Source organism: Sciurus vulgaris (assembly GCF_902686455.1).
Source record: "Sciurus vulgaris genome assembly, chromosome: 10".
Classification (NCBI taxonomy): Eukaryota; Metazoa; Chordata; class Mammalia; order Rodentia; family Sciuridae; genus Sciurus; species Sciurus vulgaris.
The window spans coordinates 124,149,399-124,293,577 of record NC_136470.1 but is presented as its reverse complement, the minus strand read 5'-3'; the positions used below and the strand labels follow the sequence as shown (position 1 = coordinate 124,293,577).

The following is a 144,179-nucleotide window of genomic DNA, read 5'->3' as shown; positions in this document are numbered from 1 at the left end:
CATGAAGTGTCTAGGAAGGCATCCAAACATAAGTAAATATGTAAGTAAAATATATTGCACAGCATGTGGTGAAAAGTGTTAAAGAAAAAATAAAATATGAAACAGAGTTAGTTGCAAGGGTCAGGGGAGCAATAGAATGGACATTTAAGGACTTGAGGCTGGAAAGCAGTGACCACATGGTTATCTGGGGGAAGGACATTCTATGGAAATGGAACCAGAAACATAAACCCTGGCACAAGTAAGCTCGTTTGCTCTAGGAAAAGCAAAGAGGTCCCAGTGTCCAGGACAGAATAAAGGCGAGAGTAGTAGAAGATTGGGACACAAAATGTAAGAAGAGGTAGGTGATATGGGAATCCTGGAGGGTTTTGAGGAGTGAGGAGACACCCCATGCTCTTGGAGGACAGACTGGAGGATGCAGGCAAGTGAGGCTGAGGCATGCAGAATAGTTCAGAGGCTGTTCTACCACAACAGTACAGGTGAGAGCTCCAGGCAGGTTAGACTGCAGTGGTCAAGGTGAAGTGGGGAGAAGAAGTGGCGTTCTGAAAGTCTGGAATCAGATTCTGCAGAGTCAACAGATGTGGAGCAGAGGCATCAGCAACTGGTGGAGATACCTTGGACCATCTTGCTGACGATGATGCAGATGGAAGCAGGGAGAGCTGGACCTGCAGGTGAGGCAGAGAAACTGGTAAAATAGGAAGATGGGACCAGAGCTCTAGGCAGGGACCCTCAAGGCCATGGGGAGACACAGCATCACCAGACACGATAAGAAAGGGGAAAGGAGGCATGGAGAAAATCTCTCTGGCTGCCACTGCCTCAGAGAAGCTGTGTCCCCCATGCACCTTTTTGAGAAGGCAAATATCCTGATAGTCAAGGCCAGCTTTCATGGACATAAGTCTGTAGAACCACACAGGGACCCCCCCCCCCCCACTTAAAAGAGGACCTGCACTTAGCGAATGCTCTGCTCTTGCTGTCCTGACATTCTTAATAATTTTAACAAGTGGGCCCCATGCTTTCTTTCTGCACCAGGCACCACAAATCATGCAGCTGGTCCTGCCAACAGCATTCTCCACTTACCTGTTGCCAGGTTTATAATGAAAGTGTCCAGGTGGGGTATTTTGTAGACAACAATAAGACAAGGATGTCGAAAGAGCCCTTGGAATCTCCTGGGGAAGGAGAGATACCTTGTGTGTCTGTGCTCTGAAAAGCACAGTGGTGACTCTGGGAACATTAGCACACAGCCCTGGACCAAAGGCCTTATTGGCCTTTGGAGAGGAAAACAGGACAAGAACAATACAAACAGTGTCTCTGGTGGAAAAATACAGCATTCCATTTCTGCACAGTTTATCTCTGCCTTCCAAAAACAAATGCATCAAGGCATGATCCCAACAACTAAGGTTGTCATTTTGATTGGTGCCAAAAATTGGGACCCAGCCATGGTCTTACGATTGATTCTGAGGCACAGAAAGAAAAACATTAATACTGATTTATCTGTTCATTTTCTTTATTCACTGTTCATCCATTTACCCAGACTAGTCATAGCAACTAGACACTAGAAAATTAAATTTAAAACAACTCCTCTGTTCTAGGTAGACTCATTCCCCTTCCTCCTGCCTCTAGAGCTATGGCTTCAACAAGCTAAAGCATCCATTAATTTCATCTTTTAAATATCATGCAATTCACTGAGGGGGAAAAGGAGAACTCACAAAAATAATGTTGAAATAATGTAAACCCAAAAACTGCAAGATTGACAGAATTTGTTACTTTATGGTTGGCTGTTCTGGCACCACTGTGGACAGAAAATGGGGCAGGAACAGCTTATTGAGTAAGCAGACAGTTACTTACAGCATCAGAATAATAAACATCTTTCGGTGCAGTACGATCATTCCATATGCAAAAACAAGGGGCAGAACCCTTCCACCATGACCCATACTAAGATTCAGAAACCTTGAAGGTTTGCCTTAAATTGGGGCATTTTTAATATGGAGTCAATCAACTAATAACCAAAGTTGTATCAATCATCTACTAGGTCCAGGCACTATAATCATATTATTGAAAAAGATTAGGCCTTTCTCTCAAAGGGCACATCCCTGAGATGAATTTTTCAGCACCGCTCTTGTTCACATCTCCCATAATGGATAAGATATAGAAAGGTCTTCAGCAATTACTGTCTCACTTATATCAGTGCCCCTGCCACCTGCCACCAAAGCTCCAAATAGGAGATCCTTCATCACATCATGCCTCCAAGTCCCATCGTGAAATGATGCTGTGGCCTCCCCCATACACACACACACACACACACACACACACACACACACACACACACTCATGTACACAATTGAAAAGTCAAAAGTGGGGAAAAAATTAAAACCAGACATTGAGGAGAGCTTTGATTAACTATTGACTATCAATAAAACTGAATACTAAACAGCCCTTCCAAATGGAAAGGAGGCAGGGTCATATACCCTGAGCAGAGCATGAACCAACATGTACTCAGATTACACTAACATAAGCTGAAAACTTAACTCTGCCAAGAGAAGGCTCTGGGACCTCTTTCAATGAACTGTACAAATATCTCCTTGTTCCCCTCACTCCACAGGAGATGTACAGTTACCTCTGAATAAGTCCATCGAGATGGAAATGCTCATTTGTCAGAAGGACATCATTACCATTCTGAGAAGCATGCTCTGGTCTGAGGCCGTGTATTGCCTAACCTATTCTCCATTAATGTATTTGCCCCACTAGATTAGCCTCATTTGCTAGAAAGCCATATTGGAGTCCAGGGACAAAGCCCAGCTAATAGCAAAGTGTTGTTTTCCTTGCTCTGCTCCACTGGTACATAGCTCACTAAAGGCCAGATTCCTCCGTGTCTCCTAAAACATGGTCCAAGAAACACAAGCATGTCACTTTCCATTGTGAAAGAGAAAAAAAAGAACTTGAGCATTAACTGACTTGCTTATAAAACTTATTTCTCTATAACCCAAGGGTCAAATGACAAACTGAGACTAAATCTGGCTTTCCTTGGCAACTAATTAGACTTGACTGTATATGAAAGGATGTCCTTCCTCCAGCAGGTGTTTTTGGCCTACCGAATTACAACAGGAGATAAAGTTCATGTTTTTATGACCCAATTTTCAGTGTACCTTGTTCTGAAATAAAATTATTGATATACCAAAAAAGACTTTATTTCAGTGAGATCCATCCCTGTTATTAAAATAACAGGTTATATTAAAGGAAATTTATTTCCCCTTGCCCCTCCTTTATAATACATTAAGTACTTTGAAAGTCATTACTTGTTTCTCTTCAAAAGAGAACTGAATTTAAGAGGGACGCTTATCTAAGTTCTTTTAGGTTTGGAAAGCAATTCCCAAGGTGGGTCTATATTCATTTCAAGTGAAATTTTTACTTAAACAGAGGCAGCCACATGATTAAAAATGAAAGTACTTTGAAATGTTTTAAATTTTACTTTGCAAATAAAAAAAATTAATGAAGGAAAATCTGACTTCTCCTGAGATTGTTTCCAAAAACAACCCTCTGGCCCAATGATGCCTCTGCCCTTGTATAATCGCAGTTCTGGAATCAATTCTGTTTACAAGATGACAGAGTAATCTCCCAAGACTGCAAAGGACATTGGAGAGGATTTCATTTTTTTTTTCTATCTTAAAGGTTATAGATCTATAATTGTCCAGATGATACACAGTGATACTTTGTACAATAATGCATATTTTAATTAGAGAACACATCTCTCATCACTTAGAGGTTCATTGTAAGTTACTGATATTTGGTAGCATCTTTCTCCTTTTCTTGCTTTGGTAACAAATGTGTCCTGAGGACCACAGCTCTACCCAGCAAAGAGCATATTCCTTTGGTGCCTGGTTTCAGGCCTGTTTTCAGTTAGCTTACTCAACTCAGGGGCCAACCAGCTTTGGTAGGTAAGGACAGTCCTTTCAGAATATCCCCAGAAACTGGAAACAAGAAATGGAATCAGTGGCCAAAATGTCTGGTCTACCAAAGCCACCAGGGGTTATTTTGTTTTATAGAAGACTTTCACCAAAACTGCAATGAAAGGATCCTTCTTCCTATCTCACAGAAAATGATTCAAGGAGGAAGGAAAAAAAGGTCACCAACCTTTAGTTTTACTAAATTCATACCAAACAAACAATTTTATCGCAAAACCAGTAACAATAACAAATTGGTCGCAAAACTGAAAGGCATGGTGTAATAAAAGGTAATTATAAGCCAATTTTGTTAACCTAGATGGAAGAGTCTTAAAATATTAATGTCAAATCCAATAGTATTTTTTAAATTACTTCACAATTGGTTGGAAATTTAGCCCAAGATGCAAAGTTCAACATCAGAAAATCTATTAATATGGAACTCACATTAATGTCAGTTGGTACTGACAAATCATTTGTTAAAAATTAAGCATCCACTTGTGGTTTTTTAAAATGGTCTTGGTAAACTCTGAATAGAAGAGAATTTTCTTAATAGGATTTTTAAGTATCTGCCAAAAACCTAGAGCAAATATCATTCATCATGATGAAATTTTAGAAACATTGTTATTAAGATAAAATAAAATAAAATAAAATAAAATAAAAAGATGCCTGCCTCTACTACTACTGTTCGACATCATTGTGGAAGTCCTTGGCACTGCAATAAGACAAACAGAAGAAAAGGGAAACGTTTGGAAGGAAAGATACTAAATGTGTTACTAGTTACAATTAATATCTTACCCATTTATAAAATGGGCATATATATATATTTATATATATATCAACTACAAGAAGCAACCAAAGATATTCACTGGCTACAAAATCAATACACTGAGATCAATAACAACCCCATACAGCAATAACAATTTCAATTTAAAACATGCAATGGGATATGGGTGCCCATATAATTCACGATCGCAACCAAAAAATGCAAGCAAACTAGGAATAAGTCTAACAAACTACCTTAGAGAAACTTATTAAAAATTATGAAATAATATAAAAACAGTCTTGAATAAATAAGCTATGCCTTGTTCATGGACAGGAAACTGAATAAAGATGCAATCTTTTCCCAATAAGATCAGTATGATTCTAATTCTAGCAAAACAGCAAATTTATTAGAATTCAAATGAAAATATAAAGTTCTTAGAAGACTCATCAATGCATTTTGAAAAAAACTAGCATAGTGCCCTGGGCATTTATCAAGATGCCACAAACTTGGTAGGTATTAAAAAGCCTGCTGATATGGTATATGATAGAAATGGGTTTACACAGCAAAAGGGAAAGGACAAAATACTCAGTTAATAATGCTAGAAATGTTAACTTTCTAACTAGAAAACAAAACAAAAAATAATCTTATGCTACACATTAAAAAATGAATTCTGGATGAATTAAAGGTATAAGAGTAAAAAATCAAAACTTCAAACTACAAAGGTAAAGTGAAATTGGCTTCCAATTAACAATGAAAACTCAAATGCATGTTAGTTTTCATTTCCTTCTTAAATTCCAGTGCATGAATTTTTCAAGGCATAAAACCACAAAAAGAATGAGAAAATTAACCACAACAGCAAACTTTGCAATTTGAAAAGCAGCAGTAAATTGCTTAGCAGATCTGAGAAAGCCAAATTCTAAACTAACAGTGAAGAAATCAAGAAGCACCTTTGATTTACTGGTCAGAATCTCCCAGAAATTTATTCTCTGACTTTACCAGTGTCACAGGGCAGGTCACAGGAGTAAAGATGAGCTAAAAACAAGAAAATAGATCAAAGTCTGTTTAAAGAAGCATTTAGACCCCCAAGTTCCCATCCTCACTTTGTCTAGAAGGGAAACTACCCTTCCTTGACCCTGTAGTTTATTCTGAGGAGGGTAAATTAGAAAGTCTATGGACTGGGGGACACCCACCGAGTTGAAGCCAGGGGTGCCTTAGTGAAAACCAGAGGAATTAAATTAAAAGTCTTAATTCTGAAATTGAGACCACCTGCATTTTTTCTCCACTTGGTCCCCAGCATTTTAAATTGTGTTCTAACCAAGAGCATTGAAAGTCTTTTTAGTCATTAAAACAGTAGGGTAGGGCTGGGATACAGCTCAGTTGGTAGAGTGCTTGCCTTGCAAGCACAAGTCCCTGGTTCAATCCCCAGTACCAAAAAAAAAAAAAAAAAAAAAAAAGTAGGATATTTGTGCAAATGTTCAGAATTAAGGTGAATGATGGTGCAAGTTTCTAAACAAAGGACCCAGTCAGACCCCCCTGCAGTGAAGCACGGAGTTAGCAAGGCCCCATCAGGTTTCCAACCCAACTCAAATACAGGATCCCCAGGATTCCCAGGGATCTGAAGAAGTTCTCTAATGGAAGATAGGAGCAAGAAGGCAATTTGAAGGAAATAGATTCTATGGTGAAGAATAACACTTATTGTTAATATCATTTCAAAATAAAATAAGATACTGTATATCATGACATACAATAATAAAAGACACTATTTTAAAAAAAGAAAAAGGAAGAAAACCTGGAATCCTCCTGCCTCTGCCTCCCAAGTTGCTGGGATTCAACATGTGCCACTACACCCAGAGCAAAGAGTGTTTTAAAGACCCATGGAAATTTAAAGAATGACAGCCAAAGGGGAAAACCTCATTTTGAAAGTTAACAGGTTTAGGAGAAAAGTGGAGAGACTGCCTTAAAGTGGAACAGAAAGAGAAAGAGATGGAAAAGAAAAGAAAAACCATAAAAATTTTTGGAGGAACACTTTAGAAGATCTAACATTTAAATAACAAGAGGTTAAGAAAAAGAGCTTGGAGAAAACGGAGGGGAAGAAATTAATAAAGAAATAAGTCAAGAAATTTCCCAGTACTGAATGGGCCCAATGTGTCCAGCAATTGTCCAGCAAACAGATGGAAACCAACCCAGCTCAGGATATGCTGTCATGAAATTTCAAAACACTAGGAGACCTTTCAGCTTCCAAAGAGGAAAAACAACTGCAAGAGATAACAAGCAAATAACAGAATCCTCAGAACAGCTTTGCAGCCCTAACTAGCAACCCTCTGAAGCTAGAGGCTGAGGGAGCGCTGTCTTTAAAATTCTTACAGTTACTTTCAACTTGACCTTATGCATCTGTCAAAGGTATTAAATATAAGGGCAAAATAAAGACATTTTTAGACATTCAAGTTCTCAAAGTTTTTCTCTCTCTCTTCCACCCTTTCTCAGGAAGCTGCTACAATATAAAAGGAAGAAAGCAAGAAAGAGGAAAATAGGGAATCTAGGAAAGAGGAAATCCAATACATGAAAGGGAAGAGGAACATCTCCAGGGTAACAGCTATGCCACCAGTGTAGAAGGCATGAGTTCTGACTGGGGAAGTCTAGAGGGCCCAGGGGATTCTTGAGGCAGCAGGCATTGTCAATTCTTGATGTGTCTTTGCATATCAAGTGGAGATTTTTATACACTTGTACTATTAAATACTATACAGAACTCAAAATTAACATACACATGTCAACACAGGAAGAATCAGAAGATCAAAATGGCGAGTGAAAAAGCAAAGAGAATACCATGAACACAATGATACCATTTACATTTGAATAATAATAATAATGGCCCAAGCCATACTGGTTGGCTTTTCATGGAGAAGACAAATAAACCAAAATTATCAAGTTCCCTTTCGGAGGGAAAGAGAAACACGAATGGTACAGGAGAAGGGAAGGTAAAGGAGACTTCAATTTTAGTAACGTTCTATTTTGTTTAAATGGTTTTAAAAGACTAAAGCAAAAATGACCTAGTGTGAAGATTAGTTAATTCTGGGTAGGGAGTACAGAAGTATTGATCTTACATTGATCTATTTTTCTGTATTTTTCTTTTCTGGAAAAGAGAGAAGGAAAGAGAAAAAAGAAAGAAAAATGCTGTAATCACAGCCCTTTCAAGGACCAGGGCGGAAGGACCAGGAAAGCAGGGCTGGGACAAGAGGGATCCATTCCAGTTGGTCCCCCGCCTCACCTGAGCATTCTCTTCACCTTGTTTGATCCACTAATCACAGCAGAATATATCTATTCCACAAGGTATATGTTATCTTTCTCAAACAAATTCCTTCTTAAATCTCTTTGTTTGGAGTTATTTATGGGGTTTTGTTTTGCTTAGTTGGTTTGGGTTTGTTTGTCTGTTTGTTTTTTGGTTTGGGGTTTTTGTTGTTGTTGTTGTTTTGGTTTGGTTTTTTTTTGGTTTTTCTTTGCTTTTTCAACACGATCCATTGGGGCAGTACTTCATCAACAGTCTACAAGAAGGAAGGGCATGTCACTTCCCTTTTACAGCAGAAAACAGACGCAGAAATGAAGGTTTGGAAAAGGCTTACAATTATAACATAGTTAGCTACTCATAATATTACTTAGCATAGATGTTACTTTAATAGGAAAAAAAAAATACAAGTAACAATTGATTCTCTCACTTGCCTTCCTCAAACAGAAAAGGTATGTACAAAGAAGCTCTTGGTAAAGTGCAGCCATCCCTGAAGCCTCTGTCCTCACCTGGTGGCCGCTGCCTCTAAGACAGGGAAGTACCCAGGAGGAAAGCAACAGGACCTGGGGTTGCCCCATCAATCCATCTCAACAGTGATAGTGAACATCACAGTGATGGAGGGGCTTGGGAGTGGGTGGTGCTGAGCAGGCATCTGCTTATCATAGAGATTTGCCCTTGGCTGCGAAAGGGCCTGCTCAGTGCCCAGCTTCAAGTTCACATTCACAGCTTCTGCAGAAACCCAAAAAGCTGAGCCTACAGATACCAGTGCCTCTGGTCTCAGATAGACTCGAAATAGTTCCTCATTGGACTCTTTCATTTGATTTGGAACTGGAAGAAGAATTGCAGAGAAGACAAAAAGAAAGATACTGGACAGTTATCCTTTCTCTATTAAAAAAAATATATAACTCTGAAGTTTGGTGAGAATGTCGTGTGCGTGAGTTCAGGTCAGGGCTTGTATTCACTGAGGCTTGATGGATTTCTGGCTTCAAATGTTTTATCAAGACAATCCACCTTGTAGCAATCTCCAAAAGAGACTGTGTGGCTCTATTAAGTCCACAATTTGCTTTTTAAAAGTGACTAAATACGCTTTTTCACAACAACGACAAGTCATCTCCCTTCTGGAGCCCACGGAGTTTGTCACCCAGCTTCCCCTGCTTTTCAAAGCCAGCCATCAAAAAGCAAAGGAAATGTCATGACTTTGGAGCGGTCAGAAAGCTCTTAAGTCGCAGTGCAGGCTATTTCTCCTTTTTGTGGCACAGAAAAGAGTGGACAAACACAATGAATAAATAATCCCATTGTACTTACAAATGTGTAACAATCCTTCAAAATGAGGTGAGGAACGAAGATAGGAGATAGCAAGGCGGCCCTGGGTCTTAACGGAACAGCTTGCAATTCGAGGGCCGAAACTGCATTTGCAAACACAAACTCACACAGAGCCACCATGAGAAAATGAGAATTAAAAATGGCATCCAATTTCGAATGCCAAGAGGCTCAGCCTAAATGGCCTTCTGCATAATTCACTTTGGACACTTTCAGCCTTGTGGCGAAGGGTGTCAGGTCAGGGCCAAGGTTAACACCTTAAACCGTTCAAAAAATAACTGACTTTGAAATAATCATCAAGGTCGCCAGTGGTTGCTAAAATCACCTCTTCATCATTTTTATTTCACCACGGGCTTTCTGTTCCCTCTTAAAGAAGTCTCGTTGTTTTATGTTCTGGCCTTTGCCCAAGGTCTCCGTTTTTCATCCCTGGTGCCTACAGCTATCCCTTCCCCATCTCAAGTCCTAGAGCAAACAGCAGGGTGTGTAACTACCAGTAGACCCCACAGCAAAGGTCTGACAGATGCTAACGACAAGTCTTCCTCATGCATTCACGCAAAGGGGCACAGAGCAAAACAAATCAGCTATGGTATTCCTAAAACATCTTCATTCGAAATCCAGCTCTTCTGAGTTGCTTTTCAAACTGAGGCGTAAATGATTATGGTTTTCATGCACAAGACCCTGGGTTCAAACCCAGCACCACCAAAAAAAAAAAAAAAATGATTATGGTTCTCTACCCAATGTCATCCTATGAGTCATAAAAATATTGGTGATGTTGACGTTGCATTGTAAGAGCGCTACACCACTGTCTCTGGGATTTTCTTTCAAGCTTCAGACACCATTCTGCAAGTTTTAAAGCAGGAACTTTTTTTTGTTTTATTCAAAAGGATGAATTTAATGGCATTTGAATTATATCACAATTTTTTATCTTTTGAAGAATTCTGTGGAAGGACATAAAGGCTATCTTATCTGGGATAGAAAAACTCAAATTCTAGAAGATATCAGCCTTCCCTAAATTGATCCATAAATTTTATGTAGTCAAAATCAATTTTTTCTACTGTTTAAGCTGGGCTTTTATATTTTTTTTTGTTCTAATTAGTTATACATGACAGTAGAATGCAGTTTGACACATCATACATAGATGGAGTATAACCTCTCATTCGTCTGGTTGTACATGATACAGAGTTACACAGGTCATGTAATCATATATGCACATAGGGTAATAATGTCCAATTTATTCTACTATTGTTCCCCCCATACCCCCATACCTCCTCCCCTCTCTTCACTTTTCCTCTGTTTAGTCCAAATTACCTCATTCTCCCCAACACCTTATTATGAATTAGCATCCCATGTCAGAGAAAACATTTGGCCTTTGGTTCTTTGGGTTTGGCTTATTTCACTTAGCATAATGTTCTCCAGTTCCATCCATTTACCAGCAAATGCCATGATTTCGTTCTTCTTTAAGGGCAGAGTAATATTCCATTGTGTCTATATACCACACTTTCTTTATCCATTCATCTGTTGAAGGCACCTAGGTTGGTCCCACAGTTTAGCTATTGTGAATTGAGCCTAAAGCAGAAACTTTCTTAAAAGACCCAATTGAGGGAACTGTAAGATACTGTTGGCTATAAGACACATCCTGATCCCATACACCATAAAAGCTCATAATTTTTATTGATAGACATAATAATTTTGTCTTCAATGTCATCTAAGTAAAAAGAAAGGGATACAGGGCAAGGAGTAGGAATACTTATCCATTTTGATGAAAACCACTTGTTGCCCCTGGAGGTTTACCCATCTCAGGTCAAAGACCTAAAAAGGGAAATGAGAAAAGAGAATCATTAGGCTTCCAGCAAAGAAGATATGTAGAATCTGAGAGTCTAACCTGTGTGTTGTCAAGCCTCACAGAAAGTCTTTGGATACCACCAGTCTGAAGGCCACAAACAGAATGATTTGACATCTAAAGCACAGTAAGTGAAACACTGTAGGTTCTGGCCCAGAACAGGTGGCCCAGCCCAGATGTCACAGCTCTGACATCTGAGGACAACCCCAGGGGAGCCACAGTGTCTTAGGAGAGGCTCTATCCCCAGAGCCACCAGGAGCCACCAACCCAGAACATACCAGTCTCTTCCTCCATCCCATGGGCCAACCAACCAAAAATGAGACAAGGGAGGACGTCTTCCTGGTATTTTAGCAAGGCAAATATTGATTTAGCTCTCAAAAGGAGTCAAAATAAGTGTGCTCCCTCACTTCCAACCAATTTCTGTTCCAAAGGCCCGTCATGTAAACACCCAGCCAGGGAGCGCCTAGGTGCTTATGAAAATGCATGATGTTTTTAAAATGTTCTTCTGTGCTTTAATCCCCCTTTAAAATTAATGTTCCTAAATCCTGGAGCTGCCGAGATAGGATCTCAGCCATCTGCCCCTGCCGGTTCCTATGGCATCCTCTGATTAAACAAAGGAGCCAGACCACAGGCACCGGGGTTTTATTTCACAGTGAACTCTACAGATCTCACTTAGCAATACAAACGGTTTTTCAAATTAATATATTTTTATCTAAAGGAACAAATTGTCTTCTTCTTCTCTTCTGAGATGAGATGAAGAACTGGAAAAGAGATCTGTCCCCAAGACTCAAGGAACTTTTCCATACTCATGATTCCAGACATGACTTCTTCCCCAGCAGCTCCCTCCCTGTATCAAAATAGCATTTCTCTGTTTGTACAATACTATGTCCAATTCTTTGTCATCTTTCTGATGCATTCTATGTAGCAATGTCCCTGACCTTGCCATGTCTGGCAGAATGGAAACAATGGCATTGAAAAAAAAACATGAATAAATGCATATTTAGGAAGTGCATACTCTGTTCCATGGACACATCTGATCTTCATGCTTGAGCAGATTCAAGTTTTCACAAGTCACAAAATCAGGTTTGCAAAACAAATGTGACTTAATTTTCTATAACTCCATTCCGTTTCTACCTTGAGTCCCCTTTTCCACTTGACAGCAGAAAACAATCTAGTCACTGCCTGGGTAATTGCCATAAAATTAGTGATCGTTCAGACATTTTCACTCATTTTGCTCTGCCCCTTGCCCCAGCTCCCCCCTCTATACTATCCTTTCTACCCAAAGGAGCGGCTAAGTCCAAGGATAGTAGCGAAGCCCAGGATGTGGGAATGGACATGGAGGGGGCCTCTGGGCCACAGCCACGCTCAGCCCCTCTGCAGGCATCTGCTGGCATGAGCTATTTACCCTTCATCAGTCATAAGTGCATCTCCCAGGGCCTTTCTGATGCTCTTCATCAATATTCTGAGGCCTGTGAGAATCTATTTCTCCCATGCCATGTGGCCCAGGGAACATCAGCAAGGCCACCACTTCTAAGGTCCAGAGGATTAGTAGCACATTCATACCACTCTCGGAAGCCCAGATCTAAAGGGGCCCAAAGCACTACTACCAGGACCCAGCCTCAGGCAGGGTGCAGGGAAAGACTCTCATTCCATGTTCATTCCTCTTACTTCTTTCCCAACTCAATCCCCTTCTCTCTGGATCTACTGCAATCTCCTACTTACAGCAGAAGATTTTTGAGGATATTTTCTCTAAGAGATTTTAATTTTCATTTTTTTTTTAAATCTATGGAAGAGTTGCAAGGAAAAAAAATCAATACTTAAATAATTAAGAAAATTTAACCTTCTTGTTTTAGTCAGCTGCTATAACTAAAAGACACAACCAGAACAACTTTAGGGGAAGAAAAGTATATTTGGGGGCTCATGGTTTCAGAGGTCTCAGGCTATGGATAGTAGGCTTCATTACTCCGGGCTCATGGTAAAGCAGGAGGACATCATGGTAGAAGAGTGTAGTAGAGGGAAGAAGATCACATTATGATCAGAAAGCAAGGAGCAGAGATCTCCACTCGCCAGATACAAATACATACCCCAAAGCCATGCCCCCAATTCCCACCTCCTCCAGTCACACCCCACCACTTCAGTTACCACTCAGTTAATCCCTACCAGGGGATTAATTCACTGACTGGGTTAAGACTCTCACAACCCAATCATTTCTCCAATGAATCTTCTTACATTGTCTCACACTGAGCTTTTGGGGAACACCTCACATTCAAACCATAACACTTGTCAAACAGCCTCAAATATTCCCAAAATGTTCTTTATAGGTGATTTTTCATCCCATCCTGGATAAAATTAAAGATTATACATTGAATTTTTTTTCTGAAGTTTCTTCAATGTCTCTAAATCTAAAATAATTCTGGGCAAAAACTAAGTTAAATGAAAATAAAATAAAATGGTGAACAAGAACCAAAAGCAAGAGACTTCTCAAAATGAACAGGATGGCCCCAACAATGAAGAATTTCTCCAAGTCCCATGTGATGTGTCCCCAGACAGTTGCAGAAGTTTAAAAATCTCTTATAATTTTCTGCAACTAGAGCCTACTGCCATTTCACATATATAATTACAAGGTAATTTTTTTCACAATTTGAATATGCTCTTAATTTCCTAGGACAGCAACAATATTGTAAATAAAGGAAATATTGAACCTATATTGTTAGAAATTATTTTAAGAGTTGTTCATCATTTCAAAAAAAGCATGTTACTACTGAAAATGCTATTCATAATATTTAAATCACCATGAAACCTTGTATCAGTTTATGTTCCAGGTTGTCATATTCACGGTGGCTCTATATTCCAATTCAAGCACTACATTATTAGACATCCTATAGAGTAGTAGTATACAAGTACATAAATGTTAAAATACCCGTTTTAATTTCATTCTATTTTTTCTCTATATTTCAGTTAGGGCTTTATATTGATTTTTAAAAATTATATATGTAGTCAGATTTATCAGTTTTATTTCAGGATAATAAAAGAACTTGGCAAAGCACCAAGTTTTTCAAACAAATTGTTAAAAATTTGTAAGTAGGGTGTTGGGAATGTAGATTGGTGGTAGAGCACTTGCCTAGCATGCATGAGGCCCTGGGTTCAATTCTCAGCACCACAAAAAAAAAGAAGTTAGGGAATTGTGAACATAGTAATAAAGGAATTATCATTATCTTTAGATGTAATAATCATGTTCGAGTTGTGTTTTCTCAAAAAGTCCTTTGTTTTAAGAGATTACATCCAGAAGTATTTGTAGATAAAATGCTATGATTTGCTTTGAAATCTTCGGGGTGGTTGAGTGGGTCAGAGAGAGATGAAACAAGATACACCATGTATCAATAATTACTCATGCTGGATGACGCTCTATCAGGCTCATTTTACAAGTCTCTCTACTGGTGGGAATTTTTGAAATTTTCTATAATAGAAAAAATTGAATTAAAGAAAAAGGGAGCCTGCTGGGTGCACTGGGGTTGAGAACCACTGGTTTGTGGTGAATTGTATTTCCAGCTTCCTTTAGGGCTTATTCTTTTGATGTTAAAAAAAAAGAAAAAAGTTTCAAATCAAAAGCATTGGGTTTCAAGAATGTTGTCTCTGTTATGAGTTTTTAAATCTATTTAGAAACTCAACAGCCAAGAATTGACTCCTTCAACGTTCCTTTTTGTTCCCATCAGTGAATGTGGCAGACTGTATAGGATGGAGGAGAAAAGTCAGTCAGAGGAGGGTGGAGACGGTGGGGACAGAAGGGCTGAGGAACAACACGGCAGGAGACAGGGAGCCTGGGTGGGCATCCAGGAGTACCAACCTGCTTACTTGCTCCCTGCTCCTTCACTGGAGTGAAAGAACTTCAGCATGATGGACAAATCACCAGGGCTCAGCCCCTGCCCTCCCCTGCCAGACAGGCATCCCTGTAGCCCCCAGATTTGTCTTCCTCTCTCCACTTGTTTCTAATTCAGCTTCCCAAAGATGGAAACTGCTCTGAGTGAAGCATTTGCTAATATGCATGTCCTGGGTGCCAGGGGTATACAGAACAACATAAATGGCATTTGGCCTCCAGAAAGTTCAGTCTAGTAACAGCGGGGTATAGGAAGGCCTGACCATGACAGCAAAAGCAGAGACACTGTTTCCTCAGGTCCTAAGTGTCATGGAGCCTGGGTGATGCAGGTGCAAGGGCAGGGTGAAAAATTTCCCAAGACAAAGAAAAGCATTTAAGAGAGTTGATTGGAGAAAGATATGCTGCGAGGATGCAGTGGGACATGACAAAAAATGTCTTCCCTCAGTCTCAGAGTGAATTGGAGCTTACATGCACTTCTGAGTTCTTTGTTCACCTTTTTTTTTTTTTTTTTTTCAAGTAAAAAGAGATTCAGTTCCCCCCCATACTAGGGCACTGTTTAAACAAACTGTAGTATGTTTATTGAATGGGACACTGTGAAATCATGACTTTGTTCACCTTTTGCAGATTTTTTGCTAGGAGTGGTTTATGCTAAGCAAGGGGTGATCCCCAGTTTCCTGTGCCTTGCCCAGAATGTTTATGCACATGTACCATGTTCATTCCCATGTTTTAAATCAGATGCATGAGATGCAAGTAATATGTAGGGGGTCCTCAACAGAGGCTTTTCTTTCTTAGGTTATTCTGAGTCAAACTTGGGGGTCTCTGGGCATGCTCCTCAGGATGGTTGAACAATCTTTTGAAAAACAGGATCTTACTGTTTACACTTCAGGAAAATTAGCTCCTCCGATAATGCAAAGGAATGGGATGAAAGGAGGTCCTTAGTCTCGTGTCATCTCTGCCACTCAAAGTGGAGTGGGGCCTGGCACAAGAGTCCCTAATCTCACTAAGGCATCTTCACAAGAGCAGTTGCCATGAGCTTCCCCTCACTGAGCACCTGTCCTACTGCCTCCAGGATCACACCACTGAATTCAATGGAGTTCAACAACTATTAACCGAATCCCTATCCTGTACTAGACACTGCCTTTTCTGAAATATTCTTCTCAAGAACCAACAATTTTAGTTTTTTGCCCTGATCTCATCTCTGATCCATCTCAGTTTTGTTACCATGTCTGAGCATTTCCCACCCCAGAAAGATCAGCACTTAAAGCTGCTTCTAGCCTATCACAGCTGCCTTCTAGATGATTTCTGGTTCTTTAGATGTAACATTTAGAAAGTACTTTCATTAAAGTCAGAAAAAATAATAGTAACAACCAGCCCAATGTATATGGCAAGGAGACGCATCCCCATCATGCCCTCTCTCTGCTCCCCTTCCTTATCGAGATTAATCCTCCCCATCACTTTACCATGGCTCCAGACTCTCCAAGCCTGGAGGAAAAGGTTCTAGTAGACTCAGGTGTAATGATATAAGAGGCGCCTCTGGTTTCCCGGGGACATTGGCATTTCAAGGGATTCCAAGACACCCTCATCCCCCAGTGTCCCCATCCTACTAGCCACCTCGGCCCCTCTTTCTGGCTCACCCAGGGTAGCACATGGCTGCTGGTCAGAACCACATTCATCAGTCTCCTTGCTCCTGTGCTTCTTGCCCTTCTGTGTTTCCTGCCCACCAAAACTCAGCCCCCAGCCAGTCCCACTGACTGCCGGAGACTTCCCACTTCCAAATCAACCCCCACGTCTGCTCTGTGCTCCTTTGACTGGCCTTGGGGAAGTCTCCTTCATTCATGCCATGGACAGCTTCCCCCACCACTCCTCCCAGCAGACAGCCTCAACTCCCTGGGGAGAAAGTGGAGCCATTGTCCAGCTCTTGTGCCTGCGGGTCCTCTGGGACATGAGGCCCTCGCATCATGGAACTGCTCTTACAGAGCACAGCCAGGGGTATCTTCCAGGCCTCACCAATGCCAGGTGGAGCTCTGCTGCACTGCCTGTTGTCTTTCTGCAGTCTTTCTCCCCTCCCTTACCTGGCAGGCTCTCCCTCACCACTAACCCTCGACTAACATTGCCTCCAAGAGGCTTCCTGGAAACCCCAAGTTGGTCCACATGGCCTACCTCTGGCATGAACACAACCAGCACTTACTTGTTTTATGTTGAAAATATTTCCTAGAAGGCAGGGACCAGGTCTCATTCACCTATGTTCCTGCAGAGCTCCAGCAGGGCCTGGCCCAGAGGAGGATAGGTGTTTGCTGGACTGATCGGGCATATGTGAGGGGTCCCCCAAGGCATGGTCTGTTAGCCCAAGAGATTTTGGGGGAAATAATTCCTATCCACACCACCGTACCATTTCAAACAGCTTGAGTCCCCACCTTTACATGCATACCCACCAAAATGGGAGGTTGAGGTGTGCTCACTCTGACCCTATACAAAGCATAAGGGACCTGTAAGCTCCCTCTCTGTGTGCCTGAACATTCCTGTTGAGAGTGAAAACCAAGCTTTGTATTTTCCTCCACCATAAACACCTCCTCCACCATCATGGTTGGGAAGAGTGGATATAACCCAAAAAGAGCAGTTGCTTTTCTTCTTCCTCTCTGAATGGTCTCAGCACCTTGCTTAGTTGCTTGCTCAGAGTAGGTGCCCAATAAATAAAATGAAATTTTAAACTGAAATCATGAAAACTTATTTCTCACTGTATTCTTTCCCCTAACAAGTCTGAGTTTTCAGGGAATAAAATCTTTTGATTAGTGATCAAATGAGAGACAATTCACAATTCTTCCTGTATTAATATTGTGCTTCAAAATGCAAAATTAGTCAACTCCCTCACTTGGGGAGCAGAGGGGCTTTCTGGAATCCGACCAAGTCTGCCTCTCTCAGTACATTTCCCTGCTAGCGATGCTCTTAGGAATCAAATGTGGTTTATTTCATTTTAAGTCGCCTTTTTTTCAATTCAGGAAAATGAATGTTGGAGCCAGATAAGAAACTATAGTCTGCTTTCAAGGAGGTTACAAGAAAACTGCATCTTGCATTACTAATCCTTTATCTTCATGTTAACAAAAAGATTACTGACACATTTTTGAATGAAAGAAAATAAAATAGCAAATGCATCTTAGGAAATGTGTAACTTTCATGCAACACACAAATCAGTTGTTAAATATTTTTTAAATGAAGGAAAATGCATAATAAATTTTTCCTTTGGAAGTAAAGAAAACAACTTTTGAGGACAGGAGGGAGAAAAAACATCCCTTCACAGACTATAAGTTGAATGAACTAAATGATTATACCTATAACTTCTTAATAGATAACACATTTTCTAAAATGATCTCATTGGCCCACCTAAGTGTTGTTTTGTGAGGGGAAAATATTTCAGAGGCTGTCTGCGCTTCTCTCCTGCAAGGGCAGACGGCAGGTCCAAGAATTCCCCGAGGAAGATCCTAGAAGACTAAAGCCAGCCAGAGAGTGCAGAATCCATCTGTGCAATTATCCAAGAACCTCAAGATAGACACCAGAGACCAAGGAAGCAACCAACAATCAGCAAGGTTGAGCAGACCTGCCCCAGCAGAGAATCTGTCCAGGACCACCATACTGGGCAGCAGATACACCTGCAGTGGGTCTCAGGTATAACACTCACACCTACCTCACAGAATTAAATGAGTTAATATTTGTGTTTACCACAGTGCTCAGCACTCAGGAAGCACCATATAAGTATTTGACAGAATACATATGTAAATATTGAGAAAACAACTGCACATAATAAAAGAGAATAATTTTGAGCAAGGAAAAGAGAGACCAAAAGCTGGAGAACAAAGAAATTGGGATTAATCCTCAACAATCCCTCCAAAAAAAAAAAAAAAAAAAGCTACTTACAGAATTTGAAAATCTGAAAAGGAATGTGTTGATGATTTTATGGGATTTTTTTTTTTGGTTTTGTATTTGAGGTGGTGAAAGACACTTAGTGCTACCTTAAAAATGTTCTTTTTTCCAGCAATAGCATGAAAATACCTGGAATAGGAAGAAAGATTCCTGTGTATCAGTGTTGTTCTAAGTGACTTATGTGTCATCTCATTTGATCCTCCTTATAGGTCTGAGGATATTAATATTGTTTCCATTGACAGATGAGGAAACCAGCTACAAAATAGTTAAGTCACTTTCTCAAAGCTGGTAAGCAAGTGAGTGGAAAAAGAATAGTCCTATGCAATTATAAGATCTCATTACCAAATACCTGCATGACCATTTAGCAGTTATACAAGCATTCAAATGCATCATTTTGTCTAACAGACCTGAGGTAAATTTTATAAGTGAAACACAAACATAATTATGAATAGTTGGTAGCACACTTCTCAGAACATACAGTGTTTCTACAACTCATTTACTTATAATGCAAATTGGTTCATGTAAGACTGGAAAATGAAGAAACAATGTTAATTTAACACACAAGTCATCTTAGTTCAGATACAGCTTTTGATGACATTTTAATGTTTTGTGCCCAATGCAGCAAGCTAGGAAAGAATCAGGTGTTGCACATGATGCCTGTCCTCCATGTACCCTGCCTGCCCTCCCTGTTTGGTGAGACCACATGCTGTGTCTCTGTTTTAGTCAGCTTTTTCACTGCTGTGACTTAAAGATCTGACCAGAACAATTTTAGGGGAGGAAAAGTTTATTTAGTGTCTCACAGTTTCCGAGGTCTCAATCCATACAGCAGACTCCATTCCTTGGAGCTTGAGATGAGGTTGAACATCATGGCAAAAGAATGTGGTAGAGGGAAGCAACTCACATGATGATCAGAAAGCAGAGAGAGAGACTCTACTTGCCAGATACAAAATATATACCCCAAAGCCATGCTCCCAATGCCCTACCTCCTCCAGCCACACTCCACCTGCCTTTAGTTACCACTCAATTAATTCCATCAGGTAATTAATTCACTGATTGGGTTAAGACTATTAACAACCCAATCATTTCTTCTCTGAATCTTTTTACACTGCCTCACACATGAGCTTTTGAGCTTTTGGAAGAGACCTTACATACAAACCATTACATTCCACCCCTAGCCCCCAAAAGCTCACACTCGTCTAACAATGCAAAATAAATTTAGTCCATTTCCAAGAGCCCCCATAGTCTCAACAGTTCTGAGATTGATCAAAGTTCGAGTCCAAAGTCTTCTCTAAGGCTCAAGGCAATCTCGCATTGTGATCTCCTGTAAAACTGAAGGCAATTTACAAGTATCCAATCATAATGGTATGGAGTAAACATTTCCATTCAGAAAAACATGGGTATAGGAAGACAGGATTGGACCAAAGCAAGACCAAAATCCAGTTGGGCAAACAAGTCCTGTAGCTCAATGTCTAGCATCCAGGACACATGGCATCATGATGTTCTCTCCAAGGGGCTTGTGTAACTCCACCCCTGTGGCCGTGTTGGTTTCATCCCAAGTGGCCTTCCTGTTGGTTTTCTCTGCTCAATTCCTGCCACTTTCCTTAGACAATGTCCCATCTTACTGGCATTTCTTAATCTCAGGGATCTCCACTGCAGCTTGGCTTCCTCTTTACATCTCCACTCTTTGCCCTCTCATGGGCTGCCCCCAGGGACTCTGATCCTGCTGCACTTTGCATGGCCTCCAGGTCTTCTTTTGGAATCTAAATGGAAGCCTCCATGACCCCCTAACTCTAGCATCTTGCATTTCTGCAAAACCAACACCGCATGGTTGACGACAAGGTCTGCTGCCATCTTATGCAATAGCCAAGCCTCCAGGGACTCTAACTGCAGCAAACTCCGAGTACCTGGATGGCTGAGCACATTGGAAAAAATTCCTAGGCCCCTTGTGCAAGAAGAGTGCCCTCCTGGTCTCTTCTTAAGAAAATTTTTACCTCTACTTTCTTGAGTCTGAGATGGATATAATCTTGCCAGTTCCTGAGATGCCCCCAAACAAAATCTTTCTTATTGTCTCTGGTCAAAGTCTTTAACATTTCTTTAGTGGCAGTAATGTCTTTAACAAATGCAATTTCCTTAACCCCAGTTTTACTCCCACCTTTTAAGTTCAAATTTTTCAAACCTTTCTGCTCTGCTTTCTGCTCCTGATTATCAAAATAAATTTGAATAAAAGTCACCAGCAATATTCATGCCACTGCCTGAATACTATGCTGCCTAGACATTTCTTCCACCAGATTAGGAAGTCCATCACTTTTAAAATCAGCTTCACAGAAAGTCTTAGGACACAGGAAAAATGAAGACAACTTCTCAGCCAGAACAGTAGAAGAATGGACTCTACTCCAAATTCCAATAGTATCCTCCTTTTCCTCTTGAACCCTGTCTTCACTGTTCACAATCCTATTGGCATTTTGGTCTTCTAAGCTCCCACCAGAATCAGCTGTTAAGCTCCACTTACAACAATCTGAAGCATTTCCAGCTGGAATTGCTAAACATCTCAAAATCCCTCCAACCAATTCCAAAATGCTCCAAAAACTTCTGAACCACATAGTCAGGTTAGTCTTGGCAACAACCCCACTCCTAGTACCAATTTCAGTTTTAGTCAGCTTTTTCACTGCTGTGACTTAAAGATCTGACCAGAACAATTGTAGGGGAAGAAAAGTTTATTTAGGGTCTCACAGTTTCAAAGGTCTTAATCCATAGACAGCAGACTCCATTTCTCAGGGCTCGAGATGATGCTGAACATCATGGCAGAAGAGTGTGGTAGAGGGAAGCAGCTCATATGATGATCAGAAAGCAGAGAGAGAGAGACTGTACTCACCAGATACAAAATACATACCCCAAAGCCATGCCCCCAATGCCCTTCCTCCTCCAGCCACACCTGATTAAGCCCATCAGGTGATTAATTCATTGATTGGGTTAAGGCTTTTGTAACCCAATCACTTCTTCTCTGAACCTTCTTGCATTGTCTCACACATGAATGTTTGGGGGACACTTTACATCCAAACCATAACAGTTTCCATGTGTTTATCATCTTTATTTGGCCATTGTCTCTGTAACTCATCAGTCTAAACACTTCCTAATTCACACTTTCATTAACCTTTTTTTTAGATGAAGTCCAGATTTACTGCAGTATTTTTCACCTGTTAGAGAATTAATATCTTTTTTACTCTGCTAATATTTTTATCAAGACTGCTATTGGTTTTCCGCACTCTGAAGACAAAGTTGCCTAAGTTTTGAGTGATCTTTCTCTTACCATATTTTCCCACAATCTTTTTATTTCCCGGGTCTGGTTTTGTAGACTATAGGACTTTTCAAGAGTTTTGTGTCACATCATGGCAGAATGGCATGCATAAGACAAAATGTCTGAATTGGGTTGTGTTTATCTTATAAATATATGCCCTATTTAATCAACAACAGCACTGGGCGGATTTGGGGGAGTAAGTTTTTACGGGACTGAAATGGCCAAAAGACCAAAGTTTTTAGACTTTTTAATCAGGTCAGAAAGTGGAACAAAATAAAATGCTGGGATGATTTCATATCCTTTTCCCTTACGAGGTCTAATTCTCATTCATTGAATGGAAGGGTAGAGCCACTGAGCTTTGAAAAGCTTCACTCACTTTAACAGGGAGTTCTCCTCTACTTGATTCAGAAGAACCAGAAAACTTGTCAGTGTCAGAAAGAAACCTGATAGTTTCCTCTATCTCCTCCTTCCTCACATATGCAGCCAGGGGAGGAAGTTAAGTCCCAGTCAGTGGATCTGACCACATCAGTCCTCAACACCTCTTCAGTTCTACTCTTCTATGTGGTCAACCAGAGGGTAGTAAAAATTCCAAAATTTTGGAAGAGAAGGGAAAAGCTACTTAGAACTCAGGGCCATGTGACATATTTCAATCCAATTTTTTCCAAAGACCCCCACATGGGTACATCTGCCACTTGTCCTGGGGAATAGGAGGTAATGGGCAGGGAAGATTTGGGCAAGCCTCGGTTTCTGGTCATACCACCAACATCTACCACCAACATCTGATCATGACAACCAACGTAAGGCATGAGTCTCCCCAGGGTTACATTACATAATGGAATATATATATATTCCTTCTGCTAGGTTACCAAAACAACGAGACCATGTTTTTAAAGCTATAGGCTCTGCAACGACTTGCAAAAGCCTCAAAATTTGTCTCCTTCACTACCTGCGTGAAGGCTGAACTTTACCCAACATGCTTTTTCCAACCCTGGAGAAAACACTTTTAAAAAGGAGCAACTCATCTTCCTAACAGTTCAAGTAATGTTATCGTCTTCGTTCTATCCTTACAGAGACATTCCCAAGGAATCCACCAGGTGTTCACATTCAAACTTACATAATGGGGAAAGGTTAAGAGGCCCTTTAATTCTAATTAAATAGTCAACGAACTACAAATAGAAAACAACAGTGGAAAAAAATGCAGTCTGTGGAAGGAATACACTTAATGAAAGGGGTCCTCTGGAGGAAAATAATAATAAAAGAGGGTGTGGACCAAAAAAACTGAAAAATTCTGTACAACACACCACCCTATTTTGTTTGTCAGGTCAGTCTCTTCCAATAGAGCCACCCTTTCCTTAGTCAATGTGGACCTGTGGTGCTGTCAATCATGGGGCACTCTCTCTGCCGTCCATCCCACCCCCAGGCTGGAAGCCAGGCAGATCAATCAGAATTCCCACCCACCCTCCAACCCACAACAGATTTTTTCAGGATGACCATGTTTTAGTCAGCTTTTTCTCCACTGTGACCAAAAGACCCAATAAGAACAGCATAGAGGAGGACAGTTGTTCTGGGGGCTCATAGTTTCAGAAGTCTCAGTTCATTGATGGCTGGCTCCATTACTTTGGGTCCAAGATAAGGCAAAACACCATGGCTGAGAAAAGCTGCTCAGGACACGGGCACCAAGAAGCAGAGCAAGACTGCTCCACTCACCAGAGACAAAATATATATACCTTCCCTCCTCCAGCCACACCCTACCTGATTATTGTTACCACCCAGTTAATCCACTCAACTAGATTAATGCGCTGATTAGGTTAGGCTCTCAAAACCCAATCATTTCTCCTACAAATTTTTTGCATTGTCTTAACACATGAGCTTTGGGGAATGCCTCATATCTACACCATAACAGAACACGTGACTCACATCAGACCAATCAGCTTCTTCACCAAAACTTTTCTGGTAAAATGAGTAAAAATGAATGCTTCTTTCCTGGGGGTCATAGTGCTAAGAGGAAATAAGGCTGGAAAAGTCCATGGCCGATCTTCCTGGCCTGAGGAGGGAAAGCTTGTCTATTATGAGAAAGAAGAGAATGAGATCAAGAGGGAGAAAAAAAAAAAACAGTAAAGAAAATTAATTGGAGAAGATTGATAGCTATTCACTGTATCCAAGTGAACCCAGTTTAAGATACCCATGGACTTCTCAGTGAAATGGACAAATAAATTCCCCTGTCTATTTAAGCCGATCTGATTGTGCCTGCCCTCCCCCCATAACTAAGGACTACTGCCTAATAGAAGAGCCTTTCTGCTATTGCAAAGATGAACTTATCAGGACAAGAAAGATTCCACATCCAAGAGCTTTTGGATGAAGCATCCTATAGAAATAGCAATAAACCACATTTTGCAGATGTCCAATATAATTCACCTAAATATCTTACTATCATCCATTATTCTTCACTCCTGGGTTCAAGGGTGAGATTTAAGGCTGCCTAAAATTCAAGAAAAAAATGAGAAAGAATTCTACAGGATCCCTAAGTGTCCTTCTGAAGGGTAATTACAAGGGCCAGGGTGTTCCAGAAAGTCTTCTCTGCCCTCAGCTTCCAATCCTGCTTTCCCAAATGGACTGTTGAAAGACATAAAGAAGCTAGCTGGCAGTTGCCATGCCAGACACCACTGGGTGTTTGGCAAAAATGATCATCTAATTTTTCCTGACAACTCTTTAAGAGAAGAATAATCCCCATTTTACAAATGAGGCAAGCAAAACTCATACAGGATAAGTGACTTGCCCAAGGCTGCACAGCTACTGCTTGACTAATCCAAAAATCGAAACCTGCATCTCTATGAGTACAAATTCCATGGAGTTTCTGGTTCAGGAAGCTAAAATATGCATCACCGCCACCATTTCTTTGAGGACACCAAAAGCCTAGAGATGGGCATGGAGGTAAAGTTTCAATTCAGTTCAACGATCATTTGTCCAGTTTGCTGTGAGGAAAGACATGTGGCATCAGGATTATTACCCTCAAGGAGCTTGAAATACCGTAGAGAAAACAGACTTTACACAAACTACCGTACTTCCAGTATGAGTGAGGTTATAGTAGAAATTCATGGGGAACCCACAAAAGGAGGTTCCAGCTGGGTAAGGCATAGGAATGCTTTATGGAGGAGTGATTAACCTGAGCTTTAAGAGTGAGAAGGATTTCAGTAGGCCGAAAGGGTGAGATATGAAGGTGGTTAAGGATTTTCCCTGACAGGATGGTACCGGGAATAGAAGGAGAGGACACAATGTACTCATTAGAATGAGCCAATTTATGCTATACTAAAAAAAATCTCTGTAGCTTACAACAGTAACACATCGTGATCAACTCATGTCCATCGCATTAGCTAAGGACTCTGTCTCTTTCACTGAGGATGCAGGCTGATGAGGAAGCTTCCATCAGGCACATTGCTGGCCCCACAACAGCGGGCAAGATCTCTGGAGGTCTCACACCATCAATGAAATACTCCAATGTGAAAGGGACTCCTACCACTTGCACTCACAACTCATTGTCCAATGCTATTCCAAGGCTCCATACAGTCACAGAGGGCCTGAGCAACACAACCCTATCAAGTTTTCAGAATGTGGAGAGCCAGGGATATCTGGCAAGCAGCAGTAAAGTCTCTACACTTGGTATAGACATTGGTCCATGACAAGATTCATGTGAGACAAGGAGAGGAGGAGGGGATAGTCAGAGAGAGAGAGCAAAACAAGGTGTCTAAGACCAGACCAGCTCCTACCATGCATTGAGGATTGTGCTGAGCACTGGAGATGCAAAGATGAATAATACAGTGCCTGACTTCAAGGAATATAGAGCCTGATGATGACAGTAAATGGTGCATGTTGGGGACTGAATTGTGTCCCCCAAAATACATATATTGAATCTCTGACCCTAATATGATTGCATTTGGAGGCAGAGCCTTTGAGAAGGTAATACATACCTAAATGAAAAATACTGTTTTTCCCATTGTCTGTCTTCATCTCTGAAGGCTCTGTGTCACATAAAACTTACATTAAATAAATTTGCCGTTTTTCTTTTGCTAACCTGTCATTTGTTTTAGGGGTATCAACCCTGAAGTTTGCAGTGGATGAGGAAAGATATAACTTTTTCTCCCTATACAAGTAAACATCAAATCTGGACCTCCCCCACTCTACCCTATCCCCCGCCAAAAAAAGTTTTCCTCCGCATGCTCAGCATAAATCCACATGGAAGCCCAGTGGTTTGGCAAATAGAGACTCCACAGTGCCAGGCGTTCCTAGGACTCCAGGGGTCTGCGTTTCACATGGGGCATAGTTACCTCTTCCTACATTAATAGATGATTTTCCCACCACTCATCTATTTATCTTGTGGGACTTAATGACTCCATTGGTCATGCCGGAACCAGACAAAACTAGCAGGAGAGACTACTTCCTCCCTCCCTCCCACCAAGGCCCCTCTTCCTGGCCTCATTCCAGAGCATCTGACCCCAGGAGGAACCTTGTGCCATATCCTGGTGCTGACATTCCCAGGACATGTTGTAGCTGAAGCTGCATCCCCCGCCCCCAAGATATCCAAAGCACAGACAAAAATAACTTACAAAGAAAGTAGAAAGCACCAAGAGGAAAAGTAAAAGTAAAATCCTTACACAGCTCCAATGTAACATAAAGCAACTCTTCCATTTTTCATCTTTATATTAATATCTCATTTTATTTTGATAATCGAAGGTTTTCTCAACTTTATTGATAATTAGAAACAATATGTCTCAATTTACTAGTCTTTCAAAAGAAGTGTAGATAATCATAAAAATGGAAATGTTTTGCTCCAAGAAATGGAGATGTGGGCCGCACACCAGTTTTGACATCATTTAGAAATGGTGAGACCAGAACAAAAACATTAGGAGCCTATAAAAGATCCTGTGGTGGAAGAAGGAGAGCCAATCTGTCCTGCCCGGCTATGGGGAAGGAAGGAGCACCGGCCACCACTCCAGAGGCTGCAGCCAGCTCCTTTCCCCATGAAGCCCAGTCCTGGGTGGAGGTGGTTGTACGGCTGTTCTTCCCAGTCAGGTGGATTAACACAGTAACTAACTCGTCTGACTAATTATATCTCATTGGAAAGTTAAGGGTCATAGGGTCAGGGTCAAACTGAGATTCACCCATCAATGGATCTCTCTCTCTCTCTCTGTCTCTCCTCCTCCCTCCTTTCATTCCTCCTTGATTTGGAAGTAAACAGCCATAGCGGGGGAAAAAAATACAAAAGGAATAAGTTTTGAAGGCCGAGTTGAAGAGCAGAAAGAAAATAGGTAAGGCAGCTATTGTAAGCAAGCTCATTAAGGTAACATGTTATAGGAATATAAAAGCTGCTGAGAATTCTCACACCAACCCTCGGAAACAGAGGCCAGATGTGGGCTTGAGCCTCTGAAAGCCCTCAAGAGAGCTGGGTGACCATCTGGGCCTCAGGGGTTCATCACTTCCCAAAAAAAAAAAAAAGCCGAGGAACCATCCCGTAAACCCTGAAAGGGTTTCTCAGCTTTTTCCATTCACCATCCCCTAATGGCACCCTCATTAGATTTTTTAGGCCACACATGTACTGCACATCCATTTAGGTCATGTCTAGGTATGGATGCTCTCTGTACAAAAGAGCAAGACTTTGCCTTCCGAGAATCATGTTCACCCCTTTTTGAGAACAGGTAGCCTGGCCCCCCACAGTGTCTTCTCCTTTATTTGCCTGAGCTGGCATTTTCTTCTAACTACAATCAACAGGTAAAATTAAATTATATTTTTATAGGTAAGCAGAACAAACTAGCCAGGAATAGATGCATTATTCTCCTGATCCGAATTCTGTCCTTAATGGCACTCACGTACATCTAGTGGCATGTAACAGAACTGCAGGGATTCAAGTGAAAGGAAAGACTCTCTTCTGGAAAGACTGAGTTAACAAGTTCTTTAGATCATGTAGAAGGAAATGAGAAGGAGGGGGGTATGAAAAATGGTGGAATGAGACAGATATCATTACTCTATGTACATGTATGATTACACGAATGGTGTGAATCTACATCGTGTACAACCATAGAAAGGAAATGGGTACTCCATTTGTGTACAATGAATCAAAATGCAGTCCGTAAAAAATTTTAAAATAAATAATTAATTTTTAAAAAAACGTTCTTGATGCAGACATCTCAGAGCCTGAAAACAACTGGTTCAAATGGACTAACCAGACATTTGGTTTCAAAGCTCCCATTGGCTTGATCCACTGGACTCTTTTCAAGTTGGCTTACATTATAATAGCAGTTGTAAGAATAGTTTGCATCATTCCAGTAATCTATAAAGTAATACTGTTGTTCCCATTTTATAGATGCAGGTCAGCCCCATCCAAGTTCCCAGGGCTAATGAGAGTGGCAGAGGTGCAATTCAAATCTAGCTCCATCTAAGGATAAAGCCCCCGTTTCAACCCAGTACCATCCCTCCTTTTGCGTAAACAAAGCTTTGGTTGAAGACAGGAGTGTTAAATGTCAAGTAGAAATATTTCTGCTAAGATACAAGAAGTGTCACTCAACTTTCTGGGCTTTTGAAAAATTTGAGCAACGGCTCCATCCTTCTAAAATCAAGCAGGTTGGAAAAGCCACTAGGAAGATTTGTTTTCAAATTTGAGACCCACTCCACGAGGGTGTGCTTGGAGTTGAGCGGACAATGAAAAATCATCCCTAGCTCTACCCACTCACAATCGGTGAGCAGAACTCCAGCTCTCTATCAACCTCCCGGCTCCGGCCGGCTAAAAGGGCTCTCTGCTTTGCATGCGACTGCACAGAGGCAATTTATTTTCTCATTGGAAATGGTGATGCCGAGAGAGCGGAGCCGTGTCACACATGGGGAAGCCACCACTATAGGGAACAGAGGCTCCTTCCAGCTTGGCTCAGCTGCCATCTTTTAGGCAGCTGTGATAGCAGGGAGAATAGTGCATACCCAATCCCTGTCTCAAGCAGGATTGAGAGTGTCTCAAATCCCTGCCTTCTTAGAGAATAATGGCAAGAGTTCGTGGGGGAGAAGGGGAGGGGAACCTCTCCCTTGAAACCTTGACTATTGGGCTCCATAGAGATGGATTAGCATTTCAGAGATTTATTCAGGTTCTTGGGTAGAGACGCTGACTCACAGATACTGTAAGTTTGGGTGTGATAGCTTAGAACTAAATCTGTGTCCTTAAGCAGAATCTCAAACCAATAGTTTTGAGAAGGCATAACAGAGTGCTGTGATAACCCCAAAACTCCATAAATAATGGAGTTGCACCTCTCTTATCCACTAGTCAAGCATCCCCCTTGGCTATCCAGAGCATCTGAAAACACACAAGTATCCCTAGCAGTCACCCGCTCCTGCAGAAATTATAAAGGCAGGTAGAGCTTAGGAAGGAAGGTTATAGAAGGACTGACATGATTGGTGGGTTTGCAATGAAAGGAACCTCTTCATAGGTAGGCAATGGCTCTAGAAATCAATTGCCATTAGGAGTAAAAAGAAGGAATGGGACAGAAAATGAGAATACATAAAACCCACATCCTAGAAAAACACGCTAATAGCCGTACTGTTCAATATGTGAGCCATGAATGCAAGTCATATATATAATTTTAAGATTTCTAATAGCCACACTAAAAATAAAAAGAACAGCTAACATTAATTTTAATGATATATTTTACCTAATATAGCCATATCATCATTTCAATATGCAGTCCATGTGTTAAAATTATTGTGGTTTTATATTCTTTTTTACGCTAAGTCTTCAAATTCCAACATGTATTTTGCACTTAAAGCATAGTGCAATTTGGACTAAACACACTTAATGTGATGTGTCTAGTGGCTACTGTATTGGGAGAAAATTCTCAGCTATATGCTCCAGGGAATCACAAAAGACATTCATTCCAGCATTGCTCATAAATAGTGAAAAATTGTAAACAATCTAAATGTCCACCAAAAGGTGAAGAAATTAAATTAATTCTATTATATTAAAAATGAACTGTAAAACAGTAAATTAAAATGAATAAATTGAATCTATCTTACTGCAATATCACACAAAATCATAACACTGAATGACAAAAGCAATCTCCAGAAACATACTTATACACAGTGACCATTTAAGTGAAGTTTTGTAAATAATCCCTGCAAAAAGCCATATGTTACTTTTTGAAACAAGCATCCCTAATGTGGTAAGAATATATCAGACAAAAGGAACATGTTACATATATGACTGCATGACCAATGTGATCCTACAACATGTAGGATCAGAAATGAGAAATTATACTCCATTTATATATGATTTATCAAAATGCATAAATGATTCTACTGTCATGTATAACTAGAACAAATTTTTAAAAATTTAATTAAAAAAAGGAACTTGTATGAACTTTAGAATGTGGTTAGTAGTGGGGAAGGAGAAAGGAAGGAAGGAGGGAGGGAAAGAAAAGGATTTTGAGAAATCCACCAGTCTTCAACTGAATATCAAATGTCATATGTACTTTTAAAATAGCCTAACAGGAACACAACAAAATGTTGATATTGTTACAAAAAATGTTATGCTAATATTGATACAGAAATAATGGTTAAACTATTCTCAGTTCTTTTCTGTATATTAAATTTTGTGAAAGAGAGGGGGAGGGAAGACACAAGACACATCAGGGAAAAAAAGAGTAAGATGCAATAGTTTGAACAACTCAGCGCTGGATCCTGGACACGCTCTCCTGGCTCCCAGGGGACCCACGTGTCATCCACTGGTGACACGGGTATCTGCTGCGCCCCTTCCAAATGCAAACGCCGCGGGGCTCTCGGAGATGAGCAGCGCGCTCACAACCGTGAACCTAGTGAAAGAGAAAATACTCCCTTTGTTTTTGAACATTCTATCAAAGCCCAAGAACATTCTGTTTTATCTAAAAGAATCTGTTTTAAACAGTTTATACGGAACTTTGAGCACGTAGGGGAGTTAACCATCTGTGCTCTGGAACCCAGGCCGCGCAGATCCCCTACTGGCAGTCGTGGATAACTGATGAGCTACATTTCCCACTGCAGGCAGGCAGCCCGCGCTACCAGCCCTCCACACTGCGCAGCCTCTTCCGTAACTTTGAACTTGGCTTGCCCACTCAGCTCTAGTTTCCCAGCCACGCCCACCCACCCTCCCCTGACACACACACACACACACACACACACACACACACACACTCTCACGCACTGGATGCTGGGTTCAGCCTCCTCTCCTCCTTTTTGAGTTCCTTGGACTGGAGGATTCTGTGCAATTGGTGTCTTCCACAAATTTGCAGAGTTCATCATTCTTGTCTCTTTCTGGTCATTTATTACCCATGCATCAAAACACTGATCCCTGGAGGACCCCAGTCCTCTGACCAGGCGATACCCATTTATTCCTAACCTTGCTTATGGTCTGTGTCCTGCCCTTCCCTAGGATTAAAACGTTTCCTCAGTTCCATGGAAATGGCTTCCCATGTTAAACACTATCAGAGATTCTTGTTCAGTGGGGCTGTTGCTTTTTAAGTTTAGGCAATTACCTGTATCACACCCACACAACTTTTTTTAAATGCTCTCATTAAAAAAAAAAGAAGAAGGAAAAATATATCTTTTATACTATATCATATGTATGTATGTAATACATGTATATATGTGTATATGTAAATATCATACACATATATACATGATTAATGAAGCAGGAACTCACAGTCTAGACCCGGTTTTCCAATCTGACAAGTTATTTCACCCTCACTGGTGAATCTATTTTGAGTTTTCTGGGTACCAAGAAGACTGACCAGCCTTAGGTTTTGGATCCCTTTTGGAATTGCTTATGGGTGTTATTATGGGTGGTTATTTATAGTCTCAATTCCTCTGCTTTTATTGGGAGATTTTGCACCACATAGAAAGAGCTCCATTTCCTTAAAGAAGTAATTCTTATTTTATGCTCCTGGGTTTTAAAAAATCCAAGATAAAACCCTATGTTGTTTAATAAAAAGTTCAAATAGTCCATCATGGACCATAAGACTTCTTGCAATCATTTATTTTAAGGAAAGTTAGCATTTTAGATGTTTGTAAACATAAACTATTAGGAAAGTACAAGTATAAAGATTTAATTTTCTATCATCCAAACAAGTATTTTGAAACAATTTTTTTTTTCAGTGCTGGGGATTGAACCCAGGGCCTCATGCCTGCAAGGCAAGCATTTTGAAACAATTTTTAAAATCTTAAAATCATGAGACTCTATAAAAGCTCTTTCACCTTGTGGGTATTATTAACATTGCAGAAATAAAAGCAGAGTCACTGCAGACTAGTCCCCCTGGTTTGGGAAAAGAGGAAAAGAAACAGGTATTGCCATTTATGTGGCTCCTGGACATTTAAAGTACATTGAAATTGAATTTCATCTTTCTGCTGGAATTGTCTCAGGACAAGACTGAGGAAAATAGAAAGAAACATTCTGAGACCTTCCTGACATGCACTCTGAGGAGTAAAAACTCAGGGATTATCTTCACTTAGAACTGGATAAAGACATTGTCTCCAAAGAGAAGGGGTCTGTTCACCCACAAACGCTTCCAGGGTCTGGAGGCAAATCACAAACTACTTCAGAGTGCATTTTTTTAAGTCCTCTAAAATCTTTTAGAAAAGCAGACTCTAGTTACATAGTGGGTAGATCTTGTTTTGTTCTGTAATTTTAATGCTTTGCTCCCAAGACTATAAAGGAATTTGCAACCCTACGTCAGTGAATTCATCCCTTCCTCTTCTTTCTTCAGATCTCCTGCTCTTTCCCTTTTATGCCCTGTTTTCAGAGTGTTCAGGTCAGCAATAGCAACATACTTTTGTCTCTGGCGGCCTCTTGTGGTCACTCCATCCTACTAACATCAGGCCACACTGCAGCAGAGACTTAATCCCCAGTAAGGAACTTAGCCTTTCTGAGACTGAAAAGCCAAGAACAAATTCACTTTAATCTGTTCCCACAGAATGCCAGTAAACCATTCATCCATTTAGTCAACTATGCTCAAACAGTTCTTAAAACCTTACTAGCAAAACCAACTCATGACTTTATGCTGCTGTAAAGGAAAAGCATCTTCAAAGAGTTCCTCATCAAAGTTCCTGTCCGGGTAGCTACAAGTTGATTCTTGAAGTTTCTTCCTGCTCAGGATGACCAAGCTATTCTCTGAGTGTGTGATGGTTATTTGCCGACTAAGGAAATCTGTCAGAGGATCACATAGTCCAGTGGTCCTTCCTTTCCATGTAAGGCTGAGAGGTGCAGGAGCTCGAGCGTTAAATGTGATCTTAGGAGAAATTTGACACTAGACTCAAATTTTTAAAAAACAAAAGCCCGACTATGTGACATTTTGGTCACATTAAAAGGCTAAGTTTACAGAACTAGAGAAGAATTTGATATCTTCCCAGAGGATCAGTAGTCACCTCTAGATATTGTCCCCTGGTGATTGGCATGTCCTTCATTGTCCTCCTCCTCATCCTGTCTGTGTTGTCATGTCATTCCTTCTCAATATGGCACACAAACACTAGCAAATTATCTCAGGCATGGATGACTCTCTTTTTGATTTTATAAACTTAAAAACTAAAACTTAACAAAATTATGTATTAAAATGAAATGGTCTGTTAAGAGTCCTAGCAGAAAATGCAAATGCTCACAGACCAGGCACGCACTGGCAGGAAGACACATGAAGATCAAATGCCCGGGTAGGACGGCCACTGTCCTGCTTTAGACTGTGGCCACCTTGGCATGCAACTCCCAAAATACCCCGACCTTTCAAGAGAAGCTTCGTTTTTGTGTGAAATTTCATAATCTTTATACTTGACAACCAGTTCAAACTTGTTTTAAAAATGTGTAAGCTTTTCAAAATAAGACTGTGATCCTGACTCATTTCAAGGGCTACTACTTCTGACTTAGTAAGGATAATAGATCTCCTCTTTCCATTTGTTAAATCGTAAACTATATCCTACCGAATGAGAATAGTCAATGGTCAGCAATCAGAAGTGATGGGCCCCAATTGAGGTCTTGTTCAAAGGCAGAGATCACACCAGGAGGCCAACCAGTAGGAATATTAAAGGGTATCATGAAGGCCTATTTCAAATGTAAAAGACCAAGAGGTTCCCCCGTGGGAACACTCCAGCCAACTGCTCTGTCCCAGAGAGGTGGGGAAATGGAAAGTGGGAATGAACCCAGATGGGAATTACAGAAGGATTAAAACTCAGCCTGAAGGACACAACCAATAGCCTTAATACTTTTCAACACCTATTAACGTAGATTTTGATCCAAGCTCACACCCCAAACCATAGAAGCCCCTAAGCTAGCACACCAAAATGGGTTTTTCCTGCTACCTGACCCCTCCCTGCATGGCGAGAGTTCCATCTCTTCTCACTTAAATTTACTCTTCCTTTTAATTATTGTCTGTGGGTTTTATTCTTCAAATTAGCAAGACGAGAACCCAGAAGGAAATTGTCCAAGTGGGGAATCTAGTCTTATCTCAAAACTCTGGTTTCAATACAGGACAATGGGAACCAATACTTCTAAGGAAAATGAGCACAGCGCCACACTAATCAGCCTCTAGTTGGGACGGTGACTTACTCTCTTCTCCCACCTCTGATTGCCTTGGGTGAGGATGCTGTTTTAACTGGCGCCTCCAGCTGGGTATTTGCCTGTTGGCTTTCAGTCCTGTGCAGGCCAGCTCTGTTCTGTTCTATTTCACAGGGAATAAACTCCTGCAATCTGCAATTCCCACACTGGCTTCCCAGCTGAATTCCAGTTAGGTTCAGCCAAGGAGAGCCACTGAAGAGGGCAGACGCCATTGTTCATTCTCTCTCTCTCTCTCACCTGCTCCTTCCTCCCTCTTCCAGTGTTAGCAGTGCCCCCACCAATGACTAAGCCTGGGAGTCTCTAAGCATGGGATGTGCTCCAGAGCAGGACCTCAGAGGCCTCCCGGTTCTGATTGCCTTGTTTCTACTTCCAATCCTCCAGCGGAACTGCTAGTGGATTCCTGCAGTTAGGACTCATCTCACCTTCCTCTGGTTGTTTTCCCAATCCTTCCATCTCCCTTATTACCAATTCCTGGATAAATTTTCTCTCTTAAAATGCCTACATACAGTGTTTCCTTTTCCTGTTTCTAACCTGGCTAGTGGAATACTCACGTTTCTACTTCTTATTCAGTCATCTAAATAACATTTGATCACAAAAACTGGTTGCATATTCAAGGAACAACTTGCATCCCCTGCCCTTCTCCCTAAAACTCCAGGGACCTTCTTTTTCAAGTTCACGCTAGCTGCCCCTCCATCAAAAGTTCTTGTAGGATAGTGTTTCCCAAATTTGCTTTAAAAATAAAAGTTGCTTGGATCATTTTAAAACAATTTTCCAACACTTCTCTAAACCAGATGCATCAAGTTTCCTGGAAAGTGACTTGGAAATATGTGCTTTTGACCAACACCCTAGGTGATACTGACCCTTAAGCAAGCTTGAGAAATACTATGAGAGTCACCCAACTGATGCACCTGAGTAGCTGAGATGCCCTGCCCCAGCTGATCAGCGTGGCTTGAGTGGGCGATACAGTTATCTGCCTTCTGAATAGGTTGACAGATAAAAGAAAAATGGTTAAACTATAATTATATAGAATAGTAAGTTCTGGTGCCCTATTGCCCACTACAGCGGGTATAGATAATGATACCTTAATATTATTATTGGGGGTGGTGTTGGGGATTGAACCCAGGAGTGCTTAAGCACTGAGCTACATCCTCAGTCTTTTTTTTTATTAATTTTTTTATTTATTTTGAGGGAGGGAATCACTAAGTTGATGAGGCTGGCCTTGAAATTGCCATCCTCCTGCCTCAGCCTCCCAGGTCACTGGGATTACAGGTATGCACCACCATGCTCAGCTTTGTACTACGTATTTCAAAAGACTAGAAGAAAAGATTTTGAATATTTTATCATAAAGAAATAATAAGTGTCTGAGAAGACAGACAGGTTCAAACTGGTTTTAACATTATGTATATGTGTACATGTTATCAAAACACATGTATATAATTTTATGTTTTTACTTATCAGTTAAAAATAAAATTAGCTGGGCATGGTGGTGCACACCTGTAATTACAGCAATTAGGAAGCTGAGGCAGGAGGATCACAAGTTTGAAGCCAGCCTTTGCAATTTAGCAAGACTCTAAACAACTTAACATGACCCTATCTCAAAATATAAAATAAAAAGGACTAGAGGTGTAGCTCAGTGGTTAAGCACCAGTGGGTTCAATCATTTATTTTGTTCCAAAAATAAAAAATAAAAATAAAAAAAATCTTAATTTTAAAATAAGTCACTGATCTCTTCCCTTTTTAAAGACAAAATTAATCTCTCAAAATGGTATAAATAGCAATGAAATTAGCCAATAATTTTATAACTGACTGTAATTGAAATGAAAAGATTTAGGAGATGGGTAGACTGGACTTTACATATCAGTGATTTTGCTAGTAGGTTGCTCCCTGCAATATGGGATGTAACATAATCCTTTCAATGATTTTTAATTTTAAAGAATACTTGTCTAACATCTTTTATATTGCCAAATATTTTTTAAGTCAGGCAATCTCAAGTGTTGGAGAATATAGAGGAACAAGAAGACCCATGCTGGTAAAATTAATGTAATTCTCTTTGGTTCTTAAAACTAATAAGCTTGATCTCTTAGATATATAAATTATTTAAAGTATGCAAAACCACAGACTGGGGATGTAACTCACTTGACAAGCCCTGGGTTCAATTCTCAGCACTGTCAAAAATAAAATATGCAAAACCATACTAAACATGACAATGCTAGACATTTGATACAAATAAGAAAATAAAAGCACAAAACATGGCAATAAAGGCCCTGTGAACCTGAGAACACAGAGCCAAGCTCTGACTTTCCTTAAAGCTTTTATCTTCTATCTTCTCTACTTCCAGCTCTCAGCTCATCCTTGAGTCATCAGAATGAGGGTCACACTCTCCTTCCTCAAAGAGGATTTCCTAGACCATCTTCAGCCCTCTCCATTTGCTTCCTATAGATCATATCCTTTCCCCCACAACCTGCTTAGGTACAGTTACTTGTTTATTATAGACAGGCAAGATAGCACTCTCTCCCTCTCATTGTTCAAATCCCCAGCAAACTATCTTCACGTTCCATAGTGACCTTCTTGATGAATACCAAGTCCAAAATGGTGACATCAAGGAAAGAAGGGAAAGGGGGATTGGCACAAGGGTTCAATAAGGAGTTCAATGCAAACAATATTATTTTGACCTGAGAAAAATAAAATTTGAAGTGAAATAGAATGCACCTGCATGTTAACATTTGTTCTATTTTTTTTTTTTTTTGCTACACTAAGGATTAAACCCAGGGCACCCTACAACCAAGCCACAACCCCAGTCATTTTTATTTTTTTATTTTGAGATAGGGTCTCACTAAGTTGCTGAGGCTGGCCTCAAACTTGTGATCCTCTTACCTCAACTGCCACACTTGACCACATGTCTACATTTGTGCGTTCAGGGTGGTGGGTATCTGGTTGTTATTACTGTATTTTCTGAGGTTTCTGTCTTTTTCCATATTAAACTAAAGATTCTGGCTTTGAAGAGGGTCGAGAGTAGAAACAGAGAAGGCTGTTAACTGTGGGGGTCCCACAGAGGGCATTCAATAGTGCCTTGAACCAGATGGAAGCAATGAAACTAGAAACCGATGCACTCCACATGTATTTCAGAGGGTGAACTAATGTTGTGGATAGAATTGAAGGAAAAATAAGAATCAAGGTAATGCCTGGGCCTGAAAGTCAGCTGAGAAGACAAAATTTACAGAGATTCAGAAGACTGAACAGGAAAGGTTATAGAGAGAAGCTGGTGAGGATGGATGTCAAAAATCCAGAGTTCACCCAAACTGTGCTTACTGCTATTAAGTCTGGGAGTCACTTAAATGTCTAAACAGAGATGTCAAAAAGGCAACTGGACACCTGGGCTGGGTTCAGGGAAGGAGTCAGCACTGGAGAGATAAAGTAGGAAATGATCAGACATGGAGGCATCCAAGCAAAGACTGGATAAGATCATGATGAGAAGAAGTAGGTAAAGGAAAGAAGGCAAGACTGAGTCCAGGGAACTCCTGCACTCACCTACCAGACGTGAGGGAGCCCCAGTGGAAAAGCAGAATGGGTAGAAGTAAAACGAGGTTGTCACCAAACTCAACAGTGAAACAAGTAAAAGGAAGATGTAATTAAATTAGATTTGACAACATGATCATTAGTGATTAAGACTAGAGCAGTATCCATAGTAGAGCACAGGTAAAAGCCAAGACTTGGAAAAGCGAATGAACTTTTCAATTTATTTGAAATGTTGCATGATATAACTTAATTTTAATTTAATATTAGCTCTTAGAAGGCAGATAAGAAAATGAAGACAGCCAGAGTAAACAGCTCAAGAAGTTTTGCTCAGGCAAAGAGCACAGATGGAGTTGTGACAGAAGCAGGAATTTGTATCAAGGAAGGTGGGTTCTTGTTTTGCTTTGTTACATTTTTGAGATGAGAAATATGTCAGCATGATTACAGAATGATCCAACAGAAAGGGAGAACCAAAGATGGAACAAGAATAAAACGATTGCATGAACAAAGTTATCGGGAAGGCAAAGGGAAGGTATTCTAGCCCACGCTAAGGATGCGTCTTTCACTGCAGCAGAAGACAAAGAACGTGAATGTGAGAGTGGAGAGGTTTGAAGGTCTGAGCTCAAGAAAGGAGAATGTTCCTGAAGGAGGCACTGAGGTCACTTACCAACAGAAGAGGAACGGGGATGTTACAGGAAGTTTGAGAAAATAAAAGTCACCTTAGAGAATAAAAAGGAAGCCTGGTAGGGAGATTTCAATGTACTGTGCCTATTTAAAATCAGGGATCACAAACTTCAAGTGTAACGAGTCAGCCTGAATGCGTTTTTTTCTAGCAAAAGTCTGTTCTAATATAAGCATGAAGAAGGCAGGCAACTGAGTTTAGCCAGGCTTGGGACAACCATGGGGAAATGAAAGAGAGAAGGACAAGCGTGTTGAAGATGTTTGCAAGAGCATGATCATGAAATTGGAAGATGGAAAATACAGGATAGTGAAATCAACACATAGGAAAGACTTCTGGTTACAGTGGTAGATTGAACATTTGCATAAACATTTTCAGACTCTCCACTCAAATTATAATATAGAATTTTAAACATACGCAAACATTCAAAGACAAGAAAAGGAGAGAGAAACCAATGCAGAGAGCAGTAAATAATAATCAGTAAGGTGAAAACCAGATAGTTGTATGCACTAACCAGCAAAACACAAAAGAATACTGACTGTTGCATGCCAGCTGTGATGGTTAGATGTGTTTATTTGTTTGTTTGTTTTGGTATTGGGATTAAACCCAGGGACACTTAACCACTAAGCTACATCCCCCAGTCCTTTCTTTTATTTCTTATTTAGAGACAGGCTCTCACTAAATTACTTAGGGCCTCACTAAGTTCCTGAGACTGGCTTTGAACTTGTGATCCTCCTGCCCCAGCCTCCCAAGCCACTGGGATTACAGGTATGTGCCACTGCACCCAGCTTATTTTGGGTGTCAACTTGGCCAGGTTGAAGGATGCCTAGAGTATCAGTAAAACACACTTTTGAGTATGTCTGAGGATTTTCCAGAGAAGAGTGGCATGTGGGTCTACAAACTGAGTGGGGAACGCACTCTGAATGTGGGAAGCACCACCCAATAGGCTGGGGATCCAGATGAATCATAAAAACGGAACCTTGCTCTCTGACACTCTCTCTCTCTCTCTCTCTCTCTCTCTCTCTCTCTCTCTCTCTCTCTCTCTCTCTCTCATTTTTCTGCTGCTGTTGCACTTGGGACATCAGATTCAGGTTCTTAACCTTTGAACATGGAATTCCAGCAGCTCTCCAGAGGAGGTTTGGACCTTCAGCCTCAGACTGAGGTGGCATCATTGGACTTTCTCTGGTTCTGAGACTTCCAGTTTCTTGGACTGAACATCTGCTATGGTTTAGCTATAAGGTGTCTCTCAGAAGCTCATGTGTGAAACAGTGCAAGAAAGTTAAGAGGTAAAATAATTGGGTTATGACAGCCTTAACCTAATCAGTGCATTATCCACTTGAATGGATTGACTGGGTTGTAAGTGTAGGCAGGTAGGGTGTGGTTGGAGGAGGTGGGTCTCTGGAGACATGGGTTTGGGGTATATATTTTGTCCTTAGAGAACACAGTGTCTCTCTTTCTCTCTGTGTCTCTCTGTCTCTCTGACTCTCTCTCTCATTCCTAGTGCCATGTCCTGAGCTGTAGTCCTCCACCATGCCCTTCTGCCATGATATTCTACCTCACCTTGGGCCCACAGCAATGGTGCCTGCTGTCTGTGGACTGAAACCTCTGAATCTGTAAGCCCCAAATAAACTTTTCCTCCTCTAAAAGTGTTCTTTTCAGGTCTTTTGGTCACAGCAGCGAAAAAGCCAACTAAAACCGCAGCTACCAGCTCTCTGGCTATTGTGTAACTGGCTATTGTGGAACTTTTCAGCCTCTCTGATCATATGAACTAATCTAATAGACCCACTCTTAAGGTTTCTGTTTCTCTGGAGACACCTGACTGATAAACCAGTGATTTGGGGTGTTGAGACAATGACTAAAAACAAGCAAATTTTCAATGAAACTCATGCCACAAAGCCCTTAAAAGTTTCAGAAATTAGAATTCAGGTAACTCTGAAAGGAGAAAGAGATACTAGATGATGCTAGAAATAATATGACTAGTTGAAAGTCTGCCTAAGAAGTAACTGACCTCCTAAGACTTCTCTTACTTTCCCCCTTCCTGAAGATACCCCTTCCTAAACCCCAGCAAAAGAGTGAGGTCCTATTCTCTGGAAAGGGAAATAAATAAAAAGACCCAACCGGGAGACACAAGGCCAGCTGAGTGTTAACTAGAAGTTAAAAAGAGGATTTTCAGTGTAAGTTTTTTATTCAGTGGAGAATGACCCTTCATCAATGCCATCCTGACTCAGGTCCCAGAATGTGGCACACAAGCTCATTGTCAATAGCAGCAAAAAATTAAAATAAAACACCCAAAAAATCTGATAAAAATGTGAAAAAGCTATACTCTTAAACTAAATGTTAAAAGACAATGAAAGATGACAAAACAAGGTAATAGAGATGTTAGAATTATCTAACAATTTTAAAACAGCCATAATAAAAATACTTCAAAGACCAATTACAAAAACACATGAAACTAGGACAAAATAGAAATCCTTAGCAAAGGCATAGAAATTCTCAGGAAATAAGCAAAGGATGTAAAGCAAAATCAAATTGATATTTTATAGCTGAAAATTTTCAATAATCAAAATTAAAATCTCAGTAGGTAGGCTCAACAGAAAAACAGAAGGAATATAGGAAAGCAGCAATGAACTGGAAGGTACAACAATAGAAATTCCCCAATCTAAATAACACACACACACACACACACACACACACACACACACACACACACAATAGAAAAAAAGAGCTTTGGGAACCCATGAGACTAAAACACATTGTCAGAGTCATGAAAGGAGAGGAGAAAAAAGGTAGGATATTTTTTAAAGTATGCAAAGAAATTACAGCTGAAAATTTCTCATATTTGGCAAAAGGCATAAAACCACAGGTTTTAGAAAATAACTGTTATGGTTTGGATGTGAGGAGTCCCCTAAAAACTACATGTGAGACAATTCAAGAAGATTTGGAGGAGAAATTATTGATAATTAATTAGCCTTAACCTAATCAGTGAATTAATCCTGGATGAGATTAACTGAATGGTAACTGGAGGAAGGAGAGGTGTAGCTGGAGGAGGTAGGGCATTGGGGGCATGGCTTTGGGGTATATATTTTGTATCTGGCAAGTGGAGTCTCTCTCTACTTCCTGATTATCCTGAGAGCTGCTTCTCTCTACCACACCAGATGTTCAGCCTCATCTTGAACCCCAAGGAATGGAATCTACTGTCTATGGATTGAGACCTCTGAAACCATGAGCCCCTAAATAAACTTTTTCTCAACTAAAATCATATTGGTTGGGTCTTTTAGTCACAGCAGCAAAACAGTTGACTAAGACAATAACCAAATCTTAAATAGTTTAAACCCCAAGAAATTCATACCAAACACTAGGTGCAGAGAAGCACACCCATAATCCCAGCAACTTGGGAGACTGAGGCAGGTGGGATGTGGCTGGCCTGGGCAACTTAGTAAGCCCCATGGCAAAATAAAAAATAAAAAGTGATGTGGATGTGCTCGGTGGTAAGGCACTCCTTGGTACTTACCAAAGGAAGGAAAGAAAATACTGCAAAGGAAGGAAAGAAAGAAGGAAGGAAACAGTAAATTCATACCAACTTGCATTTCCCTTTGCTGGGAGAGGTTGATAATGTGTGAAGCTATGCATGTGTAGGTGCTGGAGATGTCTTGGAACTCTCTGTACCTTCTAATCAATGCTTCTGTGAACATAAAAGCTCTTAAAAATTCTGTTTAAAAAGAAGTGTTCATGAAACCCACAGATAGACAGTACAGAGAAATGAAAAAAAGACAACAGAAAACGAAACCAAATAAGCAAATAAAAGGAGGACTTAATTGATGGGATATAAATAATGATACTAAATGTAAAGTGTTTAAATACACCAATTAAAAGAGAATGGATCTAGAAAAACCACTCAACAATATGTTGTACACAAGAAGTTCAATTCAAATATAAGGATATAAGAAGGTTGAAAGTAAAAGGGTATGTATCATGCAAACATCCACCAAAGAAAACAGAAGTTATTATATTAATATCAGGTAAAGTAGACTTCAAGATGAGGAAAACTACCAAAACCAGAAAGTGACATTATATAATGATAAAAGAGACAGTTCTCTGAGAAGACATAGTAGTCCTAGGTATGTATGTACCCAACAGCAGAGCAGCAAAATTAGACAAATCTACAACAGTGTAGACTTCAGTCATCCTCTCTCAGCAATTGATGAGAAAGCTAGATAAAAAATAGGATGTAAAATAACTCAACAACACATCCATTCAACAGAATCTAATTGATATTTATAGAACACTCCACCCAATAATACAATATATGTTTTTCAAGTGTTCATGGAATATATACCAAGGTAGACTACATCCTTACCACTGAGCTATATTCCTATCCTTTTTTTTTATTCTGCAATGGGCCTTTAACAAACCTAAAAGAAATCATAGAGAGTGCCTATAACCACAAGGTAATCAACTAAAATTCAATAACAGATAACAGAAAAGTCTTCAAACAAAACACTTCCAAATTTTGAATGAATCAAAGATGAAGTATTTAAAGAAATCAAAAGATAAATTGAACTGATTGAAAATGAAAGTACAACATATCAAACTGTAGAACACAGCTAAGCAGTGCTTTGAGGTACTCTTACTGTACTAATTGCATACATTAGAAAAGCTGTAAGGTCTCAAATCAGTAATCTAAGCTCCCAACTCAAGAACCCAAAAAGACAAGCAAAATAAACCCAAAGAAAGAAGGCATAATAAAGATAAGAGCAGAAATCAAACAGCTGGTTCTTTAAAAGATCAATTTAAAAATAACACACAAATTACCAATATCAGGAATTAAACAGGTGATATTACAACAGACATTGCAGACATAAGAAAATATTGTGAACAATTCTACACACAGATATGACAACAGATAAACTGTCCCACTTTCTCAAGATAGTTTCATTGGAAAATTCTAGCAATGTTTAAAGAACTAATACCAGCTGTACTCAATCTCTTTAAGAAAACAGAAGTGAATGGAATACATCCCAATTCATATTGTGAAGCTAATATTACTCCAATATTACTCCAATACTCTGAATATGACCAACTTATATCCCTCATTAGTATAGATGCAAAAATTTTTAACATAATTTTGCAAATAAAATTAAGTAGTATATAAAAGAAATTATATACAATGAACAAATGAGGGTTACAAGGCTATTTCAATATGCAAAATCAATCAATATAATCCACTACAGTAACAAGTTAAAGAAAAATCATATCATATTAATCAATACAAATTCAATACCCACTCATGATTTAAAAGAAAAATTCTCAAAAAATAGTAATAGACCCTAAAAACTGGAACAAGGCAGGGATGCCCTCTTTCACCACTTCTATTCAACATTGTCCTTGAAACTCTAGCCAGAGCAATTAGACAGACCAAAGAAACTAAAGAAATACAAACAGGAAAAGAACTCAAACTATCCCTTATTTGCTGATGACATGATTCTATAATTAGAGGAACCAGGAAATTCCACCAGAAAACGTTTAGAACTCATAAGTGAATTCAGTAAAGTAGCAGGTTACAAGATCAATGCTCATAAATCTAATGCATTTTTATACATAATGATGAATCTTCAGAAAGAGAAGTTAGGAAAACTACTCCATTCACAATAGCCTCGAAAAAAATAAAATACTTGGGAATCCATCTCACAAAAGAGGTGAAAGACCTCTACAATGAGAACTACAGAACACTAAAGAAAGAAATTAAAGAAAACCTTAGAAGATGGAAAGATCTCCCATGTTCTTGGATAGGCAGAATTAATATTGTCAAAATGGCCATACTACCAAAAGTGCTTTACAGATTCAATGCAATTCCAATTAAAATCCCAATGACATACCTTACAGATATAGAGCAATCAATCATGAAATTCATCTGGAAGAATAAGAAACCCAGAATAGCTAAAGCAATCCTTAGCAGGAAGAGTGAAGCAAGGGGTATTGCAACACCAGAACTTCAATTATACTACAAAGCAATAGTAACATGGTATTGGTACCAAAATTGACAGGTAAATCAATGGTACAGAATAGAGGACACGGACACAAACCCAAATAAATACAATTTTCTCATACTAGACAAAGGTGCCAAAAATATGCAATGGAGAAAAGATAGCCTCTTCAACAAATCGTGCTGGGAAAACTGGAAATCCATATGCAGCAGAATGAAATTAAACCCCTATCTCTCAGCCTGCACAAAACTCAACTCAAAATGGATCAAGGACCTTGGAATAAGACCAGAGACCCTGCAGATTATAGAAGAAAAAGTAGGTCCAAATCTTCAGCATGTCAGCTTAGGATCAGACTTCCTTAACAGGACTCCCATAGCACAAAAAATAAAAGCAAGAATCAATAACTGGGATAGATTCAAACTAAATAGCTTTCTCTCAGCAAAGGAAACTAACAGTAATATGAACAGAGAGCCTACAGAGTGAAAATCTTTGCCACTCATACTTCACATAGAGCACTAATTTCCAGAATATATAAAGAACTCAAAAAACTCTACACCAAGAATACAAATAATCCAATCAACAAATGGGCTAAGGAAATGAACAGACACTTCACAGAAGATCTACAAGCAATTGACAGATATATGAAAAAAATGTTCAACATCTCTAGTAATAAGAGAAATGCAAATCAAAACTACCCTAAGATTCCATCTCACCCCAATTAGAATGGTGAATATCAAGAATACAAGCAACAATATGTGTTGGTGAGGATGTGGGGGAAAAGGTACACTCATACATTGCTGGTGGGGTTCCAAATTAGTGCAGCCACTCAGGAAAGCAGTGTGGAGATTCCTTAGAAAACTTGGAATGGGGCTGGGGAGATAGCTCAGTCGGTAGAGTGCTTGCTTTGCAAGCCCAAAGCCCTGGGTTGAATCCCCAGCACCACAAAAATAAAAAAAAGAAAACTTGGAATGGAACCACCATTTAACCCAGCTATCCCACTCCTTGGCCTATACCCAAAAGACTTAAAATCAGCATACTACAGTGATGCAGCCACATCAATGTTCATAGCTGCTCAATTCATAATAGCCATATTGTGGAACCAACCTAGATGCCCTTCAATTGATGAATGGATAAAGAAACTGTGGTATATATATACAATGGAATATTACTCAGTCATAAAGAAAAATAAAATTATGGCACTTGCAGGCAAATGGATGAAACTGGAGAATATCATGTTAAGTGAGATAAGCCAATCTCAAAAAAACAAAGGACGAATGATCTCGCTGATAAGTGGATGATGACACATAATGGGGGGTAGGAGGGAGGTAAGAATGGAGGAAAGAGGGACTGTATAGAGGGGAAAATAGGGTGGTGGGGGAGGAAAAAATAACAGAATGAATCAAACACCATTACCCTATGTAAATGTATGATTACACAAATGGTATGCCTCTACTTCATGTACAGAGAAAAAAGATGTATCCCATTTGTTTACAATAAAATAAATTTTAAAAAAATACTAATAGAGGAGAACTTCCTCAACTTCATAAAGAACTTATACCAAAAAACCTAAGGTTTCTAGCATAATTAATGGTAAGATACTGAATGCTCTTTCCATAAGATTAGGAACAAGGCACTGATACCTGTTCTCACCACTCTTAGTAAACAGAATGCTGTAAGTTCTATCCAGAGCTATAAGGCAAGAAAAGGGAGTAAAATACATATAGGTCAGAAAAGAAGAAATAAATCTGTTCCTATTTTCAGATGATATAATTATTTAGAAAATTCCAAGGAATCTCAATAATAAATACTCCAAGAACTAAAAAATGAGTTCCACAAGATTACAAGAGACAAGATAAACATAGAAATTTTAATTATACTTTTATATACCAGCAATTAACATTTTGGAAACAAATTTAAAAATACAATATGATTTCTAATCTCTCAAATAAATAGGTATAAATCTAAAGAAATATGTATAGGACTTGTAAACTGAAAACTTCACAAAGCAGATGAATGGTATCAAAGAAGATCTAAATAAATGGGAAAACATACCATGTTCATGGATTGGAAAATTCAGTGTGATAAATATGTCAGTTCTCTCTAAATTTATATATAGCTTAATGTAATTCCTACTAAAGTTCCAACATGAATTTGTGCTAAAATTTATATAGAACACAAGAATTTAAAATAACTACTTTGGAAAAAGAGAGTGAGAGAAATTGGTCTATCCAATTTCAAAATTTATAATGTAGCTACTGTATACAATCTTCATTAGGTATGGTGAATTAAAGAAGAAAAATCACACACATGATATTTTACTTGGCATTGGTCAACATTTTTAATATGATAAATATAGAATCCCCAAAGGTGTTTCAGCAGTGTAATAAGATTTAGGTGAGTCTATGTAATATGATAAACCTAAGTAAAAATCAAAACACTGAGTCTCTCATTTGTCTTTGAAACTGATAGACAATAATCTGATTTTGCATTTTCTCTTAATAATATGGTTCACTATGTTTGCTTTTAGGAAAACAATTTGGAAAGCATAAAGTGCCTAGTTGTTCAGAACAAAGCTAGTTGTTCAGAACAAAGCTAGTTGTTCTGAAACTATCCTCATAAATTAGTGTACGGATCTGAAGAGGGAAGACAAAAACAAATGTGTTATAGGGAATTAGAAATTTTGATTATATTTACCAGATAGAACTGAAATTTCTACTCCTAACAAGATGGTAAGCTACATAGTAATCAAGAAACTGTATAGTTATATTTTATATCTTTTTGCCTGACAACACTGACAAAGATTTACAGTTTGAACAAAAGGCAGAAGAGCATTTATGTTCAATTACTACAAGTCTGAAGATGAAAAGAACTCTAACAGAATGTATCCTCCAAAAATAACCATCATCTTCCTAAAAACAAGTGAGAGGAGAATATAACTGGTGAGAGACAGCTCTGGCATCCCTACTGCAGTATAATAAAAAGACCAGGGACCTGAGGAAGACCAAGAAATGGGTCACAGGCATTTGCTGGTTGCTGAGGGCTGCTAAAGAAGATGGGGGGCTTCAATGCAATAATAAGCACTTGAGCACAACATTCAGAACAGAAACTCTCACATGTGAGTATCCATCAGTCACCTAGTGGGTTTGAGGAAACTCAGATGTCTGAGTACCCTATCCAGAGTATTAGATTCATTGGTTTGGGGAGGGGGTAAGAGTCTGCATTTCCAAGTTCCTGGATGCTGCTGACATTGCGGGTCCAAGCACCATACTTGGAAAACCACAGAATTAGAGAAACTTAACACATTTGTTGAGCAAATCACAAAATAATATCTTTCTCCCAATGTGCCGGTATGCTTCCCTTTATCAGAAACAATGTGTTTCCCCTTCTTAGAACTGTATTTTTATAACCAATTATATTTAATGTCAACTAAGGTCTGGGGATACATCTATATTCCAGTCCCTCAGTGGTTTCTACTTTTACTCAAAGAAGCTTCCATTTCTAAGAGGAAGACAGTGCAATGAACAACTAAATGAATAAATGACTACAGGGCAGGCCCAAGATGGCTATAGTCAGGCTCCCTTGCAGAGACTTTCAGCCAGTTGTTTTAGTGTGAAGCCAGAGGATGAGAATCTAGAGGAGAGCCTGCCTGAAGGAAGACAACACAGAGAAAATTGAGCAGAAATGGAAAGAGACGGAGTTCACATCTCTGAGGCCCTGAATCCAGCATGCCGGAAGCTGATACCTCCAGCCTTTTCAGTTATGAGAGATCATACATGGCTGTTTGGTCTTGAGTCAGGTTGAGTTGGGCTGTCTGTCACTCAAAATGGAATGAGTTCTTTTGGAACATTTATAAACCTAGGTCTTAGCAGACAGCACTCACCTGGTCTGTTCTTGCTTCCCTCTATTCTCACTTTAGTTTCTTTCAAAGAACTTAAACTTGAGTGGGGGAAGCCAGTGAAAGCATGTATGTGGAGTGGTAATAAGAGAGGACCAGAGAGTCTGGTCAAGTCAGGTCCCAACTGCATCAAAGGGGGAACCACCAGAGAGAGTGACTTCATTCTGCCACTCCAGAATCATAGCCCTCAGTTGCTGTCGGGTAGCTTCCCTCTGTAACTTGTCTGTCACAGCTGCCCCACTGTCATTTCTCTGCCTTGGGTGCCCGCTTCCTTCTCCATGGCCCCTCTTAGCTCCACTCTTCCTCAAGGTTCCCCTTCACACGGTCCTTCAGCTTCCACCCTGGCTCCTCACAGCCTCTCTGTCTTGGTGTTTCCTAGACCAAGGTCGTAAGAGAGAATCTGATTGGCCCAGTTCCTCTCTGTGTGCAGGTTAACCTCCCAGGTTGCTGACAACCCACCACTTGACTGCCCTGTGGTTAGTAAGCACTTTCTATTCTGTGAACTACAAGCAGGATGGGATCCCTTGCTGTCTTGTTTTGTTTTGTTTTGTTTTGTTTGTTGTTGTTGTTGTTTTTAGGAAGGGACTGTGAGCAAGGGAAACCCTATGCCTGATTTATTTCTCCCCAACACAAAAAAATGCCTGTTTTACTTTCTGCCTAGACGTCCTTTTCTTCCCTCTCCCTTTCTCTGCTGGAAAGGGCTTCTTCAAAGGTCATCTCTTCCAGGAGATTGTGTTACATTCCCCCTTCACAGTTCTTCCTCCGTCACAGCACCAACCATCCGGTAAGATTACTGGGAAGATGGGGCAATGTTTTTGTATTTTAATTGATGCGATTTCTGCAGGATTCCCCGATACCTCAAAGCTCCCCCCATTTTGAGGAGCTATACTTTGAGAACATAGGAAATCATAAGTGCCTTATTCATGACTTTTGTATTTCTAAAATTCATTTGGAGAACACAAACCTAGATTTCAGAGCTTGCTCACATTACCAAGAAAGAGAAGAACTGCCCCTGATAATTGGAAACTGTCTAAATGCTATCAACCTGGCCCTGGTTTGGGAGGAGCTGGCCTGGCACTTACAGAAAGGCAGCCTGTTAAACCTAACTAATTTTGCAGAACATCAATATTAGACAAAGCTCCTCTGAGATCATGATGGATCAGACAAACACAAGACCACTTCATAGGCATGTCTGAACACAGAACATGATTGTTGCCAAAACCGCAAAAATACCTAACATCTGCTTCTCCTAGCTAATACCAGCGACTGCTGCCTCTTTACCAGCTGTTGTTTTAGCCTCTACGTAGTCATTCCTCCTAGATCAAATGTGCAAGATGTTCAATCACAATTAGCCTACTTCCTGAAAGCATTCAATCTAGAGCAATACCCCATTTCCTTAAAGCCTTTCCAAGACCTCTTAACATAAGCCCAAATCCTACAAGTCCTTTCTAACTCTTACTAACAATACCCCCAGTTTCCTGTGGTATATGCGACCCTGCACTACACTGAGTAATAAACCCAATCTGTTCAACCTCAAATGCACTCTCATTGGTCTTGTCTGGGCAGCATTGACATTCTGAACTGTGAATAAGTCAAGGCACAATTTATGCTATAAATAAAAAGATTTAAAGCAGGATGCAGTGATGCACACCTGTAATCTCAGGTGGACTTGAGAGGCTGAGGCAGAAGGATCACAAATTCGAGGCCAGCCTCAGAAACATATCAAGGCACTCAGCAACTTAATGAGATCCTGTCTCAAAATTAAAAAAAAAAAAAGACTGAGGATGTGGATCAGTGGTAAAGTACCCCTAGGTTGAGCCAAAAAAAAAAAAAGTTTTTTAAAGAATTCTTGTGCTCATGCTATCAGAAGACAAATGGCTATATAAAGGGAATGCATTTTGCTTTTTTCAGTTTATCCATTTACTTCTCCACGTATCACTTACTGGTATTTACATTTCAGTGAGCACTATTAGTATATGAAGCAGATTTTTTTTTGTTGTTCAGTTAAGCTTAAATAAATGCAAATGATAAACTATGTTTAAAAAAAAAAGAATTCTTGTGGTCATGCAAAGATAATTTTATTCCAATTCCCAACCACAGTAAACCAGATAATATTCTGAATATTCTATAGTTCAGAAAACTGAGGCAAACAGAAGAGGAGATCAAAGAAAAACAGACTGGTATTATGCTACTGAAAAATCAGTGGACCCTACAAGAATATTGGGATATCAAAAGCTGATATTGCACTAAGTGTGAAGGAAGAAATTTGAATCCTGGTGGCTCCCTGAAAGAGTTGCCCTGCCATTTACTTTCCCACATCCTGCATCTACCTCTATACACCCAAATGCATGCAAGAGTCTTTTGGAAATAAGATATATAAGAGAACTCTGGTATAGGTCTGAGGATGAGACTGTACTCAACTCCCAGGTAGTGATCAACACTCCACAAAACCATGAAATCTCCCTAAGTCCAGTAATGAGTAAGAAAGTAAAATTGAAAATGGTCACCTGGGGTCCTCAGAGGATAGGCCCCGAGCTGCCTTCTACAGTTCTCAAGCTTCTGAGCACAGTGCACAGAACAGCCAACTGTCTGGGGCAAACCTTGTGGTTGGGACAGACACAGCTGCATTCTACACGGCTCAGCCTTTAGGGATCAGATGGACATGAAGTGCTCAGGAGAGGCCTGATAGAAGAAGACACTAGGATGCCTTTGCATTCTGATGCTCACCTGACCCCCAGAACTCAACTGCAATCCCGTGGAAGGGGAGTGGGCAGGAAATCTGAACTGACCACATGTTTTGTTAAAATCATTCACTTCCCATAGGAATAAGAGCTCAAGATAGAAATTAAGTTCCATTCTGAAGACAGCAAAATGGTTTCACTTCTGGACACCTGAATTTGTGTAATAAAATCAGTGCAATATTTCCGTTGTCACCCACCCTAGTCTGCAGATCTCTGGACTCTATTGACTAAGAGTTACAGCCACACTACCTGTCTGACTCCTTCACTATGCCCTAAGTTCCTGGAACACTGGAACCCCTATTATTTGCCATTGGCAAATCAGTGCCTACCACAGCAAGCACAGGTTTACCATTTGTCCTACACATCCTCAGGCCAATTTTTTTAATTGTCCTGAGATTCCATTTTCTCATGTTAAAAGAAGGGAATCTACTGACAAACATCAGGCATTTTTTTTGCACTAATTATAGCAAAGACTAGTATTACATTGGTAATAAGTATGAATTATAGGCTATTCTAAGAAAATGAGGGTTTTTTATGTTATAGCTATATACTAATCAGAACTAGGTTAACTACTTTCAACTACTCCTTTAATCCAAAAGATTCAAAGTAGTCCTTAGGGAACCTAATTTAATGACTAGATAAGGCAAATTTGTAATTAGCGTATCAACTGCTTATATGGAATTAAGTCTTTCCAAAGTGCTGGAAGGTTCTTGAAACAGTTTATCTTAAGTGGACCAAGTATTCTCAAATGTGGCTCATCCTCAGAAACATATGGAGTACTTTATAATCAGAGATTCCTGGACCTACCATGGAGATTTCTGATTCCCTGGGTCCTGGTTGATTCTAGAGTCAACGTGTTTAAAAAGTTTCCTGGAAATTCCAATGATTATCCAGGGATGAGAATCAATGCTTTAGAAAAATAAATAAATAAACAATGGAAACTCCAATCCTATTTGAATTATCGTGGATGCCAAATTAAGTTCTCTCGCCTTTTCATATTAGAACACGATTTTTCTTTTCTAACTTGATGCATTAGTGGTAAAGGGCTATAGTGTGGGAGAGCTTCTTTAAAATAAGCTAGAAGGTTGATGAATGGATTGGGGGCGGGGTGTTCTAAAAAACAAGTTTAACCATGAATTGATCACCGTTGAAGCTGGGACTGAGCATAAGTGCTGTATTTGGTTTCTGTTACTTTATTCTATGTTTGTATATAGAATACAAGTTTTTTTAAAAAAATAGAAGTTTTTTTAAAAAAATAAATCTGAGGCATGTAAATAGTAACTAAAGCCTCCTGTTTCTCCCTTCCCACACTCTTGTTCCCCAGTAATAACTGTTATTGGGATTGGTTATACAACCTTCCAGATACTTTTCTGTGTATATTTCATTGAAATATTCACTTATTTATTCCACTTAGGTGCCAACCTCATGACAGATCCTGTAATGAAATTGGTTTAGGAGATGTGACTAGAAATTTTTCCTGGGGAAATCACCGCAAACCAGAAACCACCTACCTTCTTTCTGTCTCCTTCACACCCACATCTGCTGTTTCACTCCAACCAAAAGCAGAAGCTGGCAGCTGAAGTCCCAATCCACCTGCCTGAGAGCCATGACAGCCCACAGGGCAGTTTCTCTTCTGGTTCTCCCCTCTTCAGGAACTGTGAAGGCTTTGAAAGCAGCCAGACACTGAGTTCAAACCCCATGTTCACCACTTTCTAGTTGGGGACTTCACTCATTCTCCCTGAGCCTCAGGATGCTAACAACAGAGCCAGCTTGTCAACAGAGCCAGCTTGTCAAGATGCAGTGATAAGTAACATCTGTAAAGTTTAATTTCTGGTCCAGAATCCTCTCATTAATATGTTTTTGCCTCTCTGTGTTTTTGCCTTTCAAGCCCAAACCCCAGTTCTGACCTTTCACACACACACGCTCCACAAATAGACTAAAGTGTCAGGGGTTTGTTGCACTAAAAAATATGATAACTGCAAGAATTCAAAGAATTTGTTTTTCCCAGACTCCTCCCAACACAAAGCTCTCTTTCCACTGGAGCAGGGGGGTGAGGGATGGAAATGGACAGACACAGGTTCATGTCGAGATCCACGTGTCCCAAACTGCTTCTCTAAAAGCCCAAGTACCCTGACGATCACTTCTCAGGTTTTGGTCTTGTTTCTTTTTCAACTCTCATAATTTCACAAATTTATTTCAACCCTTCCTATAATGATACAGTACCTCCAATAATAAGGTTTCTGAGACCATCTTAGCCCACTGAAACTCCACTTGCAACACATTTTCCAAAACCTGCTTGAGTTGGCGATCCTGGACACTAGATTTCATCTTATCTAGGGAAACATCTGCACAGCGGATAAATATCTATAATTTATGTATGCATATACACACACATATGCATACTTACATGCATATACAGTGACAACGAGAGAGAGAGAGAGAGAGAGAGAGAGAGAGAGAGAGAGAGAGAGAATGTCTCCAAACACCTAGGTCATTACCTGAATTTCTCATTTATAATCCAAATACATTTGGCTTCATGTACTCACAAGCAGAAAAATATACACTTCCATGTGTATTTCCTAGTGTGAGCACACATACATACGCAAACACATATATAAATCTCTTCGACCCTATCATATACGTAGTTTGAAAAGTTTGTTAGAAGAACCAGTCTGGTAATAATTCACTGCACCTCATGTATAATAAGCAGAAATGCACTGGCCTTTATGATGAATTGCCAGGGTAACACAGGGACATCTTGTTTGCATTTCAATGCACCAAGTGTCAGATTCTTATTTCATTACTAGCCGGCACATTAGTGGACGGTTTTTAATTTCTTTTTTCCCCCCTTTAGCAAAGCTCCATGGAGACCTCTCGCTCCTGCCACTTGCATTGGGAGCAAGGTTGCATTATTTTTAAATGCTATAGTGTCTGGGTCTCACTCGAAATGTTGCTGAATTAACAAAATAAATGATAGCATACCACCAGCAATTCTATCTGGCTTTTTTCTCAAAACACAAAATTTTCTCTTGCTTTTATTGAACTCATTCTATAAAAAGGAGATTATTAGGAGGTTTGTGGCATCTTCTTCATATTTTGAAGTGGAGACTATTCTCTGTTTTTAATGTTTTGTTTTCCTTTTACTCAGAATCATATTGTTCCTTTTGTAGAACAATATACGAAACTACAAGAAGATGCTCTCAGAGAAAATTTGGTTCTGATGCAGAATTGTAGCCAGCTAGGGGGCTGCAGGACACTTAGACCTATCATGAAGCCCCCAGCCTGCCCCACAGTGGAAGGCAGTAGACCAAATGCTGATTCCACGCAAGTGAGAGCAGATCTTTTTTTTCTAAATTATCTGAATATTTGAAGGGAATCGTCTTCCTAAGAATTTCCTGTGTACATAATCAGATATGATAGAAAGTTCATCAGAGCAATGATTCTCAAACTTTAATGAGCATCATAATCACTTGGGACTTGTCAAAAACAGATTGCTGGCCCCATCCCCCAGAGCCTCTAATTCAGTAGATCTGTAATGAGATCAGAGAATCTGCATCTAACAAGATCCCAGGTGATACTGATGGTGCCACTCAGGGAAAAACACACTAAGATTCACTCCAGGGTGGAGTCTAAGCCCAGCTCTGTCATTTGTCTTCTGTGTGATGCTGGGAAAGTTATTTAACCTTTCTGAGTTTTAGATTCCTCAATAAAATGGAGCTGATAATGACACTTTCCCCTATGGTAATTGTAAGGAAAAATGAATATGAATATATATATGTATTTATATATATTAATACACACACAAACACACACGCACACACACACGCATATCTCACAAGCACAATTTCCAGGCATGTGATAGGTATTCAGTAAGTATTAGTTCCTAGCCAGGTGTAGTGGTGCATACCTGAAATCTCAGCCACTCAGGAGTGGCAGGAAAATGGCAAGTTGGAGGCCAACCTGGCAACTTAGCAAGACCTTTTCTCAAAATTAAAAGGACTGGGGAAGTAGCTCAGTGGTAGAGTGCTCACCTAGCATGCACAAGGCTCTGGGTTTAATCCCCAATACTGTTAAATAAATAAATATTATTTCCCTTTTTCATGGAAAAGAGATGAGCTAAGATAGTCCAATGCCTCACAAAGTGCAGGGGTCCCTTTTCCATCCTTCCTGCCATGGTCATTAGGCACTTACCTGTTCAGTCACCTCCAGATGTGGAGAGCTTTCTGCTGTAGGGAAATCTATCCCCATGTGGTCAGGTCTCCTCTCTAGAAAGTTGTGCTGAGTTAGTTACTATCTCCCTGAAATCCCTTGCTCCTGCCCTCCAGAGTCATGAAGAATAAAATTTTATTTTGTTTCAATTTTTTTTTTAATTTAAAACATCCTATAGACCTATTAACCTGATGAGAGGCAGATCTTGACCTGCTTGGTACACTTGTTGTGTTTATTAGTGATTTTAATGATGGATTCATTCTTTCACTGAGCATAGTATGTACAGAGACCTCTCCTAAAGACAAGACTGGTGGGTCTAGGGATATAGCTCAGTTGGTAGAGTGCCTGCCTCGCATGCACAAGGCCCTGAGTTCAATCTCCAGCATCAAAAATAAAGAAAAAAAAAAAAGATGAGACTGGCAAGATGAATAGAAGCTGGATTATGGCAGCTCGAGTAGGCCAGTCTAAGAGGCCTACGTTTTTTCTCTAGGTAGTGAGAAGACTCACTAGTTTTACAACAGAGAGTGAATGGTCAGATTTGTCTTTGTAGTGGTCAGGTGTGTATGAAGATCACATCAATAAGAGTTTGAAGAATATTTTGACTGTGGTGAGACTCACTCGAGAAGACCAATGAAAAGATTATGGAGAAGAGGAAATAAACAGGAAGATATCGGGCAGGCAGAAAGAACAGAATTTGATCATCAACTGTGTGTGAAAATAGGAAAGCAAGGGGTCTTGGATGATGTCCAGGACGCTGGCAGTTGAACACATGGTATTAACAGACCAGGCCTCCTAGGACAAAATGGGTCCAGTCTGGGCACCTTGAGTTTCAAGCATTTCTGGTACTCTGTAGGTAATGTTATACACAGGTCTGAATTGTCAGGAGTGAGATAGATGCAGTCATAGATGTGGGGGTCAATGGCTGATAGATTCTAGTCAAATTACAGGAATGGTCAAAAACACCCAGGATAAGAAAGGAAAGAAGAGGACAGGACAAACCGTTAAGGAACAACAACTGAAGGACAAACAAAACTAAAGAAATCCACCAAGAACAGTCAGAGATGGAGGGGACACAGGAGAGAGTAGGAGTACAGAAAGCAAAAAAGAAAACCAAGAAGAGAGACATGGCTGACAACATCCAGTACTGCTGAGTGAGTACTTCCAGAGAGAGGCTCATTGGATGTAGTGATCTGGTGGGGATCTTGGTAGAAAAGGGTCTGTGGGGTGATGGTGGTGAAGACCAGGTGATTGCACTCTTGTGAAAAGAAGGTAGAAAGATATAAAGTGGAGATGATAAAATTCCATTTTCTCCAAAGAACTTGGAAGAAATACAGAGAAAGGTAAATAGAATGGGGTCAAGGAAGGGTATTTTGTTAAGAGAAAGATGAATATGCTTTACTGTGGAGTGACCAACGCTTCTTACATGAATCACCAATTTGTTGATGGCTGAAATTTTGTGACTGACAATGTGAACATGAAGAGAGTCATGGCTGGATACTGGATGTCAGTCACAGAAAAGTCAAGAATAATAAAGAGTTGATTTGGAGCAGTGGAGGACAGAGATTTGACTTGATTTTAAGGTTACTACTTCCAAACTCAGGCTCTCTATGCCCCTGAGAAATGTATTCATGCCTCCTCAAGAATGCTTAAGCCTAGGAAGAAGAAAGATGACTGCCTTACTAGGTGATGGGCATCTGCCTCATTACTTTACCACAATTCATGCCATGAAGTTAAAAGCAGGGCCTGGGGAGCAGCTTCTCCCCCAGATATTCAACCATGACCCTCTGCACACTTACTCTCTTGACCCATCCCCTTCTCTCCTCCACCCACAATCTTCTCCCTGGATCTCCCTGGATCCAGGATTGGCCCTCTAACAGACAAGGAATAGGAGGTTCTCTCCTTTACTATACAGTATTTTTAGCCAGTTTTCCAGGACAAAGAAATTCTTATCATCCTGGAGTTCCCAGAATATTCACCTCATAAGGGAGGGTCATAATCAGACCTCCAGTGAAGCAGATCAAACTCCCAACAATGCGGCAGACTTCACCCACCACTCATTAACAGATAAATTCTCATGCAGGTGCCTGAGGTCCTATAGCTTGTGAGTGGTGGAGCCAGGATTTGAGCCTAGTCCCTCTGGCCCCAAAACCTGTGCCCTTTGAGACTCATTGACTGTGCTGTCTTCACTTACTCACATAAGTGTCACAAGTAAAAGAATGTCCTGTCCCAAAAGATCTCCTCTACTTGGAGAGCATTGTGCTCTGTCCCTGAACAAGCTTTTGGAACTAAAGTCATCAAAAGACCCACTGAATCTCTTAGGGTTGTGACTAGGTGAGAAGCTGACCTTGCATTTACATGATACTGAAAGTAAGTGATACTTTAATTTTTGTGCCTACAAGTCCTATCATCTCATCCTACTCCCAAACCTGACTTTTCTTAAGGACTGCCTTTTGATATTCTAAAAACAATACTATTCAAGGATATATAAAATTTCTATAAACTTATTTCAATTCTCTACCAGTCCTATGTATGTACATAGGTTCTAGAATGGTTTTCATACTGAAGATGGTTATTTCTGGGTTGAGTGATTAAAATGCATCCTGGGAAAGGGTGATGAACAGATAATTTATTCAAGAAGTTATTTCTAGAGACCAGGGAGAATGGAACAAGGAAAGAGGGAAAGTCAATATAAAGATGTTATCAAGTTGAGCATCACCAGGCCAGTCTCTTATGAGGAAATACACAGAAGTTTTCTCAGAATTATTCCCCTCTCCCAAGCATCAACACAGAGTTTTATGTATCAGCCAGCTTCCATTCCCACTGATTACGTTGTCAGTATTGTGCTTATGTGAGAGCCAAGCAGGTTCCCATTGGTGTCCCAGGTCATGGTGTCACAGAAGGCTGAGGTCAAGTAACTTAAGTCAATGTCCTATGAATGGAAGGTCAAATCCTGTACCAAGTCATTTGCCAAAGCTGAGGCTGGGATAAGGGCTTAAACAGAATATAAAGTATCCAGTATGGAGTAATTTTCACTTTTTAATTTGCTGGAATTTTTTATAATAAGCATGTGTCACACTTTAAAGATATTATAGTCAGGATTCTTCATTTTAAATAAACATCTATTTTCAATGAAAGAGTCCTTTGCCAAGCACTCCACAATTCTTGTCAAGCTAATGTCTATTCTGTAACTGGCCTTCAGGACCAATTGTGTGGCAAGCTGGAAGTCATGGGTCTTTTGTAGGTGGAGGACCCTCTGTGGACTTTCATTGCATAAAACCTGAATCCTTCTTCCTGGTATACAAATGCCCTTCCCCCACATACACACACAGGGCCGACTCTCATGGCTTTACATTGAATTTAAGTCCACCAATATTCCTAAATTTGTGTCTTCAATCCAGACTTCACCTCAGAGTCCAGCAGGAGATAGGATCTTTAAAGACACAATTAAGTGAGGCCCTTACAATAGACCTTAGTCTGTTAAGACTAATGTCTTATGAGAAGAAAAAATTTGGACGCTGACACATACAGAAGAAAAACAATGGGAAGACCCAGGGAGAAGCTGGTCATCTACAAGGCCCATTCTAACACCTTGATCTTTGACTTCTACTGTGCAGAGAACTATGAAAAAAAATATTTTTTATACTTCAATAATTATTTTTTAAGCCACCTAGTTCATGATACTTTGTTACAGCATCCCTAGAAATCTAATATACCATATAAACAACTCATAGCACACTGCCAACACCTAGTAGCTAAAAACCAGAAAACTTGGAGTCAGTCCTGAGACATCTTGCTCATCCCACCTCCAACTCATAGCCAAGTAAGCCACAAAAAAAATCACAATCTGTCCACCTCTCTCCACCTCCATTACCACCTCATGGCCAATATCTATTGACTAGAACCATATCAGCCATCTGATAATCATGTATAGTTAATAGTTCCCTCCAGCACAGCAGGTATGGACTTGATAGTGGAACTTTGTCATTGCCTAACATTGGTAAATTAAGGTAGGAGTGGATAGGGGAAGGTGGTAAATTGTCTGGGGTCACAATTCCTACAGATCCTTTCTGTTCCAACTACTGAGCTGGCCTTTGACTTCTGACCTCTTCTGCCCTCCCCAGGCTTGTTCTGACTCAATTCTTGCCTCCATCTTTGAACTTAACCTTACAGGCTGACTTTAGATGTGGGGTTTTCAAGGCCTTGCTCCCAGTTTGGATCTTCCTTGCCTGTGTCCACCTACTGTCCCTCCTGCCCTAGTCTCCTGCCCTTCTCCTGGCTTAGGCTACCCCTGCAGCCTAGCTCCCCAGTCTATGCAAGACTCACCCTTGTTTTTGTTGGTTCCCCAGAACCTACAAGAGAAAGTCCAAACTCCCTACCCTGCAACATGGCACTCAACTGCCTGACCCACTTACCTCTGTAGCCCTCTCTCATATCCCCTCCTCTCCTGAACACTCTAGCAGCCTCCTTGTCTCCCATACAGGTCACTCATTGCATATCTCCATGTTTTGTCCATGCTGTTCCCTCTGTCATGAATGCTTTTTTAGTCCTGACTACTCCAGCAGGTTCTTCGAGACTCAAATCAGATAGTCACCTCCCTCCAGAATGCATTCCTCACCCTTCCACACCTACCAACCCCCAATCCCCTCCTGTACTTGTTATGCCTTCTCTGCCTATACTTCACCCATTATATATGACTTATTTTTCCATCTTCATCACTGAACTGTGAGTTCTTGGAGGGCACAGACCACCTTTTATCAACTTCTATATCTTTAGATCTAGCATAATTGCTCACACACAGCAGATGTCAAATAAGTATTGAGCCAAACTGTTCTGGTTCTCGGCCCACTGCACCCTGGGTCCCAGGCACCAGCCCACAGCAAGGTACCATATTTCACCCTCTCCACAGCAGGGGATCTGGCTGCTGCTTTTCTTGAACTGTCACATGGTCAAAGCTCTAAATGAAGTACACAGGTGGTGGAGCCTAGATGGCTTTTTTAAGTTTCTCAGGAAAAGGAAATTGTGAAATGTCCCACTGGGTCCATGAAGCAATCTCTCCCAGTCCAGACTTGCGCCCAAAGCCAGCTGCTTGGGCCAGGAGATAACGGGGCCCCACACTGAGCTGCCACCAGCAGACTCAGAAAAGTAACAAATTGACAACATTCAGGAAGAAGATTCTTCATTTCCAGTAGTATCATCTATACCCTGTGGCATAAAGCACCTCCTGCCTTATTAACGTCTTTTACATTTTTTAGTGCTGAATCCAAGGTGAAAGGGAGGAGGGGGAGAGGGTACGTCTGTACCAGAGTCCTTTAGGAACCAAGAAAATGCCGTGGCAGAGATGAATTGTAGACCCAGAAATAGCATTTTTTGGATGAAATGTATAATGTTCACTCTTTAAAAAAAAAAAAAAAACTGTTTAATACAGCCCAAATGACATCATATCAGGTCAGACAGAGCAGAAGGAAGGAAGAAAAATACTGAGCATGAGAAGAAATTAATACAGACAGGCACTTCCTAAAATGGATTCCATACGGCACACACTGAAGACCAGAAAGAAAAATCTTCATCAAAAAAGCATCTCCTCCCACCACAGCTAAATACCAGCTGGGCTCATTTAGGCTTTAGCGCTAACTGCTGCACTTCAAATACTAATATCAAAACTTGAAGGAAAATAATATTTAGTGAATCTAGTTAGGCTCTCTCCCTGATCATATTCACTAAGTCCAGTACAATTCACTCTCACAGAACCATGCCAAGTACCCTGCAAAACTTTTTGCCCTGAACTGCCAGTTCCCTTGCTCCCTACCTCCCTAAAATATAAGCAGTCCTCGGTGACACCAAATTCTTGAAATCTAGAGGTTAACATGTGCACATTAGGATTCTCATAACTGCAAGGAACAGAAGCCCACTCCATCTAGCCCAGGCAGAGAAAGGGAGATATGTTTATTTATTTCAAGGCCATTAAGCTGTATTACAAAACCCAAGAGGAAAAAATGTAGCCTTTCTCAGGAAAGAATTAAAAAGTAGAAATCCATCGTGATTTCAATTCCAACTCTCATCTCTCTGACCCTCTTTGCACATATGCTTCACTGTCCTGTCCGTGCAGACTGGCATTTCTTGATCTTCAGTCCACAGGACAGGGTGCACAACCCAGAGTCTGAGGCACCAGGAAATCACTGATGTACCCTCGAGTTTAATTCCAAATTCCCAGAGGAGGAATCTGACCTTCCTAGTCTGTGAAGGGCTATCATCTCTGTTCCCACCAGCTGCAGCTAAAGAGATACATCCTGCAGTGCCAACAGGACTGCTCCGGGTCTCCCGGGAGCATCCTGAAGCGGTTCCCTGGGTAGCAGGGTTCGTGCGCTGTCCGAGGTCCTGAAGCAATACTGGAGAGAGCACCACTGCGTCTCTCCTAACCCTAGCAGTGCTGAGTCCTGTTTAACCCCTCCCAGGAAATCTGAATCAAGCGAGGAAGGAGATGGTGAAAAGAATGCAGGAGATGAAGATAGACAGGTGGCAGATAGATAGATGATAGATAGATAGATAGATAGATAGATAGATAGATAGATAGATAGATAGATAGAGTTAGATAGATAACAAGTATGGACATGAAGGGATTGCTGAGGAATTGCTTTTAAATAATCCTTTATCAAGAAGGAAGCCACAACCATAGCAGAAATTGTAGACCCTTGAAAAAGGAAACTGCAACATTGTTATGGAAAAACAGTTAACATACTGACATGCAGAACACTAGAACACAGAGAAGTCAGAACTGCAGTGCTCTTATTCACTGGTTATAATTCCTTTTGTTTTCCTTTTCCTATCTTGATGGGAAATTCTTTTTTGGGGGGGCAGGGGAGGCAGTCCTGGGGATTGAACCCAGTGGCACTCAACCACTGAGCCACATTAGACAGGGTCTTGCTAAGTTGCTTAGAGCCTCACTAAATTGATGAGGCTGTCTTTGAACTGGAAATCCTCCTGCCTTGGCCTCCCGCCAAGCCACTGGAATTACAGGCATGCCCCCACCACATCAGCTTGATGGCAAATTCTTTTTTTTTTGGGGGGGGGGGGGGCTGGGGATCGAACCCAGGGTCTTGTGCTTACAAGGCAAACACTCTACCAACTGAGCTATCTCCCCAGCCCCCAGAAATTCTTGACTTTTATAATTCCATGTAACAAATCAATCTTACTATGTATAGCATTGCTCTTTTTCTTCAGACTTTTTTTATTTCATTAGCAAATTGATATATGTTTATGGCATACAACAGGATGTCTTGAAATATGAATGTTTTGCGGGATGGTTAATTGAGATAATTAACATGTGTTACCTCGTATACTACTCATTTTGTGGTGAGAAAACATAAAGATCTACTCTTAGTAGTTTTCAAGGATACATTATTCTTAACTATAGTTGCAATGTTGTATAATCAGTCTTTTTGAGTTCCTTCCTCCTAACTGAAGGTTTCTGTCCTTTGACCAACAGCTCCACAACCCCTCCCTGCCAGCCCCTGGCAGCTATCTTCTACTCTCTCTGAGTTTGACTTTTTTAGATTCCACATATAAGTGAGGTCAGGCAGTATTTGTCTTTCTGTTGCATTACTCCTAAGGACTCCCTCACATGTTTATTTAATTTTATTAAGTTAAACCATGTGAGAAGGCAATTTTCATAAGTTAAAACTGCCAAATATAATCAGCAAATTTCAAAATAATACATATATGTATTTTTAAATAGATCTACAGACTTAAAATAAAAAACATCAGTTCCTTGGGGTCCTGCCCTCTGTACCCCTGAACCACACTCCCCAGAGGGAAACATTTTCATTGTTCAAACTGTTTCTTCTGATTCCTTATTTCTAAATAATATCATTATATTCTTATTTCTTGAGATTTCTGTTTTATACTTTATATGTGAACTTCCTCCTACAGGAAGCATGAATCATTTCAATGTCACCAAACACACTGGATATTGTCCCCGTTCCAGTTGTTTTCCTGGAAATGTTTCCACTGCAGCCTTACATGCTGCTGCTCAAATCCCAACTGGTGCTCTCTAGGCCTGCTATGTTTTCCATCCAGGAATTTCTCTTCCTATAATCCTAGGAATTCCCTTTGTCTCTGTGTTCCCTTTCCTCTCCTCGACTTCACATTCTCTCTCTTGGTTTGCAATCTCATTTGTGGAACACACACCCAGCAGCTTTCTGAACATCAGGCAAAAGAAATATGTGTTTGAGAACGCGAATGTTTTCAAAAGTCATTCTACCTTCACACTTGATTGATGATTTGGTGGACTAAAAAAATCTAGGTTGATATTAACTCTTCCTAGAATTGTTAAGGCATTACTCATTATCTCCAGCTTCTGGGGTTGAGGATAAGTTCCATGGCTATTCTGATATCTGATGATACATACACAGCTTATTCTCCTTAGAAGCTTCAGGGCTCTTCACATCTCTGGTGTTCTGAAATTACATAAGATGTGCTTTGTAGCCAAACCCCATCTATTCATTGTGCTGGGGCTTTAAATCCAGAAATTCCTATCCTGTAATTCTAAAAATTTCTCTTGTATTATTTCTGTGATAGTTTCCTATCCTCAGCATTCAGGGCTCCTATCAGTCAACTGTTGACATTTCAAACTCATCCCTCGGTTTTCTTATCTTTTTCCCCCTTTTCCATCTCTGGCTTTTTGTTCTACTTCTCAGAGGTTATCTTCCACATTTTCCTCCTTAATGCTATCTCCCAATACATTTATTGAATATATCATATTACCATATTTTAAATTTCCAGAAGCACTTCCATGCTGTATCATCTTTTTTCTCTGCAAAGATACTTTATATACCATTATCTCTCTGAGGATAGTTAGTTGGTTGTTTTGAAATTTTCTTATACATTTCCCATTTGTGTTTCCTTGGAGTTACTTTGTGTTATTTGCTTGTTCTGATTACTATCTTTTCTGTTGGAGGTTTTTCTTTGGTTCTTTGGTTTCCTATCTAAAAGTGAAGTCCAAAATGCTCTTGTGCCAGGCTGAGTTTGCTGGTTGATAGGTTTTATAGAAGGAGATCATGTGGTGACCTAGTCATTTTGTGCAAGGGTTTCAAACAGCAGTACCTGAAGGTCTGTTCTTTCTTGTACTCTTAGTCCTGGAGATGTTATACCTTTTTTATTCCTTCTGTTATTTCAGTGAAATTTGAGTAGGAAAAAGAAATAAGTGTATGAATTTAAACCACATCATTGAGCTGCAAGTCTTCTATTACATTAATAATAATTCATGCTTCTCTCTGGGAAATTTGGAGGTTGAGTGCTATCCATGGGCACCTCAAATTGTGTTCGTGCCTATGGTGAGGCAGCCCTCAGAAGTTATGAAAGTCCTCTTATCTTTTCCAAGTTTGTCTCTGCAGCCCTGTTACTGGATAGAACCTACTGGGGGTTCCTATGGGATTCTCTGATTCCTTGAGTGCACAGCAGTCTACATAGTTGAGAATTCCTCACCAGCTCTTCCTTCCTGCTTTGGTTTAAGCCGCAAAACCTCTTTTTGTCTATTGCCTGCACATTTAACATGGTCCTCACAGCATTGCCTGGCAGAACCAAGTCTTCCAGTGATGACTCTTGTCTCTGTTGCACCTCAAGACCAATGATTTCAGTGTGGCTTTGGGGACTGTCACTCATTATACCACACTTCCTGGCACCCATTCAGAACCTGGCAGTGATTTCCTCTGAGAAGTAGCATGGTTTGATGGAGCAGCAGGGAGAAGCATCTGCTTTGAGACACCTCTGGGTTTTGCCCCAGCTGGAATGTCAATGGCCTCAGCATCTCTGAGGTTTAATTTCTTCATGCGTGAAATGGGCATAACATTAGTACCATGAAATTATATTTCACAGCTTTTTGGTGATGCACTGCTACAGAGCTGGTGTCCTACCTAGGCTCTGCAACTCTAACAGGAAAGGGCATCCATTGATGTAATAACAGCTACCTCTGGGAACCAGGGGACTTCATTCTTTATATTTTGAGGCCAAAGGTGGGATACAGGAAAACTTTGAAATGGAGATGCCAATAGAGAGAGCAGGTTTGTCTTGTCTCTACAGCAAATGGAAGAATTCCAAGCTGGGAGGAAGGAGGAGGCACATCATAGGAGATCAACTCTCTGTCCCTTATTCCTGGGCCAACCCCAGACTGGGCAGAGAGGTCTGAGAGTGGAAAGGACTGGTACCCTGCCCATCCTGGATCTCTGAGAGTCAGCTAGCAGCTCACAGAGCTGACAGTGAGAGGTTGTAGGAGATCCAGAAGTTTGCATGGGCCCAAGTGGAGAGCAGAATGTGACTGAGAATGAGCACCAAGAACCATCCTGGAGCTGAGCACAGTGACACACACCTGTAATCCCAGCAACTTGGGAGGCTGAGGCAGGAGGATCAAAAATTCAAGACCAACCTCAGCAACTTAGCAAGGCCCTAAGGACTTAGTAAGACTCTGTCTCAGAATATAACATTAAAAAGGCTGGGACCAAAAGAAGAAGAAAGAGGAGGAGGAAGAGGAAGAGGAGGAGGAGGAAGAGGAGGAGGAGGAGGAAAGGAAGGAAGGGAAAGGAAAGAAAGGAGAAAAAAAGAAAACACCAACCATCCTGGAGGTAATTACATACAGCACAAGGCAAGAGGACATGAGAGCTAAGACTGGGGGATACTCTCTGAAATTGAACTCAGAGTGTCAACAGCACAGTAACACCAGGGAAGAAGTGGGGCCGAGCCAATAGAGGAAGATACCTGAGCCCCCAGAATGAGCACTGTGCCATACTAAGATGGGACAAAGAGGAGTGTCTGCAGCAGACTCTGAGACCACAGGCCAGGTGTCCCCCACCCCAAGGCCATTGACTTCTTAAGACTCCTTTAACCAAAATGCAGAAGTATGGGGGAACAAGCAGCAGATCTTAAAAAGGTCAAGTTTTGAACCAGATGTCATAAAAAAATTAACATATTGCATTGAAGTCTTGAAATATCATTAGATTACATTTTCTCCTAGGAGCAGAAATAGAGATTTGCAATTGGTGTTCTATGAGAAAATTTTGATTTTGTTTCTTCTCATCTGATTTTATAGGCTATTATACTATTAAAGTCATGGTCACTGTACTTACTTCAAATAGTTTTTATTGTGACTGAAGGAGGCTCTGTCTACAAAGTACATAATAAAAACTCACAAATATTAGTATCCCTCTGCCTTCACCTCCTCCTTCCAGACTTAGCAACGTGGGCTAGAGCAAGGAATGTGAACTCATGCAGGGAGTAGACCCTCCCAGGCTGGGAGTCAGTGATTCTCCCACCACCGCCCATGTCCCTCAGGCTGGTGAAGACTCACAGACACTGACACCCCACCCCCACATCTCTTCTCTGCAGTCAGGCAGACTGGGCTTCTCCATCTGGCCCCTGTGGCTTATTCTGTCCCTTTGTCCACCAAAGTTTGAGCCCTCAGTTGATCCAAAACACCACCACTTAGGACCAGTGAGCACCTTCTCTCTTTCTTTTTCCCATGTCAATGTGAACCCACAGACACTCTGACGTCAATGTTAAATAATGCCATTCACTCAGGCAGTGTGTGTTCAAGACAGCCTGGTTTAAAGAGAGAGGATGTAAGAAGGTCCCATGGGGAGAACAAAGATCTTTCTATCAACTTCCAGGAAGGCAAATTCAAAACCTCTGTGACCAAAACGAGACAGTCCTGTCTAGAAGGTCCTCTACCATCTGAAGGCCCTAATTTCATTCCAATGTAATTGTCTGCTTCCCTCATTTTATAGTCCTTCAATGAGTTCTGCAATGTGCATCTATTTTTCCTTCTAGAAAGAGATGTGCTACTAAGCAACAGAAGATGAGATTTCCAGGGGAAAGTTAAAGGAATTTTATAGCCTATTTGTGTTGTCCGTACCACCCAATGACAGCAGGGCCTTCATAAATACTTACTAAAAATAATATTGTTTGAGTCAAAAAGTGAATAAAATTCTTCTGCAAGTCTGTGCATAATATAACTTTCCTTGTACAAAGCCTGGGATCAAGAGCAGGATGGGTTATGATGCTGTTGCAATGGAAAGAACGTTGTGCAGGGAATGAATAAACTCTGTCTAAATGGCATCTTGGAATAACAGTCCCAGGGGTGGATGGGCCTGGGTTTAGGAATCTGACTGTTCATTCATGACACCTCTATAATTTACCAGAGGCATCCACACACATATTACCATCTAACATTGTGACACTGATTTGGTAAAGTCTCAAGTCAAACCAGAGTTTAACCAAGACACAGCAATGAGTCTGTAGTCGGCATCTGTTATTATACGTTTAACCTGCAGCAGAGGTGCTGGGCCTCTCAGCCAACTCCAGGAACACAGAGAAGACTCAGCAGAATTGAGCACCATCTACAATCACTGTTAGAGCAACAACATGTATACTTGGGCCAATTTGAACACCCCAACAGAGATTCAGTAACTATAATAATAACACGTACGCATAAGGTATTTCACAACTTTCAAAGGCGATTTGAACAACTTTACTACTACTTGTTCTCACACATAAGAATAGACATCATATCCTTGTTTCAAAGGGGAAGAAACTGGGGCTAATAGGAAATAAGAGATTTGCCCAAGAGCACAGAGCTAGTAGTGTGCACCCAGGACTGACACCAGGTCTCTGATGCTGTGTCCACATTCATTTCAGCAAGTGTTATAGCAAGTGTTATAGCAAGACTGGTTATTCCCAGTCATTGGCCTTTGTCCTTTTCCCACTCCTCGAAGAGCAGATAGGACAGTCTGGACTTACCGCATTGGAAAAAATAGAGAACGAAAAAGTGAATTTCAAGCTTTTAAGTTTTGGAACTTCTGGGAGAAAAAAAATACTGTAAGATCTCAAAATCCTGGTGTCTGAGTACAAAAAGGCAGCATTCTGTAAACAGTAGACTATAACCTGAGGAAGAGCAAGTCAGTTCCCACAACCAGGACTCCACCAGCCCTGAGGAGACAGAGAAGCACAAGAAGGCAGAAGTGGGGCCCTGCCAGGTGTGCACTAGGTCCCGGAGGTAGTCCTGCCACAGACAGACTCTGAGGTATCCCTCCTTCCGGGGTTCATGCTCTCACATACTCCCTCCTCTTGAGTGTGGATGGACTCTTAGACTTGCTTCCAACCAACAGAACATGATTACCTGTATGTGATTATGCCACTGTGATTGTAGTGCCCATTTGCAAGGAAACATGCTATCTTGCTGGCTATAAAAAGTCAGCTGCCATGTTGTGAGTTTGCCTTTGGGGAAGACCATGTGGCAAGGAACTGAAAACAGCCCCTAACCAACAGCCAGCAGGAAAGTGAGGCCGTCCATCTGGCAGCCTCCAATGAATAAATGCTGCTAAATGCCGTATGAGCTTGGAAGATCTTTCCTCAGCTGAGGCCCAGAAGAGAACTCAGTCCTGGCTGAAATCTTGACCACAGCCTTGTAATAGACCCAGTTAAGCAATGACCAGACTTCTGACCTGTGGAAACCATGAGATAATAGAGCCTCTAAGTTTGTGGTAATGTTGTTAGGCAAAAATAGAAAACTGATATGGATTAGTTTAGGAATCTGTGGGAGAAGGATATGAGTCACTCCCAGCTAAAGCTCACCAAATAGGACTTGCATCACTTCCCCCGAGTCTTCCTCAGCTCTGCCAAGGTTCAGGAGTACAGCCATGGGGCTAAAGGGCCTGGCTGAGGAAGGACAGCAGACAAAGAGGGGTCTTGTGGTCAAGTCGAGGAAGACCCTAGATCAATGACACAGACATCTCAGCAGGTGCCCCTGGGATGGATGCCAGCACCTGAACTAGAGAGCAAAGTTGCACCTCTCAGATGCCAGCAGGGACTTGCTGTGACCAGAGATGAGGAGCTTACCATGAAGCTGAGGGACCTACAACTCCTCAGACTCTATGCTCCTCCAAGGAAAGGGTTGGGAGTTGAAGGGATGATCCTGAACAATGATGTTCAAACCTGAGATGACTGTCTTTACCTGGAAATGCTTACGTTGCATGTTTTGCCATCAGTAGCGGAGAAGGACAAGTAAACAACCTGATACTGTAGGCTTCTGGGTGCTGGGGTGGCTGGAAACATAGGAATCTTGGGATGTGGGAAGGATCTGGTAAAGGTTTCCTGGAGGAAGTGACATCTGAGTTGAGTTTTAGAGGAGGAGTTAAGGGCTGGGGATGTAGCTCAGTGAGAGAGCACTTGCCTAGTAGGTGTTTATTCCCAGGAGAGCAAAGGAAGGAAGAAAAGAGGGAGGTAGGGAAGGAGAGAGGGAGGGAAGGAAGGAAAATCCAGATTCTATGAATAAAAGATTTCAAACTTTTATGGTTCTATGAGTCTGACTTTTTAAGTTTCTAAGTTTCTTTATTCCTAAAGCTTGAGGATCAAGGTCTCCTTGCTGGCATTGTTCTCTACTGGGGTCCTACTGGGGAGTGAGAGAACATAACCTATATGTCTGGATTGGCCTTGCACTCCTTGTTTCTTGCATCCCTACCTTGAGGGCTTTCTTTCATATGTATTGTTTTAAGAATCCAATCAACTTATAAGACTGGTATGAAAAAATAGCAGTTGCACACACTACTGCATTTCACCATGCAGAAAAACCACTTTCAACTTTCAGATATTTTGGTTTGGGGTTTTTTCATCCCTATCTGTAAGTAACATGCTAATACTGCTATTTTTTGAACTTTTCCCCCATTCTCTCCCAACCCCACCACACACATCTAATGCCTATTCCCATCTTCCCAATGAAGTTCATTCATTTTTAGTTAAATTTGAAAAACTCAATGTTTACATTATTATGATCATTTAAATACTGTTCACAACTTATTCGTAGGGTTTATAGACTACTTATATTTTCTAATACATTTTCTTTTCTCTGGAGTTTTAACATGGTCTTGATCTTTGATCTGCTGTTTTCTATATTCTTATTATTAATTCAACTATATGCAGAAATCTCTTCTCAGTATGTTCAGAATCATTAGGCATTGCATCATTTTTACATTCTTGAATATTTCTCTCCTAGTCTTCTGATCTTCTCCAATGGTCTGAATTGCTGCCTAAATCCAGTGTGACTATGCTCTTGGAATTTCCCTTTACCATTGTTATAGTTTGGGTAAGACGTGTCCCCCAAAAGCTCATGTGTGAGACAATGCAAGAAAGTTTAGAGGTGAAATGATCGGGTTATGGAACCTTAACCTAATCGTGCATTAGTCCCTTGAAAGGGATTAACTGGGTGGTAACCATAGGCAGATAAAGTATGGTTAGAGGAGGTGAGTCACTGGAGGGGTGCCTTTGGGGTGAATATTTTGTCCCTGGTGAGTGCAGCACTCTCTCTCTCTCTTGCTCTCTCTCTCTCTCTCCCCACTCCCTCCCTCTCTCTCTCTCTCTCTCTCTCTCTCTCTCTCTCTCTCTCTCTCTCTCTCTCTCTCTCTCTCTCTCTCTCTCTCCCTCCCTCTCTGTCTCCTTCCTGTTTGCCACGTCCTGAGCTGCTTTCCTCCACGCTCTTCTGCCATAATGTTTGCCTCACCTCGGCCCCAGAGCAAGAGCCACACTAGCAAAAGACCTCTAAATCTGGGAGTACCAAATAAATTTTTCCTCCTCTCAGATTGTTCTTATCAGGTCTTTGGATCACAGTGCTTAAAAAACAACCTTCCCTGGGATTCCTTTGTTTCTCTCCTGTTTTTGATTCCCTGTCTCCTGTATCCCATTTTCCTGCAGTATATCCTATTTCACCAGTTTTGATATGCACACACACACACACACACACACACACTTCCTGGATGGCTTCCAGGTGCTTTTGCTTCCAATAGCTCACATCTGCAGCTCTTCTTCAGAGAATTTCGCTAGCTACTAGCTACTGGAGGTGCTTGGTCTAAAACCAGAGATCCAAGTGCCTGGGAATTGATACCTCCCACCCTCCAGAGCAGCCCTTGAGCACTGAGTTTACTTAAACATAGGAGTGCATAGGCCAGCTCCCTTGCAAATTCTCCTGGAGATCAGACTGAAGTCAAGCTTCATGGAGCACTTCCCAGAATCATGCTCTGCTTAGCTCCTTTTCTTCCTCTTGTCTTGCTTTCTCCATTCCCCTACAGTTCTCAGTAATAAATCAATTGCACAAGAATTCACATCTCAAAGTCTCTGAAAGAGCCCAAACTGAGGCAAATATCTTTTGCTCTGTTTAATCCTTTGGTTTGTTGAAATGCATCCTCCAGTAACTTTCTGGGAAAGGTGTATGACATACAAAATCTTTAGACCTTCTATCCTGGAAAATGTCTTGTGCTACTGTCACACTCAAAAGTTTGGCTGGTGCAATGTTAAGTGTCATGTGTCAGCTTGGTTGGTCTATTTTACCCTGTTACTTAATTAAATGCCGGTCTAGATGTAGCTGCGAAAGTATTGTGTAAATGTGATTGATATCTACAATCGGTTGATTTTAATTAAAAGAGATTATAGGGCTGGGTTTGTGGCTTGGTGATAGAGTGCTTGCCAGGTATGTTTGAGGCCCTGGGTTCACTCCTCAGCATTGCATATAAATGAATAAATAAAATAAAGGTCCAGTGACAACTAAAATAATTTTTTTAAAAAAGAGATTACCCTTGATAATGTGGGTGAATCACATCCTCTCAGTTGAAAGGTATTAAAAGTAAAAGTTGAGGTTTCCTGAAGAAGAAGAAATGCTTCCTCAAGGTTACAAACAAAATTAACTCCTGCCTGGAACTCCAACCTGCATTACAGATTTCAGATGTGCTAGCCCTTCCAATTATGTGAACCAATTCCTTAAAATTAATCTATCCTTACATAGTTTACATCTGTATATATATTTATTTAACATTGGCATTGTAATGTTAATAGAATGTATTGAATATTTATTTATCCAATATCCTACTGTGATCATATATGTGTATGTGTGTGTGTGTGTGTGTGTGTGTGTGTGTGTGTGCGCTGCTGTTGAGAAATTCAGAACTATTCATTTACTGACCTTCACTACATAACTGGATATTTTCTCTTAAAACTTTCTAAATCTTTCTTCACCCCCAGTGTTCTGAAATTTCATGATGTATCATGTTTGACACTCAGTGGGACTTCTCAATTTGAACACTTGAGTTTTTAATTCTGAAAAGTTCTCAAATTCTTTCTTAAATGATGTATTCTTCTTTGTTGTCCTTCTTCTCTCTTTCTTTGACTTTTATTATTTGGTTATTGGACCTCCTCTACTTTCTCATATTGTTCCTCCTATCTTCTACCACTAGACTTTTTCTTCTACCTTTTGAGAAAATTTATCAAATTTTTCTTCTAACCTTTCTATTGTGTTTTTAATTTTGTCTCTCGTTTTAATTTCTAATAGTTTTGGATTAATAGCATTTTCCTTTTTTCATAAATGAAATGCCTTCTTTCTTCTCCCTGAGAATATTATAAAGAGTTGTTTTTCATACCTTTTCCTACTGCAGACTATTTATTTTAAAAGTCTTCTATCTGTTGTTTTGGTCTCTCTCTTACATGTAAGAGGATGTCTTTATAATATAGAGATCCTATGCTACCTAATCCTAAGAGTGTGGCTGGAGTTCAGCTGTCCCCTTCTGAGTCAGGTGATGAGGACTGTTCATTGGACATCCATGATGTCCAGGTCTTTAAGTCTTTCCCCTTAGCCTGATCAAACTGCTCAGAGAAGTTTCTTCCAGCTTCCTACATGAGCAGTGAGGACCGTGCTGAGCTGAGTAGCTTCTTGTAATTCTCAATTGCAAGGTTACGTTTCAGCTTCCTCGGGTCTGTCAAAGTCATTGTCACTGGCCCATCTACTTTCCAATCTCTGATGGTTGGTTGAACTGGTTGACTCTCCTTTCTTTGTCTTTGTTGAATTTGTGAATTTCAAAAAAAAAAAACCTACTTTTTTATCAGTGGGGTCACAGAAAGAAGTAGGGGTAAAAGCATGTCTTTTCACTCAGTCTACCCTCTCTAACCGGGAATCCTCCACTTCTTTCAGTTCCTTCCATCTATCCTGCCTATCTGAGAAGCCCTCCTTCTCGTGACCATTAGGAGATGTATTAGCTTCCTAGGGCTGCCATCACAAAGCACCAACAACTAGGTGTCCTAAAAAACATAAACTCATCTTCTCACAGCTGGAGACAAGGTGTTGACAGAATTGTTTTCTGAAGGCTGTGGGGGGGGAGGCTATGCATACCTCTCTGCTAGTTTCTGCTGGTTTGCTGGGAATCTTTGGTTTAGAGACATGTGACTCTGGTCCCTGCCTTCATCTCCACAAGGTCTCCGCCCTATGTCGACTTCTCCCTTCACTGCCTTCTCTCTGTCCATGTCTGTCTCTGCAGAGTCAAACTTCCCCTTTCTACAAGGACACTAGCCACATCGGGTTAGGGTCCCCAGTAGTGATGTCATTTGAACTTGATTACTTCTGTAAAGATCCTGTTTCCAAATAAAGTCACATCCTGAGGTACTGGTGGTTAGGGCTTCCATATACCTTTTCTAAGATACACAATTCAATCCATAATAAGAACCAGCTCAACTTTCCCCACACTCAAGATGACACCAAGTGCAGGTGAAGGGACACCTACTTAGATGTGTCTCCTGTGAAAATCTCAGTCACTGAAGTAAATATTGCTCTTTACGAAGCTGATGATTGCAATGGCAGCGTCGTATGTGACAGACGGCAAGCAAAGCCACCCAGTGAGGAAAGCAGGGACATCCATGTTGTCAGAAGGCCCCATTCAGGTTCCTCAAGTCAGGCACAAGGACACTGACTCCAGAGCCAAGATTCCCCAGACATTCTTCACACAGGCCAGTCCATTTACCATGATCATTGCTGATACTAGGAGCCCTGGTCTGGATCAGAAAACACAATGGTCTCAGTAGCATCCTTCCTACCTCCAATTCGACCTTTTTTATGTTTAAGCCTGAAATTAATGCAATTCTTATATTCTACCCCCTAAGATTTACTTATTTGAATACTCAAATAAAATCTTAACTGACACTAGTGCATATTTAATTCTCCAGGAGAATATGCCAGGCTTATATCCTAAGGCTTGTGTATCCCTAACACAAATTATTTTCTAGATGCCCTTTTTGGGACAGCATAACTAAATGCAAAGGGCTGGGACTAATGACCTGTGATGTTCTCTCACTCATGTGGCTCTATAAGAACTTCCTCCCTGGAATCAAACTAAAAAGCATCTTCACAGCAAAGGGAACAATCAAGAATGTGAAGAGAGAGCTTACAGAATGACTTTGCCACCTGCACCTCAGATACAGCACTAGTCTCCAGGATATGGAAATATCTCAAAAAACTTAACACCAAAAAAGCAAAAAATCTAATCAGTAAATGGGCTAAGGAACTGAACAGACACTTCACAGAAGAAGATATATAATCGATCAATAAATACATGAAAAAATGTTCATCATCTCTAGCAATGAGAGAAATGCAAATCAAAACTACGCTAAGATTTCATCTCACTCCCATAGAATGACAATTATCGAGAATACAAGTAACAATAAATGTTGACAAGTATGTGGAGGAAAAGGTACACTCATACATTGCTGGTAGGAATGCAAATCGGTGCAACCACTATGGAAAGCACTATGGAGATTTCTCAGAAAACTTGGAAGGGATCCACCATTGATCCAGTTATCCCACTCCTTGGTTTATACACAAAGGACTTAAAATCAGAATACTACTGTGACACAGTCACATCAGTGTTTATAGAAGTTTAATTGACAATAGCTAAACTATGGAACCAACCTAGGTGCCCTTCAACAGATGGATGGCTAAAGAAAATGTGGTATATATTCACAATGGAATAGTACTCAGTCATAAAAAAATAATTAAATTAAGGCATTTACCAGTAAATGGATGGAACTAAAAAATCATGCTAAGTGAAATTAGCCAATTCCAAAAGACAAAAGGCTGAATGTTTTCTCTGATGGGCGGATGCTAATTTCACAATAAGGGGCGGCGGGGTGATGGGGGGCTAAGTGAAGAATAGAAATACTTTGGATTAGAAAAAGGGGAATGGAGGGAAGGGAGGAGGAATGGGAATAGGAAAGACAGTAGAATGAATTGGACATTACTATCCTATGTGCATATATGATCACATGACCAATGTAATTCTACATCCTGTACAACCAGAAGATTGAGAAGTTACACTCCGTATGTGTACGGTATGTCAAAATACATTCTACTATCATGTCTAACTAATTAGAACAAATTAAAAACTAAAAAGTCTAAAATGAACATCCTCCTTTGGATCTATGGATCAATCAATGACAAGTCCCAGAAAGGTGATGAGAGATAAAAGAAAAGCACATCTTTGCAGCATTTATCACAAGGCAACATAACCCTAAGAGAGGCCAGAAGGAGCCTCCAAGGCAGCTGTGAGGAGGGACCAAGCCTGATCTGAACTCAGAGGCAGCATGAGACAGTATGAAAACTAGGGACCTGGTCCCCAAAGACCAAGGACGACTCCTGCTTCCGCCGATTTCCTTTGGAAATCTAAACTGGGAAACAATCCAGTTATTCCCCAAGGACCCTGGATGGCTTCTGCCTGGAAAGTGTGCATGGGGCAGTTATCTGAGGATTCTGAAAAGTAAATGCTAGCAGAGATTAGGAAAGGAAAGCAGAGTTCAAAGGAACCACCTTAAAAAAAAGATGAATTTCCTTATTTTATTCTTCATTATCTCTGAATGTATACTCAAAGCCAGTCCAAAACCTCAAGTGTGTACAAGATGAGGAGAGAAAAATCTCCCAGGGGAACAGTTACTTCCTACTCAAGCCTTGAAAAAAAAAAGCCCCCACGGGTCAGAGAGTGGAGACATACCCTGGGTGTTTTGTGGTTGTTCATTATTTCCACTTCCTGACTTGCTACAACCCAGGCACTTCCATGGCAATGATGACCAGTAGCAACAGTAGCCAGGCAGGCGCCTAACTCCAGAGGAGAGCTCCCTTCTCTCTAGCCGGAGACACTGGGGTCTCCATATCATGAAGAGAATTCCCATTGCTTTTTTGTTTGTTTTTCTCTACATATTCACTCACTTCGTGGCTCTCAGTGCAAACATGGTCACAGAAAGTATGCAGCAGAGTGGGGAAGCTGAAAACTGAGCTTTCTAGCCAAAAGACCAGGAGAAAAGGACCTTGGGAACCCGTGACCCAGTTACCCAACTCTTTGGTTTATATCCAAAGGACTTAAAATCAGCACACTACTGAGTATGTAGTAGGAAAGGGACTCAGTCCCCAGCAACAGGGCCAGGTCCAGATAGGTCTAACCCTACCCCATCACTGTAGGTCACCTACAGTGACTGGTTTATCAGTCACTGGTTTATGAGAAATGAAAGGAGGCGCTGGGGAGCGGGGAGAGAAGGCGGATTTTGGTAAAGTTTCTTTACTCTAGGAAGGAAAGAGGAAAAGACAGTCCTGTGCATCCTGCCTGTGGACTGGAACCACAGTATCCAAGCTGTGACCACCAGCGGAGGTAGCAGAGGGCAGAGCTGACCCTGAGACAGACTGATTCGGAAAAAACTGAAAGAACTGGAGCCATGGAATAAACCAATCTGGAGTGCATTACCAAGGGCTTCTTACCAGGAGAGACCATGTTTTCTTATGTTTTGAGTCATCGAAGCAGAACTTGGAACTTGCAGTCAAAGGTTACCTAAGAGTAAAGTCTCACAGGTACATGCATGACAAGAAGCTTGCTAGCCCAGAAGCAAGGGTCAGATCCACAAATACCCAGACGAATATTACATAAATCTTCCCCAACGCTCGAAGGATAGGTTAACTTTAGGAAAAAGTGAGGAGACAGTGTCTGGAACAGAGAAGGAAGGGGGTCCACAGGTACTTGCAGCATCCCTGAAATGGCTTCCTAGACAAGTCACAGGCTCTCCCACAGCTACAGAAATAGTGAGGTCAGCTCTCCATAGGAAGCTAGACACACAGGTGTAGGAAAGATAAGAATTTATGCAATGAAGTCTAGCCACCATTTCACCTTTATCCAATAGATGTTCAATAAATGTTTAAATAAATAAAATTTATAGGGAAAAGTACCCCCATGAATTTAAAACTCCCGGATTTTTACAGCTGCCTACATTTTTTTTTCCAGACTCTTCAAAGCACAGGCACCATTTCCTTGAAGATGTAGCAGCAGGGTTTTGTTCTGCGTTCTACTTTGTCTGCTCTCTGCCTGTGATGGAGACACATTTTCGCATAAGAGCATAGTTCACGCACTTGTCAATTTTAGTGGTCACAGAGAATTCTGACACGCGATGGTTCACCTAACCATTCCCATTCACTGGGAATTTTGGTCATTTTCCATCTTCCTCTAGAATGAATATGCTGCCATCAATATCTTTGTACAAATGACTTTTTTCTTTTGGATTATTGCCTGAGGGCATATTCCCAAAAGTGGGATTACCAAGTCAAAGGGCGTGAATGCCTTTATAGTTCTTATTACAAATTGCCAGCTTGCACTCCAGAAAAATAGGAACAACTTGCAAGGTGGCCAGCAATGTATGTAGGTATTCTTTGTAGAGCCTCATACAGTGGATTTTATCCATCTCATTTAGTTTTACTAATTTGACATTGACACTCCACAGCTATTCAAATTCCCGTTTCTTTAATTCTTATGTAGGGTGAACATTTCTTCATGTTAATTTACCATTTATAAAACAATAAAGTAAAAAAGACTTGCCCATAGAGCAAATCTATCTACTACATGATCTAGTGACATAAATTAGGTGATACTGATGAAAGATGTCACCTGCATTTCTTTATATGTAAACAATGTCTTCATAGTTTTGATAAATCATCATTCAGAATTCAGATCTTAACCATAAAACTGTGTAATTCTTTATCAATATTGGGCTCTAAGACTTATTAATAATAGTTACAATAATTTTCTAATTTCTTCATTTCACTCAGTCCTTTTTTTTTACTCCCAAAAGTCAAAATTCTTTAATGGTTGATTCGATTCACCTTGTTTCTGATGATATCTTCTATTACCTTAAATAACACAAATATATTTCTCTTTCATTGTAGATATAAATATGCTATTTCATCCTCTTTTGATTTTTTTATGGTGTGTTTTACAGTCATTTGTAAGGGCACACCTGAGGTAAATTTCATTATTTTCTGGGCTTCTGAAATACATGGCTAAATCCTTCCCTTACAACATTAACATGAAAATGAGAACATGCAGCCTTTATTTCTGCACTTGGGAGGCTGGCACTGAGCAGCTCATGGTCCAGGATGCTCTGGTACCAAACGCATGATTCCTTAGTGTTGTGGTTTGGACCTTCAGTGTCCCCCAAAAAGCCCTTGTGTTGTAAGCATAGTCCCCCAATGTGGCAAAGTTCAAAGGTAGGACTTTTAGGATATGACTGGATCATGAGGGACATAGTTAATCACTTAAATGGACTACTAGGTGGCAACTGTAGGCAGATGGGGACATGGCGGGAGGAAGAAGACCCCTGGGGAAGTGACCATGGGGACTCTGTCAGTCCCTGGCCCCTCCCTGCTCCTCTCCTCTTTCTTCTTCTAGGCTGCCATGAGCTGAGCCACTTCCCTCCACCACATCCTTCTGCCATGATGTTTTTACCTGGAAACAGCAGACCATGAACTGAACCTGTGAAACTGAAAGCCAAGATAAATCTTTTCTCCTCCAAGTTGTTCTTGTCAAGTATTTTGATGGCAGTAACAAAGAGCTGACTAACCTGCTTAGTAACCAGAAAGAGTAAGTAGAGGGGTACTCACGAGCATCATAAGATAAAGAAAATGCACCCCCCCACACACACACACACACATTTATATATCTTTCTGAATTATTTCTTATAACTGCATGTGAATTACAACTATAATTACCTCAAAATGAAAAATTTGATTGAGAAAAAAACTTGTGAACATTTAGTAAAATGTTTTCTTTTAAATATGTAAATTTCCAATTATATATCCTGACTCTCAATAAAAGTCTAGGAGCTCAGAGCATAGCTACTCTTTATCATCAATTCCCTGATACTCATGGCAAGGGCCACCAGGTTATGAAAACTTTATTTGAGGAATCAGTCTTCACACGCTGCAATGTTAAGGCTAAAGGCAGTTTTCAAAGTGCTAGTTTTTAACCAAATTACTAGACATTTATTAAGGACCACAAGCAATCTTGCTTAAAAGTGGAACACCAGCTGTCAAGTAAACAACTTGGAACAGGGAAAATTAATATTTTTAAGCGGCTAACATCTCCTTCCTGTTGCTACAGCTGAAGTTTAATTTTTGAAGCTGGGAAGCTGTCATTTGGGTAACCAAGTGGGTTTCGCATCCTTGAGTTTAAGCTGAAATTTGTCCTTGGGTAGGTTTCCCTCTCTGCTGGCAGGGCCCACCCCAGTGACCTTTTTAGCCATGCAAACTGATAAAGCAATTTCTTGCTTCTTTTTCTGAGACAGACCAGAACCAGTCAGTGCTTCAGACACAGATGTTAAGTATTCTCTTCACTAATGAAAATGTGGTTTATATTTCGACAGGACTGCCCTTGAAAATCAGTTGTTTTAAAATGTGAATTTAAATTTTCTAGTCCAAGAAAAGTATTGCTTGTTTATGAGACATAATTCCTTCTTTTTTTTTTAATCCCCAATGTTTATTCCCAGTCAGTCACCAGACCAGCTCAGGCCAGGTGAAACAAGCCCCAATTACCTGGCAGAGTGCAGAGACAGAATCCTGGCTGTGCTTGGCAAGTGCTCCCCAGTCTGAACAGCTGGGACACCTCACTTGAGCCTCTGTCCCTGCTGCTGTTTCTGCCTCCATCACCACAGTCCCAGGACCCTGAAACAATCCAATTATAAATAGAACAAATGTAGATTTGAACCCCAATTCCACCATTGTGCCACGGTGTGACCTTGAGAAATTCCCTTGTCTCAAGTTTCCTCATCTGCAAAACAGGCGGTGGGGAATATTACTTACTAGTGGGGTGCTAAGCACGGTTACTTTCTTCCCCTTGCCCCCGCCCTGGGTTGGGGGACTTTGCCATTCCATACACACAAGCTGCCCTCCAGTCTATCAGAGGGCTGGGGAGAGGCTCCAGCAGCCCAGGAAGGCTTCCTTGAAAGTGGAGCGCCAGCTTCAAGGAAAGAACTTGAAGCATGGAACATTGATATTCTTAAGCTTCTAGCAGTAGAGAAATCCCTGTCCATTCTTCCCATGGACACACCAGCAGAATCAGTCTGAAGTAACGGGTGAGATATTAACGTATGTGGAGACAGCCTGGTACTCTGCTCTGGGTACAGGGTGGTGGCAGGGGTGGGGGATATGGCTGTGTGCCTAGATTCTCAGCTTGCATGTCTCCTTCCAGATTATATGAGAGATCTTCCCATGATCTGTCCCTTCTCCCCAGCCCCAGCATATAGAGTAGCAGCTGGCACCAAGATTGACCTTGGTCTTCTCACATCTAGCTAAGGAACATGAAGACTCCTGGAGGGCAGTAGCCTCTGCCTAGTGGGCCACTGTTACTGACCTACCTGTTCAAGCTTCTGCTCAGTTGTCCTTCTTGGGCCAGAACCAACACCCAAAGGCTCTGCTTCTCCCCAATCCCCTGCATCATCCCTCTGCTCCTTGAAAGAAATCTCCCCCACCTCCAGCCCTCATACTTCCCCAACCCACATACACTGAGCTCTGCCCAGATGCCCTTTGCCAGGTCTGAGTGTCAGTCCCCAGATTTCTCCCCAAGACTGCGCTTTGCTTCTGAGCGCTCTCACCTTGCAGTCTTCCAAGGATGACACTTGTGCTGCTGGAGCCTTTCCCTGGTCACATTGACACACAGAAGAACCTCAGAGTTGAAGTTCCAGTGCTGCCTGAAGCCCATGCATGACTGGGGCAAAAGTCTGAAACCAGCTCCATTGCCTTGATGAGGAACAATATGGCGGGCGGCTTGGGCTCCGGAGTGTACCAACGGTCCAGAAGGTCTGCAGCTCCACACAAAGCCACATTCTCCCTCTTCTCTGTTGCTCGCCCTACTCCTTCATTGGTCTCCCCCAGGAGCACTTCCTTCATAAATCACCCACGCATTCCTCTCATCTCAGATCTGCTCCTAGGCAACCTGACCTAAGGCTGCACACTTGCTTTTCACACTGTGATGAGACAGAGAGGGTCAGTTCACCACACGTGTGTCCTTGGCCATGTATATGCACATGCGCATTTATGGAAAGGCCTGTAAGAACAGGTGTGTTTGTGTGTAGGTGTGGAACTGGATTTAACTACTCAGTCCTGGATTTAACTACTTCCCACACATCGGAGTGCCTAGGAAGCTAAAACCCCACCCTAACCACCCACCACCCAGGGGACTGGAATCAGTCCTCTACTGGGTTTTATAAATTTAGATTAGTAGCTTCTCCTCTCTGCCTCAGCTTCCTTGTCTGAAAATGAGGATTAAAGTATTATAATAACAGTGTACTTACTGTATTAATTTGCTACAACTGCCATAACAAAGTACTACAAGTTGAGTGCCTTTAACAACACGTGGTTATTGCCTCAGGGTTCTGGAGACAAGCAGTTCAAGATCAAGGTTTCAGCAGGGTTGGTTCCTTCATAGGGCCACGAGGGAAGGCTCTTTTCCAGACTCCTCTGCTTGGCTTATAGATAGCTACCTTCTCCCTGGGTCCCTTCACATCATCTTCCCTGTATGCATATCTTTGTGTCTACATTTTCCCTTTTTACAAAGACATCATTCATATTGGGTTAGGACCCACCCTAATAGCCTCACTTTAACTTGATGACCTCTATAAAGACCCTAGCTCCTAATAAGGTCACATTCTGAGGTGCTGAGAGTTATCCATAAGGTTATTGTATAGATTAAAATGAGTTAGTTTTTGTAAAGTGCTTAGTTAAGTACCTGGCAAATAGGAAACATTTTTCTATGATGATAATGTTGACAATTATGTAAACTTGCTAACTTTCATGTCCTGGGCTAATAAAATGTAAAGTAAGAGTGATCACTAAATGACTGTGAGACAAAGTATTAAAAACTTCATAAAATACAAAAGATAAAGGAGAATATTAAATTCATCCAAAAGTGTTTACTCTCTGGTTGTTGCCAGACCAATTTCCACTAGTTTGTGGAATATTTGAGCCTAGTTTGTGCAAAGCAAAACTGAACCTAGGGATAAGAAAAATTAGCTTACCTTTAAATAGTTCTTATAACAAATGTTGGTCCTTTCACATCAGCAAGACACACTTCCCACAGATACCCCACTAGAGCTCACAATAAACAAGCAAAATCAACCACAGTCAACAAATCATCGGCAAAGACAGGAGATGGGGCCTTGCCTCGAGGAATCTCTCTTTTCATTAACTCACTGCTCTTAGATCACAGAACCAGAGAGAAAGGAGAGGAGATCTTTGAATGCATTGTTGAATTTAAGGCTCAGGGGAGTTTCCAGGATAAATACTATAATTGTGTGTTTATATTGTGTGGGCCAGTCAGGATGCCCTGCATGCACACTGGCCAAAAGAAAATGGAAGTGACTTCCCTGGGGACCCCTGGCAGGAATACAGAGACTGGGTTTGCTGAATGAACCTCCCAATCATGGCATTCAGCGGAGACCCTGGAACTGAATCCCAATGTGCCTCACACAGCAGCTTCTCATCACTGACCAGCACTTCCAGTTTCCCCCCAACAGGCCTGGGAACAGCAGCTGCACCCACAGGCCAGGCCAAAGATCACTGTGGCCTCAGCTTTCAAAGGGTTGGTTGAATATAAGTGCAGTTATTTAATGTAATGCAACTATTATTGTAAATAGACTTTTCTAGAACTTGGATAAATATTGCATCAGATGTATTTATCTCTAAGTAACTGAAAATATGACTAACAGATTCAAAATATGCAGACATTTATTTGGAAATAAGAAGATAGGAGAAAGGTGATTTTAGAGTCCGTATGACAGCCTAATTATGCCCTAAGAGAACCAAGAGCCTTCTCTGTCCACACTCCCTCCTGGGTCGTTGCTCTTGGCCCTTACATCTGCAGCTCACATTTGCACGATGGCTGTCAGTGGTCACACCATGTCCTCCTTCTTCCCCTCCAACCTACAGGTGCTAATTTCTGGGTTTCCTCATCCACTGCTTGTCTTCTCCTCTATCACCTGCTTAAACCATGTCCTACATTAAATTCCTTCTGTGGCAATAACTGAAGTATTTTTTTTCTCAGTTAAAACCCATCTGGCCACATGGCTAAAGCAATAATCAACTCATACCCTTGGGGAATTAGGCTTTAAAAACATGTACCTATGGCAGACACAAAGAAAATTTGGGGTAGGAATTTTTTTAAATGCAATGTAGGTAATAAGATGATACTGAAAATTAGTCATAGTGATCATGTAACAAGGGCAGCTCCCTTTACAAGTGGGAACGTGGACGAGGGTGGCACCTGGGCAAGGGAGCAAAGGGGTGCTCAGCTCAGCCTGTGCTCCCCTCACTTCTCTGTGCACCCTATATGGGGCTTTTCCCCCAAGAAAGAGGCTCCTTTCTTGCACAAATATTTCCCAAAGTTGCCTCTAATTCCCAGAGTCTAGGCTTGGGCTAGTCTTGGCTGCGTCCAGAGTTGCCAAAAGTCATGGCAGCCAGGTGGAAGATAAAGAGGAATGTGAAGAAATAACTGAAGAGCCTAAAATGCTGCCAACCTGAACCCTGAAGAGCTTTGTCCAAGGTTTTAATTTCCCAAGAACGCAGGGGAAGGGATGTTTAAGGAGTGTCCCTGTCCAGGAGTGAGGCTGGAGCATCAAACATACAGTATGTCCTCTGCAGAAGCCTACAGGAGTCCACTGGAAGAGGCCTCCTTAGAAGGAGACCCCATGCTTTTGACAAGTGTCCTATTCCTCACATCCTGTGGTCTGAATATTTGTGTCCCTCCACAATTAGTATGTTAAAATCCAAGGGGATGGTATTAGAAGATGAGACCTTGGGGAGGTGATCAGATCATGAGATGGAAGCACCCATGAATGAGATTAGCGCCCTTATAAAAAAGACTCAAGGGAGCTCCTCATCCCTTCCACCACGTAAGGATACAGCAAGAAGGTACCATCTATGAACCAAGAACTAGGCCTTGTCATACACCAACTCTTCCAGTACTTTGATCTTGGGCCTTCCATCCTCTCGAAGAGTGACAAGTTTCCTCAGTTACTCTCACAGTTCTGGGGTCTGTGCAGAAGTGGGGAAGTGATCTCCTTACCAACTCTGTGTCCCACCTCATCATCCAGGTCCCAGAAGCAGCTTAGATGATACCCAGAGTCCCATCTAGCATCTCCATCAACTCCTGGACCACCCCACCCTCAGCCCTGGACCTAGCAACCTAGAGAGACCCGAGCTCCAGCAGGGATCTCTCTGTCTTGCAGAGCTCCCAGCCCTGGTCACAGGGCTTCACACTTAGTCCCCTAAGCTAACTGGATGGTGACCTGAGCAGACACTATGACACCCACTTATTCTCCTCCTCTTCTTCCTTTACCCCCTCCTGCCACAAACACACACACACACACACACACACACACACACACACACACACACTTTGCTCTTCCAATTGCAAATCAAACACTGGTAAGTCTGACAGAGAGAAACAGAGAACTCAGTGTCCAACAACACACTGTCTGGTGTACTTGGTAGAGGGAAGGTGGCTCTCCTCAGCAGAGAAGGGCAAAGCTGGGGACCAGCAAGGTGAAAAGAAACCATGGCAGAGACAATTTCTTCCTCCTGATGGATCTCCAGATCCCTGAAGGTGGCTCAGGAGTGACATCCTAGGACAGTGGGGACTCCCTGGCAGGTCTGCAAAGGGCCCAGCTCCATCTGGAGCCAGTGGCCATGCAGCTCCCTTCTCTTTTCACTCCCCTCTTCCCTCTCCTTGTCCTCTTTCTATCCCCTTCTCTTCATTTCACCTGCCTCTCCTTCCCATTCCTGAGCCTCCAATTCCTTGTTCTTCCTCCATCTCCCTTCCGCCTTCCTTTCTCTCCAGAACCACTGTGGGCAGTACTCTCCTACATGCTATTGGAGGTGAAAAAAGAAATAAGAGACACTGACCCTATCCTCAGAGAGTGAGCAATACAAGAAGAAATGGCAGAGCCAAGCAAAGCAGTAGGACTGAGCCAAATGACTTTGACCCCTCCATATCCACCTATTAATCCACCTATTAAGGCATTCTTAGGGGAAGATGGCCTGAAGTAATTACTCCTTCGGGATCAAAAGACAAAGGGATAGTTTTAGAACCTCAATGACACATCTGAATTACCTAATGGAACATAAGAAAGCAAAGATTTTCTAGGAGAGACTCATCTATTTCCTTTTAAATGTTTTAACATGATTTAAACATTATGCTATGAATCTATGTATCAAATTAGTATATGTTAGGGCTGGAATTGTGGCTCAGTGGTAAAGCGCTTGCTTGACATGCATGAGGCCCTGGGTTCAATACTCAGCACCACAAATAAATAAACAAAATGAAAAATCCATTGACATCTAAAAAGATATTTTAAAAAACAAAAAAATTATTTGAAAAATAGCATATGGTATCCCATTCATATAAATAATTTTTATATTTTATGCATCAGAACATAAACTTTTTTAAAAATTATAATATTCTGTTCAAATGTGTTTTGAAAGAAAGGCTCTTTGAAAAGTCTCTCATGCCTTTTTGTCAAAAGTCCTATCAAATACAAGGTCTGAAAGCTTTGGAAGGGACACAAACACTGTAAATAAATGTTCAAAAATTCATCTTAACAAGGGAGGTAAACTCAGAGAGAAAAGAACTAGGCAGGGGAAGATTACTCCTTTCTAACTTGGAAAGGTACAACCTACAGATTTCTGGGGTCAGACATGCAAGAATGCTTCCCTTTTGTGTCCAAGAAAGATAGGGTAAGGTCTACTGAAAACAAACACATCTTCTCCCTTGTACAAAGAGTTGGGATCTGGGCTCCTCGGGGAAGCTAAGTGTGGGCCGACAGCATGAAACTCCCCAAACCATTGGTCTCAATACCATTGAGACCAAGGTTCTGGCACATCCCAGACAAGCAAGAGCCAACATCATCTACCATAATCTGGGGGTAGGAACCATGGACAGGCGAGCAGAAGCTAGCTGGTTCTCCTATTTTCCTCTTTATATTTCTTTAAATCTTATCCTAGCCATAGTAGTCTAACGCACATATGTTGTGTTAGTAAGAGTTAATTCTGCTGTGGTTTTAGTTTCAACGGAGCTGTGAAAAGGGAAGCTAAATTCTCTTGCAGCTTCCCATAGCTATGGGAAGTCTTGCTGTTGACTGATCCCTGTGACCCATGACTGGCACCTGAACTGGGAGCACCCTCCCTTAAGAGGATGCCTAGCATTAAGAGGTAACAGCAAGCTAGCATAATGCCTGCCTAATGGATGGATGGGGTGGGGACCAAGGAAACAACCAACTAATCAGACCAATAACTTAGACAAAGCAAAAAAGAGATGGATAACAGCACACATTTTCCTGTTGCTGTCCCATAGCTTCTGGATTAAGAATGATGGACAGGAGAGCTACCTTCTGCCAATTAATTCCAGAGTATAATTTGTAGCCTGGACCCATCCTGGACGATCCTGGGCTGCTAACAAACCATGACACTGCTTTAATTTCTCCTTTGCCCCCATACTTTATTAAAACCTAGAGTGGGTTCCATCAAATATCCCTTCAAGGAAAAAACAGAGAGAGGGAGAGAAACGGAGCAACATTTGTCTCAATGCAATATGAAAGATTAGAGTTTGCTGGATAAAGAGGGAGAGGGGAGGGGATAGGAATTCTTGTGAAACACACACACGCACAGGGACACACACACACAATTTCTCTTTTGCAATGACCTCCTTATGCCCCATCCATCAGCCTGGGGTTGGCTTATTCTAACTAGCAGATTCCTTTATTCTGTATAACAGGCCCATCAGACACAATCTGCATGCCAATTACTGGCACAGACCCCTTGATACCAAAAAATGGAAATTAGCTGTCAAGAAAAGGCTTCAGCCGGCCAGGTCTCTTTCTCGCTCTCTATTTCCAGCTCATATACACCCTCACTCTGCTCAGCGCCTGGCTCTCACCAGGGAGTCCCCAGTGGAAAAAGTCATCTAAAAATACAAACATATTTTATTGTTATTAGTATTAGTTGCTGACTTTCTCAGTACAATGTGAAATTCACCGGTGGGCAAAAGCTGCTTAGGGCAGAAATGGGTGAGAGAGGTTGATTTCTGATAATTGCATTTCTTTGGGAGCAGATCAAGGCGTCCCATGAAAGGACATTCAAAGAAATGTGAGGATAAGGGCAAAAGAAAACAGACAAGGAATGGGATTCTGTAACCAAGATAACAATCGGAACTTTCACACTCAGGAATGGGCCGAGGCAGAGTTGAGGGGACAGAGGTGAGACAAGCTCCATGAACAAGCCTGCATTACTGCTCTGCATCCTAATCAGCTCTTGCAAAGCCAGGCTGCGACCAACCTGAGGGCTTCCTATGGACACGCGCTCCGCTGCGTTCCAGCCCATCCCAAGCAGGCTACCTGCAAGATTTCTACCCTGCAGCTCCCAGAATCTCCAGAAGAGGCCATTTTACCATAGAATTCCTCTTCTTTTTTTTTTTTTTTTTTTTCCCAAAATGAGCAAAGAAGAGGAGGGAGTTTATTTTCCACTGTCAAAGATCCAAGTCCTCACTGATTCTCATTTGGTAGGACAAAGGAATCCACAGGGAAGATTCGGGACAGCACCTTCACTAAGGAACGCATACAACCCAACACTAAGGTGGCACTTATCCTTAAAATTTTTGATGAAGGAGGACTAGGGGTTTAGCTTGGTGGCAGAGTACTTGCCTAGCATGTACAAGGTGGGTTCAAGCCACCTCACTGAAAAACAGTTTTTTGATTAAGAGATATCCCTATATCTTATTTTTTAATTGCTCACAGAGGACAATTTTAGTTGTATGAATCCATCCAATAACAGTGATTTTTATTAAGTATTTTTATGAATTTTTATCAAGATTACCAATGCTTATTAAGTATTGTCATTTTCACACAATTCAAGACTTGCTCAAAATCTGAATTCTCTCATGGGCAAGTAGAAAATGGTTGTACATCTAAATAAACTGTCTCTTCTTCCCAAACTAAAATTGTCAGGCAGGTATATCTGGAGTTTTTCAGATGCACAATTTTCAGAATATGATTTGTAAACAGCTTAATTCATCCAACATGTATACACTGAGTGCCTACTATGTGCCTAGCACCTCAGCATGCAATAAAGATTTGTGGAAAGAGTAAATGGACGCCAAGTGCCAAGCTAGGTACCCCAAGAAGGTGGTGGGTAAGACTCGGGCTCAGCCCTGAGGAGCTCTATGTGGGCCAGACCTCGTTTAAATCCCACATCGTCTTTTCTTGTCATGGTTAAGAATATATTTTGCAGTTGACCTTAATAAAGAATCTCCATGCCTTCCACTGGAGGATGACTTATGTGTTCCCTTATCCAAATGTTCATTAGGCTCCCTGATTTGCACTACCAAATTTGAAAAAAAAAAAAAAATAGTTGTTTTCTCAAATCACTTCGAACTATTATTGACATAGGAACAAAGGCCACTTGGCCTAGGACCTGATAACGTTTAGTGCCTCTGACTGTTCCTTCCCTTTGCTTCAGTATGCATTCCTAGTTTTCCTCCTGCTTCTGACTGCTCCTTCTCACCATCCTTTGAAGATTCTTCTTCTCAAATGCTACTGTTCCTTGGGAGCTGCCAGTGGGCTGCTCCTTCTCCGTATTCAGCCTCCAGAGCAAGAGAGAAGGGAAGGAGTCAGAGCCGACTCTCCCACCCCCTTGCTTCTGGCTTGAACAACTGGACAAATGAAGATTCTAGTCAGGAACTTTGGATTGCAAGCAACAGAAATGCACGCAAACTAGATAGAATTTTATGAGGACACAAACCATCTCAGCAAATTACAGAAAACTCTGGGCCCAGGCAAAGACAAAACGCAGACTCTCACCTCTTCAACCCTGGAGAGGCTCCTCAGCTTCTCCAGTTCCCTCTGTTCCCATCCATCCTCCCAGTCAGCTAGCTCTGAGTGTCCCTTCCTCTCTCACTTCAGTGAGCCCCAATTGCCACCCAGACACCACTCACTCTACCACAGCCTTCCTGTCCCACTGTCAACCATGAACAGGAAAGGTTGGTCACTTGGAATAGACTCCTCAGAGTGGGGATCTGATCAGCCCAACTCATTTTGTCTGAGCCAGCCCCGTTTCTTAGTGAGTTCCCATTAGGGATGGAGAAGACCCTGACACCCACCAGATATGACTGATGTGGGGTCAAGTGGCCTGCTGTCTACTCCTCTGGGACTATGAGCAGAAGAAGAGTCTCTAAAAGAAGGATGTGCGTGAGGCGGATGTCCCCAAATGTGCCAAACACAATGATATCCTTAGACGTACAGATTTATCCTGCCAATATTCATTATGAAAGTGCTAAATGCAAGACAAGAGAAGAGGGCTGAGGTTTTAAACTTCCCTGTTTAGGAGGAAACAGAATGAAAAGTACAGCAGAAAAAGCAGAAATTTTCTGTTGTTTGGATACAATAATTTGGGGAGAAGGGAAGTTTGAAAATTCTATTGTTTTCTTCTATTGCTACTTTAACAGATTACCATATACTTAATAACTTAAAGCAAAGCAAACTTATTCTTTATAGTTCTGAAGTTCAGAAGTCTGAAATGGGCCTAGTGAGCTAAAATCAAGGTATCAGCAGAGACTGGCACAGTGGCACACACCTGTAATCCCAGCAACTCAGGAGGCTGAGGCAGGAGATTCACAAGTTTGAAGCCAGCCTGGGCAACTCAACAATACCTCATCTCAAAAGAAAAAGGGACTAGGATGGGCACAGTGGCACACATTTATGATCCCAGGGGCTCTGGAGGCTGAGGCAGGAGGATCATGAATTCAGAGTCAGCCTCAGTAACAGTGAGGCACTAAGCAACTCAATGAGACACTGTCTCTAAATAAAATACCAAATAGGGTTGGGGATGCGGCTCAGTGGTTGAGTGCCCCTGAGTTCAATCCCGGGTGCCCCAAAACAAGGGGGACTAGAGATGTAGCTCAGTAGGGTTCTTTCTCTAGTACCAAAAAACAAAAAAAGAAAAGAAAGCCATCAGCAGAGCTGCATTCCTCTTGGAAGCTCTAGTGGAAAACCCATTCCTTGCCTTCCCCAGCTGCTAGAGGCTACCAGCAATTCTTGGCTCATGGCCCCACACTTATTATTTTCACAATGACTATTCATAGATTAAGTCTATGTGTCCAAGAATACCACTGTATTTGGCACATTTTGGGGCACCTGCCTCACCCACACCCCCTTCGTGACCCCACATCACTCCCGCCTCTCCTATCATTTCATCTCCTCTGATGTGACAGACACTCTCCTGTCTCCCTCTTTCTATCATGAGGAGCCTCATGGATATATTGGGTCCCCTCAGATAATGCAGGATAATCTCCCCATCTTGAGATTCTTCACTCAATCACATCTGCAAAGTCCCTGCCACATAAGGCAACAGATTCATGGGTTCCAAGGATTAGGACGTGGACATCTTTGGAGGGTCCAACCCAAGAGGTATACAGTGATCACATGGGTTAAATCCTGCCACTGGTCTGAGGAACAGCCACCAGTTCTAGGCTCCAGCATCTGATCTGCTTTCTTCAAAAACATCACTTGAATAAGTAGGAATTAAAATTAAATGCCAAGGGATTAGGAGTGCATGGTTGGTACCGAAAAGGAGGCAGAAATGCTGACCACTCCTTGGAGAAGTCTAGCAATGAAGACGAGGAGAAGACTGTAATCTGAGGGATCATCAGGCCAGAGGAAGAAGTTGCGATTCGTTTACCTAACCTGGTGAGCTCCTGGCCACCAGGAAGGAAGGGACTCAAGGTCATCTGTCAGTTTCAACCTAGTTTTCCTTCATGATTTAGTCCTGTATGTTTTTCAGCAGGAGTGAAGGGGATGCTTTTATAAGACATCTTGAATGGCTAAATCCAAGCAAAACCTAAAAAGGTGTCTCCATTGCCATGCAAATATTTACCCAGGCTAGTCAGACGGACACCAACCGAAAGCACATTTTGCCCACCCCCCCACCCCCCCGCCCAGAGTAAAGAAAGATGCCACTGAAATTAACTTGGGTGACATTAGTACAGCTAGACTGTGGAGCCAATTTACATGTCAGCTTCTGCAGTGTTAAATGGAAATCCTCCCCTTGTTGTGCCAATTATGTAGGTGAGAGGCCCCCTGCCTCCAGGCCCAGCGCTGGACTGTGTGTGGGCCCAGGGGCCACTTATCTACTCGTGTAGGTGAATTCTTTGCTGCTTGGCTCTAGAGGAAAATGCATCTTACATAAGGTGCTGCTCCATAGATAAGTCTGTTGTTAATATGCCTAGACTGCCTTTGCCATGGCTATTATCACAGATACATGCCACGTACATCTTTTTTATCGGTGTGCATTGTACTCGTGGTAAAAAAAAAAAAAAAAAAAAAAAAGTACAAAAATCAAAAGAGACCACCGAATGTCATTTGTTGTTTTTATTTTTTAAAAAAGTTTTGCTGCAGAGTCAACGCATACCACATATCATTCCTGATGTATAAAACTATAAAACTGGAACATCAAACATGCATTAGTCCAATTTGTGAGATTTTCAGAGAGGAGTTTTCGATAGTCCGGTGTGGTTCAGCAGTATTTCCAGGATGCTGGGACTAGGCTGGATGAACTAGCTCAACACTGTCTGTTATGATTCTGACTTTCATTACTGTTTTAAAATGTGTGGAGGTGTTTTCCCCCGCAAAAGAGAAGAGAAGGATTTGGTTATGAGCTCTTTTAGTTCTGGGAGTAGCAAAGTGGGGGCCAATATTCCTATCTTCTCTGGGTTATTTCTTCTTCAACATCCAGGAACTTCTCAGCCTAGGGAAACTGAGGCAGTTCACCTAATTCCTGTTTCAGTGAAAGCCTTCAACAGAATGAGTCCCAGCTACATTGTTGGGGGAACTGTGATGTCCCTCCTTTGAAGACCCCCATCTGCCTGGGGGGTTCAGGGTAACGCACAATCCAGCACCAGTTTTAAATGTGTCAGGCAGTGGTGGGACAGTAACAGTGTTTCCCATTCTACTGAACTAGAAGGCAGAAACCGGAAGGATGATAAACAGTGTTGAAATCAACCAAAGCCGCCAGAGCCAGGCCCAGAAGTTCCCAGGGTTGAAGAAGCTGAGGCAGGTTGAGGACATCACCTCTATGGGCCTCACCTGTGAGAGTCCTGGAGTGGGCAGCTGAGCAATGACAACTTCTGCATTCTGACTGCATGCATGCAATCCTCCTGGACAGGTTTCACAGCCTCTCTAGTCTGTCTTCTCGGTGCATTCAGAGCTTCTTCCTCATGGGGCGGCTGAAACGCTGGCCAGGGACCGTGCTCAAGCTCTGGCTGAACCTTCTGACCTGAGAAAAGCCCAGAAGCCTGATGACCACTGATACTGAGAGAAAGGGACACAAGGCGCATGTTGGGAAACCAGAAAGGTGGGTCAGGCACAGGGGCGGAGACTGGCAAAGCCAAGCCAGCCTCCAAAGCAACAGGAAGCCTCAGCAGAGGTTGGTGGTATTCTGCTTCTTCACCTGCCTCAAAAAGGTGCACACTGACAGCTTCAAGTTCAAACAGCATGCAGAAAGCCTGAGGGAGGAGACTCGGCGCCCCACTCTCAGCCCCGGGATCTCTCTCACCTTTTCTGTGCGCCCCTCTTCTGGCTTCACTAGGCTCTCTCTCTAATTGCCTCTTGTGCTCCACCTCCAGACTTTAAGCTCTAGATAGGAGTGGACACTAGGAGAGAGTCTGAGTCAATCCCAGAGCTCAATCCAGACCACCAGGATTCTTTCCAGTCCATAAGTCTAACGTTCCCAGTGCTTCCTAATCCCCTGCCCTTCTGCTGCTCCCATCCTCCAGCTGACTACCCACCCATTCATTGGTGAACTTCCTTCTCCAGAACATGGAGTATAAAATGGTTCAGTCAGAAGCTCCCGGATCCCCCTCCCCTCCTACACACACAAATCTCCTTCCCACCCTCTGCTGCTGGCAGCAGAGTAAATGGTATCATGCAGACCATGCCATGGGGCCCATGTTTTGCCCCAGACCCCAAATGAAGACTCTTCTTCCCAACATAGGTATAAAGGTCCCTTCATTGTTGGTTGTAGCAGCAAATAACACTAAGCAATCAGGGCAAGGAACTGACAAAAAGACCCCCAAACAGACTGAGTGCTCAGGTTGAGAGACAAGAGGGCAGAGGATGGGAGGGAGAGGTGGCGGGTGGTGGTGAGGAGGATGAACATGAGCACAGCCCCCAACCCATCCACCCACCTAACCTGTCAAGCTGCCAACCAGTCCTACGAGCACAGACACAGCATTCACAAATTTAAAAACAGATATCAAGTGCCTACTATGTGCCTTTTCATAAAAATCAGCAAATAAAGAGTCAGTGTTTAGAGATTTTTCTTTGAACTTCTGCAAATACAAAAACAGTTTGCGGTAACTAGGTCCAAAAGTGAGTCTGATGTCTAACAAATTATATTGATTGACTTTTTGTCCATGTAGAAAGGATAGAATGTCATCTTGGGACCCTTGGGGACCCTTATTAGTTATGCCAATTAAGGATATACATTTTATATAAATATGTGTATTTATGTATTTCAGTAGATGATGCAGAGGACTTCAGGGATATAAGGTGCACAACCAGGGTTGGGGGATATAGCTCAGTTAGTAGAGTGCTTGCATCGCAAGCACAAAGCCCTGGGTTCAATCCCCAGTACGGCAAAAAAAAAAAAAGAAGAAGAAGAAGAAGATGCACAACCCCTTATCATTGATGCCCTGGAGGATTGTAAAAACTTCGTGTTACTGTGACGGCATGCTCCTGCCTGAGGTCCTAGATCTGCTGAGCTCAGAAGAGTAGACGGTCTGCAGAAGGAGCCCACGCCTTCCTGGAGTAAAGAGTTTGTTAAGATCCAGACTTGAGGCTAGGAAAGTTTTCAGGATAGACAGGTCATGAGGCAGGGAACCTAAGGTAGAGTGGGGACTCAGGCTGCCAGGGAGTGTCTGAGAGTTTTGGAGAACTAAGTCTAGCAGGGTGCTTGGCTGGGGCCTGTGCTAGACTCTGAGAGTAACAGCTGCATAAATAACTTTGATGCCAGCTGAAAATTCACTCTGCAGAGTACAAGTATTTACCCATTCAGGAATAGACTTTGGCAGTGACCACATGGGTGAACCATCTGTGGTTTAGGAACAGCACAGGTGGGGTGTGGAGGCTTAAGAGGTAATTTTCTTGACCCCAGGAGTAAGAGCCCATGGGTACTTGTGCAGATGAGTTAAACATTAAAGCAAAAGTTTGGAATTTTAATTCCATATTTGTGATGTGATTCAAACCTAATGCTGAATCCTTAAAACTGAACGAAAAAATGAGTCTAATAGAATGGACAGTGGAGGAGGTTTGGCAGAACTTGGAAAAAAGTGGAAAGGCTGCTTTGTGGGCAGCACTGCCTGGGAATCCACCATCTCCTAAGGAGACTCCTTCCAGCGCTGTCCCCAGGGTCCTGAGGCCAAGTGCGCAGGAGCCTCTACAGAGGCCTCACTTTGAGGTGCGGGCCCAGCCTCCAGGAAGGGTGTGACCAGCTTCATAAAGTGCTGGATTGGAGAGCTCCTCCAATGAGCTTAACACTGGTTAAGGTCAGGGTCCTGGAGTCCAGCCGTCCATGCATCCCTTCTGGCCACCTCACCCAAGAATGCCGGGGGACTGGGTGGCCTTACACCACAGTACTGAGGAGAAATGCGCAGCCGCTCTGCCTCCCTTGTACCTTGTACCTCCGCGATGCTGAGAACAAACGGAAAGCCTAGGGGCCCTCCTGTGGCGGTCCTGGTCCCCGGCGGTCCCCACCGCACTCCTCTCTCCAACCCCTCTTCAGCACTGTGCAGCGACACCTGTGCTGTGCCGAGCATCGCAACCCACACAGGACTCCACACCCTCAGCCTGCAGAGCGAGCATCACTTGGCCCGCATTGCCTCGCCATAAGCATCTCATATATCAAAGCTGGGAGAGACCCCGGCTCTGCCTAAGAGCGGCTCCGCTCCACGCTGAATGTCATTATCAGAAGCTCCTCGCTCCCTCGGCTTCGTATGCAAACTCCTGAGCTCCCTGGAGTACTTCCAGAAGAAAGTGCCCTGCACCACCACCGACATTTGTTATTTTGCGCGAGAAGATGCCACGGCTCCGCGGGGACCGAGCCAAATCAACCATAGCCCGGAGCGGGCACCATCCCAGACCTCCACTGACACCTAGTGGACGATTCGAGAACGACAGCGGGCTCTGCTTGCTCCCCGGGAAATCACTGGGGAGAGTCAAACACCACTGGTCCAGATGCTGACAAATATTCCAAAAAAAAAGAGAGAGAAAAGAAAATAAATGTGGGGCTTCACAAGCTCTTTGGGGACAGACGAACCAACACTTAATGCTTAAGTATATGAACTTGGCAAGGGGAGAGAGAATTGAAGCCATAATTCTTTAATCCATCCCAGGATAAAGTCAGGTCATGAAGAAGAGGAAATGAAGGAATAGAATCAAAAGCATAAGTGGGATTCATCTTCCCAACTCACATGCCCCTGACCCAGGATTGTGTCCTACAAATACTCACAAAGCGTGTAAGAGTTCCTGCAGCATTATTTGGAATAGCAAGAAAAGGGTGCCATATATTAATCTAGATAAACACGTTTTTGTTGGATGTGGTGGTGCACACCTGTAATCACAGGGACTCTGGAGGTTGAGGTAGGAGATCACAAGTTCAAGACCAACCTGGGCAACTTAGAGAGACCCTGACTCAAAGTAAAAATAAAAAGGGCTGGGGTGTAGCTCAGTGGTAGAGTGCCCCTGGATTCTAACCACCCCCACCCCAGCAAAAAATAATAATAATAATACCACATTTTTCAAGCAGTGTAACACAGGTGTACATGATATATTTTTTTCCATAATTCAATTCTCCATCAACTTACCCTATAGGTTCACTTTTAAGTCTTAGTACAAAGAGGGTGAGGGGAGACCTGTCATTCCTCGGAGTTTGGAGGACATTTCAGGGACCGTTTGGTGCATGTGCACTCCACCATCCTGGTCAGGTGTCTTCCATTCGAGTCTGAGACACTACTGAGCTAGACAAGCAAGATGTGTGGCCCAGCCCCAGGTCTCCACAGTCTTCCACAGAGTGGACAGCATTTCCCCTCTGTGATGGGAGGAATTCGTTCATGAGTAGTTTGGGCAGAAATGGCCCCCTCCCTGTCCTGACCTTCCTCTCCATGAAAGCTGATGTAGGACAAATTAGCTCAGTATCCTGAAAAGCCACAGTGCCAAAGCCCTCTCCAGATCCTCCCTCTCACAGCAAGAAACCTGAGCGGGGACTCAGGACTTTCAGATAAAAATCTCAGATGCAAATGCTGATGTCACACAGGCCAAACCCTCCTTCAACAGGCTCAGAAGGTCCTGGGTCTCAAAGGTGCTGTTCACCAGCTCTTGTTCCCTCCTGTGGCTGCACCACCAGCCCAGGCCCCAAAGTCCCAACAACCAATCAGGGGAGTTGGGGCAAGAAGAGGAACCTGGGCACTGTCCACCAGGGTCAATGGATCATCTAGACCCAGAGAGGCAACACGGAAGCCTCGGGTACAGTAGCAGCCCATATTTTCACACCCCGCAGGCCTTAGCACACATGTGTCACCCTGTGTGAAAACACAGCTGCTGACCAATCAGCAGAAAGTTCCACCAACTGGAATCATTGAGTACCAACCATACACCACCAACCACTGTGCTGAGCACTTCACATACATTATCTCATTTAACCCCTAGCCATCCTGATGTATTATTATTAGTCCTATCTTCCAGATGAGAGATTAAAGTTCAAAGAGGTTAAATAACTTGCCCAAGATCACACGGCTTTTAATGGTAGAGTTAGAACTCAAACACGGGAGTCTAAGCCCATAAACAGCACCCTAGGCCCCTCTTCTATGCTGCCTCTGGCTCTGTGACCCTCCAGGATCTTGAGCTGCTTCACCCTATATCAGCTCCCATGAGAGGTGTCTTCTGTTTCGGGCAGAGAAGAGCCCATGCAGAACCTGGGCCGCAGCATCCAGGCAATGGGGAGTGGAAGAAGGCCTGCAGCAGGAGAAAAGAGGCCCCACCCCACAGAGTCCAAGCGGGACCCTCCTGTCCAAGCTCCTCTGCTCCCTGGGGCAAGAACCCAACGTGAGACAAGGAACAGTGAGATGCCCACAGTCACGTAGCAAAGAACCAGCTCCACTAGATGCATCTCTAAACAGGAGCAATCTCGTAGTGTTTCCCAAACCCTTGACAGGAGATCCTTCCTCAAGCACTTTGGATCCTTCTTCAAGTGTTCTGGAGTGAAGGGCAGACACCTGTCCCTAACATTCCCAAGGTGACTCTGCCATGCCACTTCAACTGCCCTTGACTTTCTCTTTGGCTCTTTCCTCCTGTGCCTGTTTAGGAAGAAGCAGACTGTCAGTCACCCCTCCACCCCTCACCACCCAAGCCCTCCGAGCTCCCTGCAGTGGACACTCAGCTGACCTCCATTGGCACAGCTCTCCCAGCAAACCCAACACCCTGACAATCACCTGTGTCCTGAGACCCCTCCTCCTGTCACCTCTGGGCACCCAGCACTTCAAACCCATCACATCCCAAAACGAACTCATCATCCCTGTCCCCACAGCACTTGGACGCTCCAGCTCCTTCACTGGCAGGTCAATCAAAAGCGGGACAAACTCTATAATGTGTGGGACCCTTTGTGCATGAAGTGGAAAATGTGTCACCACAGGTATGTAAAACGTTCTCCCTTTCTAGGCTTGACTTTTATTTGATATTTAATAGTGTTCAAAGTGAAAAAGAAGAAGTTTTTAAGTTATTTGTACAAAGTTTATTGCTCATCTTTATATTGTGCAATGTCAATTTTAAATGCAAATATCAGGGCATGTAGCTGGTGTGCAGAATCACTGGTATCACGCAATTCTTATTTCATGGCTTGTCCCTGTGGGGTGCCATGAGCTGGCCAGAGGCAAAAACAAGCCAGATTCGGGAAGTATGGAAGGAGGAAGAGAGAATTCCCCCAGGCATGAGGGCACTAGCAAGGCAGCACTTCAACCACAAGCACCTGAGGGCTCTGTCCTATGACGGTCCAACCCCCCCAGCCAGCCAATGCACCTCAACTCTCCTGGGGGGTGGGGTTGAGGAAAGTCAAGTCAGGCATTTCCCCTTCAGGTGGACCACTGCCCCAACCCATAGCAGATGGGTGTCCTGACCTCTAAACCTCCACATGGGATGCCCTTGGTACCTGGATCATGGGTGGTAAGAGGTTCAGACACATCATGGTAATGCCAGCTTGGGGTGGAGATGGGCTCCACCACACCATGCCCCAAGACACAAATGTGTGAGCAGCAAACCCTCCCTGGACCCACACACAGGGGCCCCTTTGAAGGTGGAGACCATGGTGGCCCTGGGGTGAAGGAGGGAAGGGAAAGCCAGTTGGAAGGGGACAAGAGACAAGTTCTGGTGAAGCTGAGAACCTGCGCCAGGGAGGCAGTGCCAGGGACCTACATGAGCTGAGGCTGCAAGCCCAGGCATGAGCGCCATAGGACTTCTCTTAGAAAACGTGAATTCAAAGATGAAAGTGTTAAGAGGATCAAAACAGCAACCAAAGAGCACTGAACTGCAGAGCGAAGGAGGCCTCCTGAGTCCAGGCCCTGTGCACCCCCGCTGGCCACGTACCTGTGAAGCTGGCCCTGACCACAGGTCTGACCACACTCCTGGGGGACGCCTCGCCTGGATGGTGGCAGCCACTGGGCTCCTCTCCCTTCCTCGGGTCACCCCTCCAGTTCATGGCTCTGCCACCAACTGCATCAGGGTGGTCCCTTCTCCTGCAAGGCCCTGCCTGACTGGGACCACCCTGCCCACCCACCCCGGGCTACTGCTCAGCCTCCTGTCTCTCCAGGGCAGCCCCAGAGAGCACCCACACAACTGAGAAGGATCAGGACAAGTGACCACATCCTTCCCACTCCACACAGCCTCGCTGGACCACGGGGGCCCCTGGGAGAGATACCTCTGCCATTCCTCACCCACTCTCATCTGGAGCAGGCCCTTGTGTCTTTGTTGCACCACATGGTCCTGCCTCTGAGTCAAAATCTCCTTGACCCAGGATGGACACTCAACCTAAGCACTGGCTCAAGCAGATTCTCTTTCAAAAGAATTTTAACCAAGGGACCCAGATCTGTAAGTTAGTCATTGATGGTCCCTGGAACTGACAAAATCACAAAGCTCAGGCTGGGAGGGATCAACCTTGGGAGGTGCTGAGAAAGAACAAAGAACCAGCCCCACAGAGGGAAGAAGCAACACAGGACAGGCCACAAGGCCAGAGAGGACAGAGCTGTGCTGGCTACCAAAGGCAGCAGGCAGGGCTACCCCATGTCTTGTGAGAAGGGAAGTTGAAATGACTCAGCACCAGTTTTAAGAAAAAGAATACAGCCAGGAGTGGTGGCACATGTCTGTAATCCTGGCAACTTGGGAGGCCGAGGCAGGAGAATCGAAAATTTGAGGCCAGCCTCAGCAATTTAGCAAAATCTGTCATAAAATAAAAAACAAAAAAGGCTGGGGATGTAGCTCAGTAGTAGGGCACCCCTGCAGGGGGAGCAGGATCCAAATTTAGTTTCAAAAGTGAATATTTATTTGGAAATACAAAAGTAAATCATAATGGTACAAACACACTATTTGACATACTTCCATAATATCAGTTTTCTCACATTCCTGGACTGTGCTTTCTGATCCCATCTTTGTACATTGACTCTGTGTAGGAGCCCCCAAAAGGAAGACCCTTACTCGAGTCTCAGGATGGCGCGCTCCAGGAAACACGAGAGACCGGCTTGATGCAAAAGCATGAGGCACTTTAATAACGGAGCTCCGGGCCAACACGTATCTCACGCAGGAGATAGAGGAGTTGACCCCGAGGCTCAGAAATCAGGGGTTTATATAGGAAAAGTTAGGGAGTTTGGCGCGGGTACACATAATTGGCTGATTCAAACATAAGCGGGCACATGACTACATTGATTACATCAGCAAGTAGTACGTGCAAATTGACATTCCAGCAATGTGGTAGGGCAGTTTATTTTGGTTAGCAGATGGTCAAGTTGACCTTAAAGAAAAGGGAAGAAGGGGGAAAGTGGGTGACACCAGATGGTCCACGGCCTTGTGGAGATTGTTTATCCTCCATGGCCAGTTAGTTTTTGATGATTTGGCAGTCTTATTTTAGGCTTGTTTAGGTATGTTCAGGCCTTACGCCTGTCCCTCTTTGTTTCTTTTCCTAAGTTCATTTGCTAGACTACAGATTCTGTGCTTTAATTATGGGCACCTAAATTTTAACTCCTTCATCTGTAGTCTCCGTCTTTAGATGAAAAGGTAATTTAATCTTTCCTCTAGCCTAGTAGATCAAAATTCGCCATCTGTTACTGGTAGTTTAGAAAAGCTCCTCTTAGTTTCACAGTAGATATTGGTAATATCATGAACACTTTCAGAATTGGTATCAAGTTTGGAAAAACCTTTAAAAAGTTTCCTTTGCTAGTTAACTGCCAAGTGTCCAGGACATTTCCCATCCTGAGCACGTTCAGCTTCTGATGAAAGCTAAATATTTAAACATTCTTTGAACCAATGAAATTCATTACCCAGTTTGTCATTTTGTGGGGCTTATTACGAGGTTTGCATTCATTTGTTTCTTGGGGAAAAACTTCCTTTTTGATCAATGGTGTGGAAACGAGACAGACAAAAAATTGTTTTCAACAATTTTTGTTGATACTTATGTCCTCCATATACAGAAAGAAAAGACAGGGACTGCTACCAATCAGAAGCTAGGATCCATTGAACCTCAATTCCTAAGCATTAATTTTATGAGTCCTCTTAATGCATGAGTCTGATCAAACTGAATATCCAAAAAATATCCAAATTGAATTTTAATATTTTTGTAAATAATTTTTAGTTGTCAATGGATTATATTTTATGTATTTATATGCCATGCTGAGAATCGAACCCAGGGCCTCACACATGCTAGGCAAGCACTCTGCCACTGAGCCACGGCCCAGCCCTGAATCTTAATATTTTATGTGGCATTGCCTGTCTCTTTCCCCTACTCCATCCTCGGTGCGTACTGAACCCAGGGCCTCACAGGCATGGCAAGCGCTCTACTACTGAGCTCCATCCCCAGCCCCACGGTCTGTCGCCAAGTCACAACTTACAAAGTCGGTCCACTTAATTCCCCTTGAGCTTGGTGTGATTGTGTTTCCTAGTTTCTGTTTCCTTCACTGAAGTTGAGTTTGTGACACCAACATAATACCAATATTGATAAAAGACTCACAAAATACACTCCCCACCTTCTCTTAGACTACTTGCTGTAGACTTTCACTCTTTTCATGCACCATTTTGGACTCACGACTTTTCAGATTTACTGTATGCTAGCTGACCTCAGCCGGTGCCCAATTTCTGACACTCCAGTTATCTCGACTCTGGCCAGCAGGACCCCCTTTTAGATTGGCTCCTGTGCCCTTTGCATTTCATTGATTTATTTAAGTTTCCTTGATTTCTGGCCCTGTGGTTCACTGTTCTTGTTCACCTTGAACTTCCAGCTTATTGTGTGGAATCTTTCATTTCTACCAAAGTACTCCCAGAGGGGAAGAAGGTGAAAGTAAAGAAAATGGGAGCCACAATGGATTGTGGAGTATCTTAACTCCCTGGCCATTTCAATAGACACACAGAAAAAATCTATGTGATTTTTTTTTTTTTTTGGTTTTTTGATTTTTGTTACCAGGGATTGAACTCAGGGGCACTCAACCACTGAGCCACATCCCCAGCCCTATTTTGTATTTTATTTAGAGGTAGGGTCTCACTGAGTTGCTTAGCACTTGCTTTTGCTGAGGCTGGCTTTGAACTCAAGATCCTCCTGCCTCAGCCTCCTGAGCCTCTGGGATTACAGGTATGCACCACCACACCCAGCCATGTGCTTTTAATGTACTATTTTGTTCTCTTAAAAGCGTGAGTGTATGTTGATTTTTCCAGTACCGTTCTAAAAAAAACTCATACTCTTCATTCTGCAATTGTAGTTCCTTTTCTCTTATGCTAAAAAAAAAAAATCTAGATTTCCAACCAAGTAAAAACGTAATTACTTATTTTTATCACTTGAAAAGAAAATAATCCTAACATAGCATTACAATATTATCCAATAATCCAATAAATTTTTCAGTTATCAAATAAAGTTCAATTTTTCTAATTTTTACTTTGTTTGTTTTCAGACTGCACTCCACAAGGGATTTGCAAAAACTCTCCTTGCTCTAAAGTCATTCCTTATCTCTCACTCCTGGGCTCTGTGAGTCTTTATCTGGTTCAGAGATTTGATTCAACTGTTTTCTTTTTATTTCAGTTTGAGGGTTCTGGCATCAGAACAGCTGGTCACAGCTCTTAGAAGGTGAACACAGCCACTGGAGAGTGTTCTCCCTACTGCAAGATGGTGGAGAAATCTCCAACAGCACAAAGGCCAAAGTTCTGCATGCTGGTTGCATGTCACCTGTCCATCATCAGTGGCTGCTGATACACAGGGATAAGATCAGGATTGGGTCATACAATTTCTGGCTGAATGAACAATTTTGTCCCCCCCCCCCCCCGTTATCTGATCTATCTTTTCCTACATTACTTTCACAGGTAGGGGGGTCTTTTTTTTTTTTAAGTCCTGTTCTTATTTTCCAAGTTTTTAAATTTATCTTGCTTCTTTCATGAGCTATAAACTCTTCCTTCCATTGTAATATTCAACCTAATAAACCAGCACATCATGTTGTGCATGGTTACATCAAGGTCCACAGTGAAGAAGGGAATGGTTCTCTGTTGTGGTTTGGATGTGAAGTGTCCCCCAAAAGCACATGTGTGAGACAATGCAAGAAGGTTCAGAGGAGAAATGATAGGGTTGTAAGAGTCTTAACCCAATCACTGATTTAATCCCCTAATAGAGATTAACTGAGTGGCAACTGAAGTGGTGGGGTGCAGCTGGAGGAGGTGGGAATTGGGGCGTGGCTTGGGGTGTGTATATTGTTTCTGGAGAGTGGAGACTTTCTCTGCCTCCTGATGATGCCAGCTGCTTCCCTCTGCCACGCTCTTCCACCATGATGTTCTGCCTCACCTTGAGCCCCAAGGAATGAAGCCGGCCTTCTATGGACTAAGACCTCTGAAGCTGAGCCCCCCAAAAAACTTTTTCTCCTTTACAATTGTGCTGGTTGGGTCATTTCGTGACAGCAACAAAATAACTAAGACATTCTCCCAAAAACTGGTCAAAGTTTTTCATTTTCTCACAGGGAGATCATTTTCTTTATGATTAGCCCAAAACTGTATTTTAAGTGCAATATAATGTTTTTGTGAACTGTCTTTTGACTTATAAAACAAAAATCAGACTTCATGTATATTATAACTTCATGTATAATATAACTTCATGTATATTAGTTTTATCCTTATTTTAACTGGAGATCAACAGCATGTAGAAGGTATATTCTCAGTAGTCTTTGGAAAGCACAATTACCAATCACCTTAATTCCATAGAAAATTCAAAGTGCACAAAGCCAAATAAGAATGTCATATAACCAGTTACATTTAAAGTTTAAATTAAAAATATATAGCCAGATACATCTAATTATATCATGAAGAATTTTTTCATCAATTGAAAAATGTGTCAGATTATTTCACCTGGATATCATCTCAGAAAGTTAATGTGGAAGCATTTCTATAGACTCCGACAACTTCCAGATGGGCCCCAGTGTTTATAGTCAGAGCACACAGCAACAGACCTAGGCTGGAGATATTTAGTATTAATGGAGAAATCCAAATATTTTCCTGGAATAAATTATATCAGGCCCGAAATTCCTGACTTCGCATTCTGTAAGAGCAGCCTCTGTAACTTCAGAGTAAACCATAAAATCATCTTCTTTGAACTAAAGGCAAATTAATGTCATCTAGTTTTAATTATTCAACAACCATGCCTTTTTAAAGTTTTAAATAGCATTTGGTTCAAAAAAAAATCCCAATTTGGCAATAAATACATTAGGTGGGAAATGATTATTTAAATGAGTCATTAGCCAAAAGAAAAGAGTGGGCCCCTCTGACTCGTGCCCCACACCATCACCACCCCAAAAAAGTTCAGCTTTCGGTTTTCAGCAACATGTTTAGAACCATGCCTCAGGCCATCCGTTCTTCAGGGTGAGGTTTTTCTGTGCCAACCCAAAGTCAAACTCTGTCAGGCTTTAAAACTCTTAGAAAAGTTAAGAAAAAAAAAAAAAAAAAAGGAGGATAATAAAAGAAGACAGGGAAGAAGGGAGGTAGACAGGCAGGAGAGGAAGAAAGAGAAAAAAGGAAATGCAGGGAATTACTTGTTTCAAAACAGTGCAATTCATAGCCAAGTGCAGTGGGGCACACCTACAATCCCAGTGGCCGAGAGGCTGAGGCAGGAGGATCAGGAGTTCAAAGCCAGCCTCAGCAATTAATTTAGCAAGAGACCCTGTGTCTAAATGAAAAATTTAAAAAGGGCTGGGGATGTGGCTCAGTGGTAAAGCACCTCTAGAATCAATTCCCCAGTAACAAAAAGAAAAGAAAAAAAAAAAAAAAAAAAAGCTATTCACATATACTGTTTAATCCCGCACAGATATGCAGAATCAGCCAGTCTACAGGGTTAAAATAAATGAGCCATAGTCAATAAGGTAAACAAAAGCAAATCCAATGCATTTTGGACTTTTTACACTTAACAGCCTCACTGTGGGTGGGGAGGGCATATTTCCAAGCAGATGATAGATACCCTGCTGCCTCCGAATACCGCTTTTAATTTGGTAAATTTAAACTGTTAATAACTTTCCAACTTTTCATAAGTAGAAAAATCCTTTCAACTGAAAAAGAGATTATCTCATATATAAAGTTATATTTAAGTTTAAATTTAAGTATCTACTTGCAACTCTCCACTGAATTAAAACTCTTCACTTAAAATATAGTAATTGCGCCAGGCTCAGTGGCCCATGCCTGTAATCCCAGTGACTTGGGAGGCTGAGGCAGGAAGATGGCAAACTTGAGGCCAGCCTCAGAAATTTAGTGTGACCCTGTCTCAAAATTAAAAATATGAAAAACAGCTGGGTGGTAGAGCATCCCTGGGTTCATTCTTCAGTCCTTCAAAATTAATTAATTAAATACCATCATTGTCTCCCCATAATCTAGGCTTAATCTGAGGGAGGGGTCCATTGTAATCTATTTCCAGTGGCAAAACTCAAAATTAAGGTGAGGCAGAGGAGGAGTTAGTGTGGATGATGTGGCTTCACTGGGAAAGCCCTCAGCATGCCATAGTTTGGTAGGTTGGCATAGGTGTCACCACACTGGGAAGCCTACTTTCTGAGATGTGACCTCTTCAGAGGCTTAATCTTTGTTGTTGTTGTTTTGGTTTGGTTTGGTTTGGTTTTTGTCTGTTGTTGTGTTGTTTTTGTTTGGTGTGGTTTGGTTTTTGTCTGTTGTTTGGTTTGGTTTTTGTCTGTTGTGTTGTTTTAGTTTGGTTTGGTTTGGTTTTTGTCTGTTGTTCTGTTGTTTTGGTTTGGTTTGGTTTTTGTCTGTTGTGTTGTTTTGGCTTGGTTAGGTTTTTGTCTGTGATTGTTGTTGTGTTGTTTTGGTTTGGTTTGATTTTTGTTGTTGTGTTGTTTTGGTTTGGTTTGGTTTGGTTTGGTTTTTGTCTGTTCTTGTTGTGTTGTTTTGGTTTGGTTTGGTTTTTGTGGTTATTGTTGTGTTGTGTTGTTTTGGTTTGGTTTGGTTTTTGTCTGTTGTGTTGTTTTGGTTTGGTTTGGTTTTTGTCTGTGGTTATTGTTGTGTTGTTTTGATTTGGTTTGGTTTTTGTCTGTTGTGTTATTTTGGTTTGGTTTGATTTTTGTCTGTTGTGTTGTTTTGGTTTGGTTTGGTTTGGTTTTTGTATGTGTTTATTGTTGTTGTGTTGTGTTGTGTTGTTTTGGTTTGGTTTGGTTTGGTTTTTGTCTGTGGTTATTGTTGTGTTGTGTTGTTTTGGTTTGGTTTGGTTTTTGTCTGTTGTGTTGTTTTGGTTTGGTTTGGTTTTTGTCTGTGGTTATTGTTGTGTTGTGTTGTGTTGTGTTGTGTTGTGTTGTGTTGTGTTGTGTTGTGTTGATTTGGTTTGGTTTCTGTCTGTGGCGGTGGTGGTGGTGTTTTCTGTTGGAGGTGCCAGGCCTGGAACCCAGCGCCTAGCGCAGGCTTTGTGGGCTTCGTTGTACTGAGGCGACTTGAGAAAGACTCGCGGGCATCTCCAGTGAAACCCGGAGGCGCGCGGCCTCTTGGTACAGGAGCAAACTGCAGGAGCTACTCGTTTTTCCAAGCTTCCAGGTTTTTTAACCTGGAAGTCGTTTTTAAATTTTTCTCCATGGAAGGACCAGGAACTTCCCCACCGCAGGCGGGTCTGGACTTTAGGGCTGCTGCTCAGTTTTTCCTCCCTTCCTGAATGGGGTTCAGCCTCTCACTGAGGGAGGCAAGGAGGAAGCGCGGTCCTCGGTCGGCAGGCCTCATCCTTCACCTCTGGCAAGCGTGGGTTTTCCAGGCTCAGCTGGTTTTTCCCGGGCTTGAGAACCTAAAGGTCCCAGGAGCCAGAAAAAGACTATAGTTTGGGATCAACTCTGATGTTTCAGGTCCCAGTTTCACAGACGAGGTACCACAGTGGCGCCCCCTAGTGATCCGTAGCCAGAGGAACACCCCCAAAAGTCGGCCGAGCCCAGGATGGAGGAAATAGGACACACAGCAAACAAGACATCAAAGGAAGCCCTTTTTTCTTCCTTTTTTACGAAGTAGGGAATGGCAGCGCAGTACAGAGGGAGAGCCAGGCGCTCAGTGAAGCCCCCAATGTGCCAGGGACAGACACTGAGCGAGGAGATAGGCCACTAACGTCTAAATTCACTACTGACGATGGAGCTTTGTTAGAGGCAAAGCCGTGGGAGTTTTCCAGGTGAGTCCTCATTCTAGGAAACTGGTCTGAGTCTTTGTTTATCCAGGAAGCCCAGGAGTTTCCCTGCGCGTGGGAACAGCAGAGGGAATTTTCCAGAACTCACCACAAGGTGGCGCCAGACACCAGTGGACGTCATGAGGTCCTCCCCTCCAGGCGGCCCCAGAAGCTGGCGCTGGAAACTCAAGGGACCAGCACTCACAGTCACTCTGGCCAAAGGATGAATTCGGGGCGCAGAAAATAAGAAACACCCTTTTTAAAGAGATAGGAAGGAGTAGTAGAAAGTCTATACAAAAAGAACTCAAAAGAACTTTGCCACAGAACACCTTGGCAAGACAGGATGGGGACAAGTGTGGGCAGACTGAAGGTGGACAGGCCTGAGAGGCAGTTACAGGCCTTCAGGTGGAAAAGAGTGGTGACTGAGGCCAGGGATTGGTGGTGATGGAGAAAATACCTTCTGACAGGTGCATTTACATTTACTAGTAGTTTTTATTGGCACAATAAATGAATCAATAAGCCCAACACAATTGAAATACATTCTCTTCCATTCATCTTTGAAAATTCATTTTGTCATCTCTTATTAGATGTCACTAATAAGTCATTATGGACTGATGACTTCAAATGTATCAGTTGATGCCAGCCAACCCTCTCCTGATGCTCACATTGCTAATCCTTTAGCCACTTTGTAGATTGGCCGTGGATAAGTTTGAATGACTCAATTATTTAAAGCTTTGTTGTATGACCCAACAAAGTATAGGTGTTCTAGAATTACCTTGTACCTTTCAGCCCCAGACTTGTAGAAAAATAGAATTGGAAACCAAAACCTGGGAATCAGGGCGCATTGTGGTAGTGACTTTCTGGGTTGTTTCAGTGAGGAATAAATAGCCAAAATACTTTTGAGTTCATGTTTTATACAAGCGTGAGTTCATGTTTTATACAAGCGTGTCTTCATATTAACTCGTTTGATTCAGTTATAACAGCAGACAGTTCTTATTCAGACTGTGAGGTCAACAACTGACCATCCTTTTCACTAATCCTGAAAGCTAGGTTCCCAATTTACTTGCTCTATCTGATAATTCAGGCAAATAACATTTTCTAAGTGAACTATTAATATTAACAATACAAACACTGAATAACAGTTTTGCATTTGACTACATATCCCTAAAGATTTGTTGCAGAATTGCTTTGTTATAGAATCACTAGTAATTTGTCACACCAAATGACTATGAAAAAACTTACCGACAGATAGTTTAGATTCCATTGTTTGTGTTCACTTTCATTTTGAGAAGGCTGCAACCAGCCCCCAGCCCCCATTTTCTGCTCTACCTTTCATTTTTCCATAAGACTCGTAAGCTCCCAATATACTAGCTAATTCACTGAATATTACATTTTATTATTGCATTGCTGGTGTTTTCCCCTTACCCTAGTGAAGCATAAGCCTCATGGAGCAGGGTTTCTTCATTGGACATTGGTAGATGTTCCCTGAAGGCAGAACCAAGACAGCTGGGTCTGACTCTAGGGCATCAGGGGATAGTTCCTGGGTGGGCAGCAGCAAGAGCTTCAGGAGACACCACTGAAACCACAGAAGCCACCCTGGGCTGCTCACAGACACCCAGTGCCCTCCAACTCTTTGCTAGATTGTAGGTCCCAAGGACCACAGTGAGAGGAAAGCCAGCTTTAGTGCTAAGCCTGCTTCTGGGCCTGGTAACTGAGCCTCTGGAAGACTGAAGCTTCCGGAAGAAGGAATGAGGCCAGAGCTGCACCTTATAACTAGGGTGACCTCGCTCCTGGTCCACCAGAACAGTCCCAGTTGATAGCTGTTGTCCTGTTATAATTAAGTGCACTGCCATCCACTCATTAGAGTGTCCCAGCTTAAAGGACCAAGTGACAGAGATAAATCAGTTGGAGGGGAGGAGAGGAGGCTCCAGGAAGGAGGGAGGCATCAGCTACAGAGGAGTCAGCCCCTCCATGATCAGGAACTAGCTCAGTGTCTGGCGCATGGTTGGGGCTCAATAAACACAGGTGTTGGGGACATGGAGAGACAACAGAAGAATGGAGAGAAATTTCCATGTACCTATATAGCAAAAATGGATGAATCTTGTGAGAGATTCGAACAGAGGGAGGTCAGGGGTCGTTTCTTGGTTCTCGGCTTGGCCAGGTGACAGAGGAACAATGCCCACAGACGAACGAGGCAGGGAAGAGGGAAGAACAAGGAAGACCCATGGAGTAGTATGGTCTTTATTTTTTATAAAATGGACATGTGTTTCCAGTTCAGGTGAAGTATAAAATTCACACGTACTCTCCATAAAGGAGTCAAACCGATAAGAAGTACATAAAGGCAAAGCTCTTAGGCTGTGTCAACCCCGGGGACAGCCCTCCCCCATCTACTGGAGACCCCACTAGGTGGAGAGAGGGTGGTGGGACTCTGTTGTGAAGGGGAAACACCTGGTTGAAGTGGTTACTGTCCCCACCACGGGCTGGCTGAAAAGACCAGGAAGTGAGGGTGGAGAGGAACCACTCAGAGGCTCCCAACCTGGGAGTGGGTGGGGGCTAAAAAGGCGTGGGTCTTGCTCATCAATCCCTCAGTCCCAAGAAACCTCCTCCTTCCACTCCTTCTCCAGCCTCAGGCTCTTCTTCTTCACCTGGTTGACTAGAGGAGTGGGAAGTTGAGCCCAGGATGGGCAGAATGGAAGGGGCAGAATCTGATCCCTGAGTGGGCTGCCTTAAGGAAAAGAAGGTCCCCACAGAAGTCCTGGGAAAGGGGCCTCCAGGAAAAAACAGACGCACCCTGGTCAGGTGAGCCTGTTGTCCCCTGACTCAGTTGGGGCTCTTGTGCAGCAGAGGTCGTCCCCAAAGCAGGCAGCCTGTGGCTGTGGGCTCTGGAGGCGCTGTGTGTATTTTATGCTTCTCTGAACCCAAGGCTGATAATGTAACTAAAGCCCTGAAGCCCAATTTTGTTGCACTTTGCCAACTCCATAGGAAAAAGGATGATACTTAGCTTTGACATCCTCCTGCCCTCTCATCACACCGCACGCACGTTTTACCTGCCATCCTCAGAACATGCGCATGATCCACACTTGACAGCAGTCTGTGGATCCACAGCAATAGTACGCATCCCACGTTGGGGGACTGCAGCCTTCCAGGTCAGCCACCATGGATGACTGAGCTCTCCACCTCTGCACGAGCATTTGACTTGAAGCAAGATCAGCACTTGCTCCCATCCTTCCTTTCCTCTTCCATTTCCTCTGGGAAAGTGGGAAGCCCAAGCCAACCCATGTGTGGACTCTGGTCATTCTTACTACACGTTTATGTCCTGCTCTCTGTCAGCATTGGCCCGTCACAGCATACAATCCCACGGGTCTCCCGACCTGCAAGTGCTGGAAGTATTTACATACATAGGAAGAGAGACAGAGAGCGGAGACAGGTGAGCAGTTCATCCCACTGCAAATGAGAAACCTAAGGACCAGAGGAATGAAGTCACTTTCCCCAAGGTCACTAAGCTAACAAATGTCAGCTCTGGAAGTCACATCTCCAGACCCTTCACCAGGGCTGTTGGCAGCCACTTAGCTGCAGACAGTTGCTTCCACACATGGACACTGCAGGCTTGTCATACTTCTCTTGTCCTTTGTCCATGGAGAAAAACAGGAACACAGCCTCAGCCCTCATGACTCCTGTGTCCTGCAGACCAGTCTGTGGGCCCTTCCTTAAGCCTATTTAAGATCCAGGCCCTGAAGAGTTCCTCAGAAGACAGCACAGCTGTGGCACAGACATCCACCTCTTCCCTTCTGCAGCTGATTAATTTCTGGGGTGAATTGGTTATTTTCTGAAAATCAATTTTCATCAACAATCATTAGATTCACTAGTAGTAAGCAGTGATAGTAAAGAATGTCACAAAAATCCCCCCAATTATTTGATGAAATTTCAAGCTGTTAAAAAATTCCAAAGATAAATCAACCCCTAGTTCAGTGATTTCCAGCATTTGCTGAGATCATCTCCCAGTTCACTGCCAAGTAATTCCCTCCAGGCCCTGATGGGTCAGTCTCCAAAATCCCAGAATTCTGGCCAAAAAAAAACCCTAACCATTTCCACCAAAGAGCTCTGAGAACAAGAAACTGGTCTAAGATGCTTCATGAACAGCACCTATCACAGAGCCCAGGCCAGAGAAGGTGCTCATAAATGGAGTCTCTTCCTTACTCATATTTTTCCTGAGACCCCAGTACATAATTATTGCTAGTTATAAACAGGCAGATACCAACTTTTCAAAGGGACTCCATTGCTAGTCTGCTCACCTCCACAAACCCTCTAGATTCTTCTCCAGTTACCTCCCCAGGACCTTCTGGTCATCACTCCTAAGTACATGCACACAAATGAACAGGCATGATGGCTCCTCCACCTGAGTCCCCTAGAGACATCAGCATCAACCAGCCAATCACCCTTGATCCTGTTTCTAAAGAGGCAGCTTCAGGGGTTTATTTATGGTGTCCATAGGTCAACAAGAAAAGACATCACACAGGAAGGGCTCCATGAGCAAGAATGTTAACGTGGAGTCCGCCATCAGTTCAAGCTGCTGCTCTAGTTGGAGTCTCAGGACACTGGCTACCTGAATCTGTAGTGGTTCACTTGATTATTTTTCAACCCTAGAGCAGTGCTGTCCAATGAAAGCAATGGAAGCCACCTATGCAATTTTTTAAATCTAATAGTACGTTTTGAAGAGTAAAAAGGAATAGGTGGAATTATTGTTAATGATTTTTTAATTTAACCGATATACCAAAATATTACCATTTAACATGCAAAAAAAATTACTGAAAAATTTCAAATCTTTGGTACTGTCTTCAAAATTTAACACATATGACTATAATGGACAGCACAACTCTAGAACATTAAAATTAAACAGCGTAATAAACTTTCAAGTTATTGTGCAATAAACTTTCAAGCAAGGCTCCAAATGATATTTTCAAAATATGAGTTAGTTTTCAATATTTAAAAATCATGAGATTTCTCATAACAATCTGGATTTCTAGATTTCTTATTTACAACTAGGAGATCTCAGGCGCAGTGGGAAAGTGAATGTCTAGGTGGGTTTGATCCCCAGCACTATAAAAATAAATAAATAAATAAATAAATAAATAAATAAATAAACAAACAAACAATCTTGGTGATCTGGCAGCACTGGCTCAGATCTCTAGGTGGCCACCTTCTGGACCTAAGAAGCAGCTGCTTTCTTTAGATGGAACAATTTTCCTGGGGGCCCTGCCTCTCCCTATTGAGTTACATTCATTGCACTGCATGGACATTTTTTTCCCCAGTACCTATTTGGCCCCTAAACATATGAACCTATGTATGCCACTTTCTGTGAAGCACACAAAGTCACATTTGGGGTGGTCCATTGAAGAGTTACTAATTTGTGGCCATCTCTATGCTTGCCATCCACCTTACAGTAGAATATGACAGCAAGAAGAGAAAGAATGAAGTCAGTCACAGAAAGGAGAGGCGACCCTTGGGCGCCAAAGCCTCCCACCCCTTGTGAAGCAACTAGGGATGAAAGACATGGGGGAAATTATATTTTTAAATAGAGAATATACACTGGGCCAAATTAATATGATTTTCCTTCCTTGGGTACTTTTGCTTGGACTGTTACATGGCAATAAAAACTTTAATGGAAAGGAATTCTTCACGGTACATTTCAGAGTGCAGCCATCCCAAGTGTAGAATTATAGATGTGGACAGGTAACATCTCACCCATGCACATAAATTAAACGCAAACCTGGAAGGACATTTTGGAGAATCACCAAGGACTTCTGATTGGTAATTTTCTACAGTTTAATTGGCAAGATGAGTGGATTTTGCAAAGCTGACCGGAAATCACTTTTTTAAGTTGGGAGGATTATGCACAAATAATGCAAATGTCCAAGAGAAGCCAGGTTGTGCTGAAGTCAAGGCTGAGAGAAGGGAGATGGTGGCGATGATATGCGGCTCCAGAATGTGTCTGGGATATAGTGGACACTAATGATCTCTCACAGCGCACCACAGGGAAATGCACTGACTCAGAGAACTTGTCCACTTTAGAAATCCAGAGGTGAAAACAGAATACAAGCTAAAAGATGCAGGGGGGCATCTGGGGAGGCAGCCAGCTGGAGCATGAGGGAGCTGCGGAGGCCTGGCTCTGCTTCTCCGCCATGACACAGGCACAGGGAACCTATACCCTCCAGAGACACTCACACCTGTGGTCTCTGTTCCCTGGAGTAAGATAAGAATCCTCGGCTACTGCAGAGCTAGAATCACAGGTAGGGACCCCCCCTAGCCTTTGGGAGTTCACTGTGAAGTCCAAATTGTCCCCCACCTCTCTACCCATCCCCACCAAAGGCACAGCCCAGTCCGGGCTTCCCACACGTGCTCTTTACCCTGGGAACCATGAAGCCCTTGGCGTGTGAGTTGAATATATCGTGTTGGAATATGTTATTGGATGTAGCTGCTGTTAGAATTGTGGGAAGGGACCAAGAACGTTAAGCAGGCCAGTTCAGAAGAGGAAAACTGTGCATGACTTCTGAAATGGCAAGCATCCTGGGCTGGGCAAACACCTGCTCTCATGTTCATGCCAGGACCCAGGACCTCAGGGCAGTGACTATGCCCTGGAGAAGGGAGTTCTCTCCTAGACTCTCTCATGAGAGATTGCTGTGGTTTGAATATGTCCTCCCAAAAGCATGTGCTGGAAACCAAACTCCCAAGGCAATAGCACTGAGGTGGGACCTTTGACAGGTGATTAGATTGAGGGTTTGGTCTTCATGAAGGGATTGAGGCACATTGAAAAAGGAATTGAGAATGAGAAGAGAGAACCAACTGAATGGGAGAAAAAAATCTTTGTTGCTGCTCTTCTAACAGAGGATTAATACCTAGGATATACAAAGAATTCAACATTAAAAAAAAAACTCAGCTGGGCACCACACACCTGTAATCCCAGTGACTCAGGAGGCTGAGGCAGGAGGATTGCAAGTTCAAAGCCAGCCTCAGCAAAACAAGACGCTAAGCCACTCAGTGAGAACCTGTCTCTAAATAAAATACAAAATGGGGCTGGGGATGTGGCTCAGTGGTCAAGTGCCCCTGAGTTCAATTCCCCAGTACCGCCCCCCCAAAAAAACTCAATTTATAAATGGGCAAATGGATTAAACAGACTTTTCAAAAGAAATACAAATGATAAGCAAATATATGGAAAAATGTTCAACTCATTAGCAATTAGAGAAATGCAAATCAAAACTACATCTCACTCCAGATAAAATGGCAACCATCAAGAATGCAAACAATAATAAATGCTGGAGAGAATGTGGAAAGAAAGGAAGATTTCTACATTATTAGTGGAATTGTAAATTACTACAACCACTGTGGAAATCAGTATGGAGGCTCCTCAAAAGACTAAGAACGAAACCACCATATGACCCAGCTATACCACTCCTCAGTATTTATCCTAAAGAATCAGTCACCATACTACAGTGATACATGCAGACCCATGTTTATAATAGCACAGTTCACAAAAGCCAAACTGTGGAACCAGCCTAAGTGTTCACCAATGGATGAATGGATAAAGAAAATGTGGAATATATACACAATGGAGTTTTAATCAGTCATAAAGAAAAATGAAATTATGTCATTTGCAGGAAAATGAATGGAAATTGAGAATATTATGTTGAGCAAAATAAGTCAAACCCAGAAGGTCAAAGGTCATATTTTTCTCTCATATATGAAAGCTAGAGAGGAAGAAGGGAAAGAAAGGTAAGGAGGAATCTTGTGAAAATCAAAGGGAGATGGACAGAGGAAAGGGACCAAGGGGTGGAAGGAGGGGAGGGAGGGGGTAGAGCTGGAGAGTGACATTGGGCATATATTGTTACATTGCATACATGTACCAATAGGTAAGAACAAATCATACCATTGTGTACAACTATAATCCACCAACACAAAATGTAGAGGAAAAAGAAAAAGAAAAACAGGGGGGCTTGAGGCTGTCATCTCTCACCCAGGTGATGCCTTCTACCACATTATAGCGCAGCAGGCAGTGCTCACCAGATGTGGCCCTTCCATCTTGGGCCTCCCAGCCTCCAGAACTGTGAACCAAATGAACTTCTACTGTTTATAAATTACCCAATCTGTGGTATTCTGTTATGGCAATACAAACTAAGACAGAGTGCTCGTCCCTAAAAACCCTAAAAACTCACAAAAATGTGCCATGCCCAACAAAGGCCCAAGCGGCATCTCGTCAGAGTCATGCTGAAAGAAAAAAGGAACCTATTTACCAAGGTGTCGGGGAGGACCACCGCGGGGCAGCAGGAGTACCGGAGCAACTGGCCCATTTTCCAGATGGAAAGCGGCACAACCACAAGGATCAGCATGAAGCCAACAAAGGCAAACAGGGCCAGCGCCAGCGGGAGAGCCTCTCCTGAAGACAGAAGGACAAGACATGCTTAGGACCCACAGCGAAGGGGAAGCCTCCAAACCCAAGTTCCCCGTCCCTGGCTCCTGGAGTTGGTTCTGCACATCTGCACAAGATGACAGAAGCCAACAACCTGAGATGCGATGTGTGCCCTGGTGACCATTTTTTAGAATCTAGATTAAGGTATGGTTTCCAGGAAGCCCCAGGGAAGATTAAAATCTCCTTGGGGAAGGGAAGGGAGGAGCATCATATGTGAAGGCAAGAGCCATGTTAGCACGTCCGTGGCACAGCTGCCAGAGGAAGGCAGGGTGCCAGGCCCCAGGATGGGCTGGGCGGTAACCGAAAACAAAAGTGTTTCACAATTTGCTCTTGGCACTGATCCCTCTTATGGAGGAGAATATTGAGTCCGGAAAACAGTCACATAATAACTATGCTATTTCAAGCCTCTGTTATGTGGCTACCCCTTCCAGCTCTACACACTGGGGTCTGGACGTTCTTCACAAGGGGCATGAGTTTCTCAGCTTTGATAAGATGATTCTATGCTTGGAATGGTCAGGCGACTTACCCCAGGTCACACAGATAGGGTCAGCTCCAAAACCCCCAATCATTCTACTAAATAAATGTAGTAGAAAGCACTAGGTCTGAGCATCTGGGACTGTGGTGTTTTCCCACTCTGTTCTGTGTAACCTGGTGTAACAAACTCATTTAGCCCCCAGTCAGAGTTCACTCACAATGTGAAGGGAAACTCAGCCAGGGGGGCCGTGGAGAAGCTGGTGGTCACACGTGTGGCTGGGGCCATTCCTATTGTTTCAAAGCTTTTGGAAAATATTTTGGCAGTGCACATCAAGAGCTACAAAAATGTTCACATCCTTTCAATCCACCCCTATGATTTTAATTCCAAAAAATAATTCCAAGGAAGGAAACCATTATATGCATCAGTCTGTTCATGGAAACATCTGGAATAGAGCAACAAACTCAACAGATCCCCTTCTCTGCCAGAGTGGTACCCTGCCTTCTCCACCCCTCCAGGCATGTTCTGGTACATTCTCCTCATGGCACATGCCACCCACTGATACCATCCCACCTCTCGCTTGTTGGAAATCTGTCTCCTCTAGAGGGGAGGTTCCATGAGGGCAGGGATTTCCCTGCTGCCTCCAAGTGCACGGGCCAGGATTTGGCTTATAGTCTGTGAGTTCTCAGTTAATTGTCATTTAATAAAAGAGTGAACATCACCTTCAAAAGCAAATGGAAGTGATTTAAATACTCAACAGTAAGGGATTCACCAGCATGGTAGGCTAGTAATGTGGCTATTAAAATGAGAATCAGGACCAATGCATTCTTGTTTACTACAGCATGGTTTATAGAGGCAAAGGACTAGAGAACACAAAATATCCTTATTAATAAGGGGATCATACATATACTGGCTTACTGTGCAGCATTTTTAAAAACTGAGCGGGCTGGGGAGATAGCTCAGTCAGTAGACTGCTTGCCTTGCAAGCACGAAGTTCTGGGTTCCATCCCCCGCACCGCAAAAAAAAAAAAAAAAAAAACTGAGGTGGACCCAATACACTGACATAAAATGATGTGCATGATATTCTGCTAAGTGAGGACAAGTCAGGTACAGAACAGTAGGTTCAGGAGAGTCCCCTAGGTGTGTGTGAGCACTGGAATCACACAGACAGTGATGGGAAGATTAAATGCCAGACTCATTCAGGAAACCGCCTGAATGGTGTGGAGAAGAGTACAGAATATTTAACTCTGACCTTGTTTTTATTTCTGTGTTCTTTGGTTTTTCTAAACAAGACATATGGCTTTTTTTTTTTTTTTTTTTTTTTTTTTTTTTTTTTTTTTTTAGTGTATAAGGTGATAATCAGAAAATCTGCATGGGAAATGTTATGGATAAGTTAGTTTTTTCTGAAAAAAACAGGAAAACAGGCACAGTGTGTATATTTCTGCATGTGGGTAATGACTGAAGGGTTATGCTCCTTTGGAGAGCAATTTGAAAACAGAGATCAAAATTAAATGCCTATGCCTTTATCCAAGTCACTCTACCAGAAGGAATTTATCCTTCAAGTAAACATATACCAGAAAGATTATCTTTTTTTCTCACAATATTGGGGGGTCAAACTTAGGCCTCGTGCATGCTAGACAAGTACTCTGCCACTGAGCTACATCCCCAACCCTGGAAAAATGATCAATGTATAAGAGGAAATTAATTAGCATATTGGCTGTAATAGCAAGATATTTGGGGAAAAACTAGGTACCCATCAATAGGGGACTAGTTAAATCAGTTATTTCATACACAAATAATGAAATAGTATGTGGCAGTAAAAAAGGATAAAGGAACTACCTTATTAATATGGAAAAATCTATAAGATATATACAATGAAAAAGACAAGATCCAGAACAGTGCATAGAACATGCCACCATTTGTGCTAAAAGGAAAGGCAACATATATAAGTATATTCTCATTTACTTGTATATGCATTAAGTCCTCAGAAGTATATGCAAGACATTCATATCTATGGGAAAGGGTATAGGAACTATATGGATGGGGAAGAGGTATGCAAAAGAAAATATCCCTGTGTAGCTTATATTTTTGCAACATATGAAGGTACTATATATTCAAAAGGCTAAAAGATTAAACGCACACATGTAGTAGTATTTGGGTGGCAGGATCACAGGATGCAGAATTTTGTTTGGTTTATTTTTTCCAAAGGGTTTTCAAGCGATGTAAGTTTTTAGACCACAAAAATTTCAAGGGGGGTCTGGGACTGTAGCTCAGTGGTGAAGCACTTGCCTAGTATGTGTAAGGCACTGGTTCAGATCCTCAGCAAAAATAAAAATCAATAAATAAAATAAAATAAAGGTACTGTGTCCATCTACAACTAAAAACAATTTTTTTTTAATGTCAAAGGTGGGAGGAACAAGAGGATTCTGGAGACTCTCCATAAGGCCCCTTCCAGATGAAAGAAACTATATATACGGCTACAGTGTAGGACCTCCTTCCCAGGTTGGCTGAGGACGCTGGCTGCCTCTCCCGCAGCCCCCTCTAATCACAGGCAGTATTCATCAGCCTTGGCACATCTGGCCTCAGGAGGAGGAAGCTTTCATGGGGAGAGTGTTCTAGACAGCTGCTCAAGAGACCCCACCCAGCCCCAAGGATGGACTCCTGCACACTTTTACCACAGGAACCCACCCAGGTAAGTGAAATCAAGAGAAAGCTCAGAATCAAAGGCACCTGAGCATGCACCAAGAGGGGCTGTCACCTGTGCAGGGACCCAACGGACAGGCGGGCCTTCTTTACCTTGAACCTCTACACACTCTGCCTGGCTGAAAGCACTGCACCTCCCGATGGCCTTCACCAGGGACTGGGCCTTCACACAGTATGTGGCCCCTGGATCCATGGTTTCCAGATGCACAGGAACGCCCCCACTCCTCACCACTTTGGCCTGTTCCTTTGGGAGACCAGAAAACACAGTTACTCCCTGAGGGCAGCAGGACTGGAAAGGGCAAAGACAGCCAGGGAGGGAAAACTGCAGGGATTTCCTTTCTGGGGTGCGAACAGAATGTTCCCTGTCACTCATGCATGTGTACACTCATGTACATTCTTCCACTCACATTTATTAGGCACCTAATAAATATCAGGCACTGTTCCAGGAACAGGGACACAGCACCAAACAAAGGAGGCAAAGTCCCTGCTCTCGTGGAGCTTTTGTGGGGAGACAGTACATAAATACACGTCAGTAACTATAAAAACTATGCAGAAACAAGCCAAACAAGGAGCAGAGAGTGCAGGGAGGCACTAGTTTAGACAGGGTGGTTAAAGGAAGGCTTTCTGAAAGGATGACATTTGAGCAGAGACCGGAAGTTTGGAAATCTGACTGAGCAAGGATTTGGTATGACCTCTCCTGCCACAGAGATCAGTGCATAAAAGCAGTGAGCTGGTCAGCCAGGCCTCCCCACTTGCACACCCAGCCCTCTACCTATGCACCCAGCTGTGCACCCTTCCACATTCACCCCCTGCCCAAGGCTGTGCTCGGCCTCTGAGCCTGCAGAGGCTTGTGTGGGCCGAGCCCAGGTGACTCAGGGCACACGCTCCTCTTTCAGCACTGGCCCTGCCAGTCACAAGGGTGGGGAGCCATTCCATCCCAAAGAATCTGAGGAAGCTGCGTCAGATTCAGATTCAGTCCCCAGGCTTGAAGCTGCCTCCTGTCAGGCCCCAACCTGTCCCCAACACTATTCCACCTGCCTGGTTGACAATGCCATGTCCTGTGAGTGAGCCCTGACCTCACAGGGTAAGTGCTGGAACCTGGTGTTATTGCCCACCCGACCTGTCCCCACCATCTTCCAGGGGACACTTCCCAACCAGTAGCCCCTGTTGAGTGTGTGGAGGGGCACATGCACTGCCCTCGGACACTGCTAAGTGACCTGGATACCCCCCAGCATGAAAAGGGTTCAATCAGAGGCCAGCTAGCTACCTGCAATCCCTAAGCTTGGACTGAGGAGAATGAACAATGGGATTCCCCTCCTTTGGTGTTGGGAAACTGAATACCTGGAACTGGAAGTGGAGACAAAGGGGAGGGGACAGGGTGAGGGGCATCAGGCTGAGGGGCCTTGAGTGGCTTGGAAGGCACAATCAGGGGCATTTGTAGGAAGGAGTGCTGAGGGGCAGGGCCTGGGAGTAAGCTGTGGGGGGCCACAGGAAGAGGACCCACCACAGGCAGGGGGCCCTGGAGAAGGGGGACTCCGCCAGCTCTGCTCAGGGATTCTGCGAGCACCCATAATTGCACCATATGAAACCTATGAGAAAGCCCGTTCCTCCTGGTGCTGTCGGGCGTGGGCCTCTAGGCCGAGTCACCACCTCAGCTTGGACAGGGGCTCCACAAATTTGAGTGTCCCCCACTTTCCACTGATGCTCCGCCCCTTCTGCTGCTGCTGTTTGCTCTACATTCCCTTTGTGAGGCTGGGCTCCACTCACACAGGCTGCAGCAACCTTCCCACGGGGAGGGGCAGCGCCTTCTGGGCTTTCTGCATGGCCTACCTGCTCATAATTGGATGAGCCAGCTTATTCATAAGCCAGCTCCTGGCTGGCTGCCCCCACTCTGTTCCCTGCCAAGATACACACCCTCAAGAGGCTTGTACCAGACTTGTAAGCTCTTGAAATCACCCAGTTGATCTGGAGTACCCTGGTCTGCTGCCCCTAACTGGCTGAGGAGATCAGTTAATGGAGAGAAAAAAAAAATCCATTCAAAAGAAGTTATGGGACAATCTAGGTTAGAGTTTGGGGCATGAGGCAGTCCCCAAACTTCAGCAGATTTGCCTGAAAATGTTCCCAGCCAAGGCCAGAGTGGAATAAGGCATGGTCAGCATCCGGTCATCTCTCCCATCACAGGCTTCACCCAGAGCTGTTCATCCTCAAGCCGCCCAGACGTGAGCACAGCAGGCCCTGGCTTTCCTGTGCCTCCTTCCCCAGAGCCTGACTCACCTTGGCCCCAGGCTCCCTCCTCCAGTAGGCCACGAGGAACTCAAACTGCGGCCCCAGGTCTTCCAGCTCAATAACCAGGTGGAAGCCATCCTTGGAGACCTCCATCCTGGGGGGCGTGAGGATGGCTGTTGGCAAGGCAAGGGCAGAATCAAAGCCAGTCCCAGATAGGATCACTTTCCCTGGTCATTTCCCAATGCCTTTGTCATCAGAGGAAACAGCCAGCCCCCATGGGGAAGGGAGGGGGCCCATTGTAGCTTCACAGCACATGGAAACATGTACACAAATACTCTTTTGTGCTTAGTAGGTGCTCAGAAAATGCTTTTTGAATGATGAATGAATGATACACAAATGGCAAAGATTTACTACAATTCTTTTTTTTTTTTTTCCTCTTAACTTCAGTAAAGTTTTCTATTCCTGTTCTTCTGCAAGAATATATACTCAAGAAAAGATGAAACAGGATTACATACTCAAGTAGACATTATCTCTTTTGGTAGGGGACAGGAAGACTTGGGAAATCAGGCCAACTGGGTGAACATACCCATTCAGACAGCACCACTAGCACTGCCTCTGGAAAACCTCTAGAAGGAAAAGATATTTGACCCTTCCACTCTCAAGTCACATGTGATTAGAACCAGGTCCTCTGACCTCCATCTTTATTGAGGATAGAGTTAGAGAAAATGACCTGAAGTTTCAGTTCGGAGAAGAATTTTTTGATAGTGTTTGACCAGGAACCTCTGTCCTATGCATTCTGTATACCTGTCTCATTTAATCTACCCAGGAAACTTAAGAAGGTAAATATTATTCTGTTTCTATGGAAAAATTAAGGGACTTCCCCAGAATCACACAGTTAGTGACCAGAATTTGAGCCCATGTCTGTTTCTAGCCTCTACCATGGGGGCGTTGATTCTCTGTACTAGGCAATCTCAATTCCAGACATAAAGGACAATAACTAGGGAGAATTTTGAACTACCAGTGACCAGGATGCACACAAATCAGTCAAGTTGGACCTTCGAGGGATGGGTCCCAGTGGCATGGTTCTCAGGCTCATCCTTGACTCCAACAAGCAGTCAAGGCTAAGAACTTCTGCTCCCAACAAGGTTAAGGGCAGAAGATCCTCTACAGGGGAGCCTTAAAACAGGATTTTTCACATTCCTGGGGAAAAGTCAGAATGGTCTTTTGCAAATGGAAAAGGACAGACAGAACACCCTTCAGAGATCACCATGCTACCCCAGCATTATTGCTGACTCCACGGCGCAGGGGTCACTCAAGAACACATCCTGAGCCCTCTGATGCAGGCATGGGCTCCTTTCCTCAGATCCCCCGACAGCAAGACCTTTTCCTGTTTATTCTGGCCTCCTCGGCAGCTTGACCATGCAGCCCAGCCCACATAGTTTTACAGGCACTCCCTTATCTCCATTTGACCCGAGTCCTTCAGCAGCTGCTAGTCCCCAGCACTAGTCTTGGCATCTCCCAGGTACCAGAGGGAGGTGGTGCTGGGTACTACCTGGTTACTGCAGGCAGAGACAGAGTCGCAGTGCCCTACCCCAGTGCTTGGGATCCTGCCATTTTCACCAAGTCCTCCCAGTACCTGGGAAGGAGACCTGACTGAGGAACACTTAGTTGGCACCAAAATTCCTACTGGTATTTCATTCCAACAATCCTATACCTGCCCCACCCCTCTACTCCTCTGTTCTCTGGCTCTCAGCTCCAGGTATCCCTAGGGCAAAAATAACAATAACACCGGCCTACACTTGAGTGCTATGAAAGTTCAGCACTGCACTGAGTAGCTGACACATTTCTTCTCATGCGGTCCCTACAACTTTCCAGTGAGGCAACCTGTTGCCCCTTTTACAGATGAGAAGGCAGAGACCCAGCTATTGAGTGACTGAACTGGGGTTTGAACCACATCCCTCAAGCTCCACAGGGCCAGCTTCCCTTTCAAAGCTGTCTTCATCTTCCTCGGCCTCTTGCTTGGGCCCCCACACCTCTAAACTGCCCTGATTTCCCCCCAGTATCATAAGCTCCTTAGTAACCCTGACTTGTCCCATTACTTCCTCTGCCCTCACAGCAGAGGATCTTCTGCCACCTCTGAATACCAGGTCACCAAAGGTCCTTCCCCTTGCTCTTCCTGCAGGTCCAAAATGTCTGCATTCCCACCCACACCTGCTTCAGAGGGGGAGCCGCCCTGCTCCTTCCCACCTCCTTCAGGTCCTCCACCCCAGCAACCACACTGTTGTCCCTTCCATTATGTGAGGTCACTTTCTTGAGGATCCATGCAGGGGCTTCCTTCAGCCTATTCTCCCTCCATGACCCACCAGTCCCTCCACTGATTAGTGTCCTTCCCTCCATATACATGTTAAATCCTGAGGTCCCAGGACTCTGGGGTCTCTTTGTCCCCCATATCTTCTCCATGGATAATCTCTTCCACTCTCTGTTCTATGTGTCTTTGGCTTTGACCTCTCTGAGGCCCAGATCCTGATGTCCAGCTGCCAATCAGACATCCTAGGCATGCTATTCTGCCGGAATCTCAATCTCAAAGAGCCCAGAAAACAGAGCTGTCTCTCATTCCTCAAGACCAGGTGCTCCTCCAGTGTCTCTGCTTCAGATGGCATTCTCTCCAATTCCAATCAGCAGCTGGACACCATCATCGTCTCTCCCTACCCTAATAACTGGTCCCCAAGCCCTGTCCTTTCAAACTCATCCACATCTCTTGAGTTCTTCCTTTCCTCCCCCTCCTCTCCTCCATGCTTGAGGCTGGGATCCATCTTGAACCAGTTGGAGTATTGCAATTCCCTCTTCACTCTTTCCCCGCCCTGCGCAGGCTTGCCCTCCAGGCCAGTTTCCAACAGCAGCCAGAGGGATTGTGGTGTGAGACAGAGCTTGCCTACACCCCCCTTTTCCATCGCTATCTTCTGCTGACTTGACGAGCTTCATGGCAAAGCCTCATTGACAGGGGCCTCTCTGCCTGCGGCCAGCCAGCCAGCCCTTGCTTTTTTCTACTGTTTCCCACATCCGCACATCCTTTTATGACCTGGCCAACGCTTACACTCAACCGTATGTGGTCACCTACTTGGATTCTTTTCTTCTTAATCATTTTCCAGGTACCACAGCAATAGAAGAGTCATCTCCCAGCAACCACAGACAGGAACTATTTTTAGTGGCCATTAAATGTATAGATCTTTTTAAACAATGAAGTTGTTCACAGTCAGTAAAGATGGAATTCATGAGGCACCAGAGGGGAGTGTAAGCTAAATGGAGGATTATCAGTGTAGTCAGAAGTAGTCTTAGATCTATCTCCCTATTTCTGGAACAGCCACATTCCCAATGCCAGTGTCTCCACCATCTGCAGACCCTGAGAGAGACAGTCAGCAGTGACTTCCAAAGCCAAAGAACATAACAGAGACAGAGAGGGAGCCTGTGGGAAGCAATCAGCAATTTCTAGCATGTATCAGTAAGGGTGGTTCGTGCTCACGATATTCTGGCTTTGCAAGATTATTTTAATGCTATAAAGGTCCTGAACGTCTTGGTGAACATGGGAAGGGAGCACAGTGGGGCAAGGCGTAAGGAGAAAAGAGCCTTACTTGAATTTCGATTAAAGGGGTGCTTCAGGGTGCTCCAGGCAGAAGTCTGGGAGCCCAGCGTGGCCCTGACACGGAGTTGGTAAGGGACTGTGGCAGTGATGTCATCAGTGAGGTCACATTTGGGGTCTTCAGTGAGCAAGCAACCGCTGCTGTGAATCCAGACGTGGCTCATATACAGGCTCTCGTACTCCCTGGCCAAGGAAAAGAGTGCGCAGGGTCATACCAACCCCTTGACCCAGGCCCGGTGATGATGGGAACCCCTCCATTCTCCCACACTTTATGGTTAGCCTTTGCCCCCACCCCATCTCCACTCTCTTCCCTCACCAACCATCCATTCTCCTTCACTACATTTGTCACCAGCCAAGGGAAATGTAGGCATAAACCCCAAACTGTCCATTTCTCTCCTTGTCCATGGTCAGCACCCTAATCTCAGCCAGCCTCATGCCCTGCCTTACTGCGGTCTCTGGTTTCCACCCTTGCTGTCCTTCAAGCTATTCACCTTCCTCAGCAGACCATGACATTTCCATCTTCCATGGCTTCTTACGGCACTTAGAATGGAGTCCAAACTTGTTCCCGTTGCTACAAGACTCTGGCCTTCTCTCTCACCCTGTCCCTAAAAGTGATATCTTTGCCACCCTGACCTCCTGGTCATTCCTCCAGAATGCTGACCTCTTTTTTCCACGGGACATTTGACCAGCTTTTCACTGTCTCAAATGTTCTACTGTTCACAGGGATGGGTCCTCCTGCCCTGCAGATCTGATGTAAGCATCACCTCCTCAGAGAGACCTTTCCCAACCACCTCATATAAAGGAGCTACAGAGTAGCTCTATCACCTCAGCCTTCTAGTTTGTTCTAGCACTGACCACTCTCCGAAGTTGCCTCAAGCATTGCCGCCCAGTAGAACTTCCTGTGATGAAGGAAGCGTTCAACATTGGTGGTGCCCAGTATGGCAGCGGCTAGCCACACATGGCTCTGGAGCATCCAAAATATGACTGGTGTGACTGGGGAGCAGACAGTTAATTTAATTTAAATTAATTTAAACTTAAATAACTCCCTATGGCTAGAGGATACCACACTGGAGCAAATGGACCTATTGTATTTTCCGCCTGTCTCCTCCATCAGATATTAAGTTCCCTATATCCAGAAACATTGTATCCTGAGCCAAGAGTATCCACACATACAGGTGCTCAGTTTGTATTCACTGCTAATGAAATATATTGAGCACTTCCTCTATTGCTGTCACAATTCAACAATTGCAAATGCCTGGAGACCCAGAGAAGATTAGGGCCTGGTTGGCCCCAGGGCCAGCTGATCTTTAGGGTGGATATTTGTTTCGGTTTCTAGGTACAAGACCGTAGTCAGGAAAACTAAGATCTCTCTCTATTCCCAAAGGATCTGTGTCTCCAATTACTTGTCCATCTCAAGTCAGGGTCAAACTCTTTGGACAGTTGACTCACTGTTCAAAAGAAGTCACACCAAAATGTATGTCTACACATTTATGTTCTCAGAGAGTTCACTGTCAAATCCAGAGGGCAATTCCTTGCTTCCTTGACTCTTTCAATGCCCACTCACACAGAGGGGACAGATCATTGGAGATGATCCATCCCTGGGCTCACAAGGCCTCCTTGAACCAAAAATTATTCAAACAACAAAAACAAATCACTCACCCCTGGTACTCAACAGAATAGTGTACTGTTTCTCCAGGCAGGATCACTGGGCTCCACGTCAAGAAATGCTTCATGTTGGTTGAGTGCACAGAGAGGTTCTGAGGGGCAGGCAGACTGGTCACTCCATCTAGGAGAAGGCAGAGAGGAAGGCTGAAGGGTGGCTGACAGTGGGGAATGTCACAGCTTCAGACTGGTGTCCAGTGAAAGACCTCAAAGAATTATGAACCAGAACAACTCTAATTTTATCATTCTTGTGCTAATGCTAAATTTTTGCCACCATCATTATATAATTCTGCCTTTGTGGGAGGATGGCATATTAACAGTAATGATGGCTAATCTTTAGCAAGACCTTATCATATTCTATCAAGCTATGTGCTAGATTCTTCCTTTAATCCTCACGACTAAACTGGGACTAAGGACCACTGGTTTATCCAGTATACAAATGAGAAAACCAAGGTCCATTATTTACGTATGCATGTTATGTATGCACTTATTTTTTTAACAAACATATAAAAATTGTACATGTTTATGGGGAACCTACCATGTGATACCTTGATACACATATATATTGTGTAATGTTCAAATCAAGGTAAGCATATCTGTCTCCTCAAATATTTATTATTTCTTTGTGGTAAAACATTCAAAGTTCTTTCTTCCAGCCTTTTGGAAATATCCAGTACATTTTCATTATCTATACTCACTCTACTGTGCAGTAGAATATCAGAATTTCTTTCTCCAATCTAACTATAATTTAGTACCTGTTGACCAAACTTTCCCCTCTCTCCCCCTCTCTCTCCTCCTCTCCCCACACTCTGGTAACCACCACTCTGTTCTAAATCTCTATGAGATTCACTCTTCCCCAAAAAGACTCCACATCTGAGTGAGATCATGAGGTATCTCTTTCCGTGTCTTTGTTTTACTTAACATGAGAGCCTCCAGTTCCATCCCTGAGGTTGCAAATGAAACGATTTCATCCTTTTATGGATGAATGGTACTCCACTATGGATGTACCACATTTTGCTATAAATTCATCAGTTGATGTACATTTAGGTTGCTTCCCTTCCTTGTCTATTGTGAATAATGCTGCAATGAACTTGGGAATGCTGATGTCTCTTCAACATACTGAGCTCACTTCCCTTGGATACATACCCAGTAGGAGGATTGCTGGATCATATGGTAGTTTTATTTTTAATTTTTTGAGGAAGCTCTACGGTTTTCAATAATGGCTATACTAATTTATATTTCCAACAAGAGTGTGCAAATATTCCCTTTTCTTCACTTCATTATCAGTACTTGTTATCTTTAATCTTTTTGATAATAGACTTTTTTTTGTTTTTTGTCTATCCTGGGACTCAAACCCAGAGTCTTGTACATGCTAGGCAAGCATTCTACCATTGAGCTACAACCCAAGATTGATAATAGCCACTCTAATTGGGGTGAAGTGTTAAATCATTGTGGTTTTGATTTGCATCTACTTTATAATTAATGATGTTAAACATTTTTTCATGTACTTTTTAGTCATTTTTAGTCACTTTTGTATGTCTTTTTTAAAATAAATGTCTATTTAGATCTACTTTCCATTTTTTAGTCAGATTCTTAGGGTATTTTGTTTGTTTTTGTTATTGAGTTGTTTGAATTCCTTACATATTCTGAATATTAATCCTGAGGCACATTATTTATGAAAAGTCCTGGATCCAGGCTTTGACTCAGTCATATACTATGTCACCTTAAGCAACTTGCATAAATCTAAGCCTCCCACCCCTTCATGGCAAACCCTTGCAGGCTCTTGCCAACTTCTCATCATGTTCCTCTCCTGCTGCTGCTATCCTTTGGCATAAAAGCACATCCCTTCGTGACCTCCAACAATGCCAAATGGAGCATCGGCTTCCAGGTGAGGGGGGCAGGCTCAGGTCAGCTATGCCGTGAGTCCAGAGGTGCCAAGCCAGCCCAGAGACTCCACCCCAGGAGGACTGCAAGGCCACAAGCCAATCTGTAACATAAGCATCTGCTCACATAGGTGTGTGCAATGCATCCAGAATGGTTCGCTCAGAATGAAAGAGGTCCGTGAAGCTGAACTTGCTCTCATAAGGACTGTGGGCACTCCAAAGCTCAACTTTGAAGGTAACCCCAGGGTGAAGACTTGACCTTTTGATACAGTCCTCTCTTCTCCATTTTATATACTCCCTTTTAATGCCCAACACCTGCCTCCCTTTGCTGTTATAGTCACCGTGATAACATCGACAGCACAGTGGAGTGAGGGGACATCTGGGGCCCTCTATGCCTACCTCCATATTGGCACCCGCTGTTCGTTATCAAGCCCTCTTACCACAAGGAAATGGGGCTGGGGGGCTTCTGGTTCCCTAACCTCTTCTCTAATGTAGACACTGGTGACACCCCTTCATTTCATGCTTACTGACCACAGTCAGCCCTATGAGGAAACACCTGGGGCACCCACAAGGGAGGCTTCCGACCTCCCTAGTCCTCACTCTGAAATCATCAAAGAGATGGAAAGGAAAAAGGACATCTGGGGGTGGGGGTGGTACAGGAGGGTGAAGCATGGTCTCCTCTGACATCCTTCCTCTCTGGAAACTATTTTGGGAGTATGAAGCTGTATAAATGTAAAGCTATGTTCTTTAAAATTAAATAATGTATTAATATAATTTGTTCATTACCTAATATAATGTACTTATATACTTTAAAAGCCCTCAAGAATTAAGTCTTCATGCCCAGATGGTTTCACTGGAGAATACTACCAAACATTTACAGAACAATTAACATCAACTTTACACACACTATTTCAATACATAGAAGAGGAAAAAACACTTTCCAACTTACTTTATGATGCTAGTATTACCTGATAGCAAAATCACACAAAGATAATTTATATTTTATTTGTTTGTTTGTTCACAGTACTGGAGATTGAACACAGAGCCTTGCACATGCTAGGCAAATGCTCTAGCACTGAGATACAACCCAATCCAAACAAAGATAATTTGCATAAGTTTGTTTTGTTGTTGTTGTTGTTGTTGTTTTTGTGGTCCTGGGGATTGAACCCCAGGGCATTGGGCTTGCAAGGCAAGCACTCTACCAACTGAGCTATATCCCCAGCCCTGCATAAGTATTTTTATGAACTTTGATCTCATGAACTTAGGTGCAAAATCTTCAATAAAATATTAGTAATACAAATCTAATAATATATAAAAATTATACATCGTGACCAAGTGGGATTTTTTTCCAGGTATGCAAAGCTGGTTCAACATTTGAAAATCAATAAATGCAATCCACCACATCGATAAGCTAAAGAAGAAAAACCACATAATCTTATCAGTTGAAATTTCTTAAAATGACATTTAAAAAAAAAAAAAAGCAAAGATCAACCTCAAATTAGAACACTTAAGATTTGTAAAGAGCCATGCCTTACCTGAGATAAAGCTCTGTCTCCCACCTTACTACATATTAGAACGGCTCCAAAGTAAGTCAGACTTCAGCTTTTTTAAAGTTAGTCAAAAGATTAGTTTTTGTTGTAAAATTACTATGATCTCAAATAGGGAATATAATGTGGTTCTCAGTCAAAATTCAAGATAGCTATTATACAAGCTGAATATATTTTTACTCTTGCTAATTTCATTTTGTAAAACTGTTACCTGTTAATATTTTGCAGAAGTAGCTGCTTCAAGAACACACAACCTAGGTAACTTTTGATAATAAGCCATCACCTATAGAACAGATAGTGGTAATTTTCAGTACTAATACAGACTCCAGTTAGATAAAAAGGTAAATAACTGTAAAGTTATGGACATTGAAGTTAAAGCCCAGTACTCTTACTTTATGACTGGTGAGACTGGCTTGCTGGATGATTAAGATCAAACTTAGAGATTGGAATTAAATACAGAAGGCAAGATAGACCAGTATTTGGATCTTTTACCCTCAGTCAGCCTGAACCCACAAACAAGAGAGCTTCTCTAAGGAGCGTTGCAACTCTGGGTCACACAACCTCCTGATCAAGGAGATTGTTGAGACCCTAGAGGATGAAAAATCACTCAGTGCATCTGCTGCAGAGGAGGGTCATGGAAAAAGGGAGACATTCCTTGATGCTTCCAAAGGAAGCCACCTCATCAAGACGACCCTGCCTAACCAAAGGCACTGGCGGAGCTAAGAAGCTGCTCTTAAGTTCTCTATGAGTGACCCCTGTGGGAACTTTAACAAGACAGGAACCAGGTCAATTTGACCAGCTTGATCTTAGACACCCAGCAAAACAGTTAAAACCAAAATATAGCCATTATTGGGCATTTAAAAGAAATAATAGTTAAATGTAACTTAAGATGTACACTTGTGTTAGTCCACTAGAATAAAGACTAAAAGCTACAAAAGAGAGATTCTTAGGCAAATGTGCCTGGTAACTATCCAGAGAAACTGCCGGAGTCAGAAGTTTTTAGTCAGTTTAAGGCCTGCAGACCTTCCTAAGCTACACAGGTAGACTTAATCTATGTTTGCTCATATGATTATCTATCCCTAAGTAACAGAAGTATAGAGATCTCTACTAAACACAGGTTATACCAATAAAGGAATATTTTAAAAAATCAGATGACATTAAGTAGCTTAACTATATTTCCTGGGGACATCTATGACATTAAGAGTTAAATGTTGTGTTTACATTCCTGATAACCAGGACAATGTTAAAGTCCCCAAATAAAGGCCTTGTCCTCTCCAGCTTTTGTTAGGCCTAGTTATGGGAACAATTTCTCAGTTCTTCCACCTCCTGGTGAGAGATTGACTTCTGTCATTTTCATGATACTCAGTGGCATGTTTCAGATGCTGCAACATTTACTTTGTACTAATCTCATTTCAGTATTCATGTCTTTTTGTTCTCCTATCATAGAAGCACCCACCCCCAGATGACTTTACAACCTGCTCTTCCCCAACCAGACTTCTACCTTGGACCCCTCGATTGACCTGATTTTTAAAAAAGGAACTCCAAACTGCTTGCCCCTCGCTGCCCCCTTCCAGCTTCGAAGCAGCCAGAATGATCGATGCCCTCTTTCTTTTCCTTACAGCAGTTAGGGGTTCCTAAAGTTAAAGGGGGGAATGAAGCCAGAATTAAGGACAGGTTAGTGTAGAAATAGGGGATCGGGTCAATTCGAGGAAATGAAGCCATGAAGCCATCTGCCTCTGGAAGTTGGAGACTGCCCCTGGAAGAATGGAATGTCAAGGATCTCCAGAGCCCATTGATTACCAAATTTACCTGCCTTCATCAAGCACTGCAGGGAAGGAGCTGCTAATTAATGCCCCCTGGACCCTTACCTGCCTGAATCACCTTGGCCCTCCCCCTGCCCGTGGTTTTTCACTTAATGCAAAACCAGGCCTAGTAACTTAGGCAGAAAGGAGAAATAAGGGGGGAGAGAACTGGAGAACAAAAGAGAATTTAACCTATAAAAGATGTAGGGTGCACTCACTTCTTGGGACTTTAGAACATCAGCCATGGCCCCCTTCTTCCTGCCGGGAGAAGTTTGTATTATTACCTTTAAATAAAACCTGCTTAATATGCTAAAAAAAAAAAAAAAATCTTATCAGTTGACACAGAAAAAACATTTATAAAACCTAAGACTTATTCATGATTAAAACAGAACAAATCTCTCTTCAAATTAAGAAGTGCAAGGGGTTTATCTGAACTTGATAAAGCCTTTATACTAAAAGCCTACAGCCAGCATTTTATTTTTATTAAGAGATTGAATTCTTCCCCACTAAGACCAAGAATAGTCAAGGATGTCCACTCTCACCCGTCTTATTCAACAGAACACTGGAAATTCCAGTTACTGTATTAAGGCAAGCAAAAGAATACAGATTAGAAAGGAAGAAGTAAAACTCCCTCAATTTACAGATGAGATAATAGGGTATGTAGAAAATCCAATGGAATCTAAAACAAGAACAAAAATAATTCCTGATACTCATAAGTGAGTTCAACAAGCTCACAAGATACAAGATAAACAAAAATTAATTATATTGCTATAGATTAGTGTTGGGGGCTGTGCCATGTTGGTGGCACCGGAATGGCGCCTGATCACATCGGCAGCGAGGAGGTTAATTGACATAAGCACACTCAGGTGATTTTTCTCGTCCATGCACACAATGTATGCGCATGTGTTCTCGAGGACTAATTGCCTGCTCGAAGCGTCTCGCCTAATCTTTGCATAAGAGGCGTGGCCCTGCTCTCCACCTCCTGGAGGTGATATAAGCGTAGGCGGAGTGAGACAGAGACACGAAGAAAGTGAGAACAGCAGCCAGAAGAAAGGAAACACACGCGCAGCAGCCATTAGCAAAAAAGCAGCTAGACGCCCGGCAGCAGCCAGAGGGAAAAACACGCAGCAGTAGCTAGTAGGGACACACGCGCGGCAGCAGCGAGTAGGGGCAGCAGCAGAAGGCAGATCGCAGAACAGAGAACTGAGACGCATCACTAGGACACCTTAGACAGACACACCCTTGGTTCGCGGGATGCAGGATGCACCAGGAAGCAGCAGAACTTAAGTGAGGCGTAGCAAGTCTCTCTTCCTCTAAACAAAGCCTGTCCTTCTCTCAAGGTTTCTCTCTCTTAAGCAAAGTCTCTCTTTCTCTCTGATAAGTCTCTCTCTCTCTCTCTCTCCTCTCAAAGCAAGTAAGCCTCATTTCCTCTATCCTCTATGAACAAACAAGAAAGCAGCACACTAAAGAGAAAGATAAAAGTGCCTCAGTTTCCAGTCCACCACCCATAAGACCCGTGCAAGTTGTTGCTGCAAGCGGTGACAAATATCCACGGATTTTGGAACCGCAAAGAGCCAGCGACGGATTAGCAATGAAGACTTATGCATGGAAATTAAAATTACAACCACTCAAAAAACAGCGAAATGCATGAATGCAAATCCAACAAAATATAACAGGATTGATATGGGGAAAATGTCTCAATGCTGATGTATGAAACTAAAGAAGATCTAAATAAATGGAGAGACATACCATATTCATGGATTGGAATATTCAAAATAGTGAAGTTTGGAGATAGTTACAAAAAACCTTGACAATCATTTGACAGGATTGTGTGAAACCTGTATATCAGTTTGGAGATTAACAATCTTTATTTTAAAAAGCAAAAGAACTAGAATAACCAAAGCTGTTTTTCTTTTTCTTTTTCTTTCTTTCTTTTTTTTTTTTTTGTGTGTGTGCATGTATACTGTGAATCGAACACAAGATCTTGTGCATGTTGAACATGTGTCGAGCACTACATACACTCCTAACTCAAAATAATTTTGAAAATAAAACAGAGGAACAAATCTACTCAATTTCAAGAATTATAGTAATTAAGAATGTGTGGTGTGGGTAAAGGAATAGACACATAGATCAATGGAGCACAATGGAGGTCCCAGAAATAGATCCACACAAATATGCCCAACTGCTTTTTAACAAAGGTACAAAAGCAAGTCAATGAAAGAAAATCTTTTCAACAAATAACTGCAACAATTGGGCATCTGTAGGAAAAACGAAAGTGAACCTCATAGTAAACTTCACATCTTATGCAAAAATTAACACATAATGGATCACAGTGTGAAATGTTTAAAGCTTGAGAAAAAAATAGAAAAATTTTGGGAATAGGCAAAAAGTTTCTTAGACTTGACACCAAAAGTGAGATTCATAAAAGGAAAAAAATTTAAATTAAATCTCATCAAAATTAAAAACTTTTGCTCTGCAAAAGACCCTGTTAGGAGGATGATAAGACAAACTAAATAGTGGGGAAAAGCATTTGCAAACCATTATCTCACAAAGGACTATAATCTAGAATATATAATAAATGTATGCTCAAAACTCAATAGCACAAAATCAAACAATCCAATTAGAAAATGGCAATCGGTATGAAGAGACATTTCACCAAAGGTGATATATCATATGCAAATAAGCACATGAAAAGATGCTGAATGTTATTAGTTATTATAGAAATACAAATTAACACCACAGTGAGATAGCACTGTACACAGATATCAGAATGGCAAAAAAATTTTTTTTTTTTAAATAACAAAACCAAAATCTAGCAAGGAGACAGAAAGCAGATCCCTCATACGTTACTGGTAGGAATGTAAAATAGTACGTTCACTCCAGAAAATGGGCAGTTTCTTGTAAAACTAAACATGCAATTACTGTCTGACCTAGCAAATGCACTCTTAGGTGTTTATCCTAGGGAAATGAAAGCTTTCAAAATATAAATCCTGCACATGAATGTGCATAGTCAAACTGGAATCAGCCCAGAGGTCCGTCAACAGGTGAATGGTTAAACAAATGGCGGAACATACAAACCACAGAAGGGGGCACTGCGCAAGGAACACAGGTGGCCACCAGAAGCTGGGAATGGCAAGGAAACAGCTTCTTCCCTACAGCCTTCAGAAGGAACACAGTCCTGCCAACACCTGATCTTAGCTCAGTAAAATGGTGAACAGATTAGTTGTATTTTGAAATATTTCAGACTTTTAGAGGAATTGCAAGATAGCAGCGAGTTCCCACATACCTTTTACCCAGCCATTTATGTGTCCATGACTGTAGTACAATTTTGAAAACTGAGATATTAATATTGATGACTATGACTAACTAAGCTTCAGTCTTTATTCATATGTCACCAGTTCTTCCCCTAAGGCTCTTTGCCCTGCCCACAGGAACCAGTCCAGGACTCCCCATTCAGTTGTCGTATCTAGTTAGTCTCTTCCAATCTGTTCTCAGTATGTCTTTGTCTTTTATGTCCTTGACATTTTTGAGGAGTACTGGTCAGCTGTTTTGCAGACTGTCTCTCAGTTGGGGTTTGTCTAATGCTTTCACATGATGTGACTGAGGTTATACATTTTGCCATGTCCTCACAGGGAACACACGATGTCAGTATGTCTTTTTACCAGTGATGTTAATCTTGATCCCTAGGTTAAGGCAAGCTATCAATTTCCCCTTTAGTGTTAATTAACAGATGCTCTGAGGCTATGTAAATATTCTGTTTTTCTTCAGACTTCCACATATTAATTTTGCATCTATTGGTGGAGAATTCTTGCAACAATTGCTGTTATGTTCTAATAGTGATTTTTTATTGAATTGGAATTCTGTAAGAGTGTTTCTTCTCCACTGTTTATTACTCAATTCAATTGTTTATTTCTATCAGTATGGATTCATAGATATTTATTTTATTCTATTTATTTTATTCTATGATTAAAATCCAGTACATTGGTATTATTTTATTATTCAGATGGTTCCAGCTTTGGACACTGGGGACTCTTTCAGGTTGAGTCCTGTGTTCATTTGACTTGTCCCTATCCCTCACCCCTTTTCATGTTATTATTATTAATAGATTTTTAATTTTTTAAAATAATTTTAGATCCACAGGGAAAAAATCCAAGGAAAGTACACAGAGTTCTCATATAGCCATCACTCAGCTTCCACCGATGCCAATGTCTTATCTAACCATGACCCACTCATCAAAACTAAGGAGCCAGTGTTGGTATGTTACTGTAACTAACCTCCTGACTTTATGTAGATTTTGCCACTTTTTCCACTGATGTCTTTTTTCCATTCCAGGATCCAATCCCGTTTGCAGTGTTGACTCTACCTCCCCTATCCTCTTCAGAGCCCTTACCACAGGATGCTCCTGTCTCCTCTTGTATTTTCCCTGCCCAGCCCTGTAATCAACCACTTCTCTTAAAGAGCCCTACCCAGGAAGTTTTGAAAAACCCCAATGCCTAGGCAGCATCCTAAATTAATTCAGAATCTCTGGCTGTGAAGTCTTGGCACTTATGTTTTAAAAAGCTCTCCAGGTGATTTTGATGTTCATTCAGGACTGAGAACCACTGATCTAGACCTTACTTCTGGTGGTCAAAAGAATAATTAAAAATACATTTCATCTCCAGATGTCAAAGACTTCAGTGTATTTTCGAGCAGATTTTATGTTATCTGAAAACAAAGGACTGTTTTTTTTGTTTTTTGTTTTTTTCATCTCTCTGCTAATCAGCACCCAGCTCAGAACCTGGTGCTCAGAGATGCTAAATGAATGAAAACAGAATAACTGAAGCAAGTCTTGAGTCCCTTGGGGAAATTAGCTTAGGCCTGACTTTTTTTCCCCCCTAATCTCCCATCTGTCTTAAATTAGTCTTTCTCCTGCTCTAAATAGTTTATGCTGAACACCTAAAATCTTGAGTCAGATCAGGGGAAGGAGCATGAGGCTGCCACCATGAAACTCTGGGCAAACTTTCTAGGCAGAAATCTGCACCTCTTCCCTGCATGGGGTCTGACATCAACTCCCTTCATTTGGGTCCTCTTCCACCACCTTTTCCTCCAACGATCTTCAAGTCAAACGCATCAGAAAAAGCACTACTATTTCCTTTACTTTGTTCCTCCTCCCTTTGGGGGCCTATGTTAACATTTCATTTTTTTCTGCACAGAACTGCAAAAAAAAAAATGATTTTTAAATGGAAAAAAAAAAAAAAAAAGGTCCTCTGGAGCTGGTCAAACCAGAGTCAAACCCCAATTCCCCCTCTTCCTAGAAGTATGTGTACTTGGACAAACAACCGAAGCTTTCCAAGTTCACTTCCTACTGTGTAAAATGGGGGAAATAACACGTGCCTTGAAGGATTGATGTGAGAAGTCAAGAGTACACTTTTACTAAACTAAGCACAGAAACAACAATTTTGATTGTCACTGTCGTTTTTGTCCTCATTATTACTGGTAGGAAGTATCAGTTTCCTAAATCATACTGTTATTAGAAGGGACAAAGCAAGGCAAAGGATTTCTATGAAAGAAAGTAACAAAACTACCCATCTGTTCAGTTGCCTAGTAACCAACAGAAGTTCATTTAAAATTTGCAGAATTCATCACAGGCACCTGCATAATCCAGAGGAAATGGTCAAAATTGCAAAAAAGCAACCTGGGCTAAAGCACTTATCTGCTGACACCACCATCTGTTGGCATCACCAAAGTCTTCAAAGCGCTTTGGTTTGCATCACTTTAGTTAACTCTCCACACTTCAAGGTGGCTGTTATAACCATTTTACACGTGAGGAAACTGGTTATATGATCTTGTCACTGAACCAGGGAGTCATAAAGCCAAAATTCATATTCGGGTCTTTCTGACTCAGACATCTTTGTGGTTTCCACCACCATTTTCTTTTTGTTTTTCTGTAAGTCTCTAAGTGTCAGAAGAGAACACTTACCCCCAAGTCTGTTTGAAACCAGGGCTTTTAAGAAAAGACTCAAAAGACTGAAATCAATGAAGAAAACATCAGGTTAAAAAATGCTGGCCTTTCTGATTCTCATTTGGCCTCCCATCTTCTCCTTTTGGCTCAGAGTGTTTCCCTGGCAAATTTTGTCCCCAAAACTAAACAAACAACTAACTAACCAAACAAACGGCATTCCTGACATGTGCTAGGGGGGTTGAGACACCAGAAAAGATACCCAGGTTCTTCCCTCTGTGCTGAAAAGCGAAGCAACCCAGCAAAGCTAGGGCACATGGAGTCAAATGTCAAAGGATAGAGTTCTGGGAAGGGTCTGTAGGAAGGAGGATCTGCCTGGAACAATGACAGGGACATGGGCTTGGGATGGGGAGAACTGGACGTGGTGTTTCTGGTGGGAAATTATATATAAAGGGCAGGAGGAGGAAATGAGATAGAATGTATGGATTGTGAAGACAGCAGCTGCCTGCAGTCCATATTTATTTTCAAGGAGAATGAGAATCAAAATAAATACAGGGTGGGGTCTGAAGGTACTGGGTCATGAGAAAAGAACATGAAAAATTGGGAAGTCATGTGCTATGCAATTGAGAGCTGTGCAATTGAGGATTTGGGGCTAGGAAGGGACACCAAGTTGGATGCTTAAACCAGCTCTAAACATTTGCAAATTGCCTAAGCACTGATTTATTGTCTGACTTAAATAAACTATAATAATTAGTTCTGTGTTGAAAGAAAGAAAGAAAGAAACTTGAGGCTCCCACTAACATCCCAAAGTGATCAGTATCCCACAATATTAAAATTAAAAATTTCTCTTAAATGCAGTTTGACAGGAAGAAACACCAACAGCTAAGGACCAATAAAGCAGTTTTTGGACCAATAAAGCAGGTAGGTTCAGCAACCAGGAGTGGAGCAGAGAAAATGTTGTAATCTTACCAAACCAAATGTTTTTTAAAATGCTATGGAATACCTTTTCTACAATTACCAAGAGACAAATCCAATTTTTACAAGCCTTGTACCCAATATTAAGTTCTCAAATTGTCTGTTTATTCATGTGTGTTTTTTTAGAATCCTTAATTACGTTACTTTAATCAGCACAGATAAATAGACTGAGAACTCCATTGCACCTTGTAATATCAGCTAATGAGATAAAAAGCAAAATGCACAAAGCTATGCCAACTTTTAGACTATTTTAATGATGTCTTTCTAGATAGTTCTGAGGATGCTTAGGAGAGAGGTTTCCAAACACAAGGCAGGCCTTTTCTTTTCTTTGGGATGTGGGGGATGCCAATGGAGGAGATGAGAAATCTTTTTAAAAACAGACATAAGATGTTCTATACCTGTATTTCAACCCCAAATCCTGGGAAAGTTATTTTTCACCTTCTTAACCTATCTATATTTAAGGCCCAAATAACCAGATGTATTCTAATTCATACTTACCTGTGAAGAAACATGAAATCAAGGCGTAGAAAAGCCACATGATAAAACTTGTTCAGATTCCTTCTAGAACCTGGTGAGGTCTGTGTTTGGCAGACTTAGTTTGACCTGGAAAGCCGTTTCCTTCCAGAATGAGGCATTCTGTCCATCTCAGCCATCTTGCTTCAGAACAGAGATTGGAGCTAAGGTCTGAGTCGCAGTGAAGCCTGAATTGTTCTGGAAAGATGAGCTGGCCCAAACAGCTCAGAAGGGGCGGGCTCTGCAGCACCCTCCTTTCTGCCCAAACCCAGATATTGCATAAAGGGGAGTGGCCTAGGAGAGTTCCAAAGAAAAGGTAACTCTAGGGAGCTTGAGAATCTGCCTGGGGGAGCTACCTGGACCTCAGGCTCTGTCTTGGGGGCCCTGCATGTCCCAAGAGGTCAGTGAGCAGGCATGATTTTCTTCCCTCATCCAATAATTGTCTTCTTCTAAGTCTCCCTCCCTCAGTGAGTTCATTCAAGCTGGGTACTGATTAGCACTTTTTGCTAATACTCACCTCAGAAAAAGTAAGGAAGTTTAAAAAAAACAATACCTTTTTAAGAAGCAAAGAATACAAAGTTTTGTATTTACATGCATTTGCAAAAAGCAAATCTAGAAAGAGATACAAGAAACTGACAAGATTGGTTACCTCGAGGCAGAGGGAGTGGGAAGTGGGACTATGGAGGCAAAAGAAAACAAAATGGGAATAAGACGCTTTACTAGGTATTTTTAATACTTTTTGGTGACTGAGTCATGTGAATGTATTATTGAAAAATTAAAACCAATTTTGAAACTTGGAAGGAAAACCTTATAACAGAGTCTGGCCTCTTAAACTTCAACTCTTCAATGACTTTAAACACACTAATGTGCAAATACAATTGTGGAATAAATATGGGTTTTAGAATAGAAAAAAGTTTGGTTCCAGTTTCAGAAGCTCTTTGCAATTTAACCTCGGGAAATTCATTCAGATTTATTCAACAAGCATCCACTGCTAGATCCTGGGAATTCAACAGGTCCTGCCATCAACAAGAATTTCCCAACTAGTGATGAAACCCATGGAAATAGTCATAAATCAATATTGAAAATTCAGTGACAGAAATATTCACAAGGAATATAGGAGCACTATGGTGAAACATCTAATCCAGTCTGTGGGATCACAGAAGGCCCCCTGGAGGAGGTGACTTTGAGGTTATTAAACTCTGGGAGGGAAAACAAAAAATAAAAAACCAGCCAGGCACTGTGATTATGAAACCAGAAGAAAATTGGCACATATGGAGAGCAAGTTCGGAGTGCCAAGAAAAATGGGAAACAGAATTCCAAAGAGCTTTCAATGTCTTGTTGAGGGGCTTCAAGTTTATCCTGAGAGTAGTGAAGGTCACAGGAAGGGCTGAAAGCTCAAATCTGGTCATGGTATTCCCTGCATTTGAGCTCTAAAAAGTTTGACTAGGGTGGAGGAAGCAGAGGAGGCCAGATTGGAGGGGACCAGGGCTGTCGGTCACCTAGATGAGCGACGTTGTTGGCCAACATTAGGTCTCTCCTGTCTGTGGAGAGAAGTGGACAAATTCAAAATACTCAGGAGGTAGAATTTCAGCTCCTAGATATTGAGAGAATTGGGAGGGCCAGAGAAGAGAAGCCAAACATGACTTTCAGGTTCTGTGTTTGGGTAACTGGGTGGAGGGCAGCACCTCAACTGCAGCAAGAGAGAGGAGCAGGGTGGGGTGGGTCAGGGCAGGCCGCGTTGGGGTGGTGCAGGAAAAGCCTGCATGTGTTCAACTGATGCACTTGAATTTGAGACGCTTATATGGGCAAATAATCTTTATCTCAAGGTGATGGGTAAGCTAGGCAGGGTGGCACATGCCTATAGTGCTAGCTGCTCAGGGAGACTGAGTGGGAAGGATGGCTTGAGCCCACGGGTTTAAGACCAGTCTGGGTAATACAGAAGATCCTGTCTAAAACAAACAAAAAAACCCAAACAAATCAAGCTGATGGGAGTCAAGGATATGGTAGCATCTCCCACGGCTCCAGCATTTCATTGGTAGTGGGTAAGATCATCCAAGGAAAATGTAGGTTCAGGAGGATTGTGAATGGCCCCTGAAGAAGACCCACATTTATAGACCAGGGCAAGAAAAAGAAATAGGGAAATGGGTTGGGGCAGGGGAGTGGGTCAGAGAAATGATCCTGAAACAAACTATGGCCTGGAAGCAATGGAAGATGAAGTGACTATCACAGCAGAGTACAGAAGAGGATGTGAGCTGAACGTCAAAAAATGTCCCCTGGATTTAGCCCTGGAAAGTCGTTATAATCTCAGCAAGAGGTGTTTCAGTGGAGGCCTTGAATCAGAAGTTAGATAATTGTGGGTTGAGGAACAGATGAAGAAAGTAGTTCTCTTTTGATGAAAAAAAAAAAAAATCATAGGAGCCCCATTTTTCTTTCCTTTTCCTGGTCTGATAAGAACCATGATTCAATTCTCTGACTTGGGAACTAATTTGCCAAATGAGGTAGTTCCATCCTGACCTCTCTAAACAGGCCTTCCCAAGACTCATGGGGATGAAAAGTGGCCAAGAAAAGTCAGATTTGGGCTCCCAGAATGCAATGAGGAAAAATAGAGAAGGCTGTAAAGGATTTTAGGTGCAGACTGAACTGATGGCACTTCTGATCCTGACATTGGCTTGGAGTCAGACAGCCCTCCCCTGATCTTCCAAAGCCCTGTAGATAAAAGGGACCAGCTGGACATGGGCCTTGGGGCATCCAAGGGCACAAGTGTGTGACAGCCACCCCTATGGAACTCAGCAGGGACCACAAAGTTCCAGCCTCAGTTTGTTCTCAAAGCAACAAGCACGGCATGAGGCTTGGGGGGCTTCAGTCTTGGAGAAAAGGGCAGGGTTGCAGGTCTGTCTTCTTGGCCTGGAAATATTTGGGACCCCCCCAGCTGGACCATCCAGATCAACCTTCTGGAATCACCAGCTCTCTCCTCTCTCCTCAGGGGAGATAGCTCAGTTGGTAGAGTGCTTGCCTCACAAACATAAGGCCCTAGGTTCCATCCCCTGCACCGCAAAAAAAAAAAAGTTTGCCCTCAGTGGCCAGGAGAGTGGGTGGGACATGCACCCCATTTCTTCCTTTTCATTTATAAGTACAATAATGGCTTGTATAATAGTTATGGGATTTAGAGAAGGCAGATGAAATCTATTGGCACAGGGCCAGGAAAAAAATAGACCTTCACAAGTGGAATGTTAATCATTTGTTATACTAATGATCATAAAGGACTCTGGCTGGCTGGCCCTTTGCTAGCTGCCTATCCTTTGGTTTACCTCTGGAATAGCAATATCTCTGGTTGGAGATATTTAGCAGGAGGTAGTTAAATGCATGGGTTCCAGAGCCAGAATGCCTAGGTTGGCATCAAGTCTCTTCTACTTATGTTGCTTTAGGCAAGTCATTTAAACTACCTGCCTTAGTATCCTCATCTCTAGACTGGGAACAGTTATAGTGACACCTAACTCATAGGGCTATTGTGAGGACTAAACAAGATGGACATCTAGAACAGGACTTGGCCAAGGGTGTACAACACTACCTGTGTTTTTTTTTGTTTGTTTGTTTTTGTTTTTTTAACTGCACCAATGATCAAGAACACATTTGGTGCATGTACTTCTTGATTTCAGCACTGTCAGTGGCCACCACATCTTGGCCTGGACCACTGGTCACTGGCATCTTGCACAATCTCTCATGGCTCCTCTGGCATCTGATCCTTTTCTGTCTTACCTTTGGGAATGGGCATATGCCAACTTGGAATGCTCTGTATATGCTTCATATGTGGCCTCAACATGTCTCCAATCTTACCTTTATTCTCCCACTCCTGGTTTCCTGATTTCTTTTCTAAATCCACTTCTGCTCAGTGACAGCAAGGAAAAAACTAACAATATATGTCAATGTGTACTAGATATCTACTATCTACCAGGAATTGTCCTAAAGACTTCCTCCACACATCATACACATTTCCCATCACACAACAGACTTGCAAGGTAAGGTTTCTCAATTTATCAGATTAAGACACTGGGTTCAGAGAAATTGGCTTATTATAGATCACAAAGCTAGTCAGATATATAGATAGGAAATCCAATTGAGGTCTGCCAAACTCCCAAGTTCTTTTCATTCACTTTAACAGCAAAGGAGTGCTCACAATGTGTCTGAGGGGCACAGCTGAGGGAGTGAGCCAAGAGATTACTTAGCAAAGGCTCGGAGAATAGACAGGCTTCAATAGCGCACTCCAAGAGGGCACCCATGGAGGTTTATTGGTAGGGGAAAATGTGGGAGAATGACATGAGCAAAGTGCAAGGGCAGAACAGCTGAGGGGGATACACGCTGAATTAGAGAAGGATAGAAAAGGTACTCCAGCGCCACAAAAAATAAAAAATTTTAAAAGAGG

The 144,179-nt window shown here is 42.2% G+C and overlaps 1 protein-coding gene across 6 annotated transcripts; it reads right to left on the bottom strand.

Moving 5' to 3' along the window:
* Positions 1-30,903: 30,903 nt before the first annotated feature.
* On the bottom strand, positions 30,904-139,971 carry IL20RB (interleukin 20 receptor subunit beta). Of its 6 annotated transcripts, none has more exons than XM_079155034.1 (7): positions 139,745-139,971; positions 127,099-127,225; positions 125,432-125,622; positions 121,851-121,975; positions 119,670-119,820; positions 116,226-116,368; positions 30,904-31,062 (listed from the first exon to the last, which is right to left on the bottom strand). In XM_079155034.1, the coding sequence occupies exons 1-7, from the start codon at positions 139,782-139,784 to the stop codon at positions 30,919-30,921; spliced, it is 921 nt and encodes a 306-aa protein (XP_079011160.1). In that variant the 5' UTR covers positions 139,785-139,971; the 3' UTR covers positions 30,904-30,918. The 6 variants fall into 6 exon arrangements, with proteins under 6 accessions (XP_079011160.1, XP_079011162.1, XP_079011159.1 ...); XM_079155036.1 differs by lacking the exon at positions 30,904-31,062 and adding an exon at positions 92,407-93,312; XM_079155033.1 differs by lacking the exon at positions 30,904-31,062 and adding an exon at positions 110,908-111,766 and having other exon boundaries at positions 139,745-139,970.
* Positions 139,972-144,179: the final 4,208 nt, after the last annotated feature.

Bases quoted from the DNA above. Each gene is read 5' to 3' on its own strand.
- IL20RB (XM_079155033.1), bottom strand. From the start codon at position 139,784: ATGTGGCTTTTCTACGCCTTGATTTCATGTTTCTTCACAG. The intron at 127,226-139,744 runs GTAAGTATGAAT...GCCTTCTCCTAG, and splicing joins GATTTCATGTTTCTTCACAG to ATGGAGTGACCAGTCTGCCT. The intron at 125,623-127,098 runs GTGAGTGATTTG...TTCCTTGGCCAG, and splicing joins TATTCTGTTGAGTACCAGGG to GGAGTACGAGAGCCTGTATA.